Here is a 135149-nt window from a genome sequence, read left to right on the forward strand (position 1 = left end):
GAAGTGGAGAAACACAGCAATAGTAATCAGCACCGATGCGACTGCGTCTTTAAACCCCATTTAACATCACAATCAAACTCATTCCGCGTCTATGGCAAATCGTAACCCTAATGTTACAAATGTTCCCTAAACACCTATTTTGCAGGATCAATAAAAAATTATTAGGATTTTTTAAACTTTTACTGACACACATAGTTAATAGCAATGTGTTATAACTTTACCGAAAATAATAATCTGTATATCTTTAATTGTTTAGACGTTATTAAGATATAATGCATCTTTCACATAGGGAACATTTGTAACATGTTAGGAAAAACAAACAAATGATTTGAAAATATTCATAATTACAGCATACAATTTGTCAGGCTTCATAACAATGGTATTTATAACATACTCTGTAAAAATCAAGCAAATAGCATTTGTGGTTCACGAGAAAATATGTATATATAATCAAAGCTATCAGACTATAGCAGCCGGTGTATGAAGACACATACGATTATACAGCATTATTTGGCAGCTTCGCAAGACCTAATTTTAAACGTTGTTGGTAAGTTAGATAATTAGTGGGGACCCGCTATTTGCAGTTCTTCCCCTCCATAATTGCTAAAATAAAGTTTTACTGACATTTTATTGACCCTACCACTGCATAGGGCACATCTGTAACATGAACGCTACTGAATGGCACATACATTGAAAACTACGGAGAACTGAGACAAATCCACTTTACACTTCATAAATAATCTTAAAACGTTTCCAACCAAGGCAACACCCACTTGAAATACGTTCATTCTCATTTTTGGTAAACAAAAAGAGAGATTGTTACATATGTTCCCTATGATGCATCTACAGAGAGAGAGAGACAGACAGACACTAACTCTCTCTCTCTCTCTCTCTCTCTCTCTCTCTCTCTCTCAGCTGGGAGTGTGTGGGAGGGGTCTGCAGTGAGCGGGAGTGCTGCTGAGAGCTCTGTCCTTTGGCTGCGTTTTTTTGTTGCTTTACTTTTTTCAGTTTGTTTATTTTGTCTTCTGTTTTCAGTGCTTTTCTTATTGTGGGGGAACAGGGGAGGGGAGGGGGGAGTACCGGTAGTTCTTCCCGGGTCGGGGGGTCGGACCCCCTGAATGCGTCTTTTGAAAAACTGACCCGACGCCATGGAGTCAAGATCGCTCCGGTGCAGTTCTGCCCCCTAGAGCAGTGTGTGTTAGCGGTTGGGGAGGTAGCAGGGTGTGAAAATATCAAGTCTGCTGCCATTGTTATCTTCTTAAAAACCACTGATCTGCTCAATCAGCTAGTGGCTAATGGCACAGTGTTAGACGACACTTTCACCCCGGTGTTGCCGCTCGCTGCTCCTGCCCGGAAGGTAACGCTGTCTAACGTCCCTCCGTTCATCCGCACCGGCTCGGGCAGCTGATGTCCGGCATTAAGAGGGTCCCGCTGGGCTGCAAAGCCCCGCAACTGAAACACGTCGTGTCCTTCCGAAGGCAGCTGTATATGATCCTCAATAACATCAATGAGGATCTTAATGTCTCCGAAGTTGGATCTCTCTTGCTGCCACCACCACGAAGATTGCTCTTTAGTAATGTTGGAAAGTCAAAGACAGCAACCGTCAGGGTTCTTGCATATGACGTATTCGTGCTGCACCTCTCTGCAAGGATCCAGGACAGTTTGTCAATGTAAACTCCAGTGCCTGGGAATATTTCCACCTAAAAGACAATGGTAAATAAAAAACAAGTTTATCCCCAAACTATTCTTATATTATGTTAAGTGGAATACATTATCAGTAAGGCTGTGATTTTGTTACAGAAATGTGTTATTAAAGACCACAGTATGTCTCAATTCTAAGTTTATTAATTTACAGACATAATAAAGTCAGTGAATCTGTGACACCCATAATTCAATTACATTCTTATTATCAACTATAACTATGAATATAACTGATAATGTAGCATCATTAGATTGTTTACAACCAATATTTGTTTTCAATATATATATTTTTACCTTGTCTTTGTAATATTGTAGACCAAGAGTGTTATACCTGTTTTGGTGATTCTTTGTCAGATTCAGAACAATTTGCTGTGGGGCTGTCAGAACCACTTGATGGTGACACACTTTTGTCTTCATTGCTGATAAATGTGGCTTTTGTTACAATTTTTTTCAGATTGTCCAAAAGGTCTGGAATCTCTGGAGAAAAAAACCTTAGTATTAAATGATAATCATTTCTAGTAATATATTTAATGCAAAGTGAAAACAAAACCATCAATGCCTGCAATTATACTTGAGAGACTTGCTCTATGTTATTGGCAAACTGACCTTTTTGTGGGTCATTAACATTAGCTACGAAAAAAATAAAAAAGATAAAATACAAGAATTTCCAGGTCTAATGTAATGCATATAGTCATTAATGTAGGATTATGAAGTTATGTTGAAAAACTTTATTTAATAATCAGTATTATTAAACTATTAGACAGTGCACATTAAGAGTCTGTATTGTGGTTCTAGATTACTTCAGTATGATCAACTATAATACTTTACTCTGGAATCTAAATTACTGAAGAATAACATTTATCAAGGTAAGGAATTATTTGCTATAAATAAAAAAACTTACCATCAACCATACGGTTTCGAAGACATTGGTTTTCATTTTTAAGTCTTTTTAAGTGTTTTCCTTTTCGAGCTGCTTAACGTTTTGCTGTAGCTCAACTTCACTGGACTCTTTAAATGTCTGTAGAATATGACGGGATCTAATTCTTGAAGCTCCATCGGTTTTCTTTCTTATTTTGTGCTGTATTCAGAGAGGAAAAGAGTTTAAAATGAAAATATATATATATATATATGAATATGATTAAAAAAAAACAATCCTGCAATACATTTATTTAATATTTGCAGTAATTATCTCACCGGTAACTGTGGTTCATCAAGGTCACTATCATCTGAAATTTGAAGTTTTTTGTTTGGTTTAGGTACTCTCTTCATTTTAGGACAGGGCATTTTTGTTAGGTCATTAAGTTTTCTTCTTAGTTCGCCTTCTTTTCCTAAAATAAAAATAAAATAAATAAAACCCTGCATTATGTCCACAGATATTTGGGGATTATATTTATTTGTCATAAAAATACTGTGCTTTGACCATACAAATTAAGATGAACAGCCAACACTGAATCAAAACTGAAGTTAAATTATATCTGGTTTAATTTATTTTGTGATTTGGGGGATTTTATTGTAAAGCACAACACACAATAAATCGTTCTTACAAATGCCAGTCAAGTATGACGAGTTTTTAGCGCCCTCACCACCACCTACCATGTTATAAGAGTATGTTAGACGTACAACACATTAATAACTTAAACATTCATTTCAAATATACTGTGATTGTATATATCAAATAGCATGTAAAGACTTTAATGTTTTTTTTTTTTAAATAAATATTGTTACCAGTCATAATGATCTGCGCTTCATGGACAGGCCATCCACCTTTTGGAGGTTTGTTCGTGTCTCTCCACTCTGCTCTGAAGTTTCGAGTCGTCTCTTCGTCATCATCAGCAATGCTGAATAAATCAAAATTGCGAAAGCAAGCAGTGGGAATCACGCTGTAAGAGTCTTTGTCGACCCCGCTTTCCCACTTCACCAACGCGTGCATCACCGCCATACTACCTTCACCTTCTCGTCCGTTTTTCCCCCGACAAGTCACGGCACAAAAAACAGTCCCGCTCTGCATTCTGGTACTTGGCGTTCTTAATAACACCAACAGGGTGTAATCGCATAGACCACTCGAGTATAAAGTACTACATATCCCATCTGTTACAGTTTTTTTTCTTCTTCTGAAACTGCAAGCGCACTACATAAAGTTTGGCAAATGAAGAAATTTGGATGATGAGTTTACAATCTTATAAACAGTATTTAAGTAAACCTAGATATGCAATTCCAAATAGAACAGCATCGAGATGGAGAAACAGGATACAAAAATAATAATACAATGTTTATACTTTTTGTATTTTAATTACAGTATGTAATTATTGCCTTTTGATTTACATTTACAGAAAAAGAACGGCGGCAAACGTGGACTACCCAACAAGAAGCAACAAAGTTACTAAAATATCAGATTCTCAGGTAAGCTTCATGCAGCCATACATGTATAATTATAAAATCAATCCAAAAAATAGACCTTGTTTACCCTACAACTGATTTGAGTGTTAATTCTATTTAAGATATAAAAAAATATTTTATTTTCTGAACTAATAATCTGTGAACATTCTATTATCTCTATAATTTTAATTAATACATTTATTTTATTATTGGTGGAACATTATGTTTTTCAGCTCAGATGATTTCACGTACCATCAATTTTTCTGTTAATAAATGTGCAAAAACAAATCAGATGGATAGGCCCCTACATATGAACATTAAGTTAAAGGCCTAGAGTGAGTGTTCTTCACTTCCAGTCATGGCGGGCCACAATCCAGCTCTTTGTAACTCATCAACAACCAAAGACCTGGGAAAAGGGTTAAATGGCTTCAGTTAAGCCAATTAGGTAATTAAGAGCTCAACTGGAAAAAAAACAGCAGGCATAGGGGTACTTTAGGACCACAGTCACTGATATAACCTACAATGTTGTTGTAATGAAAATCAGCAGACAGTGGGCCTCCTCCAGGACTAAGGTTGAGAAGCACTGGTCTTGAAGACCACAATAACAATCGACCTCAAGGGCTAGGGATATTCGAGGTGATGCTAAACCAGTCCTGAATGTTTAAATATAATGTTATTTTCTTGTAGTGTGCCGTTGCTGTTAATGCAACCAGTTATATTGAGCCATCAAATACAGAAGCTGACGAAAGACATCAACATGTAAATTTAGTTGTAAATTTAAAGTGTGTGTGAAAAGTATTTTGTATATGGAGATTAACCCATAGTTTCACAGATAAATTGTGGACCAGTGATATTCAGGATCTTCAAAACAAGTCCTGAATGCTCAAACTTAACACTTCTTTTTTTAGAGTGTCGTTGCTGTCAATCCAGCCAGTGATGTGGAGCCATCAGATACAGAAGCTGATGAAAAACAACATGTAAATTTCCTAAATTAATATGGTGCATCAAAATACTTATTTAGCACTTTCAACTGTTTCTTTGTGATTCCTAAAATTACTTTACAGGCTGGGGCTGGGGGAAGACACTGCGCCCGCCTGGAGAAGCCTGTACAAGCCCCCCTCAATAAGAGAGCTGGCAATCTGCAGTGGAGGGTGTTACACACCATTATTGCTGTCAATTCTTTTATTACTGTTCTTAACCCTGCTGTGTCCGACGCCTGCCCATTCTGTGCTCAGAGAGAGACCGTGTTTCACTGTTTCAGCACTTGCTCTCGGTTGTCACCCATTTTTAGTCTTTTAACTCGTCTTTTTACTGATCTTAACCTGATTTTTAACACAAAGGTTTTTATTTTAGGGGCGCGATACACCAGAAAGACCAAACATGTGGACCAGCTGGTAAACTTCTTGCTGGGCCAGGCTAAAATGGCCGTCTATAAGACTAGGAAGAACAGAGTGTGTGGGGAGGGCAGTGAGGATGCAGTGAGAGTGTTTGCCATGCTGGTCAAGTGCAGAGTCAGACTAGAGTTTAACTATTACAGGCTGATGAATGATTTGGAGAGTTTTGAACAGGTCTGGTGTATTAATGATGCCCTTTGTGAATTGTATGACGGGGAGTTGGTTTTTATTATGTAATTCATTTATAGGGTTTAGTATTTGATGGTAGTTTTGTTGTGTGTATTGGGTTGCTTTCTTTAAAAGTGTACAGATCAGTGGCGGAGTTAATGCTTGTTGGGGGGAGACAAACAAAGGGGAACACTATTTTTTATTTATTTATTTATTTTCTTTTGTATGAATTATTGCGTGTTGCAAACAGGCAATGAAGTCTGATAAAAGTCAAAAAGTCTCTCTCTCTCTCACACACACACACACAGCCAGCAAGACACACAGAGCCAGCCAGCTCAGCGATGACATCACAAACATCTCTCTCAGGTGACTCCTATGACATCACAGAGCACGTACATTCCGTTGCTTGCCGTCTGTCAACCACTCAGTCACTGCCAGCCAGACTGGCTGGCTGACTGGATGGTGGGGCTGCTTGCTGCTGCTGCATACCTTAGCAAGCTTATTTGCTTGACCGGCCTTCCTCCTCCGCCCACATGCCCACCTATGTCCGATCTGCTGTTCACCTGGATCACAGCTCCGCCCCAACAAGGCAGAGCCTCCCAAGAATGGTACAAACTCACCCACGATCCCCTCCACGGAAAGCTATAGCAAAAGGCAAAAGCATTATACGTAATGAAGAGGAACCCGAGTCCAAGACGCATCCGACCAGCCATACATATTTGTGTGTATTAAAGATCACATTTTATTACATTTAGATTTTCTGTACTTTATTACATCTTTTTGTGATTTTTAAATGTATTGTTTCTTTTCCTTATATATGTATGTATGTATGTATGTATGTGTGTGTGTGTCTGTGTGAAAGTGTATGTGTTTGTGTGTCTCTGTGTGAAAGTGAGTGTGTGTGTGTCTGTCTCTGTGTTTGTGTGTCTGTCTCTGTGTGAAAGTGAGTGTGTGTGCGTGTGTCTGTCTGTGAAAGTGTGTGTGTGTGTGTGGGTGTGACAGTGTGTATGAGTGTCTGTCTGTCATGTAACTCGCACATCTGTGAGGGCACCATTTTTGCAGAAAGAGATGTACACATTTTGGAGCAACATATGCTGCCATCCAGACATCGTCTTTTCCAGGGACGTCCCTGCATTTTTCAGCAGGATAACGCCAAACCACATTCTGCCCAGATTACAAGCGCATGGTTGCGTAGGCAGAGAGTGCGGGTGCTAGCATGGCCTGCCTGCAGTCCTGACCTGTCTCCGAATTGAGAATGTGTGGCGCACTATGAAGTGCAAATTAAGACAACGAAGGCCCTGTGCAGTTGCGCAGCTGAGGAAATGCATAATGGATGAATGGGGGGAAATCCCACTTGCTAAACTTAACCAAGTGGTGTCTTCAGTGCCCAAGTGCTTAATAAGTGTTATTAAAAGAAAAGGTGATGTTACATAGTGGTAAACAGTCGACTGTCCCAACTTTCTTGGTTTCTTTTCACTGCTAATGAGATGCTGTAGAGTGAGTTAGTTATATTGCTTTCAGGAGCTCTAATCGTATTGATGAGTTCATGCAGCATTTGTAATTGAATTTCAAAAAGAAATCCTTGCTGTCTGGCCTGTGTGTATGAGATGTACTCTGTCAATCTTTGGCTAACAACTGAAACATTGGTAGAACAGAAATGGCAACATAAAAAAGAAAAGTACATTTTAAAAGAGCACATTAAATAGGATGAATATACAGTTTTTTACAATCACTTTGTCACTAATTTCAGAACCTTGATGTCATTTTTCAAAACTCTAGACACAAAACTCAAAACGGTCATCAATTGTAACACAGGCTGTCCAATGTTCAAAACATTGCATTGTGCATTCATATCTTTAAAGAAACCTTGCACTTGCAGACTTGTTGGTTCAAATAATTCATTTATCATGAAATACCATAGTAACATTTATTTAGATCACCCACACAGAAGATACCGATAGTTTCACTGTGTAGTTGTTCGTACAATCATTAAATATTGTAGTACAAAATATGTGATACATGTTTCATTATGGTACTACACATAAATACATCACTGTAAAAGGACTAGTAGAGAGAATACTACAGACACAGTGGAATCATTGAACAAAATCTGAAATGTATTGATGCAATACAATCAAATCACACCATAGGTTTCTTTGAATCCATGCAACAATAATTAGCTACAAAAAAGAACAAAACTACAGTAAAATGTCAACTGCAGTGTTCCTCACCTGGCTTAGTGTAAAACAAAGGATTGATTACTGTACTTCTGAATTTCCATCAGCCCTGTGTTCAGGTTCAGGTTCTCACAACCATTTTTCACAAGAGGCATCTTGAAACTGAACATACCTGAACATACTCAGTCATCAGCTGCTTCACTCTGTCTGCATTTCTTTCAAAAGGCACACTATACTCTGTGCTACACATTGGTATGCAGTATACAGTCATTTGACAATTGAGAGTAGCCTAATGTTTAGTGCATGCTGAAGACTTGCCGCTTCTCAGTACGGAAATTTCTGATGATTGAGGCCACAGTTGATCCTGAGTTGATTCTGAGGTTTGATTGAATCATTGTAGCTGCCTCAGTCATGGTCATGCCATGATTTACAACATGCTCTACAACTATTTCTCGGATTTCACTGGACACTATTTGCTGTTGCTGCCGCTGTCTGGTCCGTGGCCTTGTCCTCTACCACGTTCCCCCAACACCTCTCAAATGAGGCCCATGGCTGCCTCTCTGGTGAGGCCTAAGCCCTCCTCTATGACGAGGCCCACGACCACCTCTCAGAAGGGGTGCATGTCCCCTTCCATTCCTTTGACCACCACGTCTTCCTCCTCCCACTGCTTGACCTCTATTGTGACCTGGATGACCTGCCGGCTCCATGTTATCACTGTGTTGCTGGGGTGGATAGCACTCATTTCACTCGATACTCGTACCACAATGTGAAATCAATCATCAATAACCAGTTGGCAGTATTGGAAAAGCAATTACAAGGGCCTGCATACATACAGTAATGTCAAATCTGATGTGGAAGAACAATCATCTTCAACCAGGTTGGAGCGTTAGTTGCAATGCCTTTAATACACGCAGCGTGGAGAGGAACAGTGACTCAAGTAGATCCCAAAGTCGCTCTGCCTTCATTTTAACAGTCAGAGCTTTTATACACAAAAATCAAAGAGCTGGTTATAATCAGAAAGTCATTACTATGTTATCTTAAAAGTTAGCTAAGCAGAATTTATATCATTATAGGACAGAGTTCATAGATCAACACATGGATTAGGGAGCAGGCACTTCAATCATACTGTTTGACATTGTCTCCAAGATTCTCATCGTAAATAACAAACAGAAATCAAACTACCTTCTGGCCTGACCTTCTAGCTTGACCTTATCTTTCTTAAGTATACAAGAGAGAAAAACAGGTATTAGAGAAAGAATTTCTAACTTTCCTTCCACACTGCAAACATGGTGTGGAAAAGTGCTACATGATGATGAATGATGATTAAATATTACATCCATAGATAATGTAGTCCAACTGGTTCATGCTCCTCGTTTATTGATGTCAATGGATCTCATTATCCTGAAACTTTCATGATCGAAACATGGAATATTGTTTCTCAGTTTCCATAAAATTATGCATTAAGAGTAATGCAACAGTCACTTATCATTTTGAGCAGCTGTATCAATTGATAGTTAGATCTTTGTAATGAAATGAATAGACAGTGATCTCAGATGTAATGTGTGAATTGCATTTTGAAATGGTAATACTTTGATGTTAAGTTGTGTCATTTTAGTTCAATGAACAAATGATCTGAGGTTGATGTGTATTGTATCCAAGCAATTGTAAAAAAGTGTTAGAGTTTTGAAAAATGTGCATTTTGATCATCGGGTGTGAGTTTAGTGTCTAGAGTTTTGAAAAATGACATCAAGGTTCTGAAATGAGTGCCAAAGTGATTGTAAAAAAGTGTAATATCAGGGGACAGTGGCTATTAGTGATCTGGCCTTCCGTGGCCTCTGTATTAATGTAACAGGTCACATTGTATGTGTACACTGATACTTGATAGTATAATATAGTACAAGTAAAAAACATACATAGGTATCATAGAAGTATTTTGCAGAAATGATTATGGATAGTTATCAAAATGGAGAGGAAATGCTAAATCCAGTCTCCCCAGGCTGAGCTTCTATTGCTGCACCTGCTGGCCCCACTATATGGATAGAGCCACACCAAGTACAAGAGTCTCCCCATTGCTATTTATATCTCCCTATCCAGTCTTCTTTAAGTGACGATATGCAAATAACGGGGACTATGATTGGCTCCCTGACATTACCCACACTGCGACTGATGCTACCCATTTCACTACCCAACAAAGACCCATAATATGCGTGTGTCTGTCTGTCTGTCTGTCAAAGTATGTGTGTGTGTTTCTGTGTGTGTCTGTGTCTGTCTGTCTGTGTGTGAAAGTGTGTGTGTGTCTGTCTGTCTGTCTGTCATGTAACTTGCACATCTGTGAGGGCACCACTAATGCAGAAAGAGATGTACACATATTGTTTATTTTCCATATATATGTATGTATGTATGTATGCATGTCCAATTGCTTTGACAATACAAATGAATTGAATTGAGAGGGAGAGAGAGAGAGTAAGAGAGAGAGAGAGAGACAGACAGACAGACAGACAGAGAGAGACACACACACACACACACACACACACAGAGAGCCAGCCAGCCAGCTCAGCGATGACATGACGAGCCTCTCTCAGCTTACTGCTATGACATCACAGAGCACGTACATTCCGTTTAACAAATCGTTAAACAAAAAAGGTTATAAACACATTGACTACAATACCGGTTAGTAAGACGAAGGTGAGTCTCTCGTTAGTATTATTAGTCAGACATTAAATAACTACGCAGGTTAGTATTTATGTCAGGTAACTTCTCGTTATATATATATCAGTCTCATTTACGTTTAGGTGCCGAGAAAGATCCTATTTGTTACCACAATTTCCCTTAACTGATTATTATTCAATGATTAAGGATAGGCAGGGCCACCAATAATCTAATGTCTATTAACTTGTGTCAATTTCAGACTAAACAGTTAAACAGGAATGAGAAGATATTTCTCGGATTTTTATTTTTATTTCTAAAATTATCAACAAAACAGTTTAATGCAACTCACATTTATATTTAAGAAAACTAAATGATATTACACATTCTAGAGTTATGAATCACAGATTAACATTTCTAATTGATTTCTCAAATGTCATGAATCACAAACTCCAAACTGTTAAACTTATGTGAACTTCGTCGCAGAGAGGCCTCTCTGGCTTCGGGCTCAGATAACAGCACACGGCACGAGGTCCGTGTGGTTTGGAACAAAGGCAGTCCGGTTCGGCTTTGTCCAAGAACTTCCACTCAGTCGATGCACCTGGAAGTTGGGGTTTCGGGAATGTAGAGTCGTTTCCAAACAGATTTTCCATTGGTTTGAAGGCTCCAAGGTTGTGCACAAAATCTTCTTTGTAAGCATGGTTCCACCGTAGTTACTTGAAGACGAAGTCTTTGAGGAAAGCAGGGCCCTGTTTGTTCCAAGGGTCAAGTTTCTTAAGACTCAAATAGCTATTTAAGTGACTGACACTTTCGTATTCAGTCGACTTAGTCAATTGTCCAGCTGTAAAACTCCACTGATCAGGTGGGTCTGTGAAGTTATTTATTTAATAAAGTCCTTTAAAATAATTCTTCGCTCAATCTCCTTCTCATAGTTTAACTCTTCTGTTGCCGGCAAAGACTTGGTTGGTTTCTGATTCCGGTTCTGGCAACAGAGCTACAGGTTGAGCTGTGGCAGCGAGTTTCTGGTTCAGGTGAGAGAGAGAGAGAGAGAAAGACTGTCCGCTGTTCCTTATAGTCTGTCAGATCAGTAGGTGATTGGTCCCTGAGTTCTTGAGATTGGATTTCGGTTTCAGCCCCCAGTGTCCTATTGGAGGGAGGCTTTATTTATGACTGATGTCAATCCATGCCATCTTTTGGAAATGCCGGTTGGCCTGGGTTCGTAGCTCTATGTCGGGATTTCGGCTCTCATCCACTTCAAAGAGTTTTTATCACCTACAGGCCCCTTTCTCCAGACATCTCATAGCAGAATTCCAAACTATTTGGCCTCTTCTCGGTGCCATCCTCCGCAAAACTGTCACTTTGATGCAAACCAGTTCTAAGCTGATGAGCTAAGGAAATCTGATAACTTTGGGGGGGGAGAGGTCTTCTATAGATCAGTGCTTCAGCTCAGAGCCCAAATGCTCTTATCCAAATACACCCAACATAACGCTACATATGTATGTATGTATGTATATATGTGTAGAAGGAAAATTAGAAATTATTTTCTTACACCTGTTTTTCTCTCTTGTATACTTAAGAAAGATACGGTCAAGCTAGAAGGTCAGCCCAGAAGATAGTTTGATTTCTGTTTGTTATTTACGATGAGAACCTTGGAGACATTGTCAAACGGTATGACCTACATGCCTGTTCCCTAAAACCATGTGTTGACCTATGAACTCTGTTCTATAATGATATATGTTCTGCTTAGTTAGCCTTTAAGATAACATAGTAATGACTTTCTAGCATGTATGGATGTATGTATGTATGTATATATATATATATATATATATATATATATATATATATATATGTATGTATGTCCAATTGCTTTGACAATACAAATGAATTGAATTGAGAGGAAGAGAGAGAGAGAGAGAGAGAGAGAAAGAGAGAGAGAGAGACAGACAGACAGACAGACAGCTCAGCGATGACATCACGAGCCTCTCTCAGCTGACTGCTATGACATCACAGAGCACGTACATTCCGTTGCTTGTCGTCTGTCAACCACTCAGTCACTGCTAGCCAGACTGTCCCTAAGACAAAGTGTACAATACTTCAATTATATCTCCTCCAGACAGATAAAGAGTATTAAGAGCTACGATGAAGATACCCAGGAGACGTAAAAAGCTTGCATCACCTGGTATTTCCTGGAGGTCACCCATCCAAGTACTAACCAGGCCCTGGCCCGTTTAGTTTCCAAGGTCTGACGAGACCGGGCACGTTCAGGACGGTGTGGCCGCAAGCCGAGATGCCTGGCTGCATGATGTCTCTTAAAGGCTGGCGGGTATTGACGGAATTTCCAGCAAAAAATAAAAAATAAAAAAATAAAAAAATGGAGGGAAAAATAACAGTGCAGGAAAGGGTGTTGAAAGTAGCCGGGAACGTGTACAATTCTTCAATTATATCTCCTCCAGACAGAAAGAGAGTATTAAGAGCTACGATGAAGTTACCCAGGAGACGTAAAAAGCTTGCAGCACCTGGTATTTCTAGGAGATCTCCCATCCAAGTACTGACCAGGCCATGCCCCGTTTAGCTTCCGAGATCTGACGAGACGGGGTGCGTCCAGGACGGTGTAGCCGCAAGCCGAGAGGCCTGGCTGCATAATATCTCTTAAAGGCTGACGGGTGTTGACGGAACTTCCAGCAAATAAAAAAGAAAAATGGAGGGAAAAATATCAGTTCAGCAAAGGGTGTTGAAAGTAGCCGGGTACGTGTACATTTCTTCAATTATATCTCCTCCAGACAGAAAGAGAGTATTAAGATCTACGATGATGTTACCCAGGAGACGTATAAAGCTTGCAGCACCTGGTATTACCAGGAGGTCACCCATCCAAGTACTGACCAGGCCCTGCCCTATATAGCTTCCGAGATCTGATGAGATCAGTCGCGTTCAGGACGGCGTGGCCGCAAGCCGAGACGCCTGGCAGCATGATGTCTCTTAAAGGCGGGCGGGTTTTGACGGACCTTCCAGCAAAAAAAAAAAGAAAAAAGAAAAATGGAGGGAAAAATATCAGTGCAGCAAAGGGTGTTGAAAGTTGCCGGGTACGTGTACATTTCTTCAATTGTATCTTCTCCTGACAGAAAGAGAGTATTAAGAGCTACGATGAAGTTACCCAGGAGACGTAAAAAGTTTGCAGTACCTAGTTTTTCCAGGAGGTCACCAATCCAAATACTGACCAGGTCCTGCCACGTTTTGCTTCCTAGATCTGACAAGATCGGGCGCGTTCAGGACGGTGTGGCCGCAAGCCAAAAAGCCTGGCTGCATGATGTCTCTTAAAGGCTGGCGGGTATTGACGGAACTTCCAGCAAAAAAAAGAAAAATGGAGGGAAAAATACCAGTGCAGCAAATGGTGTTGAAAGTAGCCGGGTACGTGTACAAATCCTCAATTATAACACCTCCAGACAGAAAGAGAGTATTAAGAGCTTCAATGAAGTTACTCAGGAGACTAAAAAGCTTGCAGCACCAGGTATTTCCAGAAGGTCTCCCATCCAAGTACTGACCAGGTCTTGCCCCGTTTAGCTTCCGAGATCTGATGAGATCGGGCGCGTTCAGGACGGTGTGGCCGCAAACCTAGAGGCCTGGCTGCATGATGTCTCTAAAAGGCTGGCGGGTATTGACGGAACATCCAAGAAAAAAAATTAAAAAAAAAATAGAAAAATGGAGGGAAAAATATCAGTGCAGGAAAGGGTGTTGAATGTAGCCGGGTACGTGTACAATACTTCAATTATATCTCCTCCAGACAGAAAGAGAGTATTAAGAGCTACGATGAAGTTACCCAAGTGACGAAAAAAGCTTGCAGCACCTGGTATTTCCAGGAGGTCACCCATCCAAATACTGACCAGGCCCTGCCCCGTTCAGCTTCCGAGATCTGACGAGATCGGGCGCGTTCAGGACGGTGTGGCTGCAAGCCAAGAGGCCTGGATGTATGAAGTCTCTTAAAGGCTGGCGGGTATTGACGGAAGTTCCAGCAAAAAAAAAAGAAATAAGAAAAATGGAGGGAAAAATATCAGTGCAGCAAAGGGTGTTAAATGTAGCTGGGTACGTGTACAATACTTCAATTATATCTCCTCCAGACAGAAAGCGAGTATTAAGAGCTACGATGAAGTTACCCAAGTGATGTAAAAAGCTTGCAGCACCTGGTATCTCCAGGAGGTGTCCCATCTAAGTACTGACCAGGCCCTGCCCCGTTTAGCTTCCGAGATCTGACGAGATCGTGCGCATTCAGGATGGTGTGGCCACAAGCCGAGATGCCTGGCTGCATGATGTCTCTTAAAGGCTGGAGGATATTGACAGAACTTCCAGCAAAATAAAGAAGAAAAAAGAAAAATGGAGGGAAAAATATCAGTGCAGCAAAGGGAGTTGAAAGTAGCCGGGTACGTGTAGAATTCTTCAATTATATCTCCTCCAGACAGAAAGAGAGTATTAAGAGCTATGATGAAGTTACCCAGGAGACGTAAGAAGCTTGCAGCACCTGGTATTTCCAGGAGGTCTCCCATCCAAGTACAGAATAGACACTGCCCCATTTAGCTTCCGAGATCTGATGAGATTGGGCGCGTTCAGGACGGTGTGGCCGCAAACCAAGAGGCCTGGCTGCATGATGTCTCTTAAAGGCTGGCGGGTATTGACGGAACTGCCAGCAAAAAAAAAAGAAATAAGAAAAATGGAGTGAAAAATTTCAGTGCAGCAAAGGGAGTTGAAAGTAGCCGGGTACGTGTACAATTCTTCAATTATATCTCCTCCAGACAGAAAGAGAGTATTAAGAGCTATGATGAAGTTACCCAGGAGACGTAAGAAGCTTGCAGCACCTGGTATTTCCAGGAGGTCTCCCATCCAAGTACTGATCAGGCCCTGCCCCGTTCAGCTTCCGAGATCTGACGAAATCGGGCACGTTCAGGACGGTGTGGCCGCAAACAAAGAGGCCTGGCTGCATGATGTCTCTTAAAGGCTGGCGGGTATTGATGGAACTTCCAGCAAAAAAAATAAGAAAAAAGAAAAATGGAGAGAAACAAATCAGTACAGCAAAGGGTTTTGAAAGTAGCCGGGTACGTGTACAATTCTTCAATTATATCTCCTCCAGACAGAAAGAGAGTATAAAGAGCTACGATGAAGTTTCCCAGGAGACGTAAAAATCTTGCAGCACCTGGTATTTCCAGGAGGTCACCCATCGAAGTACTGACCAGGCCCTGCCCCATTTAGCTTCCGAGATCTGACGAGATCGGGCGCGTTCATGACGGTGTGGCCGAAAGCCAAGAGGCCTGGCTGCATGATGTCTCTAAAAGGCTGGCGGGTATTAACGGAACATCCAAGAAAAAAAAAAAAAAAAAAAATAGAAAAATGGAGAGAAAAATATCAGTGCAGGAAAGGGTGTTGAAAGTAGCCGGGTACGTGTACAATACTTCAATTATATCTCCTCCAGACAGAAAGAGAGTATTAAGAGCTACGATGAAGTTCCCCAGGTGACGAAAAAAGCTTGCAGCGCCTGGAATTTCCAGAAGGTCTCACATTCAAGTAATGACCAGGCCCTGCCCAGTTTAGCTTCCGAGAGCTGACGAGATGGGGCGCGTTCAGGACGGTGTGGCCGCAAGCCAAGAGGCCTTGCTGCATGATGTCTCTTAAAGGCTGGCGGATATTGACGGAACTTCCAGAAAAAAGAAAAAAGAAAAAGAAAAATGGAGGGAAAAATATCAGTGCAGCAAAGGGTGTTAAAAGTAGCCGAGTACGTGTACAATACTTCAATTATATCTCCTCCAGACAGAAAGAGTGTATTAAGAGCTAAGATAAAGTTACCCAGCAGACGAAAAAAGCTTGCAGCACCTGGTATTTCCAGGAGGTCTCCCATCCAAGTACTGACCAGGCCCTGCCCCGTTTAGCTTCCGAGATCTGACGAGATCGGGCGCGTTCAGGACGGTGTAGCCGCAAACCAAGAGGCCTGGCTGCATGATGTCTCTTAAAGGCTGGCGGGTATTGACGGAACTTCCAGCAAAAAAAAAAAGAAAAAAGAAAAATGGAGTGAAAAATATCAGTGCAGCAAAGGGTGTTGAAAGTAGCCGGGTATGTGAACAATACTTCAATTATATCTCCTCCAGACTGAAAGAGAGTATTAAGAGCTACGATGAAGTTACCCAAGTGACGAAAAAAGCTTGCAGCACCTGGTATTTCCAGGAGGTCACCCATCCAAGTACTGACCAGGCCCTGCCCCGTTCAGCTTCCGAGATCTGACGAGATCGGGCGCGTTCAGGACGGTGTGGCCGCAAGCCAAGAGGCCTGGCTGCATGAAGTCTCTTAAAGGCTGGAGGGTATTGACGGAACTTCCAGCAAAAAATAAAAGAAAAAAGAAAAATGGAGGGAAATATATCAGTGCAGCAAAGGGTGTTGAAAGTAGCCGGGTACGTGTACAATTCTTCAATTATATCTCCTCCAGACTGTAAGAGAGTATTAAGAGCTACGATGAAGTTACCCAAGTGATGTAAAAAGCTTGCAGCACCTGGTATTTCCAGGAGGTCTCCCATCTAAGTACTGACCAGGCCCTGCCCCGTTTAGCTTCCGAGATCTGACGAGATCGGGTGCATTCAGGACGGTGTGGCCACAAGCCAAGACGCCTGGCTGCATGATGTCTCTTAAAGGTTGGCGGGTATTGACGGAACTTCCAGCAGAAAAATAAAATAAAAATAAAAATAAAAAGATGGATGGAAAAATATCAGTGCAGCAAAGGGTGTTGACAGTAGCTGGGTACGTGTACAATACTTCAATTATATCTCCTCCAGACAGAAAGAGAGTATTAAGAGCTACGATAAAGTTACCCAGGAGACGTAAAAGCTTGCAGCACCAGGTATTTCCAGGAGGTCTCACATTCAAGTACTGACCAGGTCCTGCCCCGTTTAGCTTCCGAGATCTGACGAGATCGAGCGCGTTCAGGACGGTGTGGCCGCAAGCCGAGATTCCTGGCTGCCTGATGTCTCTTAACGGCTGGCGGGTATTGACGGAATTTCCAGCAAAAAAAAAAAAAAAAAAATAGAAAAATGGAGGGAAAAATATCAGTGCAGGAGAGGTTGTTGAAAGTAGACGGGTACGTGTACAATACTTCAATTATATCTCTCCCAGACAGATAGAGAGTATTAAGAGCTACGATGAAGTTACCCAGGAGACGTAAAAAGCTTTCAGTACCTGGTTTTTCCAGGAGATCTCCCATCCAAGTACTGACCAGGCCCTGCCCCGTTTTGCTTCCAAGATCTGACAAGATCGGGCGCGTTCAGGACGGTGTGGCCGCAAGCCAAGCGGCCTGGCTGCATGATGTCTCTTAAAGGCTGGAGGGTATTGACAGAACTTCCAGCAAAAAAATAAAAAAATAAGAAAAATGGAGGGAAAAATATCAGTGCAGCAAAGGCTGTTGAAAGTAGCAGGGTACGTGTACAATTCCTCAATTATAACACCTCCAGACAGATAGAGAGTATTAAGAGCTACGATGAAGTTACCCAGGAGACGTAAAAGGCTTGCAGCACCTGGTATTTCCAGGAGGTCTCCCATCCAAGTACTGACCAGGCCCTGCCCCGTTTAGTTTCCGAGATCTGACGAGATCGGGCGCATTCAGTACGGTGTGGCCACAAGCCGAGAGTCCTGGCTGCATGATGTCTCTTAAAGACTGGCGGGTATTGACGGAACTTCCAGCAAAAAAAAAGAAAAAAATAAATAGAAAAATGGAGGGAAAAATATCAGTGCAGCAAAGGGTGTTGAATGTAGCCGGTTACGTGAACAATTCTTTAATTATATCTCCTCCAGACAGAAAGAGAGTGTTAAGAGCTACGATAAAGTTACCCAGGAGACGTAAAAAGCTTGCAGCACCAGGTATTTCCAGGAGGTCCCACATTCAAGTAATGACCAGGCCCTGCCCCGTTTAGCTTCCGAGATCTGACGAGATGGGGCGCGTTCAGGACGGTGTGGTTGCAAGCCAAGAGGCCTGGCTGCATGATGTCTCTTAAACGCTGGAGGGAATTGATGGAACTTCCAGCAAATAAAAAAAAAGAGAAATGGTGGTAAAAATATCAGTGCAGCAAAGGGTGTTGAAAGTAGCCAGGTACGTGTACAATTCTTCAATTATATCTCCTCCAGACTGAAAGAGAGTATTAAGAGCTACTATGAAGTTACCCAGGAGACGTAAAAAGCTTGCAGCACCTGGTATTTCCAGGAGGACACCCATCCAAGTACTGACCAGGCCCTGCCCCACTCAGTTTCCGAGATCTTACGAGATCGGACGCGTTCAGGACGGTGTGGCCGCAAGCCGAGATGCCTGGCTGCATGATGTCTCTTAAAGGCTGGCGGGTATTGACGGAACTGCCAGCAATAAAAAAAAGAGAAATGGAGGGAGAAATACCAGTGCAGCAAAGGGTGTTGAAAGTAGCCGGGTACGTGTACAATTCTTCAATTATATCTCCTCCAGACAGAAAGAGAGAATTAAGAGCTACGATAAAGTTACCCAGGAGACGTAAAAGCTTGCAGCACCAGGTATTTCCTGGAGGTCTCCCATCCAAGTACTGACCAGGCCCTGCCCCACTCAGTTTCCGAGATCTTACGAGATCGGACGCGTTCAGGACGGTGTGGCCGCAAGCCGAGATGCCTGGCTGCATGATGTCTCTTAAAGGCTGGCGGGTATTGACGGAACTGCCAGCAATAAAAAAAAGAGAAATGGAGGGAGAAATACCAGTGCAGCAAAGGGTGTTGAAAGTAGCCGGGTACGTGTACAATACTTGAATTATATCTCCTCCAGACAGAAAGAGAGTATTAAGAGCAACGATGAAGTTCCCCAGGAGACGTAAAAAGCTGGCAGCACCTGGTATTTCCAGACGATCTCCCATCCAAGTACTGACCAGGTCCTGTCCCGTTTAGTTTCCGAGATCTTCCGAGATCGGGCGCGTTCAGGACTGTGTGTCCGCAAGCCGAGAGGCCTGGTTGCATGATGTCTCTTAAAGGCTGGCGGATATTGACGGAACTTCCAGAAATAATAATAAAGAAAAAGAAAAATGGAGGGAAAAATATCAGTGCAGCAATGGGTGTTGAAAGTAACCGGGTACGTGTACAATACTTCAATTATATCTCCTCCAGACAGAAAGAGAGTATTAAGAGCTACGATAAACTTACCCAGCAGACGTAAAAAGCTTGCAGCACCTGGTATTTCCAGGAGGTCTCCCATCCAAGTACTGACCAGGCCCTGCCCCATTCAGTTTCCGAGATCTGACGAGATCGGGCGCGTTCAGGATGGTGTGGCCGCAAGCCGAGATCCTGGCTGCATGATGTCTCTTAAAGGCTGGCGGGTATTGACGGAACTGCCAGCAAAAAAAAAAAAGAGAAATGGAGGGAGAAATACCAGTGCAGCAAAGGGTGTTGAAAGTAGCCGGGTACGTGTACAATACTTGAATTATATCTCCTCCAGACAGAAAGAGAGTATTAAGAGCTACGATGAAGTTACCCAGGTGACGTAAAAAGCTTGCAGCACCTGGTATTTCTAGGAGGTCTCCCATCCAAGTACTGACCAGGCCCTGCCCCGTTTAGCTTCCGAGATCTGACGAGATCGGGCGCATTCAGGACGGTGTGGCCACAAGCCGAGAAGCCTGGCTGCATGATGTCTCTTAAAGGTTGGCGGGTATTGACGGAACTTCCAGCAAAAAAAAAAAAAAGAAAAATGGATGGAAAAATATCAGTGCAGCAAAGGGTGTTGACAGTAGCTGGGTACATGTACAATACTTCAATTATATCTCTTCCAGACAGATAGAGAGTATTAAGAGCTACGATGAAGTTACCCAGGAGTTGTAAAAGCTTGCAGCACCAGGTATTTCCAGGAGGTCTCACATTCAAGTACTGACCAGGTCCTGCCCTGTTTAGCTTCCGAGATCTGACGAGATCGGGCGCGTTCAGGATGTTGTGGCCGCTAGCCGAGACACCTGGCTGCATGATGTCTCTTAAAGGCTGGCGGGTATTGACGGAACTGCCAGCAAAAAAAAAAAAAGAGAAATGGTGGTAAAAATATCAGTGCAGCAAAGGGTGTTGAAAGTAGCGAGGTACGTGTACAATTCTTCAATTATATCTCCTCCAGATTGAAAGAGAGTATTAAGAGCTACGATGAAGTTACACAGGAGACGTAAAAAGCTTGCAGCACCTGGTATTTCCAGTAGGAAACCCATCCAAGTACTGACCAGGCCCTGCCCCGTTTGGCTTCCGAGATCTGACGAGATCGGGCGCGTTCAGGACGGTGTGGCCGCAAGCCAAGATGCCTGGCGGCATGATGTCTCTTAAAGGCTGGCGGGTATTGACGGAACAGCCAGCAAAAAAAAAAAAGAGAAATGGAGGGAAAAATATCAGTGCAGCTAAGGCTGTTGAAAGTAGCCGGGTACGTGTACAACTCTTCAATTATATCTCCTCCAGACAGAAAGAGAGAATTAAGAGCTACGATGAAGTTACCCAGGAGACGTAAAAAGTTTGCAGCACCTCGTATTTCCAGAAGGTCACCCATAAAAGTACTGACCAGGCCCTGCCCCGTTTAAATTCCGAGATCTGACGAGATCGGGCGCGTTCAGGACGGTGTGGCCGCAAGCCAAGATGCCTGGCGGCATGATGTCTCTTAAAGGCTGGCGGATATTGACGGAACTTCCAGCAAAAAAATAAAATAAAAAGAAAAATGGAGGGAAAAATATCAGTGCAGCAAAGGGTGTTGAAAGTAGCCTAGTACGTGTACAATTCTTCAATTATATCTCCTCCAGACAGAAAGAGAGTATTAAGAGCTACGATGAAGTTACCCAGGAGACGTAAAAGGCTTGCAGCACCTGGTATTTCTCGGAGGTCTCCCATCCAAGTACTGACCAGGCCCTGCCCCGTTTAGCTTCCGAGATCTGACGAGATCGGGCGCGTTCAGGATGGTGTGGCCGCAAGCCGAGAGGCCTGGCTACATGATGTCTCTTAATGGCTGGCGGGTATTGACGGAACTTTCAGCAAAAAAAAAAAAAAAAAAAAAAGAAAAAGAAATATGGAGGGAAAAATATCAGTGCAGTAATGGGTTTTGAAAGTAGCCGGGTACGTGTACAATACTTCAATTATATCTCCTCCAGACAGATAGAGAGTATTAAGAGCTACGATAAAGTTACCCAGGAGACGTAAAAGCTTGCAGCACGAGGTATTTCCAGGAGGTCTCACATTCATGTACTGACCAGGTCCTGCCCCGTTTAGCTTCCGAGATCTGACGAGATCGGGCGCGTTCAGGATGGTGTGGCCGCAAGCCGAGATGCCTGGCTGCATGATGTCTCTTAAAGGCTGGCGGGTATTGACGGAACTGCCAGCGAAAAAAAAAAAGAAAAATAGAGGGAAATATACCAGTGCAGCACAGGGTGTTGAAAGTAGCCGGGTACGTGTACAATTCTTCAATTATATCTCCTGGAGAAAGAAAGAGAGTATTAAGAGCTACGATGAAGTTACCCAGGAGACGTAAAAAGCTTGCAGCACCTGGTATTTCCAGGAGGTCACACATCCAAGTACTGACCAGGCCCTGCCCCGTTTAGCTTCCGAAATCTGATATGATCGGGCGCGTTCAGGACGGTGTGACTACAAGCCAAGAGGCCTGGCTGCATGATGTCTCTTAAAGGCTGGCGGATATTGACGGAACTTCCAGCAATAAAATAAAAAGAAAAATGGAGGGAAAAATATCAGTGCAGCAAAGGGTGTTGAAAGTAGCCTAGTACGTGTACAATTCTTCAATTATATCTCCTGGAGACAGAAAGAGAGTATTAAGAGCTACGATGAAGTTACCCAGGAGACGTAAAAGGCTTGCAGCACCTGGTATTTCTAGGAGGTCTCCCATCCAAGTACTGACCAGGCCCTGCCCCGTTTAGCTTGCGAGATCTGACGAGATCGGGCGCATTCAGGACGGTGTGGCCGCAAGCCGAGAGGCCTGGCTGCATGATGTCTCTTAAAGGTTGGCGGGTATTGACGGAACTTCCAGCAAAAAAAAAAAAAAAAATGAAAAATGGATGGAAAAATATCAGTGCAGCAAAGGGTGTTGACAGTAGCTGGGTACGTGTACAATACTTCACATATATCTCCTCCAGACAGATAGAGAGTATTAAGAGCTACGATAAAGTTACCCAGGAGACGTAAAAGCTTGCAGCACCAGGTATTTCCAGGAGGTCTCACATTCATGTACCGACCAGGTCCTGCCCCGTTTAGCTTCCAAGATCTGACGAGATCGGGCGAGATCAGGATGGTGTGGCAGCAAGCCAAGATGCCTGGCTGCATGATGTCTCTTAAAGGCTGGCGGGTATTGACGGAATTTCCAGCAAAAAAAAAAAAAAAAATGGATGGAAAAATATCAGTGCAGCAAAGGGTGTTGACAGTAGCTGGGTACGTGTACAATACTTCAATTATAACTCCTCCAGACAGATAGAGAGTATTAAGAGCTACGATAAAGTTACCCAGGAGACGTAAAAGCTTGCAGCACGAGGTATTTCCAGGAGGTCTCACATTCATGTACTGACCAGGTCCTGCCCCGTTTAGCTTCCGAGATCTGACGAGATCGGGCGCGTTCAGGATGGTGTGGCCGCAAGCCGAGATGCCTGGCTGCATGATGTCTCTTAAAGGCTGGCGGGTATTGACGGAACTGCCAGCAAAAAAAAAAAAGAAAAATAGAGGGAAATATACCAGTGCAGCAAAGGGTGTTGAAAGTAGCCGGGTACGTGTACAATTCTTCAATTATATCTCCTGGAGACAGAAAGAGAGAATTAAGAGCTACGATGAAGTTACCCAGGAGACGTAATAAGCTTGCAGCACCTGGTATTTCTAGGAGGTCTCCCATCCAAGTACTGACCAGGCCCTGCCCCGTTTAGCTTCCGAGATCTGACGAGATCGGGCGCATTCAGGACGGTGTGGCCGCAAGCCGAGAGGCCGGGCTACATGATGTCTCTTAAAGGCTGGCGGATATTGACGGAACTTCCAGCAAAAAAATAAAATAAAAAGAAAAATGGAGGGAAAAATATCAGTGCAGCAAAGGGTGTTGAAAGTAGCCTAGTACGTGTACAATTCTTCAATTATATCTCCTCCAGACAGAAAGAGAGTATTAAGAGCTACGATGAAGTTACCCAGGAGACGTAAAAGGCTTGCAGCACCTGGTATTTCTCGGAGGTCTCCCATCCACGTACTGACCAGGCCCTGCCCCGTTTAGCTTCCGAGATCTGACGTGATCGGGCGCGTTCAGGATGGTGTGGCCGCAAGCCAAGATGCCTGGCTGCATGATGTCTCTTAAAGGCTGGCGGGTATTGACGGAACTGCCAGCAAAAAAAAAAAAGAAAAATAGAGGGAAATATACCAGTGCAGCAAAGGGTGTTGAAAGTAGCCGGGTACGTGTACAATTCTTCAATTATATCTCCTGGAGACAGAAAGAGAGTATTAAGAGCTACGATGAAGTTACCCAGGAGACATAAAAAGCTTGCAGCACCTGGTATTTCTAGGAGGTCTCCCATCCAAGTACTCACCAGACCCTGCCCCGTTTAGCTTCCGAGATCTGAAGAGATCGGGCGCATTCAGGACGGTGTGGCCGCAAGCCGAGAGGCCTGGCTACATGATGTCTCTTAATGGCTGGCGGGTATTGACGGAACTTTCAGCAAAAAAAAAAAAAAAAAAAAAAGAAAAAGGAAAATGGAGGGAAAAATATCAGTGCAGTAATGGGTTTTGAAAGTAGCCGGGTACGTGTACAATACTTCAATTATATCTCCTCCAGACAGATAGAGAGTATTAAGAGCTACGATAAAGTTACCCAGGAGACGTAAAAGCTTGCAGCACGAGGTATTTCCAGGAGGTCTCACATTCATGTACTGACCAGGTCCTGCCCCGTTTAGCTTCCGAGATCTGACGAGATCGGGCGCGTTCAGGATGGTGTGGCCGCAAGCCGAGATGCCTGGCTGCATGATGTCTCTTAAAGGCTGGCGGGTATTGACGGAACTGCCAGCAAAAAAAAAAAAGAAAAATAGAGGGAAATATACCAGTGCAGCACAGGGTGTTGAAAGTAGCCGGGTACGTGTACAATTCTTCAATTATATCTCCTGGAGAAAGAAAGAGAGTATTAAGAGCTACGATGAAGTTACCCAGGAGACGTAAAAAGCTTGCAGCACCTGGTATTTCCAGGAGGTCACACATCCAAGTACTGACCAGGCCCTGCCCCGTTTAGCTTCCGAAATCTGATATGATCGGGCGCGTTCAGGACGGTGTGACTACAAGCCAAGAGGCCTGGCTGCATGATGTCTCTTAAAGGCTGGCGGATATTGACGGAACTTCCAGCAAAAAAATAAAATAAAAAGAAAAATGGAGGGAAAAATATCAGTGCAGCAAAGGGTGTTGAAAGTAGCCTAGTACGTGTACAATTCTTCAATTATATCTCCTGGAGACAGAAAGAGAGTATTAAGAGCTACGATGAAGTTACCCAGGAGACGTAAAAGGCTTGCAGCACCTGGTATTTCTAGGAGGTCTCCCATCCAAGTACTGACCAGGCCCTGCCCCGTTTAGCTTGCGAGATCTGACGAGATCGGGCGCATTCAGGACGGTGTGGCCGCAAGCCGAGAGGCCTGGCTGCATGATGTCTCTTAAAGGTTGGCGGGTATTGACGGAACTTCCAGCAAAAAAAAAAAAAAAAATGAAAAATGGATGGAAAAATATCAGTGCAGCAAAGGGTGTTGACAGTAGCTGGGTACGTGTACAATACTTCAAATATATCTCCTCCAGACAGATAGAGAGTATTAAGAGCTACGATAAAGTTACCCAGGAGACGTAAAAGCTTGCAGCACCAGGTATTTCCAGGAGGTCTCACATTCATGTACCGACCAGGTCCTGCCCCGTTTAGCTTCCAAGATCTGACGAGATCGGGCGAGATCAGGATGGTGTGGCCGCAAGCCGAGATGCCTGGCTGCATGATGTCTCTTAAAGGCTGGCGGGTATTGACGGAATTTCCAGCAAAAAAAAAAAAAAAAATGGATGGAAAAATATCAGTGCAGCAAAGGGTGTTGACAGTAGCTGGGTACGTGTACAATACTTCAATTATAACTCCTCCAGACAGATAGAGAGTATTAAGAGCTACGATAAAGTTACCCAGGAGACGTAAAAGCTTGCAGCACGAGGTATTTCCAGGAGGTCTCACATTCATGTACTGACCAGGTCCTGCCCCGTTTAGCTTCCGAGATCTGACGAGATCGGGCGCGTTCAGGATGGTGTGGCCGCAAGCCGAGATGCCTGGCTGCATGATGTCTCTTAAAGGCTGGCGGGTATTGACGGAACTGCCAGCAAAAAAAAAAAAGAAAAATAGAGGGAAATATACCAGTGCAGCAAAGGGTGTTGAAAGTAGCCGGGTACGTGTACAATTCTTCAATTATATCTCCTGGAGACAGAAAGAGAGAATTAAGAGCTACGATGAAGTTACCCAGGAGACGTAAAAAGCTTGCAGCACCTGGTATTTCCAGGAGGTCTCCCATCCAAGTACTGAGCAGGCCCTGCCCCGTTTAGCTTCCGAAATCTGATATGATCGGGCGCGTTCTGGACGGTGTGACTACAAGCCAAGAGGCCTGGCTGCATGATGTCTCTTAAAGGCTGGCGGATATTGACGGAACTTCCAGCTAAAAAATAAAATAAAAAGAAAAATGGAGGGAAAAATATCAGTGCAGCAAATGGTGTTGACAGTAGCTGGGTACGTGTACAATTCTTCAATTATATCTCCTGCAGACTGAAAGAGAGTATTAAGAGCTACGATAAAGTTACCCAGGAGACGTAAAAGTTTGCAGCACCTGGTATTTCCAGGAGGTCTCACATTCAAGTACTGACCAGGTCCTGCCCCGTTTAGCTTCCGAGATCTGACGATATCATGCGCATTCAGGACGGTGTGGCCGAAAGCCGAGAGGCACGGCTGCATGATGTCTCTTTAAGGCTGGCGGGTATTGACGGAACTTACAGCAAAAAAAAAAAGAAAAAAGAAAAATGGAGGTTAAAATATCAGTGCAGCAAATGGTGTTGACAGTAGCTGGGTACGTGTACAATTCTTCAATTATATCTCCTCCAGACAGATAGAGAGTATTAAGAGCTACGATAAAGTTACCCAGGAGACGTAAAAGCTTGCAGCACCAGGTATTTCCAGGAGGTCTCACATTCAAGTACTGACCAGGTCCTGCCCCGTTTAGCTTCCGAGATCTGACGAGATCGGGCGCGTTCAGGACGGTGTGGCCGCAAGCCGAGATGTCTGGCTGCATGATGTTTCTTAAAGGCTGGCGGGTATTGACGTAACTTCCAGCAAAAAAAAAAAAAAAAAAGAAAAATAGAGGGAAATATACCAGTGCAGCAAATGGTGTTGACAGTAGCTGGGTACGTGTACAATACTTCAATTATATCTCCTCCAGACAGAAAGAGAGTATTAAGAGCTACGATGAACTCACCTAAAGGATTATTAGGAACACCATACTAATACTGTGTTTGACCCCCTTTCGCCTTCAGAACTGCTTTAATTCTACGTGGCATTGCTTCAACAAGGTGCTGAAAGCATTCTTTAGAAATGTTGGCCCATATTGATAGGATAGCATCTTGCAGTTGATGGAGATTTGTGGAATGCACATCCAGGGCACGAAGCTCCCGTTCCACCACATCCCAAAGATGCTCCATTGTGTTGAGATCTGGTGACTGTGGGGGCCAGTTTAGTACAGTGAACTCATTGTCATGTTCAAGAAACCAATTTGAAATGATTCGACCTTTGTGACATGGTGCATTATCCTGCTGGAAGTAGCCATCAGAGGATGGGTACATGGTGGTCAAAAAGGGATGGACATGGTCAGAAACAATGCTCAGGTAGGCCGTAGCATTTAAACGATGCCCAATTGGTACTAAGGGGCCTAAAGTGTGCCAAGAAGACATCCCCCACACCATTACACCACCACCACCAGCCTGCACAGTGGTAACAAGACATGATGGATCCATGTTCTCATTCTGTTTACGCCAAATTCTGACTCTACCATCTGAATGTCTCACCTCTTTTTCCTATTTGTAGTGGAGATGAGTGGTACCCGGTGGGGTCTTCTGCTGTTGTAGCCCATCCGCCTCAAGGTTGTACGTGTTGTGGCTTCACAAATGCTTTGCTGCATACCTCGTTTGTAACTAGTGGTTATTTCAGTCAAAGTTGCTCTTCTATCAGCTTGAATCAGTCGGCCCATTCTCCTCTGACCTCTAGCATCAACAAGGCATTTTCGCCCACAGGACTGCCGCATACTGGATGTTTTTCCCTTTTCACACCATTCTTTGTAAACCCTAGAAATGGTTGTGCGTGAAAATCCCAGTAACTGAGCAGATTGTGAAATACTCAGACCGGCCCGTCTGGCACCAACAACCATGCCACGCTCAAAATTGCTTAAATCACCTTTCATTCCCATTCAGACATTCAGTTTGGAGTTCAGGAGATTGTCTTGACCAGGACCACACCCCTAAATGCATTGAAGCAACTGCCATGTGATTGGTTGATTAGATAATTGCATTAATGAGAAATTGAACAGGTGTTCCTAATAATCCTTTAGGTGAGTGTATATGTATGTACGTGTATGTATGTCCAATTGCTTTGACAATACAAATGAAATGAATTGAGAGAGAGAGAGAGAGAGAGAGAGAGAGAGAGAGAGAGAGAGAGAGAGAGAGAGGAATATGAGCTCCTAAAAAACATTTGTTTTTATACATAAGCGGATTTAATTTGTGATTTACAAATGAATATATAGCACTATAAACATACACAGAAGACATGGAATAGAAATTCAGAAGAAAAAGTATTCAAAAATAATAATTTTAAGAGAAACACAAAAAGAAGAAAGCAGAGAGACAGTTCAGGAAGAAAAGTCAGAAAAGAAAAGCTGAAGACAAGAATTGGAGGTAAGAGACAAATAATTAAACAAAAAAATATGTATTAATAAAATAAATAAGCATTCTCAGTAGTTGACTCAGCCAATGAAAATGCAGAGCTCCGATTTGAATAGAGTGACAGTAGGAGAGAGCCCAACTGCCACTGAGACTGATAGAAATCTATCGAACAGCAGTCTGACTGCAGAGCTGCCTTTTGAAATCCGATACCCTGAAGACATTCGCTCTGCACAGGCTAAGAAGGACTACAAACAAGCTGTGATGAGAGCATCTCCTGAGACCCTCATCCTAGACTACACCGGTAAAGGAGAAAACAGGGTCAAGAACAATCTACTGTTCTACACCGCCTTTCACAAAACCCTGTGCCAGACATACCCCAATAACAACAAGAGGGGCATTAGCAGAGGCAGGCAGATCTCAGTGCTGGTAGAGAAAGACACAGACAGTGTGATGCTCACTTTTAATGTATACCACAACGGGACCATCATGGTGCAGGGCAGCGAGAGCAGCCTGGACCAATTAGCTCTCGGCTTCCACACCTCAAAGCAGCAGACTGAGGTAGAGAAACAAGAGCCAGAGCCGGCCACCCTGCAGTCTGCCCCCAGCCACACGGAGCCAGACAGTGCCCCATCTCCCACAGACTGCCCCCCTGTCTCCCCAAAACTCTCCAGCAACATTAAAACACTAAAGGAATGCCTATCAGTGCTGGAGCTGGAGTTTGCGGAGTTCAGGGAGCAGACCTTGAGCACCCTGGCCCAGACCTCCTTGTGTGATCAGCTCCGGGATGAGATGCACAGACTAAAGATGCAGCACAAGGCTGAGATCCATGAGCTGAGAGCAGCAGTGAGAGACCTGGAGGAGCAGAGCCAAACCCTGAGGACGGAGCTGCGCAGAGCGAGGGAGGAGCTGACCTGGACACCCCAGCACAGCTAGCTGAGGAGCCTGTAGAGCCAGCTGGAGGAGCTAAGAGAGGAGCTACACATCACTGGAGCACAGAGACTGCACTGCACTGACCCCACAACACCTCCAACCCCTGACGCACCCACTGATCCACCCACACTCCCCACCACTCCTGACACACCCACTATCACCAGACCTGCCACTAATACACAACCCCCTGAAACGCCACTCCCCCAAAACACACCCGCTGCCCCCACCACTCCCGACGCAAACCCGGAGTGGCAGGTCAACGCAGAGGTGGTCATTCTGAGCGAATCCAATGGGAAGTTCCTGGTTGAGAGGCGCCTCTTCCCTGGGCGAAAAGTGAAAAAGCTTTGGTGCTCCACAGCACAGAGAGCCCTGGAGCTGCTCTCCAAGAGGAGGCTTTGCCAAGTCAAACACATCCTCATCCACACCGGCACTAACGACCTGAGTGCCCGCAGGGGCGATGTGGCCTCAGCCCTGAGACAGGTAGCAACGAAAGCCACAGAGGAATTCCCAACTGCCAAAATTTCCATCTCCACACTGCTGCCCCGCACAGACGTGCCCCTGCACATCATCCAGGCCATCAACGCAGAAGTGTCCCGAAGATGTGCCCTCCTCCCCAACGTCCACCTGGCACACCACTGAGACATCCAGCCACATCACCTGTATGACCACGTCCACCTCAACAAGACGGGTGTGAGGATCATCTCAAAGGTCCTCAAGGACACAACCCTGGGCCGAAACCCCACACACCCCCACCTCGAGACCAGGAGCAAACCCCCCAGCCCCCGGCCACATCCCCAGCCACCGGCTCCACCCCAGCCCCAGCCCCTGAGACCCCGCGGCCCCATTCCCCACCCCCCCATCCCCAGAGGGCCCGTCCAGCACAGCAGAGCGGACAGCCGGGGACCAGCACAGCCACACAGCCACGCAGCAGCGGCTTCCAGAGCCTGGAGGCCCGATGCTGCCCAGCTGGCCCAGATAAGGCAACTCCTCAGTGTCATCTGTTCCACACTGCTGAGTTAACTGAGCCTCAACACACATATATATGGTTGTGGAGATGGAGAGTAAGAAAAAATGTGATTTAATTATTCTGATATTTTGATGCAAACATAAAATCTTTGAGTGATTATTATGTATATCCATATATAATTATTAATAGTAATATAATATCAGTTGTAGACCACAAATTAAACTTTCTTATGTAGAAGAGACAAGTATAATAAAATATATTAACATGTCCTTTAAAATAAGCAGTTGGAATATGCAGGGTTTACGCTCCTCAACTTTTGGAATGAAGAGCACAGGCCCTGAACTGATCAACACTGTAAATAGTTCAGATGTTTTCATTCTTGTAGAGACTTGGTGCTGTGCAGATATGTCTATACACTGGATGGATACAATGGATACAGGGAGCTGATTGTGCCCTCCTATAAAAAACCCAAAGTCAGGTGTGGCAGGGCCTCGTGGGGGATTATCGTGTGGTACAGGGAGGAGCTCCGAGCAGCCCTATGCCCAGTACAGAGAGGAGACACACACCTGTGGATGAAAATCAGAAAAGACACCCTACAAAATAACACAGATATATACCTATGTGCAATTTATATGCCACCCGCAGACTCCCCCTACTATAATGAGGAAGGCTTTCATGAGCTTCAAAACGAAATCTGCCACTTCCAGACCCTGGGCTCTGTACTGCTGTGTGGCAATCTCAATGCCAGGACTGGCAGAGAGATGGACTACATCAATACAGAGGGGAACACACACCTGTTCGGAGACTCCCCGCTGTGCCACACACACACCTCCACACTGACACAGCCACGACAGCGTGGTAAACAAGAGCAGGAAGCAGGTAGTGCGCCTATGTAAAAGCCTGGGTCTATATATCATCAATGGCAGGACCAGGGGGTACTCTCTGGGGAGATTCACATACTGCTCGGCTCTGGGCAGCAGTGTGGTGGACTACGCCATAACTGACCTGGACCCACAAGCCAACAATGCGTTTATAGTCAGACAACAATCTCCACTATCAGACCACAGCCAAATAACACTTTACCTAAAAAGATCAGCGCAGCCACAAGTCAGAGCCAAACTTCCCACAAAACTGGTCTCCCTGCCACCCAGTTAGAGATGGTCAGAGCCCAGCACAGAGAACTACACAAGAGCCCTGAATAGTGATGAGATTGAAAACATGTTAGACAGATATCAATCCTCACACTATCAAATAAACCAAAACGGAATAAACTCAGCCACCAAAACACTGAATGAAATATTTGAGAGACTGGCTTTAAAATCAAACATTAAAACAATTAAAAACCAAAATATGAAATCGTCTAAAAGAAAAAAAGAACAGTGGTGTGACCAGGAGTGTGAAACTTCTAGGAAACACCTGAGACATCTCTCCAACACTAAACACAGAGAGCCCGACAACCAGGAGGCTCGCCTCAGCTACTGCCAGGCCCTGCGGCACTACAAGCAACTCCTCAGTAAGAAAAAAGACCACTATATGGGCAGAATAAATACCCCAAAAACAAAAAATGAAATACCAATTCAAAATGGAGAAATCTGGAAAACACACTTTGAAAAACTTTACCAAAATGTTGAAAACAATCCAAAGCCAGAACAGGTTAAAATATTAAAAAACCTAAATAAATTGGAAGAAATCATTAAGAATAACCAAAATCCCTTAGATAACCCATTTACAATATAGGAACTAAAACATCAACTCAAAATCCTCAAACCCAGGAAAGCCAGCGGCCCCGACAGCATCAGCCCTGAGATGCTGAAGCACAGCAGCCCGCAGCTGCAGGAGGCTCTGCTCAAACTCTTTAACCTGGTGCTGAGAGCCGGGTGTTTCCCTGAGGTCGGGAATCAAGGATTGATCACCCCGATTTTTAAAAGTGGAGACAAATTAGACCCCAATAACTACTGGGGCAGCTGTGTGAGCAGTAACCTGGGGAAGGTGTTCTGCAGTATCATCAACGCCCAGATACTGGCCTTCCTTACCAAGCACAGTGTCCTGAATAAGAGTCAGATTGGCTTCCTACCAAAACACCGCACAACCGATCATATTTACACTCTACACACCCTCATAAATAAATATACCCAAAACAATAAAGGAAAAATATTTGCCTGTTTTGTAGACTTTAGAAAGGCATTTGACTCAATCTGGCACAAGGGATTATTTTATAAACTTCTACAGAGTGGTGTAGGGGGTAAAGTTTATGACATCATTAAATCAATGTATTCTGAAAACAAATGCGGAGTTCAAATTGGCAACTCAAGAACAGAGTTCTTCACTCAGGGGCGGGGAGTGAGACAGGGCTGCAGTCTGAGTCCAACACTGTTCAACATCTACATCATCGAGTTGGCCACAGTGTTGGAGCAGTCTGACGCCCGCAGCCTAACTCTCCATGACACAGAGATCAAGTTCCTGCTCTATGCAGACGACCTGGTGCTGCTGTCGCCCACAGAGCAGGGGCTTCAGCAGAACCTGGCGCTGCTAGAGCAGTACTGTCAGAAATGGGCCCTGGCAGTCAATCTGGACAAGACCAGAGTTATGGTTTTCCAGAAAAAAGCCCCATCTCAGGGAAACAGGTACCGCTTCACTCTGGGCAGCACTGGATTAGAGCACTGCACCAGATACAACTACCTTGGCCTGACCATCAGTGCGTCAGGGAGCTTCAGCCTGGCTATAAACGCATTAAAAGACAAGGCACGCCGGGCATTTTATGCCATAAAGACACAATTTGGGAAAACAACAATACCAATAACTATTTGGATTAAAATATTAAACTCCATCATCCAACCAATCCTGCTATATGGGAGCGAAGTGTGGGGTCCCCTCATGAACCTCAATAACAACAATTGGGACAAAAGCCCCATGGAAATATTCCACCTAGAATTGAATAAAAACATCTTACACGTACACAGAAACGCCCCCACGGCTCTGAGGCTCACAGAGCCCGAACACACAATGACCAAAACAACAACAATTGGGAAAATTGACATGTACCTGAAAAGCAAATACACAAAAGATTAGAGACACGAATTAGAATTACAAAACAAATTGGAATGCTACCGGGCCCTGAATAGAAACATTACATTGGCTGAATACTTAAAAATCCAAAATATAAAAGAGAGACAAAATCTAACTAAATACAGGCTCAGTGACCACAGCCTCGCCATTGAAAAAGGCCGCTACAGAAAATTCTGGGTTGCCAGAGAAGAGCGGCTGTGCAGCCAGTGTGACCTAGGGGAGGTCGAAACACAGGCGCATTTCCTGCTGTCCTGCCCTAAATACACAAAAATCAGGGAGACATACTTTAAAATATTAAAAATGCATATCCCTGAGTTCAGCATGATCCCCGATTGCTGCAAACTCCCCGTCCTGCTGGGAGAGGAGGAGCGCACTGCCTTCTTAGCAGCGCAATATGTATCCACCTGCCACAGCCTGCGAGACAGTGTGTAGACACCAGCCTGTGGCACTCCATTTGCAAAACAAAATAAAAACAGTGATTTTTCTGATGTCATGACACAAATTTTGATACAAACAACAAATATGGTTTATATCCTACTTAATTTTATTTCAATGTGTACTATATTTGTTCCACTGAATCTTGTATTGCAATGTTTTGTCTTGATTGATAGAACATTTGTATCTGCTTTGGCAATATTGTGATAGATCATGCCAATAAAGAACCTTTGAATTGAATTGAAATGAATTGACAGACAGACAGACACACGCACACACACACACACACACACACACACAGAGCCAGCCAGCCAGACAGCCAGCCAGCTCAGCCATGACATCACGAGCCTCTCTCAGCTGACTGCTATGACATCACAGAGCACGTACATTCCATTGCTTGCCGTCTGTCAACCACTCAGTCACTGCCAGCCAGACTGGCTGGCTGGCTGGATGGGGGGGCTGCTTGCTGCTGCTGCGTATCTTAGCAAGCTAATTTGCCTGAACGGCCTTCCTACTCCTATGCCCAAATGCCCACCTAAGCCTCGTTTGTAATGCATGTCATTGTATTTCAAAAAGGAATCTGGAAATAGTAAACCTATTTTCTTTATTTGAATGTATTAAAGATCACATTTTATTACATTTTCTTTTTCTGTACTTCATTACATTATATTGAGATTCATAATTCTATTATTTATTTTCCGTATGTATGTATGTATGTATTATTGTATGGAAGGAAAGTTAGAAATGATTTTCTCAAACCTGTTTTTCTCTCTTGTATACTTAAGAAAGATAAGGTCAAGCTAGAAGGTCAGGAGGCCATAAGGTAGTTTGATTTCTGTTTGTTATTTACGATGAGAACCTTGGAGACAATGTCAAACGGTATGACCTACGTGCCTGTTCCTTAAAACCATGTGTAGATCTATGAACTCTGTTCTATAATGAAATATGTTCTGCTTAGTTAGCCTTTAAGATAACATAGTAATGATTTTCTAGCATGTATGTATGTATGTATGTATGTCCAATTGCTTTGACAATGAATTGAATTGAGAGGGAGAGAGAGAGAGAGAGAGAGAGAGAGACAGACAGACTGACAAACACAAACAGACACACACACACACACACACACACACACACACACACAGACACACACACAGCCAGCCAGCCAGCTCAGCGATGACATCACAAGCCTCTCTCAGCTGACTGCTATGACATCACAGAGCATGAACATTCCGTTGCTTGCCGTCTGTCAACCACTCAGTCACTGCCAGCCAGACTGGCTGGCTGGCTGGATGGGGGGGCTGCTTGCTGCTGCTGTGTACCTTAGCAAGCTTATTTGCTTGACCGGCCTTCCTACTCCTCTGCCCACATGCCCACCTATGCCCGATCTGCTGTTCACCTGGATCACAGCTCCGCCCCAACAAGGCAGATCCTCCCAAAAATGGTACAAACTGATCCACGTTCCCCTCCACAGAAAGCTTTAGCCCAAAATAAGGGACACATTCTGCCCAATATGTCAGCGCCAACCACAGCCTGAGGGACACAGTGACACACGAGCACCGGCTGTAAATATAATGTAAATACTCGTTTGTAATGCATGTCATTGTATTTCAAAAAAGGAATCTGGAAATGGTATACCTATTTTCTTTATTTGTATGTATTAAAGATCACATTTTATTACATTTTCTTTTTCTGTACTTCATTACATCTTATTGTGATTCATAATTCTATTATTTATTTTCCGTGTATATGTATGTATGTATGTAATGTGACAAACCAAGGGGCAGGGTCATACATGGCAGATATGTCAGGCCAGGTCTGCTGCAAGGTGTGTACTCTAGGGTAGAATACCGACCCTAGGCAACTACACTCCCCAGAAACCCTCAGGCAGCCATTCTAGCACCTAATGTGGTCACTTGGTGTTACTTCCTCAATTATTCACCAGGTATATAAGGCGGGCCTGAGAGAGAGAGAAGTGAGAGACAATAGGGTGAGTTATCTGGAAAACAGAGGTAGCTCATAAGGAGAAAGCCAAGACTTATTTATTCCAGACTTTGTTTAAAATAGAATGATTATGTAAGATTAGTTACAACTCCAGTGTGAGTTAGGTTTTGTTTTCAGATTTGTTTTGTTTGAAGTAAACATACAGGCACAGCCCTGTATTTGCAACCTCCTCCCTGGGTCATGACTGGTTTTTACTCCTAAGAAGATCACAGAGAAGACCCGCACATGTGTACAGCCAAGGCGTTTTGTCACATTTGGTGTAGAATGCGGGCAGCACCTCATGAAACCCAGACTGGCTGAGTGAATTTTTTTATCCAAAAAAAAAAAACTACAGGCTGTAATAGCCCAACAGGAAGCGACCAGGGTGCAGCAGGTGGCTCACCAGGATGCTATGCGGATGCATCAGGAAGCACTGCAGGTCCAGCATGATACAAATAAAATGTTTAGAGAAGAGCAGGAAAAGGTGACTAAAGAGCTGAAAGAGAGTGTTGAAGCACTTGCAACCAGGATTGGGCCACAGGGGGCTGCAACCCATTCCACTCCCCGCACCAATCACTTTCTGCAGAAAATGACAAAACAGGACGATGTTGAGGCCTTCCTTATGACCTTTGAGAGGACAGCGGAGAGAGGGATGGCCAAAAGATTCCTGGGCAGGGCTTGTGGCACCTTATCTGGCAGGGGATGCACAGAAAGCGTACTTTGATCTGGAGCTGAAGGACGCCCAGGACTATGATAAATTGAAAGCGGAGATAATGACCCGATTGGGCGTGACCACCGCAGTGAGGGCACATCGGTTTCAGCAGTGGGCCTACCAACCAGGACAACCAATCCGAACGCAGATGTTTGATCTGATCCATCTGGCCAGGAAATGGCTACAGCCAGAGGTCCATTCATCAGCCGAGGTGGTGGAGGCCATAGTCCTTGACAACTACCAACGCTGTTTGCCCAAGGACGTTCGACGCTGGGTTGGCCAGAATGAGGTGCTGTCCGCTGACACCTTGGTGGCCATTGTAGAGCGGTTCTATACAGCCGGAGCAGCAGAGCATGTACCGGAGGTTAAAAACTCGTTCCCCAGGCCATGACGAACCAGCGGACCGGGTAAGATGGTTCCAAAGTACTCTGGGAAACATGACGCGCTGGGTTGGAAGAAAAGAGCAAGACTGGGGGGGGCAAAGGTGGGGCCTAAAGCCGAGACTAAGGGTTATAGGGGGTCACCATCACAACCAATTGTCTGCTACAATTGTGACAAAGTAGGACATATTGCGGCCCACTGCCCAGGTAGAGAGGAACCAATGCAATGTAATGTGTGTGATATGGGGAAAGAGAAACCGGTATTTTATGCCTGCCCTGTTGGGACGGATGTTTTCATAGGCGGAGTACCTAATCCAAAACACATGTGTACAGTGATAGTCGATGAGAAAGAAGTGGCTGCTCTACTCGACTCTGGCAGTATGGTTACACTGGTCACAGAAAAATTAGTAGCGACCAACAAGCTGGATAGACATCAGGAGCTCAGTATCACATGCACACATGGTGACACACGCCCCTATCCCACAGCCCTTGTAAACATACAGACAGAGGCCGGGAAACTAGATTACGAAGTCGGTGTGGTACCCAACATGCCATATGATGTGATACTGGGACGATATTTTCCTAATTTTGGAAAACTAGATAGAAAACATAGTAAATTGGAAATGCACACTGAAAACTGTAAGCCAGAAATTGCCTCGATCCCACAACTAGAGCTAAAAGTAGACCTGGTTCCAGTTGAGTCGACAGTGAAGGTTTTGGTTGGGGAAAATTAAACTGAAAACATAGGGGTGGAATGTAGTGACGTAGATGACCCTATGGAGGGTGAGGAACCCAGCACTAGCAGGGTGGGTGAGAATCCATTCATAGAGACCCCTGAAGCTGACAATGTAGAAGTGTCAGTGTTAGAGGGACTCCCCACTGATTTTGGCAGCGCACAGGTGCGAGATCTCACTCTACACTATGCTAAAGAAAATGTGAAGGTAGTAAATGGGACCCCTATGACTACTGCAGACCCGCCAACAGCTTATCCTTATTTTATGGTAAAAAATGACCTATTGTACCGTGTAAATAAGATAGGGGTGGACATTGTGGAGCAATTGCAAGTTCCCACCCCATTCAGACGAACAGTTCTCAATCTGGCACATGGGCATATCCTGGGGGGACATCTGGGGATGGACAAAACCAAGGATAGACTCCTGAGGAGGTTTTACTGGCCAGGCGTACATGCAGACGTGACAGAACATTGTAGCTCATGTCCTGAATGTCAACTACATGCTCCTAAACCAGCCTTCAGAAGCCCACTGGTCCCTTTGCCCATCATAGAGACCCCCTTTGCTAGGATAGCTATGGATGTGGTGGGACCTCTCCCGAAATCAGCCAGAGGGCATCAGTATATACTGGTTATTTTGGATTATGCCACCAGGTACCCAGAAGCCATTCCACTGCGGACCATGGCTTCAAAAGGTATTGCAAAAGAGCTAATGTTGATGTGTAGTAGGGTGGGGATACCGAGGGAGATATTAACAGATCAGGGCACACCCTTTATGTCTAAGGTTATGACCGATCTGTGTAAATTGTTGCAGGTTAAGCAGTTGAGAACATCAGTCTACCACCCACAAACAGATGGGTTGGTTGAGAGATTTAATAGGACCCTGAAGTCCATGCTAAGAAAGGTAATCGATAAGGATGGGAAAAATTGGGAATTCATGCTGCCCTACTTGATGTCTGCCATTAGGGAAGTCCCACAGGCTTCCCTGGGCTTTTCGCCTTTTGAACTGTTATATGGGAGGCACCCCAGGGGGATATTAGACATAGCCCGTGAAACGTGGGAACACGAGTCCACTCCTTTCCGGAGTGTAGTCGAGCACATCAATGCTATGCAAGAGAGAATAGCCACAGTCACTCCCATTGTGAGAGAGCACCTAAGGCAGGCACAGGAACACCAACAATTCGCCTATAATCGTCAGGCTACAGTGAGGGTGTTCCAGCCTGGTGATAGGGTGTTGGTGTTGGTTCCCACTGTAGAATGTAAATTTCTGGCTACGTGGATGGGACCTTATGAGATTATAGAGCGAATACGGGAAGTGAACTATAAGGTTCAGCAACCCGGCCGCCGACCCCCAGAACAAATATATCATGTCAACTTAATAAAAGCCTGGAAGGACAGGGAAGTGTTGATGTTGACTTACCCCCCTCAGCCACTAGGGACACCGAAGGTGAATATTGCAGCTGCCTTGTCACCTGACCAGTTGAAGGAGGTGAACGACTTGATAATACGTAATAGGGAAGTTTTCTCAGGCATACCGGGGCGTACCCATTTAGTCTCTCACAACATTGTGTCTCTCCCAGGAAAGAAGGTAAATATGAGGCCTTACAGGGTACCAGAAGCTCGCAGGAACACTATTAGAAATGAGGTTAAGGAAATGCTGGAGGCAGGGGTTATTGAAGAATCCCACAGTGAGTGGTCCAGCCCTATAGTCATGGTTTCCAAACCTGATGGCTCCTGGAGATTCTGTAATGATTTTAGAAAGGTTAATGAAATTTCAAAGTTTGATGCATACCCAATGCCCCGAGTAGATGAATTGTTAGAGAATATTGGGAATGCTCGCTATATTTCAACTATTGACTTAGCCAAGGGCTACTGGCAGATTCCCTTGACCCCGGGTGCCAAAGAAAAAACAGCCTTTGCAACCCCAGATGGTCTGTTTCACTACACAGTGATGCCCTTTGGCCTGCATGGTGCTCCTGCCACCTTTCAAAGGTTGATGGACCACATACTTAGACCACACAGGACGTATGCGGCAGCATATTTAGATGATGTGGTCATTCACAGTCCAGATTGGGAATCACATTTGTCTCAGCTCCAAGCGGTATTGGATTCAATACATGCAGCAGGCCTGATGGCTAATCCAACCAAATGCAATTTGGGGTTGGAAGAGGCCAAATACTTGGGCTATACAGTAGGGAGGGGTATGGTGAAACCCCAAATATCCAAGGTTGAAGCCATAAACTCTTGGCCTAGGCCTGTCAATAAAAAGCAGGTTAGGGCATTTTTAGGGTTAACTGGGTATTACCGGAGGTTTATTCCCAACTATGCTACCTTAGCGGCCCCTCTGACTGATATGACTAAGGCTACAGAACCCAATATGGTTAGATGGGGTGATACAGCAAACCGGGCTTTCCGGAGCCTACAGGAGGCGCTCTGCCGCAACCCCGTTTTAATGGTACCTGACTTTCAGAAAGAATTTATAGTCCAGACGGACGCCTCTGAGGTGGGGATCGGAGTGGTTTTGTCCCAAAGAATGGGTGATCACGAACACCCGGTGTTGTTCCTTAGCAGAAAGTTGGAATCCAATGAAATAAATTATTTGGTAGTTGAAGAAGAATGTTTGGCAGTGAAGTGGGCTTTGGACAGTCTTCGATACTATTTGTTGGGCAGGCACTTCACCCTGATCACTGACCATGCCCCCCTCACTTGGATGCATCGTTCGAAAGACAGGAATGCCCGTGTGATGAGGTGGTTTTTGAGTCTCCAACATTTTCATTTCACCCTGCAGCACAGGCCAGGGAAGGCCATGGGGAATGTTGATGGGCTGTCCCGGGTGCATGCTTTTTTGCGGCTGTCGCTCGACCTATGGGGTCGCAGCTGGGGGGGAGGATGTGGGACAAACCAAGGGGCAGGGTCATACATGGCAGACATGTCAGGCCAGGTCTGCTGCAAGGTCTGCACTCTAGGGAAGAAAACCGACCCTAGACAACTACACTCCCCAGAAACACTCAGGCAGCCTAATGTGGTCACTTGGTGCTACTTCCTCAATTATTCACCAAGTATATAAGGCGGAAAGATAGAGTCAAGCTAGAAGGTCAGGCCAGAAGCTAGTTTGATTTCTGTTTGTTATTTACGATGAGAACCTTGGAAACAATGTCAAACGGTATGACCTACGTGCCTGTTCCCTAAAACCATGTGTAGACCTATGGACTCTGTTCTATAATGATATATGTTCTGCTTAGTTAGCCTTTAAGATAACATAGTAATGACTTTCTAGCATGTATGCATGTATGTATGTATATATATATATATATATATATATATATATATATGTATGTATGAATGTATGTATGTCCAATTGCTTTGACAATACAAATGAATTGAATTGAGAGGGAGAGAGAGAGAGAGAGAGAGAGAGAGAGAGAGAGAGAGACAGACAGACTGAAAAACAGACAAACAGACACACACACACACACACAGACATACACACACACACACAGAGCCAGCCAGCCAGCCAGCTCAGCGATGACATCACGAGCCTCTCTCAGCTGACTGCTATGACATCACAGAGCACGTACATTCCGTTGCTTGCCGTCTGACAACCACTCAGTCACTGCCAGCCAGACTGGCTGGCTGGCTGGATGTGGGGGATGCTTGCTGCTGCTGCGTACCTTAGCAAGCTTATTTGCTTGACCGGCCTTCCAACTCCTCTGCCCACATGCCCACCTATGCCCGATCTACTGTTCACCTGGTCACAGCTCCGCCCCAACAAGGCAGATTCTCCCAAAAATGGTACAAACTGATCCACGTTCCCCTCCACGGAAAGCTTTAGCCCAAAATAAGGGACAAATTCTGTAACAACATAATGGATGCCCACCCAACCTGTGACAAAACTGAGAAAAAAGAAAAACGCCAGTCCTCCTGGGGGAGGGACACACAGCCACCCTGGATGCCCAATATGTCAGCGCCTACCACAGCCTGAGGGACACAGTGACACACGAGCACCGGCTGTAAATATAATGTAAATACTTGTTTGTTATGCATGTCATTGTATTTCAAAAAAGGAATCTGGAAATAGTAAACCTATTTTCTTTATTTGTATGTATTAAAGATCACATTTTTTTACATTTTCATTTTCTGTACTTCATTACATCTTATTGTGATTCATAATTCTATTATTTATTTTCCGTGTAGATGTATGTATGTATGTATGTATGTATGTATGTATGTATGTATGTATATGTATGTATGTCCAATTGCTTTGACAATACAAATGAATTGAATTGAGAGGGAGAGAGAGAAAGAGAGAGAGAGAGAGAGAGAGAGGAATATGAGCTCCTAAAAAACATTTGTTTTTATACATAAGCGGATTTAATTTGTCATTTACAAATGAATATATAGCACTATAAACATACACAGAAGACATGGAATAGAAATTCAGAAGAAAAAGTATTCAAAAAATAATAATTTTAAGAGAAACACAAAAAGAAGAAAGCAGAGAGACAGTTCAGGAAGAAAAGTCAGAAAAGAAAAGCTGAAGACAAGAATTGGAGGTAAGACCTTTCACCTATAGAGACAAATAATTAAACAAAAAAATATGTATTAATAAAATAAATAAGCATTCTCAGTAGTTGACTCAGCCAATGAAAATGCAGAGCTCCAATTTGAATAGAGTGACAGTAGGAGAGAGCCCAACTGCCACTGAGACTGATAGAAATCTATCGAACAGCAGTCTGACTGCAGAGCTGCCTTTTGAAATCCGATACCCTGAAGACATTCGCTCTGCACAGGCTAAGAAGGACTACAAACAAGCTGTGATGAGAGCATCTCCTGAGACCCTCATCCTAGACTACACCGGTAAAGGAGAAAACAGGGTCAAGAACAATCTACTGTTCTACACCGCCTTTCACAAAACCCTGTGCCAGACATACCCCAATAACAACAAGAGGGGCATTAGCAGAGGCAGGCAGATCTCAGTGCTGGTAGAGAAAGACACAGACAGTGTGATGCTCACTTTTAATGTATACCACAACGGGACCATCATGGTGCAGGACAGCGAGAGCAGCCTGGACCAATTATCTCTCGGCTTCCACACCTCAAAGCAGCAGACTGAGGTAGAGAAACACGAGCCAGAGCCGGCCACCCTGCAGTCTGCCCCCAGCCACACGGAGCCAGACAGTGCCCCATCTCCCACAGACTGCCCCCCTGTCTCCCCAAAACTCTCCAGCAACATTAAAACACTAAAGGAATGCCTATCAGTGCTGGAGCTGAAGTTTGCGGAGTTCAGGGACTAAAGATGCACCACAAGGCTGAGATCCATAAGCTGAGAGCAGCAGTAAGAGACCAGGAGGAGCAGAGCCAAACCCTGAGGACGGAGCTGCACAGAGCGAGGGAGGAGCTGACCAGGACACCCCAGCACAGCCAGCTGAGGAGCCTGCAGAGCCAGCTGGAGAAGCTAAGAGAGGAGCACAGAGACTGCACTGCACTGACCCCACAACACCTACAACCCCTGACGCACCCACTGACGCACCCACTGATCCACCCACACTCCCCACCACTCCTGACACCCCCACTATCACCAGACCTGCCACTAATACACAAACCCCTGAAACGCCACTCCCCTAAAACACACCCGCTGCCCCCACCACTCCCGACGCAAAACCCGGAGTGGCAGGTCAACACAGAGGTGGTCATTCTGAGCGACTCCAATGGGAAGTTCCTGGATGAGAGGCGCCTCTTCCCTGGGCGAAAAGTGAAAAAGCTTTGGTGCCCGACAGCACAGAGAGCCCTGGAGCTGCTCTCCAAGAGGAGGCTGTGCCAGGTCAAACACATCCTCATCCACACCGGCACTAACGACCTGAGTGCCCGCAGGGGCGATGTGGCCTCAGCCCTGAGACAGGTGGCAAAGAAAGCCACAGAGGAATTCCAAACTGCCAAAATCACCATCTCCACACTGCTGCCCCGCACAGACGTGCCCCTGCACATCATCCAGGCCATCAACGCAGAAGTATCCCGAAGATGTGCCCTCCTCCCCAACGTCCACCTGGCACACCACTGAGACATCCAGCCACATCACCTGTATGACCACGTCCACCTCAACAAGACGGGTGTGAGGAAGGTCCGTTTTTAGTGTTTCTCTGAACACATCCAAGCTTACCTAGGCGCTACATATTATTTTCAATTACCCGTAATTCTGATCTGTATTTTGGCTTGTTAATAGAAGTTATTGAAGTTGGACTCCTAATTCAAAATAACCAATATGTATCTCAACGTAATTTACTGACAGACATCACTCTTTATCACTTTCACTTTTGAAGGAACTGCTTTGTATTCTGTGTATTGTTTTATTGTAGTGCTGCTTCCTTTCTTGGCCAGGTTTTACTTGCAAAAGTGATTTTATTCTCAATGTAAGCTCAAAGTCAAATAGTTTAAATAAGAAAACAATGTATTGAAATGAGAACATCATGAACCTGTGTAATTGTGCTGAAGGACAAGCACTGAAAGCAGAGAGAATTTTGTGTTTGGCATTGAATAGCCTTAAAGAAAACTATGCCGTTTTTGGAAACTTTCATATTTAAGTTGAATGTAGGCAAAAACATTCCAGTCACTCTGAAGAGAGAATACAGTTTACTGTTCGAATAAGTAGCCCCTGAATTGAAGATAAAAATCAAAAGTGCTGTTCGTAATTAGTTTACACTTTTACATCAGATGTCTTGTTTTTGCGTTCCAAATTGAGGAGTTGTGGCATATAATGTAAATGAAGTTACTTCACTAGTAGTGCGATTTCTACGTTGTGTATGTGTGTTTGTATATATGAACTCATACATTTTTTAAAGATTGTATTTGGAAAACAAATTCAGGTATAGCACGTGTCCCCCTTTTGAATGGGTTCTATATATAACATTTTAAAACGAATGGTTCTGTGTAGAACGCTATGTTTGGGGGTTCTTCATGTAACCCCTTTGAAGGGGTTCTACATAGAACCATAAAGGGATCCACCAGAGCGATTACTCGAGGAACCCTTTATGGTTCTGTGCAGAACAATTTCTTCTAAGAGTGTGGAGTGTCGCCACACAATTTCTCTCAGAGGGCTTTTGACCAATGGCAATCCAATCCTGAATGACGTCACCACTATCCTGTTGTACTTTATGGGAGAGATGTATTAAGTAGTTTATAATGAGAAGAATAACAATAATCACCTGTTTTTCATAGGTTTTGTATCCATGGTCTCCTTCATATTAGGAAAGGAAGTTGATCCATAGCCTACTCAGAGACAACTGAGAGTTGGTCTCTGAGCAGCAGCACAAAGGGGTCGAGTCTCTCAATGTCCGTGTGTTGGAGATATTCCACCATATTGGTCCCAGCCTTTAAAACAATGTTAAAGAAGATGTTAAAGATATTGTAGAAATATATTGCAGAAGAGCAGAACTACAATCACACTTTTTCAATGCTATTGCTGTTTTCTACCTCCCTGGTGAGGTACCAATGCGGGAAGTTTGAGAGAGTATTTCTAAAATGTGTATGATCCAATACACACAGTTATTTAAAAAGCTGACGTCTTGTACATGCTCACCAGAACCAAGCCTAATTAAATAACACATTTAATATTAAATAAGTACATGTGCAGTAGCCACTTGGACAATTACAGATCCCCAGGTCAAAACACAACAGAAAGACATGGAAGATCGTATTTTCAAATCACATCTGTGGCCCCCATAACTGTAATTTGGTATTAGTGGGTCAAAGGATTTATTTGGTTCAAGTGATAATAAGATCATATTTTGAAATGAAACACTACAGGATGTCATATTTAAAATGACTGTGAGTACCTTTCTTTAGTGACGGTTCTGAGGGGGGCAGGGATTAGTTGAGTGTGCTAATTGGAGCTGTGAAGTGTGCAGAGAAAATACAAATGTTTTCTTTTATTATGAAAACAAATAACTTTTTTTTAACACCGACCTGGGATTGTGTTTCTTTCCAAGTTTCCTTATTGTTTCTGAGAAGAGACTGTTCACTTGCAAAGTGAACTGGACCCGTGTGACTCGCAGGTAAGGAGAGCCCGTGTTGAACTAAGATGGCTACAGTGAGTTTTCCTGGACAAAGCTCGGGCAAAGGATAGCGCAGAGTGCACCTGCACCTGAGATTGTGTTGAGAAGCTTTGTGATAAGAGCAGGTAAAGAGGGAAAAGAAACACAAGTATTTTCTTTGTTTGAAGAACACATTTTGTTTTAACTGAAACGGGACTACAACTTTTGAAAGGGAAATAGTTGCTAGTGCACTGTATTTTTATTGAGTTTATTAGAAGAAAAAAGCTTATATTTTGGACAGAACGAACTCGTTTGGCATGCAACTAGCAGCAAACGATGTGAAGCAAACAAAACAGTTAGCAAGTTAGCAAGTTAGCAAGTTACAGTCTGTCCTAGGTCCGGGGGTGCTTATGGTTGTTTATGGGTTCCCTTACCTTAGCCAGTGTCATGTACGGGTGTCCGTACCTTACTGGAGTGTTTGTTTTTATTATAATATATATACATAAAATAATATATAATAATGTAATATTTCAGATAAATCGTCACAGTGAGTGACACCAGCATTATTGGTTTTTTGAGAAATAAAAAAACAGAATGTAGAGAAGAAAATGTTGGAAGGAAGTTGGGAGAAAGACTGGTCTCCGAAGGAGCACCGGGACTGGTGGAAGCAACAACAACCAGATAAGACAGAGAAAGGAATTGTGATATTGTGTCAGGTTGGTGAGAATCAAGAAAAGAAAATAACAGAAATGGAAGATCATCATAAACAGTAATGTGAATTGAGAGAAGAAGTTGTGAAAAATACGATAGAATTAATAGAACTACAAGGCAAATTAGAAGGGCAAGAAAAGTGGTCAGAAAAGGTGAAGGTGTAGGTGCGCGATGTGCTGCCGTGTTAGGAGCGCGTCGCGACACAGATCACTCCGAGGACGACAGGCCCGATTGGGATGATTTAGATCGCAAAGCATGGGAATATGAAAAAGGAGGTTTTGCTAGCGCTCCTCCCCCATATAATCCGGAATATAAATCAATCACTGATTTTGGTTATAATAATACATTGTATCCAGATCTGACCGCTCTGAAAACGGTCCCAGCTGCACCCATGCAAGTCAAAACTAGACAGAGTAAAGAGGAAGGTCAATCAATAGTCTATACGACTAAAACCCATGTCCCCTTCTCCCCAGGAGAAAAAGAAATGATATGGGTGTCCCTCCCAAAATTAAAACCAAACCAGGGTAACACAACTTTTTGGGATATTCTAGATGAAAAGATGGTTATTCACCTCCTTCACCCGCACGATGTACACATCATCGTGAAGGCTAAATGTCCGCCCAACATTTGGATACAGTTACTACGAGAATATCAGACCGGGGAGTGGGCTAATGTAGCCTCTACAGATGAGGAGGAAATAACAGAACTTTTTCACAATGGATCAAGAAAACTGAGATAGTGAAATAATGAAATAATCGAGTGGGATTATTTGACATTTTATTCTAAATAATCATAAGCTTAAATAATAAGTTATAAGGGCTGTTTGAGACACTGCAGGGTCAATAAAACATGCCACAGATCGGATATCTGAATTATCTTTAGATATCAATGTGTATGTGCTTTGTGTGTTTATGAATATGTATAGTTTGAAGGTGATATAAGGTAAATGTCTATGTTTTGGCAATCATTTTAGAATTATATTTAAAAATGTAACAACAGATTTATCATATTCATGAGGATCTTTGGCTCTATACAGAGTGCCTCAAGCATCAGAAATCAGAAAGAAAGACTATTATAAGAAAAGTAATCCAAAATATACATTGAATAAACAGATGGATAATAATAGTAATACATAAATAGTCATGGTGTCTCCACAAGAAGAACCAGAATTTGTTTGTTAAACATCATGTTATGGACAAGCTCTGTCAAAAGTCAAATTCAAGGAAACGAAAGGCTAGAAGAGAGCCTGGTGCAGCCCTGACAGCCTGTGAAAGCAGGAGAATGTAAACAGTCTGGTGACATGTTACAGTCTTTCAGAAAATGTTTGGTTATTGGTGCCTAGCATATAATACCTGAAATGAAAGTCAAAGTAGACCATGGTTTTAAGATGAGTGATGTAGGAAAAGGGTAAGATACCGCAGAAGTATAAGATTACAACTATAGAATAAGTAAGCTCAAGTAATATAAAATGCTTTACAGGAGAAAAGTAAGAATGGAAAGGAAGAGTAAAAGAGAAGGTGTCCTAGGATTATGGGAATCATTATTGAGATCAATGGCCTATTGGCTAATATTTTGTTAGGTACATATATGACTTCAATAAACGAATAATGGAGTGACATCTGTATAAATATAAATAAAACATATTGATAAAAAAACCTGAATACATTTCTTGTAAGAAATTAAGAATAGGAGAAAGAATAGCTGTTAGAATGCAGAGCAATGTTAACCAAAGTTGAAGAGGGTTTGAGTAAGTTGACGAGGGTCTGAGTAAGTTGATAAGGCTTGGGAAGCAGGAAAAGGTGAGTTTGATGTGTGTGAGACAAATGTGCTGCCACTTTTAGCACAGAGAGCTTCTGATGGTGATTGAATGAAACGTGGGAAAATAAATAAACTTGATGTAGGATAAATGAATAAATAATTGAATGAGATATGAGCCGCAGAGACCTCCCACATTGGAAAGTGGACTACAGCAGATAATCCTCTCCTCTCCCAGGGCAGGGTGATTAAGTGGGGACGCGTGTGAAGAGTGCAGGTGGACCCAGGTGAGTTGTGAAAGAAAGAAGAAACAAAAATAATAAGGCACGCGTGCAAACAATCAAAATAATACTAAGTGAATAACAAATTAAACAATAAAGTGAAAGATAATCAACACACAAAATAATGGCAATATAGAACCAAACAAAATACACAAGCCATATTGCATAAAGTGAAGTGAAATATAAATATAATAAGTAATGGTGATTAAGGAGCTAATTAACACCGTCCGTGACATTTACATTGGTTGGGTGTGTGGATACCAGTAATAATTTTTGTTTTATTGAAATACAAAATAATTCTATTTTTCCGAAGTGCTGAACTTTAATACAGTCTAGAAAGATTAATATTTTTTGTCTTGGGCTATATTATTATTACCATAGTTTTTCTATTGTATAAGTATCTTGGAGTAGAGGCATAGGTGGGCATGTGGGCAGAGGAGTAGGAAGGCCGGTCAAGCAAATAAGCTTGCTAAGGTACGCAGCAGCAGCAAGCAGCCCCCACATCCAGCCAGCCAGCCAGTCTGGCTGGCAGTGACTGAGTGGTTGACAGACGGCAAGCAACGGAATGTACGTGCTCTGTGATGTCATAGCAGTCAGCTGAGAGAGGCTCGTGATGTCATCGCTGAGCTGGCTGGCTGGCTGGCTGGCTGGCGGGCTGGCTGGCTCTGTGTGTGTGTGTGTTTGTGTGTGTGTCTGTTTTTCTGTTTGTCAGTCTGTCTGTCTGTCTCTCTCTCTCTCTCTCTCCCTCTCAATTCATTTGTATTGTCAAAAGCAATTGGACATACATACATTCATACATATATATATATATATATATATATATATATATATATACATGCATACATACATGCTAGAAAGTCATTACTATGTTATCTTAAAGGCTAACTAAGCAGAACATATATCATTATCGAACAGAGTTCATAGGTCTATACATGGTATTAGTGAACAGGCACGTAGGTCATTCTGTTTGACATTGTCTCCAAGGTTCTCATTGTAAATAACAAAGAGAAATCAAACTACCTTATGGCCTCCTGACCTTCTAGCTTGACCTTATCTTTCTTAAGTATACAAGAGAGAAAAACAGTTGTGAGAAAAGAATTTCTAACTTTCCTTCCACACATACATACATACATACATACATACATACATACATACAAACCAGAGGCATGCAAAAAAATATAAAGAGGAAGAAAATGTTGTATAGCACATACAAAAGGGATGGTGATGAAACAAAATACATAGAATATGTTGAGCTGCAAAGAGATCTTAAGAAAGGGATCAGGAAAGCAAAGAGGGAAATAGAAAGAAACATAGCTCTTGGAGCTACAACCAATGCAATGAGCTTTTTTCAAAATTACAACAGCAAGCGGTCAATTAAGGAGGAGGTGAAACAGATAAAGGGCAAAAATGGAGGTATCTTGGAAAATGAACAAGATGTGGCAAATATTCTAAATGAGTATTTCACAGAGGTTTTTACAAAAGAAAAAACAGATGACATGCCACAGGTTGACAATCAATCCAGTCAAACCCTAAGAGAGATCAGGATAAATGAGGAGGAGGTACTAAAGGGACTAGCAGAATTAAAATCAAACAAATCACCTGGGCCAGATGGGATATTTCCAACAGTACTTAAAGAAATGAGGGAAATTATGTATAGGCCGTTAACTCGATTATTTCAAATGACACTTAGAACAGGGGATGTTCCCACTGACTGGAAGACAGCAAATTTCATACCAATCCACAAGAAAGGGGACAAAACTGAGCCAGGAAATTACAGACCAATCAGTCTCACCTGCATCACCTGTAAAATGTTGGAAAAAATGATTAGACAGAAAATAGAGGAGCATCTCAATGAAAACCATATTCTTGGAGATAGTCAACATGGGTTTAGACGAGGCAGATCATGTCTTACTAACTTAATACATTTTTTTGAACATGCAACTGCAGCTGTAGATCACGTGAAAGCATATGATATGATATACTTAGATTTCCAAAAAGCTTTTGATAAGGTTCCACACCAAAGACTGATCCTCAAATTGGAAGCTGTAGGCATTCAGGGTCATGTAAGTAGATGGATTATGAACTGGTTGATGTATAGGAAACAGATTAGAGGAGTCACTTCTAACTGGAGTGAGGTTGTTAGTGGAGTTCCACAGGGATCAGTACTAGGGCCTTTGCTTTTTCTAATCTATATTAATGATCTGGACTCTGGGATACTTAGCAACCTTGTCAAATTTGCAGATGATACTAAAATAGGTGGCTTAGCAGATACAATCTTGGCAGCACATGCTATTCAGAGGAACTTAGATAAATTCAGTTGTGGGCTGACACCTGGCAAATGAAATTCAATGTGGACAAGTGCAAGGTAATACATGCAGTAAAACAAAAATGTCCACTATAATTACACTATGGGAGGTACAGATCTAGATGAAGTAATGCATGAGAAAGACCTAGGAATCTATGTGGATTCACTTTCTCCATCCAAACAATGTGGGGAAGCAATACAAAAGGCATACAGAATGCTAGGGTATATCGTCAAAAGTGTAGAATTTAAGTAATGTTAAGACTGTACAATGCGCTAGACCTCATCTGGAATACTGTGTACAGTTCTGGGCACCACACTTCAAGAAGGATATTGCTGCTTTAGAGACAGTTCAGAGGAGAGCAACCAGACTTATTCCAGGTCTGAAGGGAAAGTCCTACTCGGAGAGACTGAGGGAACTGAACCTTTTCACCCTGGAACAGAGGAGATTACGTGGGGACTTGATCCAAGTCTTCAAAATCATGAAAGGTTCCTCAAACCAGAGGAGCTTTTCCAGATCAGCAGGGACACACGCACCAGGGGACAACAAATGGAAATTGGGCTTCAAGGCATTCAAGATGGAAAGTGGTAGAAGCTGAAAGTTTGGGAACATTTAAAAATAGAATGGATAGGATCCATGGATCACTTAGATATTAATGGACACCAAACGAGCATGATGGGTCGAATGGCCTCCTCTCGTTTGTAAACTTTCTTATGTTCTTATGTTCTTATGAATGTTCCCTAAGCATATTTCAAATGTTCCCTAATTTATGTTACAAATGTGCCTTAGCACCTCTCTCTCTCTCTCTCTCTCTCTCTCTCTCTCTCTGTCTCAATTCAGTGCATTTGTATTGTCAAAGCAATTGGACATGCATACATACATACATACATACATATATATGGAAAATAAACAATATGTGTACATCTCTGCATTAATGGTGCCCTAACAGATGTGCAAGTTACATGACAGACAGACAGACAGACACTCACACACACTTTCACACACACACACACACACACACTTTCACAGACAGACAGACAGACAGACAGACACACACACACACACACACACTTGTATACCTGACACGTATAGAAGACTGGATAGGGAGATATAAATAGCAATGGGGAGACTCTTGTACTTGGTGTGGCTCTATCCATATAGTGGGGCCAGCAGCCACTTAGCAGGTGTAGCAATAGAAGCTCAGCCTGGGGAGACTGGATTTAGCATTTCCTCTCCATTTTGATAAGTATCCTTAATCATTTCTGCAAAATACTTCTATGATACCTATGTATGTTTTTTACTTGTACTATATTATACTATCAAGTATCAGTGTACACATACAATGTGACCTGTTACATTAATACAGAGGCCACGGAAGGCCAGATCAGTAATAGCCACTGTCCCCTGATATTACACTTTTTTACAATCACTTTGGCACTCATTTCAGAACCTTGATGTCATTTTTCAAAACTCTAGACACTAAACTCACACCCGATGATCAAAATGCACATTTTTCAATTGCTTGGATACAATACACATCAACCTCAGATCATTTGTTCATTGAACTAAAATGATACAACTTAACGTCAAAGTATTACCATTTCAAAATGCAATTCACACATTACATCTGAGATCACTGTCTATTCATTTCATTACAAAGATCTAACTATCAATTGATACAGCTGCTCAAAATGATAAGTGACTGTTGCATTACTCTTAATTCATAGTTTTATGGAAACTGACGAACAGTATTCCATGTTTCGATCATGAAAGTTTCAGGATAATGAGATCCATTGACACCAATAACCGAGGAGCATGGTTTCTTAGGGTTACCATAGACTTGACTGTGTCTTCTTGTTTGTGAAGGAACAGGACTGTGTTTTCCTGTCTGGGTTCCCGCAGGCTTAAGTGTGTTTGTAAACTGCAGCGTAGGTTTGACCTACTATTAGAAAAAAAAAAAAAAAAGGAGCGCTAATTAATTGTTCAATATCTGATACGCCGGTGATAATATAAAATAACGTGTTTATAGTTTATAGAAGTTTATAGTGTTTATGGTAAATGAAGAAAAGTCATTAAGTTATATACAAGTTCTATAAATGCAAACATTGAAAAGCATGTTTGTTGTTATTCCTATATAGGATTTAGTATTATTTGTGTTTTCTTGTTTTTTGCTATGTTTTCTCCCCTGTCGTTTATTGTTATTTTGCGGGCTTGCACGCCTTGGTTGTTGTGTACAAAACGATACATAGAAAATGGGAAAACGTGTTACTGTGTGGGAACAGCTCTAGTAAGACGGGCGACCCGCCACTTAAAGGTACACATGTAAGGTACATGTATGATAACTATGGAGTGAAGCGGTGCGTTTGACTGGACAATAGGTGACAGAAAATTAAGGTTTCCAGAAGATGGGACTTTTGATTCAGATAGACTTGAGCACCTAAAAACGGTTTTGCAAAATAGGAATACAAAGCATTAAGAAATGAGAAACCAAAGCTAGCTATCTTAAAACATTTGTTAGAGAAAAGAAAGAAAAGACAACAGGCATAATTCAATCTGAATGCCCCGAAGACAAATTAAAAATATATATATATGTTTTTCAGTATAAATGACAGTCCTCAAGATACTGAAGGAAAATTACTAGATAAGTAATAAATAAGGGTAGTTTGAGACACTGCAGGTCAATATAACATGCCAACCAAAACCATGGTATCTGAATTTACTATGGATATAAATTAATATGTGTCTCTTTGTATGTTTGTACGTTTTCAGTTTGCGCAAGGTAAATGTCCATATTTTGACTTTTTCATGTACTGTATAGTCCAGAATATGACTAAGAGAGTCATAAGTCACAAATAGTTACAGAATGATAGCTAAAAAACGCCAGTTAAATATGTTGTAATAACAGACCTACAAGAAAGTCAGCATTTAACTGTACACAGAATGCTATTGCAAACAGAAATAATAATACAAAATTAAGTTATTTAAATAGGTCTTACGAATACAGAAGTTAAAAGTAACATGTTAGAAATGGAATTAGAGCCAAATTTAGAAATAGGAATCCGAGGCAACCACAAACATTCGGTGAAGGTTTCTTACATATTGATAAATAGATAACCAGATACTCCAGGAAATTAACGATGTGCTCATTTGGAAGCTATGAGTTCCACAATGAAGAGTTTTTAAATCCCTAGAAATAGATCCCTAAATACAATGTGTAGGTAAGAAATTAACTATTGATCAGTTCAATCTGGATTCGGGAACAGTTCTTCTGAACCTGTACTGGTGTAGATTGGACTTCAATAGGAGGAAGTGACACAATAAAGACATGAGCCGCGCAGGAGGACAGTCTTAGTGCCCACGCAGGTTCTTAGTTGGGGAAATCATTGACTGGACACATTTTTTGAAAATGTGCTTTCCTGAAGTACCTGGACATCATTATTGAGATCAATGAAAAGGCTTATTTTCCAAAGATTAAATACATTCATTAACTACAATAATGTAGTGAAATGTATATAAATAGTAATAATACAAATCGATCAAATATAACTTGCATTTTCTTGTAAGAAATTAGGAATAGGAGAAAGAACAGCTGTTGGGATGCAGTGCGATGTTATCCAAAATTGAAAGCGGTTGAGAAAGGAGAGTTTGTTCTGTGTGAGACAAATGTACTGCCACGAGAGACTCTGATGGTGATTGACTGGAATATGAGGGAAAATAATGAAGTTACTACAGGTATAACTAAAGGTGTAACATAACTAATTTAATGAAACATAGTCATGGCAAGTTATAAAACTGTTTGGAAATAGTCCTTTCACAAACAGAAATACCCTATCAATTAGGAAGAGGGGGGCAGGGGGCAAGGGCCGTATGTGCTCCTCTGCTCCCCCTGTTCGCCTGAGCAGACAAGCAGCCTGAGAGAGAGAGAGAGAGAGAGAGAGAGAGAGAGAGAGAGAGAGAGAGAGAGAGAGAAGTCAGAGACAAGGCAGAGACTGTAAGTACGTGTAAGGGTTCATAACTTATTACAAACAGAGCAAGAGTGTAATGAATGGTAATTTACACTGCTTGTATTAATAATGATAATAATATTGATGTTGATACAGACGAATACATCACATACTAGATGACAACCGCATAAAACTAATAATAATGAAAATAGGAATAATAGGAGTATGGAAATAATTTCAAATTATGGTTTATTGGTAAAAAATGAATTGAGAAACAAAGATTAATAACTGCCATCATTTACCCAACTACTATTAACTATGGTGTTGAAGGAGCTGCTGTAATAGTTATTGTAATGTTCTCAGGTATTTAAGTTAGATAAAAGGACAAAGATAAGCACATTGTTTTGAAACTTTGACAACTCCACACAAAAAGAGTATCTACACTAGGAAGTAAAGCTGATTCAATAAACACAGGAGATATGATGCTGCTGACGACAGCTGAGTGCTGTACTGAAATAATTTGATAAATGAGATAAATTGGAATCAAGATTATTATTATTTTGAATTGTCCCTTTACTAGAAACCTTATAGATTGTGCGAATGTCAACTAATGTGATAGAGATGCCTTTTATAAGGACGATCTCTGATGTTGTGTGAACCACACATTGTGTCTTCAGACTGATTTATTCCACATGGCAGATATGCATAATATGAATCGTGTCCTGAAGGAACCGATGTCTGACCCATATGAAGAAGATGCTGGTGTTCTTGTTGAGACACAGTAGGCCGAGGGCGCGGCTTTAAAGACAGCCTCACAGCAACTTGAACAGACCAATGCTGAGGTCCACTACGCTGAAGTGATGCTTGACTCAGTGGAGAAATAAGTTAAAATACTATAATTAAAGGTTTTCCAGATTATAGGAATCTACAATATATTGTGAAACTGCTCAGATGACGTCCGCAGTAGCACATATTCTTCTATTGATAGTTTAATTTATAATGTACTATTAGTGGAGATGTCACATTATTCAAATGAATAGAATGACAGCCATGAAGTCAGAATCAGTCCATTGCCCTTCACTTAAGATTTGTACAATGTATAATGTTTATAAATCAAAACGCAACAAATATATGTACAATACAGTTTACAAACTGAATTTGTAAAAAAGAATGTTTTGCTGACTTTTGTATTCTCTTTGAAGCAACAAAATGTATGTGTTATGTATGTCGTAACTAGGGTTTGACTTTTATGACCTGGGGCTGGATGAAATTTAATTTGAGATGCACTGTAAAAGCTCCAGGAAATTGCAACTGGCCACTGCACCTTCCATAAGAGAGCTCAAACATTTGCTAATGCATTGGTTGCCTCACAGGCACTCTTTCCCTGGTTTGCCCATGTGGCGCATGGTGTTGGCCACACGGGCAAAGGGGGGATGTGTGCATCAGTCTTTTAAATTGGTTTGCCCCAGGTTTTATAGTAACAGCTTAGCAATATTGTAGAACTTGCCACATTTGTCAAGCTCATAATCCTGCAATATGCAAATAGATTGTGTTCAAAAGCTTAAATGTTGTGGATATGAATATATACTTGTAATAATATATAGGTGTTCTAAATGGGTTGAAGCCTATCCCGTAGGAAGGCTGAAGTAGTAAAAGTAGCAAAAATACAGTTAAGGGATGTTATATGTAGATTTCGCATTCCAGGGAAATTTCCAGTGATAGGAACACTCACTTCACTGGGACAATAGTGCAGGAACTATGCAAAGCCCTGCGAGGTAAACAACATTTTCACTGCCCCATCAGGCTCAGTCAGCTGGAGCAGTGGAGAAACAAAATGGGATATTAAAGAATAAGCTGTCTAATATATGCAAACAAACAGGACTCAAACGTCCAGATCCCCTTCCTATAGTCCTAATGACAATGAAATCGTCAGCAAATTGAGAAAAACAGGTCTTTCTCTGTGTGAGATTATTATGGGATGACTTATGAGACTCTCCATCACTCCTCCATTGTCTGTAAGGGAAATGGACATCCACTTGATGGATGATGCTCTGTTGTCTTTTTGTATGGGACTAACACGTGCTTTCGAAGCTGTCCATTCACAGATGAAAGCCGCCCAGACTGAACCATCCCAGCAGGTTTACCACCCCTTCCAGCAAGGTGACTGTGTATATCAAAGCACACAAGAGAAAGTCCTCCCAACAGCCCAGGTGGACAGGGCCCTACCAGGTGCTCCTGACCACCCACACAGCTGTGAAGTGCCTAGGAACGACGACATGGATCCACTCCTCACACTGCAAACTTGCCAATCGAGGCGAACAGCACAACCCTGGTGGAGAACAGAGGGATAAAGGAATTGTTCTTCCACATCAGATTTGACATTACTGTATGTATGCAGGCCCTTGTAATTGCTTTTCCAATACTGCCAACTGGTTATTGATGATTGATTTCACATTGTGGTACGAGTATCGAGTGAAATGAGTGCTATCCACCTCAACAACACAGCGATAACATGGAGCCGGCAGGTGATCCAGGTCACAATAGAGGTCAAGCAGTGGGAGGAGGAAGACGTGGTGGTCAAAGGTGTAGCGTAAGGTACACTTATAAAATTCAATTAAAGAAGTGAATTTATAGTATCACCTTATCACGAATCCTGGAATCTTGTAGAACTCAATTTCTGTAATAATTGGACGCAGACACCAATTCCAAAGATATAAATTGTCAAATTTATTCAAAAACAAAGACTAAATGTAGCACTACACTAATTATACAAAAGGGAAAAACTAATTAAAATTCAACTCTAGATCAACAAATCAAAGACAAATCACTTCCGTGACCAAATCAAAGACCATGGGATCGCATATGATAACACACAAATCATTAAACAAAAAAGGTTATAAACACATTGACTACAATACCGGTTAGTAAGACGAAGGTGAGTCTCTCATTAGTATTGTTAGTCAGACATTCAATAACTATGCAGGTTAGTATTTATGTCAGGTAACTTCTCGTTATATATATATCAGTCTCATTAACGTTTAGGTGGAGAGAAAGATCCTATCATTACTTGTTACCACAATTTCCCTTAACTGATTATTATTCAATGATTAAGGATAGGCAGGGCCACCTATAATCTGGTGTCTATTAACTTGTGTCAATTTCAGACTAAACAGTTAAACAGGAATGAGAAGATATTTCTCGGCGTTGACAGATTTTATTTCTAAAATTATCAACAAAACAGTTGAATGCAACACACATTTATATTTAAGAAAACTAAATGATATTACACATTCTAGAGTTATGAATCACAGATTAACATTTCTAATTGATTTCTCAAATGTCATGAATCACAAACTCCAAACTGTTAAACTTATGTGAACTTCGTCGCAGAGAGGCCTCTCTGGCTTCGGGCTCAGATAACAGCACACGGCACGAGGTCCGTGTGGTTTGGAACAAAGGCAGTCCGGTTCGGCTTTGTCCAAGAACTTCCACTCAGTCGATGCACCTGGAAGTTGGGGTTTCGCGAATGTAGAGTCTTTTCCAAACAGATTTTCCACTGGTTTGAAGGCTCCAAGGTTGTGCACAAAATCTTCTTTGTAAGCAGGGTTCCACCGTAGTTACTTGAAGACAAAGTCTTTGAGGAAAGCAGGGCCCTGTTCGTTCCAAGGGTCAAGTTTCTTAAGACTCAAATAGCTATTTAAATGACTTTCGTATTCAGTCGACTTAGTCAATTGTCCAGCTGGATGGCTGGGCACAGGCGGGCAGCGCAGTCTGTAAAGTTCTTTATTTAATAAAGTCCTTTAAAAGAATTCTTCGTACGGCTCAATCTCCTTCTCCCAGTTTAACCCTTCTGTTGCTGGTAAAGACTTAGTTGGTTTCTGGTTCCGGTTCTGGCAACAGAGATACAAGTTGAGCTGTGGCAGCGAGTTACTGGTTTAGGTGAGAGAGAGAGAGAGATGCCGTGCGTTACCCTTTATACGCCTGTCAGATCAATAGGTGATTGGTTCTTTAGTTTGTGAGATTGGATTTCGGCTTCAGCCCCCAGTGTCCTATTGGAGGGGGGCTTGATGTATGACTGATGTCAATCCATGCCATCTTTTGGAAATGCCGGTTGGCACGGGTTCGTAGCTCTGTGTCGGGATTTCGGCTCTCGTCCATTTCAAAGAGTTTTTATTTCCTACAGGCCCCCTTCCCCAGACATCTCACAGCAGGGATTCCAAGCTATTTGGCCCATTCTTGGTGCCATCCTCCCAAGACTGTCACTTTGATGTAAACCAGTTCACATGCTGATGAGTTAAGGAAATCTGATAAATTTGGGGGGGAGAGGTCTTCTTTAGATCAGTGCTTCAGCTCAGAGCTAAAATGCTCTTATCAGAATACACCCAACATAACGCTACACTGGTTAATTCTGTTCTGGGAAAACCACAATCCTGCAGGTTTAATAAGTCTCTCTACACATCAGTCCCTGAGTACCTTCAACCAATGGTCATTTTGACCAATTAAGCCCCAGAATTGAGTCAATTAAGTTGTCATGGACTACCCAGTGAAGACGTGAACTCACGACTAGGTCACACTGTGAGCTCACCAGAGCAGACATTACACTGAGCTCACTGTGAGCTCACTTAGCGCTTTTCCAGCGACATGGTGCCGGTGCTGGAGCCGGAGCTGCTGCTCGGCCTGGGATCCAGCTGATCTTTTTTGAACCGCTTTTCCACCGGTTTTGACGTCACTGGATGTGGGCGTTCCCAAGCATGGAGTAGAAGTGGAGAAACACAGCAATAGTAATCAGCACCGAGGCGACTGCGTCTTTAAACCCCATTTAACATCACAATCAAACTCATTCCGCGTCTATGGCAAATCGTAACCCTAATGTTACAAATGTTCCCTAAACACCTATTTTGCAGGATCAATAAAAAATTATTAGGATTTTTTAAACTTTTACTGACACACATAGTTAATAGCAATGTGTTATAACTTTACCGAAAATAATAATCTGTATATCTTTAATTGTTTAGACGTTATTAAGATATAATGCATCTTTCACATAGGGAACATTTGTAACATGTTAGGAAAAACAAACAAATGATTTGAAAATATTCATAATTACAGCATACAATTTGTCAGGCTTCATAACAATGGTATTTATAACATACTCTGTAAAAATCAAGCAAATAGCATTTGTGGTTCACGAGAAAATATGTATATATAATCAAAGCTATCAGACTATAGCAGCCGGTGTATGAAGACACATACGATTATACAGCATTATTTGGCAGCTTCGCAAGACCTAATTTGAAACGTTGTTGGTAAGTTAGATAATTAGTGGGGACCCTCTATTTGCAGTTCTTCCCCTCCATAATTGCTAAAATAAAGTTTTACTGACATTTTATTGACCCTACCACTGCATAGGGCACATCTGTAACATGAACGCTACTGAATGGCACATACATTGAAAACTACGGAGAACTGAGACAAATCCACTTTACACTTCATAAATAATCTTAAAACGTTTCCAACCAAGGCAACACCCACTTGAAATACGTTCATTCTCATTTTTGGTAAACAAAAAGAGAGATTGTTACATATGTTCCCTATGATGCATCTACAGAGAGAGAGAGAGAGAGACAGACAGACACTAACTCTCTCTCTCTCTCAGCTGGGAGTGTGTGGGAGGGGTCTGCAGTGAGCGGGAGTGCTGCTGAGAGCTCTGTCCTTTGGCTGCGTTTTTTTGTTGCTTTACTTTTTTCAGTTTGTTTATTTTGTCTTCTGTTTTCAGTGCTTTTCTTATTGTGGGGGAACAGGGGAGGGGAGGGGGGAGTACCGGTAGTTCTTCCCGGGTCGGGGGGTCGGACCCCCTGAATGCGTCTTTTGAAAAACTGACCCGACGCCATGGAGTCAAGATCGCTCCGGTGCAGTTCTGCCCCCTAGAGCAGTGTGTGTTAGCGGTTGGGGAGGTAGCAGGGTGTGAAAATATCAAGTCTGCTGCCATTGTTATCTTCTTAAAAACCACTGATCTGCTCAATCAGCTAGTGGCTAATGGCACAGTGTTAGACGACACTTTCACCCCGGTGTTGCCGCTCGCTGCTCCTGCCCGGAAGGTAACGCTGTCTAACGTCCCTCCGTTCATCCGCACCGGCTCGGGCAGCTGATGTCCGGCATTAAGAGGGTCCCGCTGGGCTGCAAAGCCCCGCAACTGAAACACGTCGTGTCCTTCCGAAGGCAGCTGTATATGATCCTCAATAACATCAATGAGGATCTTAATGTCTCCGAAGTTGGATCTCTCTTGCTGCCACCACCACGAAGATTGCTCTTTAGTAATGTTGGAAAGTCAAAGACAGCAACCGTCAGGGTTCTTGCATATGACGTATTCGTGCTGCACCTCTCTGCAAGGATCCAGGACAGTTTGTCAATGTAAACTCCAGTGCCTGGGAATATTTCCACCTAAAAGACAATGGTAAATAAAAAACAAGTTTATCCCCAAACTATTCTTATATTATGTTAAGTGGAATACATTATCAGTAAGGCTGTGATTTTGTTACAGAAATGTGTTATTAAAGACCACAGTATGTCTCAATTCTAAGTTTATTAATTTACAGACATAATAAAGTCAGTGAATCTGTGACACCCATAATTCAATTACATTCTTATTATCAACTATAACTATGAATATAACTGATAATGTAGCATCATTAGATTGTTTACAACCAATATTTGTTTTCAATATATATATTTTTACCTTGTCTTTGTAATATTGTAGACCAAGAGTGTTATACCTGTTTTGGTGATTCTTTGTCAGATTCAGAACAATTTGCTGTGGGGCTGTCAGAACCACTTGATGGTGACACACTTTTGTCTTCATTGCTGATAAATGTGGCTTTTGTTACAATTTTTTTCAGATTGTCCAAAAGGTCTGGAATCTCTGGAGAAAAAAACCTTAGTATTAAATGATAATCATTTCTAGTAATATATTTAATGCAAAGTGAAAACAAAACCATCAATGCCTGCAATTATACTTGAGAGACTTGCTCTATGTTATTGGCAAACTGACCTTTTTGTGGGTCATTAACATTAGCTACGAAAAAAATAAAAAAGATAAAATACAAGAATTTCCAGGTCTAATGTAATGCATATAGTCATTAATGTAGGATTATGAAGTTATGTTGAAAAACTTTATTTAATAATCAGTATTATTAAACTATTAGACAGTGCACATTAAGAGTCTGTATTGTGGTTCTAGATTACTTCAGTATGATCAACTATAATACATTACTCTGGAATCTAAATTACTGAAGAATAACATTTATCAAGGTAAGGAATTATTTGCTATAAATAAAAAAACTTACCATCAACCATACGGTTTCGAAGACATTGGTTTTCATTTTTAAGTCTTGTGTTTTCCTTTTCGAGCTGCTTAACGTTTTGCTGTAGCTCAACTTCACTGGACTCTTTAAATGTCTGTAGAATATGACGGGATCTAATTCTTGAAGCTCCATCGGTTTTCTTTCTTATTTTGTGCTGTATTCAGAGAGGAAAAGAGTTTAAAATGAAAATATATATATATATATGAATATGATTAAAAAAAAACAATCCTGCAATACATTTATTTAATATTTGCAGTAATTATCTCACCGGTAACTGTGGTTCATCAAGGTCACTATCATCTGAAATTTGAAGTTTTTTGTTTGGTTTAGGTACTCTCTTCATTTTAGGACAGGGCATTTTTGTTAGGTCATTAAGTTTTCTTCTTAGTTCGCCTTCTTTTCCTAAAATAAAAATAAAATAAATAAAACCCTGCATTATGTCCACAGATATTTGGGGATTATATTTATTTGTCATAAAAATACTGTGCTTTGACCATACAAATTAAGATGAACAGCCAACACTGAATCAAAACTGAAGTTAAATTATATCTGGTTTAATTTATTTTGTGATTTGGGGGATTTTATTGTAAAGCACAACACACAATAAATCGTTCTTACAAATGCCAGTCAAGTATGACGAGTTTTTAGCGCCCTCACCACCACCTACCATGTTATAAGAGTATGTTAGACGTACAACACATTAATAACTTAAACATTCATTTCAAATATACTGTGATTGTATATATCAAATAGCATGTAAAGACTTTAATGTTTTTTTTTTTTTAAATAAACATTGTTACCAGTCATAATGATCTGCGCTTCATGGACAGGCCATCCACCTTTTGGAGGTTTGTTCGTGTCTCTCCACTCTGCTCTGAAGTTTCGAGTCGTCTCTTCGTCATCATCAGCAATGCTGAATAAATCAAAATTGCGAAAGCAAGCAGTGGGAATCACGCTGTAAGAGTCTTTGTCGACCCCGCTTTCCCACTTCACCAACGCGTGCATCACCGCCATACTACCTTCACCTTCTCGTCCGTTTTTTCTGCACGTTTTTCCCCCGACAAGTCACGGCACAAAAAACAGTCCCGCTCTGCATTCTGGTACTTGGCGTTCTTAATAACACCAACAGGGTGTAATCGCATAGACCACTCGAGTATAAAGTACTACATATCCCATCTGTTACAGTTTTTTTTCTTCTTCTGAAACTGCAAGCGCACTACATAAAGTTTGGCAAATGAAGAAATGTGGATGATGAGTTTACAATCTTATAAACAGTATTTAAGTAAACCTAGATATGCAATTCCAAAAAGAACAGCATCGAGATGGAGAAACAGGATACAAAAATAATAATACAATGTTTATACTTTTTGTATTTTAATTACAGTATGTAATTATTGCCTTTTGATTTACATTTACAGAAAAAGAACGGCGGCAAACGTGGACTACCCAACAAGAAGCAACAAAGTTACTAAAATATCAGATTCTCAGGTAAGCTTCATGCAGCCATACATGTATAATTATAAAATCAATCCAAAAAATAGACCTTGTTTACCCTACAACTGATTTGAGTGTTAATTCTATTTAAGATATAAAAAAATATTTTATTTTCTGAACTAATAATCTGTGAACATTCTATTATCTCTATAATTTTAATTAATACATTTATTTTATTATTGGTGGAACATTATATTTTTCAGCTCAGATGATTTCACGTACCATCAATTTTTCTGTTAATAAATGTGCAAAAACAAATCAGATGGATAGGCCCCTACATATGAACATTAAGTTAAAGGCCTAGAGTGAGTGTTCTTCACTTCCAGTCATGGCGGGCCACAATCCAGCTCTTTGTAACTCATCAACAACCAAAGACCTGGGAAAAGGGTTAAATGGCTTCAGTTAAGCCAATTAGGTAATTAAGAGCTCAACTGGAAAAAAAACAGCAGGCATAGGGGTACTTTAGGACCACAGTCACTGATATAACCTACAATGTTGTTGTAATGAAAATCAGCAGACAGTGGGCCTCCTCCAGGACTAAGGTTGAGAAGCACTGGTCTTGAAGACCACAATAACAATCGACCTCAAGGGCTAGGGATATTCGAGGTGATGCTAAACCAGTCCTGAATGTTTAAATATAATGTTATTTTCTTGTAGTGTGCCGTTGCTGTTAATGCAACCAGTTATATTGAGCCATCAAATACAGAAGCTGACGAAAGACATCAACATGTAAATTTAGTTGTAAATTTAAAGTGTGTGTGAAAAGTATTTTGTATATGGAGATTAACCCATAGTTTCACAGATAAATTGTGGACCAGTGATATTCAGGATCTTCAAAACAAGTCCTGAATGCTCAAACTTAACACTTCTTTTTTTAGAGTGTCGTTGCTGTCAATCCAGCCAGTGATGTGGAGCCATCAGATACAGAAGCTGATGAAAAACAACATGTACATTTCCTAAATTAATATGGTGCATCAAAATACTTATTTAGCACTTTCAACTGTTTCTTTGTGATTCCTAAAATTACTTTACAGGCTGGGGCTGGGGGAAGACACTGCGCCCGCCTGGAGAAGCCTGTACAAGCCCCCCTCAATAAGAGAGCTGGCAATCTGCAGTGGAGGGTGTTACACACCATTATTGCTGTCAATTCTTTTATTACTGTTCTTAACCCTGCTGTGTCCGACGCCTGCCCATTCTGTGCTCAGAGAGAGACCGTGTTTCACTGTTTCAGCACTTGCTCTCGGTTGTCACCCATTTTTAGTCTTTTAACTCGTCTTTTTACTGATCTTAACCTGATTTTTAACACAAAGGTTTTTATTTTAGGGGCGCGATACACCAGAAAGACCAAACATGTGGACCAGCTGGTAAACTTCTTGCTGGGCCAGGCTAAAATGGCCGTCTATAAGACTAGGAAGAACAGAGTGTGTGGGGAGGGCAGTGAGGATGCAGTGAGAGTGTTTGCCATGCTGGTCAAGTGCAGAGTCAGACTAGAGTTTAACTATTACAGGCTGATGAATGATTTGGAGAGTTTTGAACAGGTCTGGTGTATTAATGATGCCCTTTGTGAATTGTATGACGGGGAGTTGGTTTTTATTATGTAATTCATTTATAGGGTTTAGTATTTGATGGTTGTTTTGTTGTGTGTATTGGGTTGCTTTCTTTAAAAGTGTACAGATCAGTGGCGGAGTTAATGCGTGTTGGGGGGAGACAAACAAAGGGGAACACTATTTTTTATTTATTTATTTATTTTCTTTTGTATGAATTATTGCGTGTTGCAAACAGGCAATGAAGTCTGATAAAAGTCAAAAAGTCTCTCTCTCTCTCACACACACACACACAGCCAGCAAGACACACAGAGCCAGCCAGCTCAGCGATGACATCACAAACATCTCTCTCAGGTGACTCCTATGACATCACAGAGCACGTACATTCCGTTGCTTGCCGTCTGTCAACCACTCAGTCACTGCCAGCCAGACTGGCTGGCTGACTGGATGGTGGGGCTGCTTGCTGCTGCTGCGTACCTTAGCAAGCTTATTTGCTTGACCGGCCTTCCTCCTCCGCCCACATGCCCACCTATGTCCGATCTGCTGTTCACCTGGATCACAGCTCCGCCCCAACAAGGCAGAGCCTCCCAAGAATGGTACAAACTCACCCACGATCCCCTCCACGGAAAGCTATAGCAAAAGGCAAAAGCATTATACGTAATGAAGAGGAACCCGAGTCCAAGACGCATCCGACCAGCCATACATATTTGTGTGTATTAAAGATCACATTTTATTACATTTAGATTTTCTGTACTTTATTACATATTTTTGTGATTTTTAAATGTATTGTTTCTTTTCCTTATATATGTATGTATGTATGTATGTATGTGTGTGTGTGTCTGTGTGAAAGTGTATGTGTTTGTGTGTCTCTGTGTGAAAGTGATTGTGTGTGTGTCTGTCTCTGTGTTTGTGTGTCTGTCTCTGTGTGAAAGTGAGTGTGTGTGCGTGTGTCTGTCTGTGAAAGTGTGTGTGTGTGTGTGGGTGTGACAGTGTGTATGAGTGTCTGTCTGTCATGTAACTCGCACATCTGTGAGGGCACCATTTTTGCAGAAAGAGATGTACACATTTTGGAGCAACATATGCTGCCATCCAGACATCGTCTTTTCCAGGGACATCCCTGCATTTTTCAGCAGGATAACGCCAAACCACATTCTGCCCAGATTACAAGCGCATGGTTGCGTAGGCAGAGAGTGCGGGTGCTAGCATGGCCTGCCTGCAGTCCTGACCTGTCTCCGAATTGAGAATGTGTGGCGCACTATGAAGTGCAAATTAAGACAACGAAGGCCCTGTGCAGTTGCGCAGCTGAGGAAATGCATAATGGATGAATGGGGGGAAATCCCACTTGCTAAACTTAACCAAGTGGTGTCTTCAGTGCCCAAGTGCTTAATAAGTGTTATTAAAAGAAAAGGTGATGTTACATAGTGGTAAACAGTCGACTGTCCCAACTTTCTTGGTTTCTTTTCACTGCTAATGAGATGCTGTAGAGTGAGTTAGTTATATTGCTTTCAGGAGCTCTAATCGTATTGATGAGTTCATGCAGCATTTGTAATTGAATTTCAAAAAGAAATCCTTGCTGTCTGGCCTGTGTGTATGAGATGTACTCTGTCAATCTTTGGCTAACAACTGAAACATTGGTAGAACAGAAATGGCAACATAAAAAAGAAAAGTACATTTTAAAAGAGCACATTAAATAGGATGAATATACAGTTTTTTACAATCACTTTGTCACTAATTTCAGAACCTTGATGTCATTTTTCAAAACTCTAGACACAAAACTCAAAACGGTCATCACTTGTAACACAGGCTGTCCAATGTTCAAAACATTGCATTGTGCATTCATATCTTTAAAGAAACCTTGCACTTGCAGACTTGTTGGTTCAAATAATTCATTTATCATGAAATACCATAGTAACATTTATTTAGATCACCCACACAGAAGATACCGATAGTTTCACTGTGTAGTTGTTCGTACAATCATTAAATATTGTAGTACAAAATATGTGATACATGTTTCATTATGGTACTACACATAAATACATCACTGTAAAAGGACTAGTAGAGAGAATACTACAGACACAGTGGAATCATTGAACAAAATCTGAAATGTATTGATGCAATACAATCAAATCACACCATAGGTTTCTTTGAAGCCATGCAACAATAATTAGCTACAAAAAAGAACAAAACTACAGTAAAATGTCAACTGCAGTGTTCCTCACCTGGCTTAGTGTAAAACAAAGGATTGATTACTGTACTTCTGAATTTCCATCAGCCCTGTGTTCAGGTTCAGGTTCTCACAACCATTTTTCACAAGAGGCATCTTGAAACTGAACATACCTGAACATACTCAGTCATCAGCTGCTTCACTCTGTCTGCATTTCTTTCAAAAGGCACACTATACTCTGTGCTACACATTGGTATGCAGTATACAGTCATTTGACAATTGAGAGTAGCCTAATGTTTAGTGCATGCTGAAGACTTGCCGCTTCTCAGTACGGAAATTTCTGATGATTGAGGCCACAGTTGATCCTGAGTTGATTCTGAGGTTTGATTGAATCATTGTAGCTGCCTCAGTCATGGTCATGCCATGATTTACAACATGCTCTACAACTATTTCTCGGATTTCACTGGACACTATTTGCTGTTGCTGCCGCTGTCTGGTCCGTGGCCTTGTCCTCTACCACGTTCCCCCAACACCTCTCAAATGAGGCCCATGGCTGCCTCTCTGGTGAGGCCTAAGCCCTCCTCTATGACGAGGCCCACGACCACCTCTCAGAAGGGGTGCATGTCCCCTTCCATTCCTTTGACCACCACGTCTTCCTCCTCCCACTGCTTGACCTCTATTGTGACCTGGATGACTTGCCGGCTCCATGTTATCACTGTGTTGCTGGGGTGGATAGCACTCATTTCACTCGATACTCGTACCACAATGTGAAATCAATCATCAATAACCAGTTGGCAGTATTGGAAAAGCAATTACAAGGGCCTGCATACATACAGTAATGTCAAATCTGATGTGGAAGAACAATCATCTTCAACCAGGTTGGAGCGTTAGTTGCAATGCCTTTAATACACGCAGCGTGGAGAGAAACAGTGACTCAAGTAGATCCCAAAGTCGCTCTGCCTTCATTTTAACAGTCAGAGCTTTTATACACAAAAATCAAAGAGCTGGTTATAATCAGAAAGTCATTACTATGTTATCTTAAAAGTTAGCTAAGCAGAATTTATATCATTATAGGACAGAGTTCATAGATCAACACATGGATTAGGGAGCAGGCACTTCAATCATACTGTTTGACATTGTCTCCAAGATTCTCATCGTAAATAACAAACAGAAATCAAACTACCTTCTGGCCTGACCTTCTAGCTTGACCTTATCTTTCTTAAGTATACAAGAGAGAAAAACAGGTATTAGAGAAAGAATTTCTAACTTTCCTTCCACACTGCAAACATGGTATGGAAAAGTGCTACATGATGATGAATGATGATGAAATATTACATCCATAGATAATGTAGTCCAACTGGTTCATGCTCCTCGTTTATTGATGTCAATGGATCTCATTATCCTGAAACTTTCATGATCGAAACATGGAATATTGTTTGTCAGTTTCCATAAAATTATGCATTAAGAGTAATGCAACAGTCACTTATCATTTTGAGCAGCTGTATCAATTGATAGTTAGATCTTTGTAATGAAATGAATAGACAGTGATCTCAGATGTAATGTGTGAATTGCATTTTGAAATGGTAATACTTTGATGTTAAGTTGTGTCATTTTAGTTCAATGAACAAATGATCTGAGGTTGATGTGTATTGTATCCAAGCAATTGTAAAAAAGTGTTAGAGTTTTGAAAAATGTGCATTTTGATCATCGGGTGTGAGTTTAGTGTCTAGAGTTTTGAAAAATGACATCAAGGTTCTGAAATGAGTGCCAAAGTGATTGTAAAAAAGTGTAATATCAGGGGACAGTGGCTATTAGTGATCTGGCCTTCCGTGGCCTCTGTATTAATGTAACAGGTCACATTGTATGTGTACACTGATACTTGATAGTATAATATAGTACAAGTAAAAAACATACATAGGTATCATAGAAGTATTTTGCAGAAATGATTATGGATAGTTATCAAAATGGAGAGGAAATGCTAAATCCAGTCTCCCCAGGCTGAGCTTCTATTGCTGCACCTGCTGGCCCCACTATATGGATAGAGCCACACCAAGTACAAGAGTCTCCCCATTGCTATTTATATCTCCCTATCCAGTCTTCTATAGGTGTCAGGGTGGGGTGCCTATTCCCCTGCATGCTTTGAAACCTATAGCACCTGGGACGCACACTTGGGATCCGGTTCCTCTGCCCCTCACATACACATGAGGAATCCCAGGTGCTCAATACGTCATACTGTCTCTTTCATCTCATGTGTAAACTATGGACAAATACATGACTAAACGTGTTTAGTTGCTTTTCCCAGAATGCTTTGCGCCACGATATGCAAATAACGGGGACTATGATTGGCTCCCTGACATTACCCACACTGCGACTGATGCTACCCATTTCACTACCCAACAAAGACCCATAATATGCATGTGTCTGTCTGTCTGTCTGTCAAAGTATGTGTGTGTGTTTCTGTGTGTGTCTGAGGCTGAGGAGACACTGTGAGATCCTGTCTGAAAGCAGGAGAGTTAATGATGAGGATGGGGTCTGGACCGGTGCTCGGCGGTGGCAGGTGCGCCTGCAGGTGGAAGTGGCCGCCATCGGCGGAGTACGCCATCTACCAAGCACCGTGGTTTTAGGAGCAAATAGGGGGCTTGTCTTTTATCATGGCATGCCCAAATTATGTAGGAACTGCGGGGCCCTGGGTCATTTAGCCGCAGCCTGTACCGTTGTTAAGTGCAAGGTCTGCGGCGGGGAACATCAGACCAGGGCCTGCAAGCAGGAGAGGGCCTGCAACCTGTGCGGTGGGGGAGGGCACCTCTTTAGGAATTGTCCCTCCTCCTATGCAAATAGGGCGCGGGCCCTCGGGGGTGGTGGAGAGAGAGAAAATCAAGCGGAGGCTCCTCCAAAGGTGATACCCCAAGATGGGGGTAGAGAGGAAACAATCCTCAGGAGCCTCATAGGCTCCCTCTCTGACTCTGGGTCAGAAGTGGAGGCAGAGGGAGAGTGGACAGTGGTAGCGGGGAAGAGAAGGAGGGCTGAGAAGAGGAGCATGGGTAGGGGGGGTATGATGAAAAAAAGGATTCATTCTGCAGATTCTCCCCCCCCTGCCGGCTCCTCCCCCGCTCCAGAGTCCCCTCCCTCAAATTTTTATACGCCCCACTCTGACTCCGGAGAGGAGAGTGGTGGGCCTTCTCCACTGCCCCGAGTGGGCAGCCTGGTAGAGGAGAGGCCCCCTAGAAATAACATTCCTCCTGCCCCACAACTGAGACTCTCCCAGGGGAGGGGTCAGGTATGCCCTCCCGGCAGTAGTGGGAGAGCCGCAGGTCCTCAGGAGACGAGAGTCGGCGCCAGTGTCCTTTCCCAGAAAGACATCAGGGACGTGATGGCAAGGTCACTGGCGCTGGGGGAGGAGGCCTGCGGCGGCAGACAGCCGGGAAGGGAGAGACCACCCCCTCCCCCACCATTAGTTAAAAGAACAACTAGCGGGGTCTACACAGTTTTCTCCCCAGTTGTACATAAAGCCTCTGCCCTGCCATCTGTTCGTCGGGCCTCGGCCGCAAAGGAACCAGGGAGAACCTCCAGCACCACGGGCCCTGAGCCCAGTGGAGTTTTGCCCGCCTTACCGGGTGGCGGGAGCCGAGCCCCCCCCATAGTCTTCCTAGAGGATCAAGCGGTGAGGCAAATGATTGAAATGATGGGTGCTAGCGCTAAGCTAGGTGAGGGAGAAGAGAGGAGTGGGGAAGAGAAAGGTTTCTTTACATGATTGTTACGGAGCGGGTAATTGCCCTCACAGCCATTATGGCATTAACCATTATTTCAATCAATGTGAGGAGCATTGCTGAGGTGAAAAAGAGGACCGATGTTTTAAACTCTCTGGCTGGAATGAAGGCAGACATTATTTGTTTACAGGAGTGCGGCATCCCGTTCCAAAAAGAATATAAAGATCTCCGGGACACTTGGACCCTTGGAGAATCCTTCTGGTCGGGGTCCAATGTGTCCCGAGCGGACGGGATTGCCGTACTCCTGAAAAACCCCTTCTTAACAGTTAAAACATTTAAGGTAATAGAGGCGGGCAGACTGGCCAGCCTCGATTTTAAATACAAGGGGGCTGTATTGAGGCTGGTCAATGTCTATGCCCCCACCAGCCAGAGAGAGAGAGTCCTCTTTCTCCCTCAGCTACGCCCGCTCCTGATCGGCACCTTGCCAGTTATCATTTCAGGTGATTTCAACTGTGCTCTGAGGGATGTAGACCGGAGTAAGCCCCGCAACGATAGATCCAGCAGGGACCTCGCTGCGTTCGTGGAGGACTTTGAACTCTGCGACGCAGGTCGGGACCTGGTCCCCTTGTTCACCTGGGTGAGTTCTTCTGGCTCCTCCTTCTCCAGGATAGATCTCGTCCTCCTCAGCAAGCCACTGGAGAGGACCGCCATGTCTTCGGAGGCGGTCTTCTTTTCAGACCACAGGCTCCTGACGACAGAGGTGCTCATTCCGAGCACACGGGAGTCGGGGCCTGGGGTCTGGAAGCTCAACACCTCTCTGCTCGATGACCCTCGTGTGATTAAGACCTTTAGCAGACGCCTCGAGGAGTGGAGGACCCTGAAGGACCTTTTTGATTCTCCCATAGAGTGGTGGGAGATGATGAAGAAAAGAACCAAGGGCTACTTCATTCAGCTGGGGAAACGGAAAGCTCGCGAGAGGCGGGCGAGATATTCCCATCTAAACGCCCGCCTCCAGCGCCTGAGTCTTTTACAGCTCAGAGGCTTCGACCTAGCTGAGGAGGTGGCCCGGGTCAAACTGAGTCTCTCCGCCCTCTATCGGGAGGAGCAAGAAAAGATCAAGGTCCTTTCCAGGGTCCGCATCATGGAGGACGATGAGAAATGCAGCCGCTTCTTCTTCAAGAAAACGAAGGAGAGGCGGCCTGCAATGTCCTCCATGATCGACTCCTCGGGGCAAGAGGTGGAGGGCAGAGAGGCTGTTGAGACAGTGGTGCGGGATTTCTACAGGGAGTTGTACGACCAGAGGGTGGTGGATCAAAATCTGATCCATCACTTTCTGTCCCTGTTGGAGTCCCGCAATGAGGGGGACGAGGAGGAGGAGGAGGATCCAGAGATCACCACCACTGAACTCTCCCAGGTGATAAAGAGTCTTAACTCTGGAAGGACACCGGGTCCCGATGGGATCCCTGCTGAGTTCTATAAGATCTTTTGGGAGGTGCTTAAGGAAGATCTGGGCCAGGTCCTGGGGTCGATGTACAGAGAGGGCAGATTGGCCCCTTCGATGAAGAAAAGTATCCTCTCCCTTCTTCACAAGAAGGGAGACCCAAAAGATCTGAGGAACTGGCGGCCAGTCAGCCTCCTGTGCACCGACTACAAGATACTGGCCAAAGCACTGACGCTCCGGCTGCAGCGGCCACTCCCTCAAGTCGTGGGTCCCGACCAGGTCTGTGGTGCCCGGGGGAGATCGGCGGCCGACAACGCCATGCTGCTCAGGGATGTCGTGGCCTACTCGAACGAGAGAGGGCTTCCCCTGGTCCTAATCAGCTTGGACCAGGAGAAAGCCTTCGACAGAGTGGGCCACGAATACCTGCAGCTCGTTATGGAGAGGAAGGGTCTCGCTCTTGGCCTGAGGAAGTGGGTGAAGATCATCTACAGCGGCCTAAGCAGCAGGGTCCTTGTGAACCGCCACCTGACCGAACCATTTCCGGTCAGGTCGGGGGTCCGGCAGGGTTGTCCCCTGTCGGCCCTGCTGTACGTCCTCTGCTTGGAGCCGTTCATGCAGGCGATCCGCCGGGACGTCCGGGTGACAGGTTTCCATCTCCCGGGTTCCGGCGGAGAGCAACTGAAGGCCCTGGCCTATATGGACGACGTGGCCGTGGTCTGCACGGACGCTCCGTCCGTGGCCAGGGTCGAGGAACTGCTGGACGGCTTCTGCAGGGCGACGGGGGCCGCTGTGAACAAGGCCAAGAGCGAGGTCTACCTCTCCAGGGCATGGCCTGTCGGCCGGGGCCCGCCGACCATGTTCCCTGTGAAGCCGTTTATCAAGGTTCTGGGGATCACGATCGACGGGACCAACACGGGCACCCGGAGCTGGGAGGAGGCCATAGCAAAGGTCCAAAGGAAGATCCACGGCTGGAGCACAAGGACCTTGACGATGGCTGGTAAGGTGCTGGTCGTAAAGGCCATCCTCTTCCCGATACTCCTCTACGTAGGAATGATCTTCCCCCCAGACAAGGTTATCGCAAAACTAGTGACCCGAATTATATTTCGGTTTGTCTGGGGGAGCAAAATGGAGAGGCTGAAAAGAGTGCAGATGGTGAAGGGTACCCTGGATGGAGGCAGGGGGGTCCCGGACGTTGTGCGGCTGATAAAGGCGCAGGGGCTGGCCTATGTGGTCAAGAACATCCAGGCTGCTGGCAAGAAAGTGAGTTTCATGAACCGCTTTTATTTTGCCAGCAGCCTGAGACCATTCGGCCTCTGCGCCATGGACAACACCAGGCCGCACTCGTGGGATCCCCCGCCGTTCTACAGGGCGCTCCGAGCCTTCGCGCTCGAAGTAGGCCTCCACAAAGTCGTGCTGGCCTCCTGGGATTATAAGACCATCTGTAGTCAGATGAGATCTGCCCAGGAGACCAGCCGGATAGAAGATTTCCCTCCCGAAACCTGCCGGTTTATCTGGGCTAACGCTACGCACGTTTGCCTCACGAACACGCAGAAAGATGTCTCCTGGATGGCTGTGAGTCGGTGTCTCCCCACCCGAGTGTTCATGCACAGAAGGGGCATAGCTCCTTATGACACCTGCCCCTATAAGGGTTGCTTGGGGAAGGAGACGGAGGCTCACATCTTTAGTGAGTGCCCCTCCGCCCACAGGGTCTGGCTCCTGTTTTCTCCGTTCCTCCACAGGTTCGCCGTTCCTGCGCGGGCGACCGCCCAGCAGATCCTATACGGTCCGGCAAGGGGAATTTCAACATCAACCCTGAGGTGCTGGTGGCGTGTCGTCTGCGCAGTGAAGCAGGCACTGTGGGAGGGACGGAACATCTGTTTGTTCAATAAGCAGGAGCTGGACCCGATCGTCATCGCGCGGAGGGGCATGGTGTTTGTAAAAGACTACGTCAATCTGGAGGTCCATCAGAGGGGCAAGGAGGAAGCCTTTAAGAACTGGCGCATACAAGATCTGGGGGAGCTCAGGATCCCATGATGGGACCCACCTCCGGGGACGGTTAGTTCCCCCTGCTGGAGCCCGAGTCCAAGATCTTTTAAAGATCCTTTAAAGATTTTATGAATGATTGTTTTTAAAAGAAGATTTTAAATAATGAATCTTAATTATTTTTAAAGATTTAGTTGTTTTTAAATCACACTGTTTAGGGTTTTTTAGGTATAGTTTTGTTATATTTTGTTGTCAGATACATTGACCGTTTTGGGTTTAATTTAAAATGCATTGGACCTTTTTTGTTTGTTTTTTATTTTTTCCTTTTTAATTGTTTTTTTAATTTGTTCAATGCATTTTCAGTTATTTTCAATGTATCTGACTCTTTTGTTGGTGTGCAATTTTTTGCTTTTATCACGTTTTGTTTATTTGATTTGAGCACGTTTATTTTAAAGTTAATTGTTTTAGTTTGGTTAAAAATCACAAGATTTTAAAATTTTTAAGTGATTTTAAGAACTGATATTTTAAACGATTTTAATCATAAGTATTAAAATTGGAATTGTTTTTATTTATGTAAAATGTGAAATACTCAACCTAATAAACAGTATCCAGTCTTCTATAGGTGTCAGGGTGGGGTGCCTATTCCCCTGCATGCTTTGAAACCTATAGCACCTGGGACGCACACTTGGGATCCGGTTCCTCTGCCCCTCACATACACATGAGGAATCCCAGGTGCTCAATACGTCATACTGTCTCTTTCATGTCATGTGTAAACTATGGACAAATACATGACTAAACGTGTTTAGTTGCTTTTCCCAGAATGCTTTGCGCCACGATATGCAAATAACGGGGACTATGATTGGCTCCCTGACATTACCCACACTGCGACTGATGCTACCCATTTCACTACCCAACAAAGACCCATAATATGCGTGTGTCTGTCTGTCTGTCTGTCAAAGTATGTGTGTGTGTTTCTGTGTGTGTCTGTGTCTGTCTGTCTGTGTGTGAAAGTGTGTGTGTGTCTGTCTGTCTGTCTGTCATGTAACTTGCACATCTGTGAGGGCACCACTAATGCAGAAAGAGATGTACACATATTGTTTATTTTCCATATATATGTATGTATGTATGTATGCATGTCCAATTGCTTTGACAATACAAATGAATTGAATTGAGAGGGAGAGAGAGAGAGTAAGAGAGAGACAGACAGACAGACAGACAGAGAGACACACACACACACACACACACACACACACACACAGAGAGCCAGCCAGCCAGCTCAGCGATGACATGACGAGCCTCTCTCAGCTTACTGCTATGACATCACAGAGCACGTACATTCCGTTTAACAAATCGTTAAACAAAAAAGGTTATAAACACATTGACTACAATACCGGTTAGTAAGACGAAGGTGAGTCTCTCGTTAGTATTATTAGTCAGACATTAAATAACTACGCAGGTTAGTATTTATGTCAGGTAACTTCTCGTTATATATATATCAGTCTCATTTACATTTAGGTGCCGAGAAAGATCCTATTTGTTACCACAATTTCCCTTAACTGATTATTATTCAATGATTAAGGATAGGCAGGGCCACCAATAATCTAATGTCTATTAACTTGTGTCAATTTCAGACTAAACAGTTAAACAGGAATGAGAAGATATTTCTCGGCGTTGACAGATTTTATTTCTAAAATTATCAACAAAACAGTTTAATGCAACTCACATTTATATTTAAGAAAACTAAATGATATTACACATTCTAGAGTTATGAATCACAGATTAACATTTCTAATTGATTTCTCAAATGTCATGAATCACAAACTCCAAACTGTTAAAGTTATGTGAACTTCATCGCAGAGAGGCCTCTCTGGCTTCGGGCTCAGATAACAGCACACGGCACGAGGTCCGTGTGGTTTGGAACAAAGGCAGTCCGGTTCGGCTTTGTCCAAGAACTTCCACTCAGTCGATGCACCTGGAAGTTGGGGTTTCGCGAATGTAGAGTCTTTTCCAAACAGATTTTCCATTGGTTTGAAGGCTCCAAGGTTGTGCACAAAATCTTCTTTGTAAGCATGGTTCCACCGTAGTTACTTGAAGACGAAGTCTTTGAGGAAAGCAGGGCCCTGTTTGTTCCAAGGGTCAAGTTTCTTAAGACTCAAATAGCTATTTAAGTGACTGACACTTTCGTATTCAGTCGACTTAGTCAATTGTCCAGCTGTAAAACTCCACTGATCAGGTGGGTCTGTGAAGTTATTTATTTAATAAAGTCCTTTAAAATAATTCTTCGCTCAATCTCCTTCTCATAGTTTAACTCTTCTGTTGCCGGCAAAGACTTGGTTGGTTTCTGATTCCGGTTCTGGCAACAGAGCTACAGGTTGAGCTGTGGCAGCGAGTTTCTGGTTCAGGTGAGAGAGAGAGAGAGAGAAAGACTGTCCGCTGTTCCTTATAGTCTGTCAGATCAGTAGGTGATTGGTCCCTGAGTTCTTGAGATTGGATTTCGGTTTCAGCCCCCAGTGTCCTATTGGAGGGAGGCTTTATTTATGACTGATGTCAATCCATGCCATCTTTTGGAAATGCCGGTTGGCCTGGGTTCGTAGCTCTATGTCGGGATTTCGGCTCTCATCCACTTCAAAGAGTTTTTATCACCTACAGGCCCCTTTCTCCAGACATCTCATAGCAGAATTCCAAACTATTTGGCCTCTTCTCGGTGCCATCCTCCCCAAAACTGTCACTTTGATGCAAACCAGTTCCAAGCTGATGAGCTAAGGAAATCTGATAACTTTGGGGGGGGAGAGGTCTTCTTTAGATCAGTGCTTCAGCTCAGAGCCCAAATGCTCTTATCCAAATACACCCAACATAACGCTACATATGTATGTATGTATGTATATATGTGTAGAAGGAAAATTAGAAATTATTTTCTTACACCTGTTTTTCTCTCTTGTATACTTAAGAAAGATACGGTCAAGCTAGAAGGTCAGCCCAGAAGATAGTTTGATTTCTGTTTGTTATTTACGATGAGAACCTTGGAGACATTGTCAAACGGTATGACCTACGTGCCTGTTCCCTAAAACCATGTGTTGACCTATGAACTCTGTTCTATAATGATATATGTTCTGCTTAGTTAGCCTTTAAGATAACATAGTAATGACTTTCTAGCATGTATGGATGTATGTATGTATGTATATATATATATATATATATATATATGTATGTATGTCCAATTGCTTTGACAATACAAATGAATTGAATTCAGAGGAAGAGAGAGAGAGAGACAGACAGACAGACAGACAGCTCAGCGATGACATCACGAGCCTCTCTCAGCTGACTGCTATGACATCACAGTGCACGTACATTCCGTTGCTTGTCGTCTGTCAACCACTCAGTCACTGCTAGCCAGACTGTCCCTAAGACAAAGTGTACAATACTTCAATTATATCTCCTCCAGACAGATAAAGAGTATTAAGAGCTACGATGAAGTTACCCAGGAGACGTAAAAAGCTTGCATCACCTTGTATTTCCTGGAGGTCACCCATCCAAGTACTAACCAGGCCCTGGCCCGTTTAGTTTCCAAGGTCTGACGAGATCGGGCACGTTCAGGACGGTGTGGCCGCAAGCCGAGATGCCTGGCTGCATGATGTCTCTTAAAGGCTGGCGGGTATTGACGGAATTTCCAGCAAAAAATAAAAAATAAAAAAATAAAAAAATGGAGGGAAAAATAACAGTGCAGGAAAGGGTGTTGAAAGTAGCCGGGAACGTGTACAATTCTTCAATTATATCTCCTCCAGACAGAAAGAGAGTATTAAGAGCTACGATGAAGTTACCCAGGAGACGTAAAAAGCTTGCAGCACCTGGTATTTCTAGGAGATCTCCCATCCAAGTACTGACCAGGCCATGCCCCGTTTAGCTTCCGAGATCTGACGAGACGGGGTGCGTCCAGGACAGTGTAGCCGCAAGCCGAGAGGCCTGGCTGCATGATGTCTCTTAAAGGCTGACGGGTGTTGACGGAACTTCCAGCAAATAAAAAAAGAAAAATGGAGGGAAAAATATCAGTGCAGCAAAGGGTGTTGAAAGTTGCCGGGTACGTGTACATTTCTTCAATTGTATCTTCTCCTGACAGAAAGAGAGTATTAAGAGCTACGATGAAGTTACCCAGGAGACGTAAAAAGTTTGCAGTACCTAGCTTTTCCAGGAGGTCACCAATCCAAATACTGACCAGGTCCTGCCACGTTTTGCTTCCTAGATCTGACAAGATCGGGCGCGTTCAGGACGGTGTGGCCGCAAGCCAAAAAGCCTGGCTGCATGATGTCTCTTAAAGGCTGGCGGGTACTGACGGAACTTCCAGCAAAAAAAAGAAAAATGGAGGGAAAAATACCAGTGCAGCAAATGGTGTTGAAAGTAGCCGGGTACGTGTACAAATCCTCAATTATAACACCTCCAGACAGAAAGAGAGTATTAAGAGCTACAATGAAGTTACTCAGGAGACTAAAAAGCTTGCAGCACCAGGTATTTCCTGGAGGTCTCCCATCCAAGTACTGACCAGGTCTTGCCCCGTTTAGCTTCCGAGATCTGATGAGATCGGGCGCGTTCAGGACGGTGTGGCCGCAAACCTAGAGGCCTGGCTGCATGATGTCTCTAAAAGGCTGGCGGGTATTGACGGAACATCCAAGAAAATTTTTTAAAAAAAAAATAGAAAAATGGAGGGAAAAATATCAGTGCAGGAAAGGGTGTTGAATGTAGCCGGGTACGTGTACAATACTTCAATTATATCTCCTCCAGACAGAAAGAGAGTATTAAGAGCTACGATGAAGTTACCCAAGTGACGAAAAAAGCTTGTAGCACCTGGTATTTCCAGGAGGTCACCCATCCAAGTACTGACCAGGCTCTGCCCCGTTCAGCTTCCGAGATCTGACGAGATCGGGCGCGTTCAGGACGGTGTGGCCGCAAGCCAAGAGGCCTGGATGTATGAAGTCTCTTAAAGGCTGGCGGGTATTGACGGAAGTTCCAGCAAAAAAAAAAGAAATAAGAAAAATGGAGGGAAAAATATCAGTGCAGCAAAGGGTGTTAAATGTAGCCGGGTACGTGTACAATTCTTCAATTATATCTCCTCCAGACAGAAAGAGAGTATTAAGAGCTATGATGAAGTTACCCAGGAGACGTAAGAAGCTTGTAGCACCTGGTATTTCCAGGAGGTCTCCCATCCAAGTACAGAATAGACACTGCCCCGTTTAGCTTCCGAGATCTGATGAGATTGGGCGCGTTCAGGACGGTGTGGCCGCAAACCAAGAGGCCTGGCTGCATGATGTCTCTTAAAGGCTGGCGGGTATTGACGGAACTGCCAGCAAAAAAAAAAGAAATAAGAAAAATGGAGTGAAAAATTTCAGTGCAGCAAAGGGAGTTGAAAGTAGCTGGGTACGTGTACAATTCTTCAATTATATCTCCTGCAGACAGAAAGAGAGTATTAAGAGCTACGATGAAGTTACCCAGGAGACGTAAAAAGCTTGCAGCACCTGGTATTTCTAGGAGGTCAGCCATCCAAGTACTGACCAGGCCCTGCCCCGTTTAGCTTCCGAGATCTTACGAGATCGGGCGCATTCAGGACGGTGTGGCCACAAGCCGAGAGGCCTGGCTGCATGATGTCTCTTAAAGGTTGGCGGGTATTGACGGAACTTCCAGCAAAAAAAAAAAAAAAAAAAAAAAAAAAGAAAAATGGATGGAAAAATATCAGTGCAGCAAAGGGTGTTGACAGTAGCTGGGTACGTGTACAATACTTCAATTATGTCTCCTCCAGACAGAAAGAGAGTATTAAGAGCTACGATGAAGTTACCCAGGAGACGTAAAAAGCTTGCAGCACCTGGTATTTCTAGGAGGTCAGCCATCCAAGTACTGACCAGGCCCTACCCCGTTTAGCTTCCGAGATCTTACGAGATCGGGCGCATTCAGGACGGTGTGGCCACAAGCCGAGAGGCCTGGCTGCATGATGTCTCTTAAAGGTTGGCGGATATTGACGAACTTCCAGCAAAAAAAAAAAAGAAAAATGGAGGGAAAAATATCAGTGCAGCAAAGGCTGTTGAAAGTAGCCGGGTACGTGTACAATTCTTCAATAATATCTCCTCCAGACTGAAAGAGAGTATTAAGAGCTACGATGAAGTTACCCAGGAGACGTAAAAAGCTTGCAGCACCTGGTATTTCCAGGAGGTCACCCAACCAAGTACTGACCAGACCCTGCCCCGTTTAGCTTCCGAGATATGATGAGATCAGGCGCGTTCAGGACGGTGTGGCCGCAAGCCAAGAGGACTGGCTGCATGATGTCTCTTAAAGGCTGGCAAGTATTGACGGAACTTCCAGCAAAAAAAAAAAAAAAAAAAATAGAAAAAGGGAGGGAAAAATATCAGTGCAGCAAAGGGTGTTGAAAGTAGCCGGGTACGTGTACAATTCTTCAATTATATCTCCTCCAGACAGAAAGAGAGAATTAAGAGCTACGATAAAGTTACCCAGGAGACGTAAAAGCTTGCTGCACCAGGTATTTCCAGGAGGTCTCCCATCCAAGTACAGACCAGGTCCTGCCCCGTTTAGCTTCCGAGATCTTACGAGATCGGGCGCGTTCAGGACGGTGTGGCCACAAGCCGAGAGGCCTGGCTGCATGATGTCTCTTAAAGGTTGGCGGGTATTGACGGAACTTCCAGCACAAAAAAAAAAAAAAAAAAGAAAAATGGATGGAAAAATATCAGTGCAAGAAAGGATGTTGACAGTAGCTGGGTACGTGTACAATACTTCAATTATATCTCCTCCAGACAGAAAGAGAGTACTAAGAGCTACGATGAAGTTACCCAGGAGACAAAAAAGCTTGCAGCACCAGGTATTTCCAGGAGGTCACCCATCCAAGTACTGACCAGGCCGTGCCCCTTTTACCTTCCGAGATCTGACGAGATCAGGCACGTTCAGGACGGTGTGACCGCAAGCCAAGAGGCCTGGCTGCATGATGTCTCTTAAAGGCTGGCGGGTATTGACGGAACTGCCAGCGAAAAAAAAAAAGAAAAATAGAGGGAAAAATACCAGTGCAGCAAAGGGTGTTGAAAGTAGCCGGGTACGTGTACAATTCTTCAATTATATCTTCTCCAGACAGAAAGAGAGTATTAAGAGCTACGATGAAGTTCCCCAGGAGACGTAAAAAGCTGGCAGCACCTGGTATTTCCAGGAGGTCTCACATTTAAGTACTGACCAGGTCCTGCCCCGTTTAGCTTCCAAGATCTGACAAGATCGGGCGCGTTCAGGACGGTGTGGCCGCAAGCCGAGATGTCTGGCTGCATGATGTCTCTTAAAGGCTGGCGGGTATTGACGGAATTTCCAGCAAAAAAAAAAAAAAAAAAAAAAAAAAAGAAAAATGGATGGAAAAATATCAGTGCAGCAAAGGGTGTTCACAGTAGCTGGGTACGTGTACAATACTTCAATTATGTCTCCTCCAGACAGAAAGAGAGTATTAAGAGCTACGATGAAGTTACCCAGGAGACGTAAAAAGCTTGCAGCACCTGGTATTTCTAGGAGGTCAGCCATCCAAGTACTGACCAGGCCCTACCCCGTTTAGCTTCCGAGATCTTACGAGATCGGGCGCATTCAGGACGGTGTGGCCACAAGCCGAGAGGCCTGGCTGCATGATGTCTCTTAAAGGTTGGCGGATATTGACGAACTTCCAGCAAAAAAAAAAAAGAAAAATGGAGGGAAAAATATCAGTGCAGCAAAGGCTGTTGAAAGTAGCCGGGTACGTGTACAATTCTTCAATAATATCTCCTCCAGACTGAAAGAGAGTATTAAGAGCTACGATGAAGTTACCCAGGAGACGTAAAAAGCTTGCAGCACCTGGTATTTCCAGGAGGTCACCCAACCAAGTACTGACCAGACCCTGCCCCGTTTAGCTTCCGAGATATGATGAGATCAGGCGCGTTCAGGACGGTGTGGCCGCAAGCCAAGAGGACTGGCTGCATGATGTCTCTTAAAGGCTGGCAAGTATTGACGGAACTTCCAGCAAAAAAAAAAAAAAAAAAATAGAAAAAGGGAGGGAAAAATATCAGTGCAGCAAAGGGTGTTGAAAGTAGCCGGGTACGTGTACAATTCTTCAATTATATCTCCTCCAGACAGAAAGAGAGAATTAAGAGCTACGATAAAGTTACCCAGGAGACGTAAAAGCTTGCTGCACCAGGTATTTCCAGGAGGTCTCCCATCCAAGTACAGACCAGGTCCTGCCCCGTTTAGCTTCCGAGATCTTACGAGATCGGGCGCGTTCAGGACGGTGTGGCCACAAGCCGAGAGGCCTGGCTGCATGATGTCTCTTAAAGGTTGGCGGGTATTGACGGAACTTCCAGCACAAAAAAAAAAAAAAAAAAGAAAAATGGATGGAAAAATATCAGTGCAAGAAAGGATGTTGACAGTAGCTGGGTACGTGTACAATACTTCAATTATATCTCCTCCAGACAGAAAGAGAGTACTAAGAGCTACGATGAAGTTACCCAGGAGACAAAAAAGCTTGCAGCACCAGGTATTTCCAGGAGGTCACCCATCCAAGTACTGACCAGGCCGTGCCCCTTTTACCTTCCGAGATCTGACGAGATCAGGCACGTTCAGGACGGTGTGACCGCAAGCCAAGAGGCCTGGCTGCATGATGTCTCTTAAAGGCTGGCGGGTATTGACGGAACTGCCAGCGAAAAAAAAAAAGAAAAATAGAGGGAAAAATACCAGTGCAGCAAAGGGTGTTGAAAGTAGCCGGGTACGTGTACAATTCTTCAATTATATCTTCTCCAGACAGAAAGAGAGTATTAAGAGCTACGATGAAGTTCCCCAGGAGACGTAAAAAGCTGGCAGCACCTGGTATTTCCAGGAGGTCTCACATTTAAGTACTGACCAGGTCCTGCCCCGTTTAGCTTCCAAGATCTGACAAGATCGGGCGCGTTCAGGACGGTGTGGCCGCAAGCCGAGATGTCTGGCTGCATGATGTCTCTTAAAGGCTGGCGGGTATTGACGGAATTTCCAGCAAAAAAAAAAAAAAAAAAAATGGATGGAAAAATATCAGTGCAGCAAAGGGTGTTGACAGTAGCTGGGTACGTGTACAACTCTTCAATTATATCTCCCCCAGACAGAAAGAGAGAATTAAGAGCTACGATAAAGTTACCCAGGAGACGTAAAAGCTTGCAGCACCAGGTATTTCCAGGAGGTCTCCCATCCAAGTACTGACCAGGTCCTGCCCCGTTTAGCTTCCGAGATCTTACGAGATCGGGCGCGTTCAGGACGGTGTGGCCGCAAGCCGAGAGGCCTGGCTGCATGATGTCTCTTAAAGGTTGGCGGGTATTGACGGAACTTCCAGCAAAAAAAAAAAAAAAAAAAAAAGAAAAATGGATGGAAAAATATCAGTGCAGCAAAGGGTGTTGACAGTAGATGGGTACGTGTACAATACTTCAATTATATCTCCTCCAGACAGATAGAGAGTATTAAGAGCTACGATGAAGTTACCCAGGAGACGTAAAAGCTAGCAGCACCAGGTATTTCCAGGAGGTCTCACATTCATGTACTGTCCAGGTCCTGCCCCATTTAGCTTCCGAGATCTGACGAGATCGGGCGCATTCAGGACGGTGTGGCCACAAGCCAAGACGCCTGGCTGCATGATTTCTCTTAAAGTTTGACGGGTATTGACGGAACTTCCAGCAAAATAAAGAAGAAAAAAGAAAAATGGAGGGAAAAATATCAGTGCAGCAAAGGGAGTTGAAAGTAGCCGGGTACATGTACAATTCTTCAATTATATCTCCTCCAGACAGAAAGAGTATTAAGAGCTATGATGAAGTTACCCAGGAGACGTAAGAAGCTTGCAGCACCTGGTATTTCCAGGAGGTCTCCCATCCAAGTACAGAACAGGCACTACCCCGTTTAACTTCCGAGATCTGATGAGATTGGGCGCGTTCAGGACGGTGTGGCCGCAAACCAAGAGGCCTGGCTGCATGATGTCTCTTAAAGGCTGGCGGGTATTGACGGAACTGCCAGCAAAAAAAAAAAAAAAAAGAAAAATGGATGGAAAAATATCAGTGCAGCAAAGGGTGTTGACAGTAGATGGGTACGTGTACAATACTTCAATTATATCTCCTCCAGACAGATAGAGAGTATTAAGAGCTACGATGAAGTTACCCAGGAGACGTAAAAGCTAGCAGCACCAGGTATTTCCAGGAGGTCTCACATTCATGTACTGTCCAGGTCCTGCCCCATTTAGCTTCCGAGATCTGACGAGATCGGGCGCATTCAGGACGGTGTGGCCACAAGCCAAGACGCCTGGCTGCATGATTTCTCTTAAAGTTTGACGGGTATTGACGGAACTTCCAGCAAAATAAAGAAGAAAAAAGAAAAATGGAGGGAAAAATATCAGTGCAGCAAAGGGAGTTGAAAGTAGCCGGGTACGTGTACAATTCTTCAATTATATCTCCTCCAGACAGAAAGAGTATTAAGAGCTATGATGAAGTTACCCAGGAGACGTAAGAAGCTTGCAGCACCTGGTATTTCCAGGAGGTCTCCCATCCAAGTACAGAACAGGCACTACCCCGTTTAACTTCCGAGATCTGATGAGATTGGGCGCGTTCAGGACGGTGTGGCCGCAAACCAAGAGGCCTGGCTGCATGATGTCTCTTAAAGGCTGGCGGGTATTGACGGAACTGCCAGCAAAAAAAAAGAAATAAGAAAAATGGAGGGAAAAATTTCAGTGCAGCAAAGGGTGTTAAAAGTAGCCGGGTACGTGTACAATACTTCAATTATATCTCCTCCAGAGAGAAAGAGAGTATTAAGAGCTACGATGAAGTTACCCAAGTGACGTAATAAGCTTGCAGCACCTGGTATTTCCAGGAGGTCTCCCATCCAAGTACTGATCAGGCCCTGCCCCGTTTAGCTTCCGAGATCTGACGAGATCGGGCGCATTCAGGACGGTGTGGCCACAAGCCAAGACGCCTGGCTGCATGATGTCTCTTAAAGGTTGGCGGGTATTGACGGAACTTCCAGCAGAAAAATAAAATAAAAATAAAAATAAAAAGATGGATGGAAAAATATCAGTGCAGCAAAGGGTGTTGACAGTAGCTGGGTACGTGTACAATACTTCAATTATATCTCCTCCAGACAGAAAGAGAGTATTAAAAGCTACGATAAAGTTACCCAGGAGACGTAAAAGCTTGCAGCACCAGGTATTTCCAGGAGGTCTCACATTCAAGTACTGACCAGGTCCTGCCCCGTTTAGCTTCCGAGATCTGACGAGATCGGGCGCGTTCAGGACGGTGTGGCCGCAAGCCGAGATTCCTGGCTGCATGATGTCTCTTAAAGGCTGGCGGGTATTGATGGAATTTCCAGCAAAAAAAAAAAAAAAAAAAATAGAAAAATGGAGGGAAAAATATCAGTGCAGCAAAGGGTGTTGAAAGTAGCCGGGTATGTGAACAATACTTCAATTATATCTCCTCCAGACTGAAAGAGAGTATTAAGAGCTACGATGAAGTTACCCAAGTGACGAAAAAAGCTTGCAGCACCTGGTATTTCCAGGAGGTCACCCATCCAAGTACTGACCAGGCCCTGCCCCGTTCAGCTTCCGAGATCTGACGAGATCGGGCGCGTTCAGAACGGTGTGGCCGCAAGCCAAGAGGCCTGGCTGCATGAAGTCTCTTAAAGGCTGGAGGGTATTGACGGAACTTCCAGCAAAAAATAAAAGAAAAAAGAAAAATGGAGGGAAATATATCAGTGCAGCAAAGGGTGTTGAAAGTAGCCGGGTACGTGTACAATTCTTCAATTATATCTCCTCCAGACTGTAAGAGAGTATTAAGAGCTACGATGAAGTTACCCAAGTGATGTAAAAAGCTTGCAGCACCTGGTATTTCCAGGAGGTCTCCCATCTAAGTACTGACCAGGCCCTGCCCCGTTTAGCTTCCGAGATCTGACGAGATCGGGCGCATTCAGGACGGTGTGGCCACAAGCCAAGACGCCTGGCTGCATGATTTCTCTTAAAGTTTGACGGGTATTGACGGAACTTCCAGCAAAATAAAGAAGAAAAAAGAAAAATGGAGGGAAAAATATCAGTGCAGCAAAGGGAGTTGAAAGTAGCCGGGTACGTGTACAATTCTTCAATTATATCTCCTCCAGACAGAAAGAGAGTATTAAGAGCTATGATGAAGTTACCCAGGAGACGTAAGAAGCTTGCAGCACCTGGTATTTCCAGGAGGTCTCCCATCCAAGTACAGAACAGGCACTGCCCCGTTTAACTTCCGAGATCTGATGAGATTGGGCGCGTTCAGGACGGTGTGGCCGCAAACCAAGAGGCCTGGCTGCATGATGTCTCTTAAAGGCTGGCGGGTATTGACGGAACTGCCAGCAAAAAAAAAGAAATAAGAAAAATGGAGGGAAAAATTTCAGTGCAGCAAAGGGTGTTAAAAGTAGCCGGGTACGTGTACAATACTTCAATTATATCTCCTCCAGACAGAAAGAGAGTATTAAGAGCTACGATGAAGTTACCCAGGAGACGTAAAAAGCTTGCAGCACCTGGTATTTCTAGGAGGTCTCCCATCCAAGTACTGATCAGGCCCTGCCCCGTTTAGCTTCCGAGATCTTACGAGATCGGGCGCATTCAGAACGGTGTGGCCACAAGCCGAGAGGCCTGGCTGCATGATGTCTCTTAAAGGTTGGCGGATATTGACGAACTTCCAGCAAAAAAAAAAAGAAAAATGGAGGGAAAAATATCAGTGCAGCAAAGGCTGTTGAAAGTAGCCGGGTACGTGTACAATACTTCAATTATATCTCCTCCAGACAGAAAGAGAGTATTAAGAGCTACGATGAAGTTTCACAGGAGACGTAAAAAGCTTGCAGCACCTGGTATTTCCAGGAGGTCACCCAACCAAGTACTGACCAGACCCTGCCCCGTTTAGCTTCCGAGATATGATGAGATCAGGCACGTTCAGGACGGTGTGGCCGCAAGCCAAAAGACCTGGCTGCATGATGTCTCTTAAAGGCTGGCAAGTATTGACGGAACTTCCAGCAAAAAAAAAAAAAAAAAAATAGAAAAAGGGAGGGAAAAATATCAGTGCAGCAAAGGGTGTTGAAAGTAGCCGGGTACGTGTACAATTCTTCAATTATATCTCCTCCAGACAGATAGAGAGTATTAAGAGCTACGATAAAGTTACCCAGGAGACGTAAAAGCTTGCAGCACTAGGTATTTCCAGGAGGTCTCACATTCATGTACTAACCAGGTCCTGCCCCGTTTAGCTTCCGAGATCTGACGAGATCGGGCGCGTTCAGTATGGTGTGGCCGCAAGCCGAGATGCCTGGCTGCATGATGTCTCTTAAAGGATGGCGGGTATTGACGGAATTTCCAGCAAAAAAAAAAAAAAAAAAAAATAGAAAAATGGAGGGAAAAATATCAGTGCAGCAAAGGGTGTTGAAAGTAGCCGGGTACGTGTGCAATTCTTCAATTATATCTCCTCCAGACAGAAAGAGAGAATTAAGAGCTACGATAAAGTTACCCAGGAGACGTAAAAGCTTGCAGCACCAGGTATTTCCAGGAGGTCTCCCATCCAAGTACTGACCAGATCCTGCCCCGTTTAGCTTCCGAGATCTTACGAGAGCGGGCGCGTTCAGGACGGTGTGGCCGCAAGCCGAGAGGCCTGGCTGCATGATGTCTCTTAAAGGCTGGCGGATATTGACGGAACTTCCAGCAAAAAAAAAAAAATGGAGGGAAACATATCAGTGCAGCAAAGGGTGTTGTATGTAGCCGGGTACGTGTACAATACTTCAATTATATCTCCTCCAGACAGATAGAGAGAATGAAGAGCTACGATAAAGTTACCCAGGAGACGTAAAAAGCTTGCAACACAAGGTATTTCCAGGAGTTCTCACATTCAAGTACTGACCAGGCCCTGGCCCATTTAGCTTCCGAGATCTGATGAGATCGGGCGCGTTCAGGACAATGTGTCCGCAAGCCAAGAGGCCTGGCTGCATGATGTCTTTTAAAGGCTGGACGGTATTGACGGAACTTCCAGCAAAAAAAAAAGAAGAAAGAAAAATGGAGGGAAAAATATCAGTGCAGCAAAGGGTGTTGAAAGTAGCCGGGTACGTGTACAATTCTTCAATTATATCTCTTCCAGACAGAAAGAGAGTATTAAGAGCTACGATGAAGTTACTCAGGAGACGTAAGATGCTTGCAGCACCTTTTATTTCCAGCAGGTCTCCCATGCAAGTACTGAACAGGCCCTGCCCCGTTCAGCTTCCGAGGTCTGACGAGATTGGGGGTGTTCAGGGCGGTGTGGCCGCAAGCCGAGAGGCCTGGCTGCATGATGTGTCTTAATGGTTGGCGGGTATTGACGGAACTTCCAGCAAAAAAAAAAAAAAAAGAAAAATGGAGGGAAATATATCAGTGCAGCAATGGGTGTTGAAAGTAGCCGGGTACGTGTACAATACTTCAATTATATCTCCTCCAGACAGAAAGAGAGTATTAAGAGCTACGATAAACTTACCCAGCAGACGTAAAAAGCTTGCAGCACCTGGTATTTCCAGGAGGTCTCCCATCCAAGTACTGACCAGGCCCTGCCCCACTCAGTTTCCGAGATCTTACGAGATCGGACGCGTTCAGGACGGTGTGGCCGCAAGCCGAGATGCCTGGGTGCATGATGTCTCTTAAAGGCTGGCGGGTATTGACGGAACTGCCAGCAATAAAAAAAAAGAGAAATGGAGGGAGAAATATCAGTGCAGCAAAGGGTGTTGAAAGTAGCCGGGTACGTGTACAATACTTGAATTATATCTCCTCCAGACAGAAAGAGAGTATTAAGAGCTACGATGAAGTTACCCAGGAGACGTAAAAGCTTGCAGCACCAGGTATTTCCAGGAGGTCTCACATTCAAGTACTGACCAGGTCCTGCCCCGTTTAGCTTCCGAGATCTGACGAGATCGGGCGCGTTCAGGATGGTGTGGCCGCAAGCCGAGAGGCCTGGCTGCATGATGTCTGTTAAAGGTTGGCGGGTATTGACGGAACTTCCAGCAAAAAAAAAAAAAAGAAAAATAGAGGGAAAAATACCAGTGCAGCAAAGGCTGATGAAAGTAGCCGGGTACGTGTACAATTCTTCAATTATATCTCCTCCAGACAGAAAGAGAGTATTAAGAGCTACGATGAAGTTACCCAGGTGACGTAAAAAGCTTGCAGCACCTGGTATTTCTAGGAGGTCTCCCATCCAAGTACTGACCAGGCCCTGCCCCGTTTAGCTTCCGAGATCTGACGAGATCAGGCGCATTCAGGACGGTGTGGCCACAAGCCGAGAGGCCTGGCTGCATGATGTCTCTTAATGGTTGGCGGGTTTTGACGGAACATCCAGCAAATAAAAAAAAAGAGAAATGGTGGTAAAAATATCAGTGCAGCAAAGGGTGTAGATAGTAGCCAGGTACGTGTACAATTCTTCAATTATATCTCCTCCAGACTGAAAGAGAGTATTAAGAGCTACGATGAAGTTACCCAGGAGACGTAAAAAGCTTGCAGCACCTGGTATTTCCAGGAGGACACCCATCCAAGTACTGACCAGGCCTTGCCCCGTTTAGCCTCCGAGATCTGACGAGATCGGGCGCGTTCAGGACGGTGTGGCCGCAAGCCAAGATGCCTGGCTGCATGATGTCTCTTAAAGGCTGGCGGGTATTGACGGAACAGCCAGCAAAAAAAAAAAAGAGAAATGGAGGGAGAAATACCAGTGCAGCAATGGGTGTTGAAAGTAGCCGGGTACGTGTACAATTCTTCAATTATATCTCCTGCAGTCAGAAAGAGAGTATTAAGAGCTACGATGAAGTTACTCAGGAGACGTAAGATGCTTGCAGCACCTTTTATTTCCAGCAGGTCTCCCATGCAAGTACTGAACAGGCCCTGCCCCGTTCAGCTTCCGAGGTCTGACGAGATTGGGGGTGTTCAGGGCGGTGTGGCCGCAAGCCGAGAGGCCTGGCTGCATGATGTGTCTTAATGGTTGGCAGGTATTGACGGAACTGCCAGCAAAAAAAAAAAAGAGAAATGGAGGGAGAAATACCAGTGCAGCAAAGGGTGTTGAAAGTAGTCGGGTACGTGTACAATACTTGAATTATGTCTCCTCCAGACAGAAAGAGAGTATTAAGAGCTACGATGAAGTTACCCAGGAGACGTAAAAAGCTTGCAGCACCTGGTATTTCTAGGAGGTCAGCCATACAAGTACTGACCAGGCCCTGCCCCGTTTAGCTTCCGAGATCTTACGAGATCGGGTGCATTCAGGACGGTGTGGCCACAAGCCGAGAGGCCTGGCTGCATGATGTCTCTTAAAGGTTGGCGGATATTGACGGAACTTCCAGCAAAAAAAAAAAAAAAAATGGAGGGAAAAATATCAGTGCAGCAAAGGCTGTTGAAAGTAGCCGTGTACGTGTACAATACTTCAATTATATCTCCTCCAGACAGAAAGAGAGTACTAAGAGCTACGATGAAGTTACCCAGGAGACAAAAAAGCTTGCAGCACCAGGTATTTCCAGGAGGTCACCCATCCAAGTACTGACCAGGCCCTGCCCCTTTTACCTTCCGAGATCTGACGAGATCGGGCGCGTTCAGGACGGTGTGGCCGCAAGCCAAGAGGCCTGGCTGCATGATGTCTCTTAAAGGCTGGCGGGTATTGACGGAACTTCCAGCAAAAAAAAAAAAGAAAAATGGATGGAAAAATATCAGTGCAGCAAAGGGTGTTGACAGTAGCTGGGTACGTGTACAATACTTCAATTATATCTCCTCCAGACAGATAGAGAGTATTAAGAGCTACGATAAAGTTACCCAGGAGACGTAAAAAGCTTGCAGCACCTGGTATTTCCTGGAGGTCTCACATTTAAGTACTGACCAGGTCCTGCCCCGTTTAGCTTCCGAGATCTGACAAGATCGGGCGCGTTCAGGACGGTGTGGCCGCAAGCCGAGATGTCTGGCTGCATGATGTCTCTTAAAGGCTGGCGGGTATTGACGGAATTTCCAGCAAGAAAAAAAAAAAAAAAAAAAGAAAAATGGAGGGAAAAATATCAGTGCAGGAAAGGGTGTTGAAAGTAGCCGGGTACGTGTACAATTCTTCAATTATATCTCCTGGAGACAGAAAGAGAGTATTAAGAGCTACGATGAAGTTACCCAGGAGACGTAAAAAGCTTGCAGCACCTGGTATTTCTAGGAGGTCTCCCATCCAAGTACTGACCAGGCCCTGCCCCGTTTAGCTTCCGAGATCTGACGAGATCGGGCGCGTTCAGGATGGTGTGGCCGCAAGCCAAGAGGCTTGGCTGCATGATGTCTCTTAAAGGCTGGCGGGTATTGACGGAACTGCCAGCAAAAAAAAAAAAGAAAAATAGAGGGAAAAATACCAGTGCAGCAAAGGGTGTTGAAAGTAGCCGGGTACGTGTACAATTCTTCAATTATATCTCCTGGAGACAGAAAGAAAGTATTAAGAGCTACGATGAAGTTACCCAGGAGATGTAAAAAGCTTGCAGCACCTGGTATTTTTAGGAGGTCTCCCATCCAAGTACTGACCAGGCCCTGCCCCGTTTAGCTTCCGAGATCTGACGAGATCAGGCGCATTCAGGACGGTGTGTCCACAAGCCGAGATGCCTGGCTGCATGATGTCTCTTAAAGGTTGGCGGGTATTGACGGAACTTCCAGCAAAAAAAAAAAAGAAAAAAAGAAAAAAGAAAAATGGATGGAAAAATATCAGTGCAGCAAAGGGTGTTGACAGTAGCTGGATACGTGTACAATACTTCAATTATATCTCCTCCAGACAGAGAGAGAGTATTAAGAGCTACGATAAAGTTACCCAGGAGACGTAAAAGCTTGCAGCACCTGGTATTTCTAGGAGGTCTCCCATCCAAGTACTGACGAGGCCCTGCCCCGTTTAGCTTCCGAGATCTGACGAGATCGGGCGCATTCAGGACGGTGTGGCCGCAAGCCGAGAGGCCTGGCTGCATGATGTCTCTTAAAGGTTGGCGGGTATTGACGGAACTTCCAGCAAAAAAAAAAAAGAAAAAAAGAAAAAAGAAAAATGGATGGAAAAATATCAGTGCAGCAAAGGGTGTTGACAGTAGCTGGATACGTGTACAATACTTCAATTATATCTCCTCCAGACAGAGAGAGAGTATTAAGAGCTACGATAAAGTTACCCAGGAGACGTAAAAGCTTGCAGCACCTGGTATTTCTAGGAGGTCTCCCATCCAAGTACTGACGAGGCCCTGCCCCGTTTAGCTTCCGAGATCTGACGAGATCGGGCGCATTCAGGACGGTGTGGCCGCAAGCCGAGAGGCCTGGCTGCATGATGTCTCTTAAAGGTTGGCGGGTATTGACGGAACTTCCAGCAAAAAAAAAAAAGAAAAAAAGAAAAAAGAAAAATGGATGGAAAAATATCAGTGCAGCAAAGGGTGTTGACAGTAGCTGGATACGTGTACAATACTTCAATTATATCTCCTCCAGACAGAGAGAGAGTATTAAGAGCTACGATAAAGTTACCCAGGAGACGTAAAAGCTTGCAGCACCTGGTATTTCTAGGAGGTCTCCCATCCAAGTACTGACGAGGCCCTGCCCCGTTTAGCTTCCGAGATCTGACGAGATCGGGCGCATTCAGGACGGTGTGGCCGCAAGCCGAGAGGCCTGGCTGCATGATGTCTCTTAAAGGTTGGCGGGTATTGACGGAACTTCCAGCAAAAAAAAAAAAAAAAAAGAAAAATGGATGGAAAAATATCAGTGCAGCAAATGGTGTTGACAGTAGCTGGGTACGTGTACAATACTTCAATTATATCTCCTCCAGACAGATAGAGAGTATTAAGAGCTACGATAAAGTTACCCAGGAGACGTAAAAGCTTGCAGCACCAGGTATTTCCAGGAAGTCTCACATTCATGTACTGACCAGGTCCTGCCCCGTTTAGCTTCCGAGATCTGACGAGATCGGGCGCGTTCAAGATGGTGTGGCCGCAAGCCGAGATGCCTGGCTGCATGATGTCTCTTAAAGGCTGGCGGGTATTGACGGAATTTCCAGCAAAAAAAAAAAAAAAAAAATAGAAAAATGGAGGGAAAAATATCAGTGCAGCAAAGGGTTTTGAAAGTAGCCGGGTATGTGTACATTTCTTCAATAATATCTCCTACAGACTGAAAGAGAGTATTAAGAGCTATGATGAAGTTACCCAGGAGACGTAAAAAGCTTGCAGCACCTGGTATTTCCAGGAGGTCTCCCATCCAAGTACTGATCAGGCCCTGCCCCGTTTAGATTCCGAGATCTAACGAGATCAGGCGCGTTCAGGACAATGTGGCCGCAAGCCAAAAGGCCTGGCTGCATTATGTCTCTTAAAGGCTGGCGGGTATTGACGGAACTTCCAGCAAAAAAAAAAAAAAAAAAAAATGGAAAATGGAGGGAAAAATATCAGTGCAGCAAAGGCTGTTGAAAGTAGCCGGGTACGTGTACAATACTTCAATTATATCTCCTCCAGACAGATAGAGAGTATTAAGAGCTACGATGAAGTTTCCCAGGAGACGTAAAAGCTTGCAGCACCAGGTATTTCCTGGAGGTCTCCCATCCAAGTACTGACCAGGCCCTGCCCCGTTTAGCTTCCGAGATCTGACGAGATCGGGCGTGTTCAGGACGGTGTGGCCGCAAGCCAAGAGGCCTGGCTGCATGATGTCTCTTAAAGGCTGGCGGGTATTGACGGAACTTCCAGCAAAAAATAAAAAATAAATAAATAGAAAAATGGAGGGAAAAATATCAGTGCAGGACAGGGTGTTGAAAGTAGCCGGGTACATGTACAATTCTTCAATTATATCTCCTCCAGACTGAATGAGAGTATTAAGAGCTACGCTGAAGTTACCCAGGAGACGTAAAAGCTTGCAGCACCAGGTATTTCCAGGAGGTCTCACATTCAAGTACTGACCAGGTCCTGCCCCGTTTAGCTTCCAAGATCTGACGAGATCGGGCGCGTTCAGGACGGTGTGGCCACAAGCCGAGATGTCTGGCTGCATGATGTCTCTTAAAGGCTGGCGGTTATTGACGGAATTTCCAGCAAAAAAAAAAAAAAAAAAAAATAGAAAAATGGAGGGAAAAATATCAGTGCAGGAAAGGGTGTTGAAAGTAGCCGGGTACGTGTACAATACTTCAATTATATCTCCTCCAGACAGAAAGAGAGTATTAAGAGCTACAATGAAGTTACCCAGGAGACGAAAAAGCTAGAAGCACCTGGTATTTCCAGGAGGTCACCCATCCAAGTACTGACCAGGACCTGCCCCGTTTAGCTTCCGAGATCTGACGAGATTGGGCGCGTTCAGGACTTTGTGTCCGCAAGCTGAGAGGCCTGGCTGCATGATGTCTCTTAAAGGTTGGCGGGTATTGACGGAACTTCCAGCAAAAAAAAAAAAAAAAAAAAAAAAAATGGAGGGAAAAATATCAGTGCAGCAAAGGGTGTTGAAAGTAGCCGGGTATGTGTACAATTCTTCAATAATATCTCCTCCAGACTGAAAGAGAGTACTAAGAGCTACGATGAAGTTACCCAGGAGACGAAAAAGCTTGCTGCACCTGGTATTTCCAGGAGGTCACCCATCCAAGTACTGACCAGGCCCTGCCCCGTTTAGCTTCCGAGATCTGACGAGATCGGGCGCGTTCAGGACGGTGTGGCCGCAAGCCGAGACGCCTGGCTGCATGATGTCTCTTAAAGGCTGGCGGGTATTGACGGAACTGCCAGCAAAAAAAAAAAAGAAAAATGGATGGAAAAATATCAGTGCAGCAAAGGGTGTTGACAGTAGCTGGGTACGTGTACAATACTTCAATTATATCTCCTCCAGACAGATAGAGAGTATTAAGAGCTACGATAAAGTTACCCAGGAGACGTAAAAAGTTTGCAGCACCTCGTATTTCCAGAAGGTCACCCATCCAAGTACTGACCAGGCCCTGCCCCTTTTACCTTCCGAGGTCTGACGAGATTGGGGGTGTTCAGGGCGGTGTGGCCGCAAGCCGAGAGGCCTGGCTGCATGATGTCTCTTAAAGGTTGGCGGGTATTGACGGAACTTCCAGCAAAAAAAAAAAAAAGAAAAATAGAGGGAAAAATACCAGTGCAGCAAAGGCTGATGATAGTAGCCGGGTACGTGTACAATTCTTCAATTATATCTCCTCCAGACAGAAAGAGAGAATTAAGAGCTACGATGAAGTTACCCAGGAGACGTAAAAAGTTTGCAGCACCTCGTATTTCCAGAAGGTCACCCATCCAAGTACTGACCAGGCCCTGCCCCTTTTACCTTCCGAGATCTGACGAGATCAGGCGCGTTCAGGATGGTGTGGCCGCAAGCCGAGACGCCTGGCTGCATGATGTCTCTTAAAGGCTGGCGGGTATTAACGGAACTGCCAGCAAAAAAAAAAAAGAAAAATAGAGGGAAAAATACCAGTGCAGCAAAGGGTGTTGAAAGTAGACGGGTACGTGTACAATACTTCAATTATATCTCCTCCAGACAGATAGAGAGTATAAAGAGCAACGATAAAGTTACCCAGGAGACGTAAAAGCTTGCAGCACTAGGTATTTCCAGGAGGTCTCACAATCAAGTACTGACCAGGTCATGCCCCATTTAGCTTCCGAGATCTGACGAGATCGGGCGCGTTCAGGACTGTGTGTCCGCAAGCCGAGAGGCCTGGTTGCATGATGTCTCTTAAAGGCTGGCGGGTATTGACGGAACTGCCAGCAAAAAAAAAAAAGAGAAATGGAGGGAGAAATACCAGTGCAGCAAAGGGTGTTGAAAGTAGCCGGGTACGTGTACAATACTTGAATTATATCTCCTCCAGACAGAAAGAGAGTATTAAGAGCTACGATGAAGTTACCCAGGTGACGTAAAAAGCTTGCAGCACCTGGTATTTCTAGGAGGTCTCCCATCCAAGTACTGACCAGGCCCTGCCCCGTTTAGCTTCCGAGATCTGACGAGATCAGGTGCATTCAGGACGGTGTGGCCACAAGCCGAGAGGCCTGGCTGCATGATGTCTCTTAATGGTTGGCGGGTTTTGACGGAACATCCAGCAAATAAAAAAAAAGAGAAATGGTGGTAAAAATATCAGTGCAGCAAAGGGTGTAGATAGTAGCCAGGTACGTGTACAATTCTTCAATTATATCTCCTCCAGACTGAAAGAGAGTATTAAGAGCTACGATGAAGTTACCCAGGAGACGTAAAAAGCTTGCAGCACCTGGTATTTCCAGGAGGACACCCATCCAAGTACTGACCAGGCCTTGCCCCGTTTAGCCTCCGAGATCTGACGAGATCGGGCGCGTTCAGGACGGTGTGGCCGCAAGCCAAGATGCCTGGCTGCATGATGTCTCTTAAAGGCTGGCGGGTATTGACGGAACAGCCAGCAAAAAAAAAAAAGAGAAATGGAGGGAGAAATACCAGTGCAGCAATGGGTGTTGAAAGTAGCCGGGTACGTGTACAATTCTTCAATTATATCTCCTGCAGTCAGAAAGAGAGTATTAAGAGCTACGATGAAGTTACTCAGGAGACGTAAGATGCTTGCAGCACCTTTTATTTCCAGCAGGTCTCCCATGCAAGTACTGAACAGGCCCTGCCCCGTTCAGCTTCCGAGGTCTGACGAGATTGGGGGTGTTCAGGGCGGTGTGGCCGCAAGCCGAGAGGCCTGGCTGCATGATGTGTCTTAATGAATGGCAGGTATTGACGGAACTGCCAGCAAAAAAAAAAAAGAGAAATGGAGGGAGAAATACCAGTGCAGCAAAGGGTGTTGAAAGTAGTCGGGTACGTGTACAATACTTGAATTATGTCTCCACCAGACAGAAAGAGAGTACTAAGAGCTACGATGAAGTTACCCAGGAGACAAAAAAGCTTGCAGCACCAGGTATTTCCAGGAGGTCACCCATCCAAGTACTGACCAGGCCCTGCCCCTTTTACCTTCCGAGATCTGACGAGATCGGGCGCGTTCAGGATGGTGTGGCCGCAAGCCAAGAGGCCTGGCTGCATGATGTCTCTTAAAGGCTGGCGGGTATTGACGGAACTTCCAGCAAAAAAAAAACAAAAAAAAAAAGGAAAATGGAGGGAAAAATATCAGTGCAGCAAAGGCTGTTGAAAGTAGCCGTGTACGTGTACAATTCTTCAATAATATCTCCTCCAGACTGAAAGAGAGTATTAAGAGCTACGATGAAGTTATCCAGGAGACGTAAAAAGCTTGCAGCACCTGGTATTTCCAGGAGGTCACCCAACCAAGTACTGACCAGACCCTGCCCCGTTTAGCTTCCGAGATATGATGAGATCAGGCGCGTTCAGGACGGTGTGGCCGCAAGCCAAGAGACCTGGCTGCATGATGTCTCTTAAAGGCTGGCAAGTATTGACGGAACTTCCAGCAAAAAAAAATAAAAAAAAAATAGAAAAAGGGAGGGAAAAATATCAGTGCAGCAAAGGGTGTTGAAAGTAGCCGGGTACATGTACAATTCTTCAATTATATCTCCTCCAGACAGATAGAGAGTATTAAGAGCTACGATAAAGTTACCCAGGAGACGTAAAAGCTTGCAGCACTAGGTATTTCCAGGAGGTCTCACATTCATGTACTAACCAGGTCCTGCCCCGTTTAGCTTCCGAGATCTGACGAGATCGGGCGCGTTCAGGATGGTGTGGCCGCAAGCCGAGATGCCTGGCTGCATGATGTCTCTTAAAGGATGGCGGGTATTGACGGAACTTCCAGCAAAAAAAAATAAAAAAAAATAGAAAAAGGGAGGGAAAAATATCAGTGCAGCAAAGGGTGTTGAAAGTAGCCGGGTACATGTACAATTCTTCAATTATATCTCCTCCAGACAGAAAGAGAGAATTAAGAGCTACGATAAAGTTACCCAGGAGACGTAAAAGCTTGCAGCACCAGGTATTTCCAGGAGGTCTCCCATCCAAGTACTGACCAGGCCCTGCCCCGTTTAGCTTCCGAGATCTGACGAGATCGGGCGCGTTCAGGATGGTGTGGCCGCAAGCCAAGAGGCTTGGCTGCATGATTTCTCTTAAAGGCTGGCGGGTATTGACGGAACTGCCAGCAAAAAAAAAAAAGAAAAATAGAGGGAAAAATACCAGTGCAGCAAAGGGTGTTGAAAGTAGCCGGGTACGTGTACAATTCTTCAATTATATCTCCTGGAGACAGAAAGAAAGTATTAAGAGCTACGATGAAGTTACCCAGGAGATGTAAAAAGCTTGCAGCACCTGGTATTTTTAGGAGGTCTCCCATCCAAGTACTGACCAGGCCCTGCCCCGTTTAGCTTCCGAGATCTGACGAGATCAGGCGCATTCAGGACGGTGTGGCCGCAAGCCGAGAGGCCTGGCTGCATGATGTCTCTTAAAGGTTGGCGGGTATTGACGGAACTTCCAGCAAAAAAAAAAAAGAAAAAAAGAAAAAAGAAAAATGGATGGAAAAATATCAGTGCAGCAAAGGGTGTTGACAGTAGCTGGATACGTGTACAATACTTCAATTATATCTCCTCCAGACAGAGAGAGAGTATTAAGAGCTACGATAAAGTTACCCAGGAGACGTAAAAGCTTGCAGCACCTGGTATTTCTAGGAGGTCTCCCATCCAAGTACTGACGAGGCCCTGCCCCGTTTAGCTTCCGAGATCTGACGAGATCGGGCGCATTCAGGACGGTGTGGCCGCAAGCCGAGAGGCCTGGCTGCATGATGTCTCTTAAAGGTTGGCGGGTATTGACGGAACTTCCAGCAAAAAAAAAAAAAAAAAAAATAGAAAAAGGGAGGGAAAAATATCAGTGCAGCAAAGGGTGTTGAAAGTAGCCGGGTACATGTACAATTCTTCAATTATATCTCCTCCAGACAGAAAGAGAGAATTAAGAGCTACGATAAAGTTACCCAGGAGACGTAAAAGCTTGCAGCACCAGGTATTTCCAGGAGGTCTCCCATCCAAGTACTGACCAGGCCCTGCCCCGTTTAGCTTCCGAGATCTGACGAGATCGGGCGCGTTCAGGATGGTGTGGCCGCAAGCCAAGAGGCTTGGCTGCATGATGTCTCTTAAAGGCTGGCGGGTATTGACGGAACTGCCAGCAAAAAAAAAAAAGAAAAATAGAGGGAAAAATACCAGTGCAGCAAAGGGTGTTGAAAGTAGCCGGGTACGTGTACAATTCTTCAATTATATCTCCTGGAGACAGAAAGAAAGTATTAAGAGCTACGATGAAGTTACCCAGGAGATGTAAAAAGCTTGCAGCACCTGGTATTTTTAGGAGGTCTCCCATCCAAGTACTGACCAGGCCCTGCCCCGTTTAGCTTCCGAGATCTGACGAGATCAGGCGCATTCAGGACGGTGTGTCCACAAGCCGAGATGCCTGGCTGCATGATGTCTCTTAAAGGTTGCCGGGTATTGACGGAACTTCCAGCAAAAAAAAAAAAGAAAAAAAGAAAAAAGAAAAATGGATGGAAAAATATCAGTGCAGCAAAGGGTGTTGACAGTAGCTGGATACGTGTACAATACTTCAATTATATCTCCTCCAGACAGAGAGAGAGTATTAAGAGCTACGATAAAGTTACCCAGGAGACGTAAAAGCTTGCAGCACCTGGTATTTCTAGGAGGTCTCCCATCCAAGTACTGACGAGGCCCTGCCCCGTTTAGCTTCCGAGATCTGACGAGATCGGGCGCATTCAGGACGGTGTGGCCGCAAGCCGAGAGGCCTGGCTGCATGATGTCTCTTAAAGGTTGGCGGGTATTGACGGAACTTCCAGCAAAAAAAAAAAAAAAAAAGAAAAATGGATGGAAAAATATCAGTGCAGCAAATGGTGTTGACAGTAGCTGGGTACGTGTACAATACTTCAATTATATCTCCTCCACACAGATAGAGAGTATTAAGAGCTACGATAAAGTTACCCAGGAGACGTAAAAGCTTGCAGCACCAGGTATTTCCAGGAAGTCTCACATTCATGTACTGACCAGGTCCTGCCCCGTTTAGCTTCCGAGATCTGACGAGATCGGGCGCGTTCAAGATGGTGTGGCCGCAAGCCGAGATGCCTGGCTGCATGATGTCTCTTAAAGGCTGGCGGGTATTGACGGAATTTCCAGCAAAAAAAAAAAAAAAAAAATAGAAAAATGGAGGGAAAAATATCAGTGCAGCAAAGGGTTTTGAAAGTAGCCGGGTATGTGTACATTTCTTCAATAATATCTCCTACAGACTGAAAGAGAGTATTAAGAGCTATGATGAAGTTACCCAGGAGACGTAAAAAGCTTGCAGCACCTGGTATTTCCAGGAGGTCACCCATCCAAGTACTGATCAGGCCCTGCCCCGTTTAGATTCCGAGATCTAACGAGATCAGGCGCGTTCAGGACAATGTGGCCGCAAGCCAAAAGGCCTGGCTGCATTATGTCTCTTAAAGGCTGGCGGGTATTGACGGAACTTCCAGCAAAAAAAAAAAAAAAAAAAAAATGGAAAATGGAGGGAAAAATATCAGTGCAGCAAAGGCTGTTGAAAGTAGCCGGGTACGTGTACAATACTTCAATTATATCTCCTCCAGACAGATAGAGAGTATTAAGAGCTACGATGAAGTTTCCCAGGAGACGTAAAAGCTTGCAGCACCAGGTATTTCCTGGAGGTCTCCCATCCAAGTACTGACCAGGCCCTGCCCCGTTTAGCTTCCGAGATCTGACGAGATCGGGCGTGTTCAGGACGGTGTGGCCGCAAGCCAAGAGGCCTGGCTGCATGATGTCTCTTAAAGGCTGGCGGGTATTGACGGAACTTCCAGCAAAAAATAAAAAATAAATAAATAGAAAAATGGAGGGAAAAATATCAGTGCAGGACAGGGTGTTGAAAGTAGCCGGGTACATGTACAATTCTTCAATTATATCTCCTCCAGACTGAATGAGAGTATTAAGAGCTACGCTGAAGTTACCCAGGAGACGTAAAAGCTTGCAGCACCAGGTATTTCCAGGAGGTCTCACATTCAAGTACTGACCAGGTCCTGCCCCGTTTAGCTTCCGAGATCTGACGAGATCGGGCGCGTTCAGGACGGTGTGGCCACAAGCCGAGATGTCTGGCTGCATGATGTCTCTTAAAGGCTGGCGGTTATTGACGGAATTTCCAGCAAAAAAAAAAAAAAAAAAAAAATAGAAAAATGGAGGGAAAAATATCAGTGCAGGAAAGGGTGTTGAAAGTAGCCGGGTACGTGTACAATACTTCAATTATATCTCCTCCAGACAGAAAGAGAGTATTAAGAGCTACGATGAAGTTACCCAGGAGACGAAAAAGCTAGAAGCACCTGGTATTTCCAGGAGGTCACCCATCCAAGTACTGACCAGGACCTGCCCCGTTTAGCTTCCGAGATCTGACGAGATTGGGCGCGTTCAGGACTTTGTGTCCGCAAGCTGAGAGGCCTGGCTGCATGATGTCTCTTAAAGGTTGGCGGGTATTGACGGAACTTCCAGCAAAAAAAAAAAAAAAAAAAAAAAAAATGGAGGGAAAAATATCAGTGCAGCAAAGGGTGTTGAAAGTAGCCGGGTATGTGTACAATTCTTCAATAATATCTCCTCCAGACTGAAAGAGAGTACTAAGAGCTACGATGAAGTTACCCAGGAGACGAAAGAGCTTGCTGCACCTGGTATTTCCAGGAGGTCACCCATCCAAGTACTGACCAGGCCCTGCCCCGTTTAGCTTCCGAGATCTGACGAGATCGGGCGCGTTCAGGATGGTGTGGCCGCAAGCCGAGATGCCTGGCTGCATGATGTCTCTTAAAGGCTGGCGGGTATTGACGGAACTGCCAGCAAAAAAAAAAAGAAAAATGGATGGAAAAATATCAGTGCAGCAAAGGGTGTTGACAGTAGCTGGGTACGTGTACAATACTTCAATTATATCTCCTCCAGACAGATAGAGAGTATTAAGAGCTACGATAAAGTTACCCAGGAGACGTAAAAAGCTGGCAGCACCTGGTATTTCCTGGAGGTCTCACATTTAAGTACTGACCAGGTCCTGCCCCGTTTAGCTTCCGAGATCTGACAAGATCGGGCGCGTTCAGGACGGTGTGGCCGCAAGCCGAGATGTCTGGCTGCATGATGTCTCTTAAAGGCTGGCGGGTATTGACGGAATTTCCAGCAAGAAAAAAAAAAAAAAAAAAAGAAAAATGGAGGGAAAAATATCAGTGCAGGAAAGGGTGTTGAAAGTAGCCGGGTACGTGTACAATTCTTCAATTATATCTCCTGGAGACAGAAAGAAAGTATTAAGAGCTACGATGAAGTTACCCAGGAGATGTAAAAAGCTTGCAGCACCTGGTATTTTTAGGAGGTCTCCCATCCAAGTACTGACCAGGCCCTGCCCCGTTTAGCTTCCGAGATCTGACGAGATCAGGCACATTCAGGACGGTGTGTCCACAAGCCGAGATGCCTGGCTGCATGATGTCTCTTAAAGGTTGGCGGGTATTGACGGAACTTCCAGCAAAAAAAAAAAAGAAAAAAAGAAAAAAGAAAAATGGATGGAAAAATATCAGTGCAGCAAAGGGTGTTGACAGTAGCTGGGTACGTGTACAATACTTCAATTATATCTCCTCCAGACAGAGAGAGAGTATTAAGAGCTACGATAAAGTTACCCAGGAGACGTAAAAGCTTGCAGCACCTGGTATTTCTAGGAGGTCTCCCATCCAAGTACTGACGAGGCCCTGCCCCGTTTAGCTTCCGAGATCTGACGAGATCGGGCGCATTCAGGACGGTGTGGCCGCAAGCCGAGAGGCCTGGCTGTATGATGTCTCTTAAAGGTTGGCGGGTATTGACGGAACTTCCAGCAAAAAAAAAAAAGAAAAAAAGAAAAAAGAAAAATGGATGGAAAAATATCAGTGCAGCAAAGGGTGTTGACAGTAGCTGGATACGTGTACAATACTTCAATTATATCTCCTCCAGACAGAGAGAGAGTATTAAGAGCTACGATAAAGTTACCCAGGAGACGTAAAAGCTTGCAGCACCTGGTATTTCTAGGAGGTCTCCCATCCAAGTACTGACGAGGCCCTGCCCCGTTTAGCTTCCGAGATCTGACGAGATCGGGCGCATTCAGGACGGTGTGGCCGCAAGCCGAGAGGCCTGGCTGCATGATGTCTCTTAAAGGTTGGCGGGTATTGACGGAACTTCCAGCAAAAAAAAAAAAAAAAAAGAAAAATGGATGGAAAAATATCAGTGCAGCAAATGGTGTTGACAGTAGCTGGGTACGTGTACAATACTTCAATTATATCTCCTCCAGACAGATAGAGAGTATTAAGAGCTACGATAAAGTTACCCAGGAGACGTAAAAGCTTGCAGCACCAGGTATTTCCAGGAAGTCTCACATTCATGTACTGACCAGGTCCTGCCCCGTTTAGCTTCCGAGATCTGACGAGATCGGGCGCGTTCAAGATGGTGTGGCCGCAAGCCGAGATGCCTGGCTGCATGATGTCTCTTAAAGGCTGGCGGGTATTGACGGAATTTCCAGCAAAAAAAAAAAAAAAAAAATAGAAAAATGGAGGGAAAAATATCAGTGCAGCAAAGGGTTTTGAAAGTAGCCGGGTATGTGTACAATTCTTCAATAATATCTCCTACAGACTGAAAGAGAGTATTAAGAGCTATGATGAAGTTACCCAGGAGACGTAAAAAGCTTGCAGCACCTGGTATTTCCAGGAGGTCTCCCATCCAAGTACTGATCAGGCCCTGCCCCGTTTAGATTCCGAGATCTAACGAGATCAGGCGCGTTCAGGACAATGTGGCCGCAAGCCAAAAGGCCTGGCTGCATTATGTCTCTTAAAGGCTGGCGGGTATTGACGGAACTTCCAGCAAAAAAAAAAAAAAAAAAAAATGGAAAATGGAGGGAAAAATATCAGTGCAGCAAAGGCTGTTGAAAGTAGCCGGGTACGTGTACAATACTTCAATTATATCTCCTCCAGACAGATAGAGAGTATTAAGAGCTACGATGAAGTTTCCCAGGAGACGTAAAAGCTTGCAGCACCAGGTATTTCCAGGAGGTCTCACATTCAAGTACTGACCAGGTCCTGCCCCGTTTAGCTTCCGAGATCTGACGAGATCGGGCGCGTTCAGGACGGTGTGGCCACAAGCCGAGATGTCTGGCTGCATGATGTCTCTTAAAGGCTGGCGGTTATTGACGGAATTTCCAGCAAAAAAAAAAAAAAAAAAAAATAGAAAAATGGAGGGAAAAATATCAGTGCAGGAAAGGATGTTGAAAGTAGCCGGGTACGTGTACAATTCTTCAATTATATCTCCTCCAGACAGAAAGAGAGTATTAAGAGCTACGATGAAGTTACCCACGAGACGAAAAAGCTAGAAGCACCTGGTATTTCCAGGAGGTCACCCATCCAAGTACTGACCAGGACCTGCCCCGTTTAGCTTCCGAGATCTGACGAGATTGGGCGCGTTCAGGACTTTGTGTCCGCAAGCCGAGAGGCCTGGCTGCATGATGTCTCTTAAAGGTTGGCGGGTATTGACGGAACTTCCAGCAAAAAAAAAAAAAAAAAAAAAAAAAAATGGAGGGAAAAATATCAGTGCAGCAAAGGGTGTTGAAAGTAGCCGGGTACGTGTACAATTCTTCAATAATATCTCCTCCAGACTGAAAGAGAGTACTAAGAGCTACGATGAAGTTACCCAGGAGACGAAAAAGCTTGCTGCACCAGGTATTTCCAGGAGGTCACCCATCCAAGTACTGACCAGGCCCTGCCCCGTTTAGCTTCCGAGATCTGACGAGATCGGGCGCGTTCAGGACGGTGTGGCTGCAAGCCAAAAAGCCTGGCTGCATGATGTCTCTTAAAGGCTGGTGGGTATTGACGGAACTTCCAGCAAAAAAAAAAATGGATAAAGAAAAATGGAGGGAAAAATATCAGTGCAGCAATGGGTGTTGAAAGTAGCCGGGTACGTGTACAATACTTCAATTATATCTCCTCCAGACAGAAAGAGAGTATTAAGAGCTACGATGAACTCACCTAAAGGATTATTAGGAACACCATACTAATACTGTGTTTGACCCCCTTTCGCCTTCAGAACTGCTTTAATTCTACGTGGCATTGCTTCAACAAGGTGCTGAAAGCATTCTTTAGAAATGTTGGCCCATATTGATAGGATAGCATCTTGCAGTTGATGGAGATTTGTGGGATGCACATCCAGGGCACGAAGCTCCCGTTCCACCACATCCCAAAGATGCTCTATTGGGTTGAGATCTGGTGACTGTGGGGGCCAGTTTAGTACAGTGAACTCATTGTCATGTTCAAGAAACCAATTTGAAATGATTCGACCTTTGTGACATGGTGCATTATCCTGCTGGAAGTAGCCATCAGAGGATGGGTACATGGTGGTCAAAAAGGGATGGACATGGTCAGAAACAATGCTCAGGTAGGACGTAGCATTTAAACGATGCCCAATTGGCACTAAGGGGCCTAAAGTGTGCCAAGAAGACATCCCCCACACCATTACACCACCACCACCAGCCTGCACAGTGGTAACAAGACATGATGGATCCATGTTCTCATTCTGTTTACGCCAAATTCTGACTCTACCATCTGAATGTCTCACCTCTTTTTCCTATTTGTAGTGGAGATGAGTGGTACCCGGTGGGGTCTTCTGCTGTTGTAGCCCATCCGCCTCAAGGTTGTACGTGTTGTGGCTTCACAAATGCTTTGCTGCATACCTCGTTTGTAACGAGTGGTTATTTCAGTCAAAGTTGCTCTTCTATCAGCTTGAATCAGTCGGCCCATTCTCCTCTGACCTCTAGCATCAACAAGGCATTTTCGCCCACAGGACTGCCGCATACTGGATGTTTTTCCCTTTTCACACCATTCTTTGTAAACCCTAGAAATGGTTGTGCGTGAAAATCCCAGTAACTGAGCAGATTGTGAAATACTCAGACCGGCCCGTCTGGCACCAACAACCATGCCACGCTCAAAATTGCTTAAATCACCTTTCATTCCCATTCAGACATTCAGTTTGGAGTTCAGGAGATTGTCTTGACCAGGACCACACCCCTAAATGCATTGAAGCAACTGCCATGTGATTGGTTGATTAGATAATTGCATTAATGAGAAATTGAACAGGTGTTCCTAATAATCCTTTAGGTGAGTGTATATGTATGTATGTGTATGTATGTCCAATTGCTTTGACAATACAAATGAATTGAATTGAGAGGGAGAGAGAGAGAGAGAGAGAGAGAGAGAGAGAGAGAGAGACAGACAGACAGACAGACTGACAAACACAAACAGACACAGACACACACACAGCCAGCCAGCCAGCCAGCCAGCCAGCTCAGCGATGACATCACAAGCCTCTCTCAGCTGACTGCTATGACATCACAGAGCATGAACATTCCGTTGCTTGCCGTCTGTCAACCACTCAGTCACTGCCAGCCAGACTGGCTGGCTGGCTGGATGGGGGGGATGCTTGCTGCTGCTGTGTACCTTAGCAAGCTTATTTGCTTGACCGGCCTTCCTACTCCTCTGCCCACATGCCCACCTATGCCCGATCTGCTGTTCACCTGGATCACAGCTCCGCCCCAACAAGGCAGATCCTCCCAAAAATGGTACAAACTGATCCACGTTCCCCTCCACAGAAAGCTTTAGCCCAAAATAAGGGACACATTCTGCCCAATATGTCAGCGCCAACCACAGCCTGAGGGACACAGTGACACACGAGCACCGGCTGTAAATATAATGTAAATACTCGTTTGTAATGCATGTCATTGTATTTCAAAAAAGGAATCTGGAAATGGTATACCTATTTTCTTTATTTGTATGTATTAAAGATCACATTTTATTACATTTTCTTTTTCTGTACTTCATTACATCTTATTGTGATTCATAATTCTATTATTTATTTTCCGTGTATATGTATGTATGTATGTATTGTGACAAACCAAGGGGCAGGGTCATACATGGCAGATATGTCAGGCCAGGTCTGCTGCAAGGTGTGTACTCTAGGGTAGAATACCGACCCTAGGCAACTACACTCCCCAGAAACCCTCAGGCAGCCATTCTAGCACCTAATGTGGTCACTTGGTGTTACTTCCTCAATTATTCACCAGGTATATAAGGCGGGCCTGAGAGAGAGAGAAGTGAGAGACAATAGGGTGAGTTATCTGGAAAACAGAGGTAGCTCATAAGGAGAAAGCCAAGACTTATTTATTCCAGACTTTGTTTAAAATAGAATGATTATGTAAGATTAGTTACAACTCCAGTGTGAGTTAGGTTTTGTTTTCAGATTTGTTTTGTTTGAAGTAAACATACAGGCACAGCCCTGTATTTGCAACCTCCTCCCTGGGTCATGACTGGTTTTTACTCCTAAGAAGATCACAGAGAAGACCCGCACATGTGTACAGCCAAGGCGTTTTGTCACATTTGGTGTAGAATGCGGGCAGCACCTCATGAAACCCAGACTGGCTGAGTGAATTTTTTTATCCAAAAAAAAAAAAACTACAGGCTGTAATAGCCCAACAGGAAGCGACCAGGGTGCAGCAGGTGGCTCACCAGGATGCTATGCGGATGCATCAGGAAGCACTGCAGGTCCAGCATGATACAAATAAAATGTTTAGAGAAGAGCAGGAAAAGGTGACTAAAGAGCTGAAAGAGAGTGTTGAAGCACTTGCAACCAGGATTGGGCCACAGGGGGCTGCAACCCATTCCACTCCCCGCACCAATCACTTTCTGCAGAAAATGACAAAACAGGACGATGTTGAGGCCTTCCTTATGACCTTTGAGAGGACAGCGGAGAGAGGGATGGCCAAAAGATTCCTGGGCAGGGCTTGTGGCACCTTATCTGGCAGGGGATGCACAGAAAGCGTACTTTGATCTGGAGCTGAAGGACGCCCAGGACTATGATAAATTGAAAGCGGAGATAATGACCCGATTGGGCGTGACCACCGCAGTGAGGGCACATCGGTTTCAGCAGTGGGCCTACCAACCAGGACAACCAATCCGAACGCAGATGTTTGATCTGATCCATCTGGCCAGGAAATGGCTACAGCCAGAGGTCCATTCATCAGCCGAGGTGGTGGAGGCCATAGTCCTTGACAACTACCAACGCTGTTTGCCCAAGGACGTTCGACGCTGGGTTGGCCAGAATGAGGTGCTGTCCGCTGACACCTTGGTGGCCATTGTAGAGCGGTTCTATACAGCCGGAGCAGCAGAGCATGTACCGGAGGTTAAAAACTCGTTCCCCAGGCCATGACGAACCAGCGGACCGGGTAAGATGGTTCCAAAGTACTCTGGGAAACATGACGCGCTGGGTTGGAAGAAAAGAGCAAGACTGGGGGGGGCAAAGGTGGGGCCTAAAGCCGAGACTAAGGGTTATAGGGGGTCACCATCACAACCAATTGTCTGCTACAATTGTGACAAAGTAGGACATATTGCGGCCCACTGCCCAGGTAGAGAGGAACCAATGCAATGTAATGTGTGTGATATGGGGAAAGAGAAACCGGTATTTTATGCCTGCCCTGTTGGGACGGATGTTTTCATAGGCTGAGTACCTAATCCAAAACACATGTGTACAGTGATAGTCGATGAGAAAGAAGTGGCTGCTCTACTCGACTCTGGCAGTATGGTTACACTGGTCACAGAAAAATTTGTAGCGACCAACAAGCTGGATAGACATCAGGAGCTCAGTATCACATGCACACATGGTGACACACGCCCCTATCCCACAGCCCTTGTAAACATACAGACAGAGGCCGGGAAACTAGATTACGAAGTCGGTGTGGTACCCAACATGCCATATGATGTGATACTGGGACGATATTTTCCTAATTTTGGAAAACTAGATAGAAAACATAGTAAATTGGAAATGCACACTGAAAACTGTAAGCCAGAAGTTGCCTCGATCCCACAACTAGAGCTAAAAGTAGACCTGGTTCCAGTTGAGTCGACAGTGAAGGTTTTGGTTGGGGAAAATTAAACTGAAAACATAGGGGTGGAATGTAGTGACGTAGATGACCCTATGGAGGGTGAGGAACCCAGCACTAGCAGGGTGGGTGAGAATCCATTCATAGAGACCCCTGAAGCTGACAATGTAGAAGTGTCAGTGTTAGAGGGACTCCCCACTGATTTTGGCAGCGCACAGGTGCGAGATCTCACTCTACACTATGCTAAAGAAAATGTGAAGGTAGTAAATGGGACCCCTATGACTACTGCAGACCCGCCAACAGCTTATCCTTATTTTATGGTAAAAAATGACCTATTGTACCGTGTAAATAAGATAGGGGTGGACATTGTGGAGCAATTGCTAGTTCCCACCCCATTCAGACGAACAGTTCTCAATCTGGCACATGGGCATATCCTGGGGGGACATCTGGGGATGGACAAAACCAAGGATAGACTCCTGAGGAGGTTTTACTGGCCAGGCGTACATGCAGACGTGACAGAACATTGTAGCTCATGTCCTGAATGTCAACTACATGCTCCTAAACCAGCCTTCAGAAGCCCACTGGTCCCTTTGCCCATCATAGAGACCCCCTTTGCTAGGATAGCTATGGATGTGGTGGGACCTCTCCCGAAATCAGCCAGAGGGCATCAGTATATACTGGTTATTTTGGATTATGCCACCAGGTACCCAGAAGCCATTCCACTGCGGACCATGGCTTCAAAAGGTATTGCAAAAGAGCTAATGTTGATGTGTAGTAGGGTGGGGATACCGAGGGAGATATTAACAGATCAGGGCACACCCTTTATGTCTAAGGTTATGACCGATCTGTGTAAATTGTTGCAGGTTAAGCAGTTGAGAACATCAGTCTACCACCCACAAACAGATGGGTTGGTTGAGAGATTTAATAGGACCCTGAAGTCCATGCTAAGAAAGGTAATCGATAAGGATGGGAAAAATTGGGAATTCATGCTGCCCTACTTGATGTCTGCCATTAGGGAAGTCCCACAGGCTTCCCTGGGCTTTTCGCCTTTTGAACTGTTATATGGGAGGCACCCCAGGGGGATATTAGACATAGCCCGTGAAACGTGGGAACACGAGTCCACTCCTTTCCGGAGTGTAGTCGAGCACATCAATGCTATGCAAGAGAGAATAGCCACAGTCACTCCCATTGTGAGAGAGCACCTAAGGCAGGCACAGGAACACCAACAATTCGCCTATAATCGTCAGGCTACACTGAGGGTGTTCCAGCCTGGTGATAGGGTGTTGGTGTTGGTTCCCACTGTAGAATGTAAATTTCTGGCTACGTGGATGGGACCTTATGAGATTATAGAGCGAATACGGGAAGTGAACTATAAGGTTCAGCAACCCGGCCGCCGACCCCCAGAACAAATATATCATGTCAACTTAATAAAAGCCTGGAAGGACAGGGAAGTGTTGATGTTGACTTACCCCCCTCAGCCACTAGGGACACCGAAGGTGAATATTGCAGCTGCCTTGTCACCTGACCAGTTGAAGGAGGTGAACGACTTGATAATACGTAATAGGGAAGTTTTCTCAGGCATACCGGGGCGTACCCATTTAGTCTCTCACAACATTGTGTCTCTCCCAGGAAAGAAGGTAAATATGAGGCCTTACAGGGTACCAGAAGCTCGCAGGAACACTATTAGAAATGAGGTTAAGGAAATGCTGGAGGCAGGGGTTATTGAAGAATCCCACAGTGAGTGGTCCAGCCCTATAGTCATGGTTTCCAAACCTGATGGCTCCTGGAGATTCTGTAATGATTTTAGAAAGGTTAATGAAATTTCAAAGTTTGATGCATACCCAATGCCCCGAGTAGATGAATTGTTAGAGAATATTGGGAATGCTCGCTATATTTCAACTATTGACTTAGCCAAGGGCTACTGGCAGATTCCCTTGACCCCGGGTGCCAAAGAAAAAACAGCCTTTGCAACCCCAGATGGTCTGTTTCACTACACAGTGATGCCCTTTGGCCTGCATGGTGCTCCTGCCACCTTTCAAAGGTTGATGGACCACATACTTAGACCACACAGGACGTATGCGGCAGCATATTTAGATGATGTGGTCATTCACAGTCCAGATTGGGAATCACATTTGTCTCAGCTCCAAGCGGTATTGGATTCAATACATGCAGCAGGCCTGATGGCTAATCCAACCAAATGCAATTTGGGGTTGGAAGAGGCCAAATACTTGGGCTATACAGTAGGGAGGGGTATGGTGAAACCCCAAATATCCAAGGTTGAAGCCATAAACTCTTGGCCTAGGCCTGTCAATAAAAAGCAGGTTAGGGCATTTTTAGGGTTAACTGGGTATTACCGGAGGTTTATTCCCAACTATGCTACCTTAGCGGCCCCTCTGACTGATATGACTAAGGCTACAGAACCCAATATGGTTAGATGGGGTGATACAGCAAACCGGGCTTTCCGGAGCCTACAGGAGGCGCTCTGCCGCAACCCCGTTTTAATGGTACCTGACTTTCAGAAAGAATTTATAGTCCAGACGGACGCCTCTGAGGTGGGGATCGGAATGGTTTTGTCCCAAAGAATGGGTGATCACGAACACCCGGTGTTGTTCCTTAGCAGAAAGTTGGAATCCAATGAAATAAATTATTTGGTAGTTGAAAAAGAATGTTTGGCAGTGAAGTGGGCTTTGGACAGTCTTCGATACTATTTGTTGGGCAGGCACTTCACCCTGATCACTGACCATGCCCCCCTCACTTGGATGCATCGTTCGAAAGACAGGAATGCCCGTGTGATGAGGTGGTTTTTGAGTCTCCAACATTTTCATTTCACCCTGCAGCACAGGCCAGGGAAGGCCATGGGGAATGTTGATGGGCTGTCCCGGGTGCATGCTTTTTTGCGGCTGTCGCTCGACCTATGGGGTCGCAGCTGGGGGGGAGGATGTGGGACAAACCAAGGGGCAGGGTCATACATGGCAGATATGTCAGGCCAGGTCTGCTGCAAGGTCTGCACTCTAGGGAAGAAAACCGACCCTAGACAACTACACTCCCCAGAAACCCTCAGGCAGCCTAATGTGGTCACTTGGTGCTACTTCCTCAATTATTCACCAAGTATATAAGGCGGAAAGATAGAGTCAAGCTAGAAGGTCAGGCCAGAAGCTAGTTTGATTTCTGTTTGTTATTTACGATGAGAACCTTGGAAACAATGTCAAACGGTATGACCTACGTGCCTGTTCCCTAAAACCATGTGTAGACCTATGGACTCTGTTCTATAATGATATATGTTCTGCTTGTTAGCCTTTAAGATAACATAGTAATGACTTTCTAGCATGTATGCATGTATGTATGTATATATATATATATATATATATATATATATATATATATGTATGTATGAATGTATGTATGTCCAATTGCTTTGACAATACAAATGAATTGAATTGAGAGGGAGAGAGAGAGAGAGAGAGAGAGAGAGAGACAGACAGACTGAAAAACAGACAAACAGACACACACACACACACACAGACATACACACACACACACAGAGCCAGCCAGCCAGCCAGCTCAGCGATGACATCACGAGCCTCTCTCAGCTGACTGCTATGACATCACAGAGCACGTACATTCCGTTGCTTGCCGTCTGACAACCACTCAGTCACTGCCAGCCAGACTGGCTGGCTGGCTGGATGGGGGGGCTGCTTCCTGCTCCTGCGTACCTTAGCAAGCTTATTTGCTTGACCGGCCTTCCAACTCCTCTGCCCACATGCCCACCTATGCCCGATCTGCTGTTCACCTGGTCACAGCTCCGCCCCAACAAGGCAGATTCTCCCAAAAATGGTACAAACTGATCCACGTTCCCCTCCACGGAAAGCTTTAGCCCAAAATAAGGGACAAATTCTGTAACAACATAATGGATGCCCACCCAACCTGTGACAAAACTGAGAAAAAAGAAAAACGCCAGTCCTCCTGGGGGAGGGACACACAGCCACCCTGGCTGCCCAATATGTCAGCGCCTACCACAGCCTGAGGGACACAGTGACACACGAGCACCGGCTGTAAATATAATGTAAATACTCGTTTGTTATGCATTATGTGCGTTATGTCATTGTATTTCAAAAAAGGAATCTGGAAATTTTTTTACATTTTCATTTTCTGTACTTCATTACATCTTATTGTGATTCATAATTCTATTATTTATTTTCCGTGTAGATGTATGTATGTATGTATGTATGTATGTATATGTATGTATGTCCAATTGCTTTGACAATACAAATGAATTGAATTGAGAGGGAGAGAGAGAGAGAGAGAGAGAGAGAGAGAGAGAGAGAGAGAGAGAGGAATATGAGCTCCTAAAAAACATTTGTTTTTATACATAAGCGGATTGAATTTGTGATTTACAAATGAATATATAGCACTATAAACATACACAGAAGACATGGAATAGAAATTCAGAAGAAAAAGTATTCAAAAAATAATAATTTTAAGAGAAACACAAAAAGAAGAAAGCAGAGAGACAGTTCAGGAAGAAAAGTCAGAAAAGAAAAGCTGAAGACAAGAATTGGAGGTAAGAGACAAATAATTAAACAAAAAAATATGTATTAATAAAATAAATAAGCATTCTCAGTAGTTGACTCAGCCAATGAAAATGCAGAGCTCCGATTTGAATAGAGTGACAGTAGGAGAGAGCCCAATTGCCACTGAGACTGATAGAAATCTATCGAACAGCAGTCTGACTGCAGAGCTGCCTTTTGAAATCCGATACCCTGAAGACATTCGCTCTGCACAGGCTAAGAAGGACTACAAACAAGCTGTGATGAGAGCATCTCCTGAGACCCTCATCCTAGACTACACCGGTAAAGGAGAAAACAGGGTCAAGAACAATCTACTGTTCTACACCGCCTTTCACAAAACCCTGTGCCAGACATACCCCAATAACAACAAGAGGGGCATTAGCAGAGGCAGGCAGATCTCAGTGCTGGTAGAGAAAGACACAGACAGTGTGATGCTCACTTTTAATGTATACCACAACGGGACCATCATGGTGCAGGGCAGCGAGAGCAGCCTGGACCAATTAGCTCTCGGCTTCCACACCTCAAAGCAGCAGACTGAGGTAGAGAAACAAGAGCCAGAGCCGGCCACCCTGCAGTCTGCCCCCAGCCACACGGAGCCAGACAGTGCCCCATCTCCCACAGACTGCCCCCCTGTCTCCCCAAAACTCTCCAGCAACATTAAAACACTAAAGGAATGCCTATCAGTGCTGGAGCTGGAGTTTGCGGAGTTCAGGGAGCAGACCTTGAGCACCCTGGCCCAGACCTCCTTGTGCGATCAGCTCCGGGATGAGATGCACAGACTAAAGATGCAGCACAAGGCTGAGATCCATGAGCTGAGAGCAGCAGTGAGAGACCTGGAGGAGCAGAGCCAAACCCTGAGGACGGAGCTGCGCAGAGCGAGGGAGGAGCTGACCAGGACACCCCAGCACAGCTAGCTGAGGAGCCTGCAGAGCCAGCTGGAGGAGCTAAGAGAGGAGCTACACATCACTGGAGCACAGAGACTGCACTGCACTGACCCCACAACACCTCCAAACCCTGACGCACCCACTGATCCACCCACACTCCCCACCACTCCTGACACACCCACTATCACCAGACCTGCCACTAATACACAACCCCCTGAAACGCCACTCCCCCAAAACACACCCGCTGCCCCCACCACTCCCGACGCAAACCCGGCGTGGCAGGTCAACGCAGAGGTGGTCATTCTGAGCGAATCCAATGGGAAGTTCCTGGTTGAGAGGCGCCTCTTCCCTGGGCGAAAAGTGAAAAAGCTTTGGTGCTCCACAGCACAGAGAGCCCTGGAGCTGCTCTCCAAGAGGAGGCTTTGCCAAGTCAAACACATCCTCATCCACACCGGCACTAACGACCTGAGTGCCCGCAGGGGCGATGTGGCCTCAGCCCTGAGACAGGTAGCAACGAAAGCCACAGAGGAATTCCCAACTGCCAAAATTTCCATCTCCACACTGCTGCCCCGCACAGACGTGCCCCTGCACATCATCCAGGCCATCAACGCAGAAGTGTCCCGAAGATGTGCCCTCCTCCCCAACGTCCACCTGGCACACCACTGAGACATCCAGCCACATCACCTGTATGACCACGTCCACCTCAACAAGACGGGTGTGAGGATCATCTCAAAGGTCCTCAAGGACACAACCCTGGGCCGAAACCCCACACACCCCCACCTCGAGACCAGGAGCAAACCCCCCAGCCCCCGGCCACATCCCCAGCCACCGGCTCCACCCCAGCCCCAGCCCTTGAGACCCCGCGGCCCCATTCCCCACCCCCCCATCCCCAGAGGGCCCGTCCAGCACAGCAGAGCGGACAGCCGGGGACCAGCACAGCCACACAGCCACGCAGCAGCGGCTTCCAGAGCCTGGAGGCCCGATGCTGCCCAGCTGGCCCAGATAAGGCAACTCCTCAGTGTCATCTGTTCCACACTGCTGAGTTAACTGAGCCTCAACACACATATATATGGTTGTGGAGATGGAGAGTAAGAAAAAATGTGATTTAATTATTCTGATATTTTGATGCAAAGATAAAATCTTTGAGTGATTATTATGTATATCCATATATAATTATTAATAGTAATATAATATCAGTTGTAGACCACAAATTAAACTTTCTTATGTAGAAGAGACAAGTATAATAAAATATATTAACATGTCCTTTAAAATAAGCAGTTGGAATATGCAGGGTTTACGCTCCTCAACTTTTGGAATGAAGAGCACAGGCCCTGAACTGATCAACACTGTAAATAGTTCAGATGTTTTCATTCTTGTAGAGACTTGGTGCTGTGCAGATATGTCTATACACTGGATGGATACAATGGATACAGGGAGCTGATTGTGCCCTCCTATAAAAAACCCAAAGTCAGGTGTGGCAGGGCCTCGTGGGGGATTATCGTGTGGTACAGGGAGGAGCTCCGAGCAGCCCTATGCCCAGTACAGAGAGGAGACACACACCTGTGGATGAAAATCAGAAAAGACACCCTACAAAATAACACAGATATATACCTATGTGCAATTTATATGCCACCCGCAGACTCCCCCTACTATAATGAGGAAGGCTTTCATGAGCTTCAAAACGAAATCTGCCACTTCCAGACCCTGGGCTCTGTACTGCTGTGTGGCGATCTCAATGCCAGGACTGGCAGAGAGATGGACTACATCAATACAGAGGGGAACACACACCTGTTCGGAGACTCCCCGCTGTGCCACACACACACCTCCACACTGACACAGCCACGACAGCGTGGTAAACAAGAGCAGGAAGCAGGTAGTGCGCCTATGTAAAAGCCTGGGTCTATATATCATCAATGGCAGGACCAGGGGGTACTCTCTGGGGAGATTCACATACTGCTCGGCTCTGGGCAGCAGTGTGGTGGACTACGCCATAACTGACCTGGACCCACAAGCCAACAATGCGTTTATAGTCAGACAACAATCTCCACTATCAGACCACAGCCAAATAACACTTTACCTAAAAAGATCAGCGCAGCCACAAGTCAGAGCCAAACTTCCCACAAAACTGGTCTCCCTGCCACCCAGTTAGAGATGGTCAGAGCCCAGCACAGAGAACTACACAAGAGCCCTGAATAGTGATGAGATTGAAAACATGTTAGACAGATATCAATCCTCACACTATCAAATAAACCAAAACGGAATAAACTCAGCCACCAAAACACTGAATGAAATATTTGAGAGACTGGCTTTAAAATCAAACATTAAAACAATTAAAAACCAAAATATGAAATCGTCTAAAAGAAAAAAAGAACAGTGGTGTGACCAGGAGTGTGAAACTTCTAGGAAACACCTGAGACATCTCTCCAACACTAAACACAGAGAGCCCGACAACCAGGAGGCTCGCCTCAGCTACTGCCAGGCCCTGCGGCACTACAAGCAACTCCTCAGTAAGAAAAAAGACCACTATATGGGCAGAATAAATACCCCAAAAACAAAAAATGAAATACCAATTCAAAATGGAGAAATCTGGAAAACACACTTTGAAAAACTTTACCAAAATGTTGAAAACAATCCAAAGCCAGAACAGGTTAAAATATTAAAAAACCTAAATAAATTGGAAGAAATCATTAAGAATAACCAAAATCCCTTAGATAACCCATTTACAATACAGGAACTAAAACATCAACTCAAAATCCTCAAACCCAGGAAAGCCAGCGGCCCCGACAGCATCAGCCCTGAGATGCTGAAGCACAGCAGCCCGCAGCTGCAGGAGGCTCTGCTCAAACTCTTTAACCTGGTGCTGAGAGCCGGGTGTTTCCCTGAGGTCGGGAATCAAGGATTGATCACCCCGATTTTTAAAAGTGGAGACAAATTAGACCCCAATAACTACTGGGGCAGCTGTGTGAGCAGTAACCTGGGGAAGGTGTTCTGCAGTATCATCAACGCCCAGATACTGGCCTTCCTTACCAAGCACAGTGTCCTGAATAAGAGTCAGATTGGCTTCCTACCAAAACACAGCACAACCGATCATATTTACACTCTACACACCCTCATAAATAAATATACCCAAAACAATAAAGGAAAAATATTTGCCTGTTTTGTAGACTTTAGAAAGGCATTTGACTCAATCTGGCACAAGGGATTATTTTATAAACTTCTACAGAGTGGTGTAGGGGGTAAAGTTTATGACATCATTAAATCAATGTATTCTGAAAACAAATGCGGAGTTCAAATTGGCAACTCAAGAACAGAGTTCTTCACTCAGGGGTGGGGAGTGAGACAGGGCTGCAGTCTGAGTCCAACACTGTTCAACATCTACATCATCGAGTTGGCCACAGTGTTGGAGCAGTCTGACGCCCGCAGCCTAACTCTCCATGACACAGAGATCAAGTTCCTGCTCTATGCAGACGACCTGGTGCTGCTGTCGCCCACAGAGCAGGGGCTTCAGCAGAACCTGGCGCTGCTAGAGCAGTACTGTCAGAAATGGGCCCTGGCAGTCAATCTGGACAAGACCAGAGTTATGGTTTTCCAGAAAAAAGCCCCATCTCAGGGAAACAGGTACCGCTTCACTCTGGGCAGCACTGGATTAGAGCACTGCACCAGATACAACTACCTTGGCCTGACCATCAGTGCGTCAGGGAGCTTCAGCCTGGCTATAAACGCATTAAAAGACAAGGCACGCCGGGCATTTTATGCCATAAAGACACAATTTGGGAAAACAACAATACCAATAACTATTTGGATTAAAATATTAAACTCCATCATCCAACCAATCCTGCTATATGGGAGCGAAGTGTGGGGTCCCCTCATGAACCTCAATAACAACAATTGGGACAAAAGCCCCATGGAAATATTCCACCTAGAATTTAATAAAAACATCTTACACGTACACAGAAACGCCCCCACGGCTCTGAGGCTCACAGAGCCCGAACACACAATGACCAAAACAACAACAATTGGGAAAATTGACATGTACCTGAAAAGCAAATACACAAAAGATTAGAGACACGAATTAGAATTACAAAACAAATTGGAATGCTACCGGGCCCTGAATAGAAACATTACATTGGCTGAATACTTAAAAATCCAAAATATAAAAGAGAGACAAAATCTAACTAAATACAGGCTCAGTGACCACAGCCTCGCCATTGAAAAAGGCCGCTACAGAAAATTCTGGGTTGCCAGAGAAGAGCGGCTGTGCAGCCAGTGTGACCTAGGGGAGGTCGAAACACAGGCGCATTTCCTGCTGTCCTGCCCTAAATACACAAAAATCAGGGAGACATACTTTAAAATATTAAAAATGCATATCCCTGAGTTCAGCATGATCCCCGATTGCTGCAAACTCCCCGTCCTGCTGGGAGAGGAGGAGCGCACTGCCTTCTTAGCAGCGCAATATGTATCCACCTGCCACAGCCTGCGAGACAGTGTGTAGACACCAGCCTGTGGCACTCCATTTGCAAAACAAAATAAAAACAGTGATTTTTCTGATGTCATGACACAAATTTTGATACAAACAACAAATATGGTTTATATCCTACTTAATTTTATTTCAATGTGTACTATATTTGTTCCACTGAATCTTGTATTGCAATGTTTTGTCTTGATTGATAGAACATTTGTATCTGCTTTGGCAATATTGTGATAGATCATGCCAATAAAGCACCTTTGAATTGAATTGAAATGAATTGACAGACAGACAGACACACGCACACACACACACACACACACACACACACAGAGCCAGCCAGCCAGACAGCCAGCCAGCTCAGCCATGACATCACGAGCCTCTCTCAGCTGACTGCTATGACATCACAGAGCACGTACATTCCGTTGCTTGCCGTCTGTCAACCACTCAGTCACTGCCAGCCAGACTGGCTGGCTGGCTGGATGGGGGGGCTGCTTGCTGCTGCTGCGTATCTTAGCAAGCTAATTTGCCTGACCGGCCTTCCTACTCCTATGCCCAAATGCCCACCTAAGCCCGATCTGCTGTTCACCTGGATCACAGCTCCGCCCCAACAAGGCAGATCCTCCCAAAAATGGTACAAACTGATCCACGTTCCCCTCCACGGAAAGCTTTAGCCCAAAATAAGGGACACATTCTGTAACAACATAACGAATGCCCACCCAACCTGTGACAAAACTGAGAAAAAAGAAAAACGCTCAGTCCTCCTGGTGGAGGGACACACAGCCACCCTGGCTGCCCAATATGTCAGCGCCTACCACAGCCTGAGGGACACAGTGACACACGAGCACCGGCTGTAAATATAATGTAAATACTCGTTTGTAATGCATGTCATTGTATTTCAAAAAGGAATCTGGAAATAGTAAACCTATTTTCTTTATTTGAATGTATTAAAGATCACATTTTATTACATTTTCTTTTTCTGTACTTCATTACATTATATTGAGATTCATAATTCTATTATTTATTTTCCGTATGTATGTATGTATGTATTATTGTATGGAAGGAAAGTTAGAAATGATTTTCTCAAACCTGTTTTTCTCTCTTGTATACTTAAGAAAGATAAGGTCAAGCTAGAAGGTCAGGAGGCCATAAGGTAGTTTGATTTCTGTTTGTTATTTACGATGAGAACCTTGGAGACAATGTCAAACGGTATGACCTACGTGCCTGTTCCTTAAAACCATGTGTAGATCTATGAACTCTGTTCTATAATGAAATATGTTCTGCTTAGTTAGCCTTTAAGATAACATAGTAATGATTTTCTAGCATGTATGTATGTATGTATGTATGTCCAATTGCTTTGACAATACAAATGAATTGAATTGAGAGGGAGAGAGAGAGAGAGAGAGAGAGAGAGAGAGAGAGAGAGAGACAGACAGACAGACAGACTGACAAACACAAACAGACACACACACACACACACACACACACACACACACACAGACCCACACACAGCCAGCCAGCCAGCCAGCCAGCCAGCTCAGCGATGACATCACAAGCCTCTCTCAGCTGACTGCTATGACATCACAGAGCATGAACATTCCGTTGCTTGCCGTCTGTCAACCACTCAGTCACTGCCAGCCAGACTGGCTGGCTGGCTGGATGGGGGGGCTGCTTGCTGCTGCTGTGTACCTTAGCAAGCTTATTTGCTTGACCGGCCTTCCTACTCCTCTGCCCACATGCCCACCTATGCCCGATCTGCTGTTCACCTGGATCACAGCTCCGCCCCAACAAGGCAGATCCTCCCAAAAATGGTACAAACTGATCCACGTTCCCCTCCACAGAAAGCTTTAGCCCAAAATAAGGGACACATTCTGCCCAATATGTCAGCGCCAACCACAGCCTGAGGGACACAGTGACACACGAGCACCGGCTGTAAATATAATGTAAATACTCGTTTGTAATGCATGTCATTGTATTTCAAAAAAGGAATCTGGAAATGGTATACCTATTTTCTTTATTTGTATGTATTAAAGATCACATTTTATTACATTTTCTTTTTCTGTACTTCATTACATCTTATTGTGATTCATAATTCTATTATTTATTTTCCGTGTATATGTATGTATGTATGTATTGTGACAAACCAAGGGGCAGGGTCATACATGGCAGATATGTCAGGCCAGGTCTGCTGCAAGGTGTGTACTCTAGGGTAGAATACCGACCCTAGGCAACTACACTCCCCAGAAACCCTCAGGCAGCCATTCTAGCACCTAATGTGGTCACTTGGTGTTACTTCCTCAATTATTCACCAGGTATATAAGGCGGGCCTGAGAGAGAGAGAAGTGAGAGACAATAGGGTGAGTTATCTGGAAAACAGAGGTAGCTCATAAGGAGAAAGCCAAGACTTATTTATTCCAGACTTTGTTTAAAATAGAATGATTATGTAAGATTAGTTACAACTCCAGTGTGAGTTAGGTTTTGTTTTCAGATTTGTTTTGTTTGAAGTAAACATACAGGCACAGCCCTGTATTTGCAACCTCCTCCCTGGGTCATGACTGGTTTTTACTCCTAAGAAGATCACAGAGAAGACCCGCACATGTGTATAGCCAAGGCGTTTTGTCACATTTGGTGTAGAATGCGGGCAGCACCTCATGAAACCCAGACTGGCTGAGTGAATTTTTTTATCCAAAAAAAAAAAAACTACAGGCTGTAATAGCCCAACAGGAAGCGACCAGGGTGCAGCAGGTGGCTCACCAGGATGCTATGCGGATGCATCAGGAAGCACTGCAGGTCCAGCATGATACAAATAAAATGTTTAGAGAAGAGCAGGAAAAGGTGACTAAAGAGCTGAAAGAGAGTGTTGAAGCACTTGCAACCAGGATTGGGCCACAGGGGGCTGCAACCCATTCCACTCCCCGCACCAATCACTTTCTGCAGAAAATGACAAAACAGGACGATGTTGAGGCCTTCCTTATGACCTTTGAGAGGACAGCGGAGAGAGGGATGGCCAAAAGATTCCTGGGCAGGGCTTGTGGCACCTTATCTGGCAGGGGATGCACAGAAAGCGTACTTTGATCTGGAGCTGAAGGACGCCCAGGACTATGATAAATTGAAAGCGGAGATAATGACCCGATTGGGCGTGACCACCGCAGTGAGGGCACATCGGTTTCAGCAGTGGGCCTACCAACCAGGACAACCAATCCGAACGCAGATGTTTGATCTGATCCATCTGGCCAGGAAATGGCTACAGCCAGAGGTCCATTCATCAGCCGAGGTGGTGGAGGCCATAGTCCTTGACAACTACCAACGCTGTTTGCCCAAGGACGTTCGACGCTGGGTTGGCCAGAATGAGGTGCTGTCCGCTGACACCTTGGTGGCCATTGTAGAGCGGTTCTATACAGCCGGAGCAGCAGAGCATGTACCGGAGGTTAAAAACTCGTTCCCCAGGCCATGACGAACCAGCGGACCGGGTAAGATGGTTCCAAAGTACTCTGGGAAACATGACGCGCTGGGTTGGAAGAAAAGAGCAAGACTGGGGGGGGCAAAGGTGGGGCCTAAAGCCGAGACTAAGGGTTATAGGGGGTCACCATCACAACCAATTGTCTGCTACAATTGTGACAAAGTAGGACATATTGCGGCCCACTGCCCAGGTAGAGAGGAACCAATGCAATGTAATGTGTGTGATATGGGGAAAGAGAAACCGGTATTTTATGCCTGCCCTGTTGGGACGGATGTTTTCATAGGCGGAGTACCTAATCCAAAACACATGTGTACAGTGATAGTCGATGAGAAAGAAGTGGCTGCTCTACTCGACTCTGGCAGTATGGTTACACTGGTCACAGAAAAATTAGTAGCGACCAACAAGCTGGATAGACATCAGGAGCTCAGTATCACATGCACACATGGTGACACACGCCCCTATCCCACAGCCCTTGTAAACATACAGACAGAGGCCGGGAAACTAGATTACGAAGTCGGTGTGGTACCCAACATGCCATATGATGTGATACTGGGACGATATTTTCCTAATTTTGGAAAACTAGATAGAAAACATAGTAAATTGGAAATGCACACTGAAAACTGTAAGCCAGAAGTTGCCTCGATCCCACAACTAGAGCTAAAAGTAGACCTGGTTCCAGTTGAGTCGACAGTGAAGGTTTTGGTTGGGGAAAATTAAACTGAAAACATAGGGGTGGAATGTAGTGACGTAGATGACCCTATGGAGGGTGAGGAACCCAGCACTAGCAGGGTGGGTGAGAATCCATTCATAGAGACCCCTGAAGCTGACAATGTAGAAGTGTCAGTGTTAGAGGGACTCCCCACTGATTTTGGCAGCGCACAGGTGCGAGATCTCACTCTACACTATGCTAAAGAAAATGTGAAGGTAGTAAATGGGATCCCTATGACTACTGCAGACCCGCCAACAGCTTATCCTTATTTTATGGTAAAAAATGACCTATTGTACCGTGTAAATAAGATAGGGGTGGACATTGTGGAGCAATTGCTAGTTCCCACCCCATTCAGACGAACAGTTCTCAATCTGGCACATGGGCATATCCTGGGGGGACATCTGGGGATGGACAAAACCAAGGATAGACTCCTGAGGAGGTTTTACTGGCCAGGCGTACATGCAGACGTGACAGAACATTGTAGCTCATGTCCTGAATGTCAACTACATGCTCCTAAACCAGCCTTCAGAAGCCCACTGGTCCCTTTGCCCATCATAGAGACCCCCTTTGCTAGGATAGCTATGGATGTGGTGGGACCTCTCCCGAAATCAGCCAGAGGGCATCAGTATATACTGGTTATTTTGGATTATGCCACCAGGTACCCAGAAGCCATTCCACTGCGGACCATGGCTTCAAAAGGTATTGCAAAAGAGCTAATGTTGATGTGTAGTAGGGTGGGGATACCGAGGGAGATATTAACAGATCAGGGCACACCCTTTATGTCTAAGGTTATGACCGATCTGTGTAAATTGTTGCAGGTTAAGCAGTTGAGAACATCAGTCTACCACCCACAAACAGATGGGTTGGTTGAGAGATTTAATAGGACCCTGAAGTCCATGCTAAGAAAGGTAATCGATAAGGATGGGAAAAATTGGGAATTCATGCTGCCCTACTTGATGTCTGCCATTAGGGAAGTCCCACAGGCTTCCCTGGGCTTTTCGCCTTTTGAACTGTTATATGGGAGGCACCCCAGGGGGATATTAGACATAGCCCGTGAAACGTGGGAACACGAGTCCACTCCTTTCCGGAGTGTAGTCGAGCACATCAATGCTATGCAAGAGAGAATAGCCACAGTCACTCCCATTGTGAGAGAGCACCTAAGGCAGGCACAGGAACACCAACAATTCGCCTATAATCGTCAGGCTACACTGAGGGTGTTCCAGCCTGGTGATAGGGTGTTGGTGTTGGTTCCCACTGTAGAATGTAAATTTCTGGCTACGTGGATGGGACCTTATGAGATTATAGAGCGAATACGGGAAGTGAACTATAAGGTTCAGCAACCCGGCCGCCGACCCCCAGAACAAATATATCATGTCAACTTAATAAAAGCCTGGAAGGACAGGGAAGTGTTGATGTTGACTTACCCCCCTCAGCCACTAGGGACACCGAAGGTGAATATTGCAGCTGCCTTGTCACCTGACCAGTTGAAGGAGGTGAACGACTTGATAATACGTAATAGGGAAGTTTTCTCAGGCATACCGGGGCGTACCCATTTAGTCTCTCACAACATTGTGTCTCTCCCAGGAAAGAAGGTAAATATGAGGCCTTACAGGGTACCAGAAGCTCGCAGGAACACTATTAGAAATGAGGTTAAGGAAATGCTGGAGGCAGGGGTTATTGAAGAATCCCACAGTGAGTGGTCCAGCCCTATAGTCATGGTTTCCAAACCTGATGGCTCCTGGAGATTCTGTAATGATTTTAGAAAGGTTAATGAAATTTCAAAGTTTGATGCATACCCAATGCCCCGAGTAGATGAATTGTTAGAGAATATTGGGAATGCTCGCTATATTTCAACTATTGACTTAGCCAAGGGCTACTGGCAGATTCCCTTGACCCCGGGTGCCAAAGAAAAAACAGCCTTTGCAACCCCAGATGGTCTGTTTCACTACACAGTGATGCCCTTTGGCCTGCATGGTGCTCCTGCCACCTTTCAAAGGTTGATGGACCACATACTTAGACCACACAGGACGTATGCGGCAGCATATTTAGATGATGTGGTCATTCACAGTCCAGATTGGGAATCACATTTGTCTCAGCTCCAAGCGGTATTGGATTCAATACATGCAGCAGGCCTGATGGCTAATCCAACCAAATGCAATTTGGGGTTGGAAGAGGCCAAATACTTGGGCTATACAGTAGGGAGGGGTATGGTGAAACCCCAAATATCCAAGGTTGAAGCCATAAACTCTTGGCCTAGGCCTGTCAATAAAAAGCAGGTTAGGGCATTTTTAGGGTTAACTGGGTATTACCGGAGGTTTATTCCCAACTATGCTACCTTAGCGGCCCCTCTGACTGATATGACTAAGGCTACAGAACCCAATATGGTTAGATGGGGTGATACAGCAAACCGGGCTTTCCGGAGCCTACAGGAGGCGCTCTGCCGCAACCCCGTTTTAATGGTACCAGACTTTCAGAAAGAATTTATAGTCCAGACGGACGCCTCTGAGGTGGGGATCGGAGTGGTTTTGTCCCAAAGAATGGGTGATCACGAACACCCGGTGTTGTTCCTTAGCAGAAAGTTGGAATCCAATGAAATAAATTATTTGGTAGTTGAAGAAGAATGTTTGGCAGTGAAGTGGGCTTTGGACAGTCTTCGATACTATTTGTTGGGCAGGCACTTCACCCTGATCACTGACCATGCCCCCCTCACTTGGATGCATCGTTCGAAAGACAGGAATGCCCGTGTGATGAGGTGGTTTTTGAGTCTCCAACATTTTCATTTCACCCTGCAGCACAGGCCAGGGAAGGCCATGGGGAATGTTGATGGGCTGTCCCGGGTGCATGCTTTTTTGCGGCTGTCGCTCGACCTATGGGGTCGCAGCTGGGGGGGAGGATGTGGGACAAACCAAGGGGCAGGGTCATACATGGCAGATATGTCAGGCCAGGTCTGCTGCAAGGTCTGCACTCTAGGGAAGAAAACCGACCCTAGACAACTACACTCCCCAGAAACCCTCAGGCAGCCTAATGTGGTCACTTGGTGCTACTTCCTCAATTATTCACCAAGTATATAAGGCGGAAAGATAGAGTCAAGCTAGAAGGTCAGGCCAGAAGCTAGTTTGATTTCTGTTTGTTATTTACGATGAGAACCTTGGAAACAATGTCAAACGGTATGACCTACGTGCCTGTTCCCTAAAACCATGTGTAGACCTATGGACTCTGTTCTATAATGATATATGTTCTGCTTAGTTAGCCTTTAAGATAACATAGTAATGACTTTCTAGCATGTATGCATGTATGTATGTATATATATATATATATATATATATGTATGTATGAATGTATGTATGTCCAATTGCTTTGACAATACAAATGAATTGAATTGAGAGGGAGAGAGAGAGAGAGAGAGAGAGAGACAGACAGACTGAAAAACAGACAAACAGACACACACACACACACACAGAGCCAGCCAGCCAGCCAGCTCAGCGATGACATCACGAGCCTCTCTCAGCTGACTGCTATGACATCACAGAGCACGTACATTCCGTTGCTTGCCGTCTGACAACCACTCAGTCACTGCCAGCCAGACTGGCTGGCTGGCTGGATGTGGGGGATGCTTGCTGCTGCTGCGTACCTTAGCAAGCTTATTTGCTTGACCGGCCTTCCAACTCCTCTGCCCACATGCCCACCTATGCCCGATCTGCTGTTCACCTGGTCACAGCTCCGCCCCAACAAGGCAGATTCTCCCAAAAATGGTACAAACTGATCCACGTTCCCCTCCACGGAAAGCTTTAGCCCAAAATAAGGGACAAATTCTGTAACAACATAATGGATGCCCACCCAACCTGTGACAAAACTGAGAAAAAAGAAAAACGCCAGTCCTCCTGGGGGAGGGACACACAGCCACCCTGGCTGCCCAATATGTCAGCGCCTACCACAGCCTGAGGGACACAGTGACACACGAGCACCGGCTGTAAATATAATGTAAATACTTGTTTGTTATGCATGTCATTGTATTTCAAAAAAGGAATCTGGAAATAGTAAACCTATTTTCTTTATTTGTATGTATTAAAGATCACATTTTTTTACATTTTCATTTTCTGTACTTCATTACATCTTATTGTGATTCATAATTCTATTATTTATTTTCCGTGTAGATGTATGTATGTATGTATGTATGTATGTATGTATGTATATGTATGTATGTCCAATTGCTTTGACAATACAAATGAATTGAATTGAGAGGGAGAGAGAGAAAGAGAGAGAGAGAGAGAGAGAGAGAGAGAGAGAGAGAGAGAGAGAGAGAGGAATATGAGCTCCTAAAAAACATTTGTTTTTATACATAAGCGGATTTAATTTGTCATTTACAAATGAATATATAGCACTATAAACATACACAGAAGACATGGAATAGAAATTCAGAAGAAAAAGTATTCAAAAAATAATAATTTTAAGAGAAACACAAAAAGAAGAAAGCAGAGAGACAGTTCAGGAAGAAAAGTCAGAAAAGAAAAGCTGAAGACAAGAATTGGAGGTAAGAGACAAATAATTAAACAAAAAAATATGTATTAATAAAATAAATAAGCATTCTCAGTAGTTGACTCAGCCAATGAAAATGCAGAGCTCCGATTTGAATAGAGTGACAGTAGGAGAGAGCCCAACTGCCACTGAGACTGATACAAATCTATCGAACAGCAGTCTGACTGCAGAGCTGCCTTTTGAAATCCGATACCCTGAAGACATTCGCTCTGCACAGGCTAAGAAGGACTACAAACAAGCTGTGATGAGAGCATCTCCTGAGACCCTCATCCTAGACTACACCGGTAAAGGAGAAAACAGGGTCAAGAACAATCTACTGTTCTACACTCAGTACCCCACCGCCTTTCACAAAACCCTGTGCCAGACATACCCCAATAACAACAAGAGGGGCATTAGCAGAGGCAGGCAGATCTCAGTGCTGGTAGAGAAAGACACAGACAGTGTGATGCTCACTTTTAATGTATACCACAACGGGACCATCATGGTGCAGGACAGCGAGAGCAGCCTGGACCAATTATCTCTCGGCTTCCACACCTCAAAGCAGCAGACTGAGGTAGAGAAACACGAGCCAGAGCCGGCCACCCTGCAGTCTGCCCCCAGCCACACGGAGCCAGACAGTGCCCCATCTCCCACAGACTGCCCCCCTGTCTCCCCAAAACTCTCCAGCAACATTAAAACACTAAAGGAATGCCTATCAGTGCTGGAGCTGAAGTTTGCGGAGTTCAGGGACTAAAGATGCACCACAAGGCTGAGATCCATAAGCTGAGAGCAGCAGTGAGAGACCAGGAGGAGCAGAGCCAAACCCTGAGGACGGAGCTGCACAGAGCGAGGGAGGAGCTGACCAGGACACCCCAGCACAGCCAGCTGAGGAGCCTGCAGAGCCAGCTGGAGGAGCTAAGAGAGGAGCACAGAGACTGCACTGCACTGACCCCACAACACCTACAACCCCTGACGCACCCACTGACGCACCCACTGATCCACCCACACTCCCCACCACTCCTGACACCCCCACTATCACCAGACCTGCCACTAATACACAAACCCCTGAAACGCCACTCCCCTAAAACACACCCGCTGCCCCCACCACTCCCGACGCAAAACCCGGAGTGGCAGGTCAACACAGAGGTGGTCATTCTGAGCGACTCCAATGGGAAGTTCCTGGATGAGAGGCGCCTCTTCCCTGGGCGAAAAGTGAAAAAGCTTTGGTGCCCGACAGCACAGAGAGCCCTGGAGCTGCTCTCCAAGAGGAGGCTGTGCCAGGTCAAACACATCCTCATCCACACCGGCACTAACGACCTGAGTGCCCGCAGGGGCGATGTGGCCTCAGCCCTGAGACAGGTGGCAACGAAAGCCACAGAGGAATTCCCAACTGCCAAAATCACCATCTCCACACTGCTGCCCCGCACAGACGTGCCCCTGCACATCATCCAGGCCATCAACGCAGAAGTGTCCCGAAGATGTGCCCTCCTCCCCAACGTACACCTGGCACACCACTGAGACATCCAGCCACATCACCTGTATGACCACGTCCACCTCAACAAGACGGGTGTGAGGAAGGTCCGTTTTTAGTGTTTCTCTGAACACATCCAAGCTTACCTAGGCGCTACATATTATTTTCAATTAGCCGTAATTCTGATCTGTATTTTGGCTTGTTAATAGAAGTTATTGAAGTTGGACTCCTAATTCAAAATAACCAATATGTATCTCAACGTAATTTACTGACAGACATCACTCTTTATCACTTTCACTTTTGAAGGAACTGCTTTGTATTCTGTGTATTGTTTTATTGTAGTGCTGCTTCCTTTCTTGGCCAGGTTTTACTTGCAAAAGTGATTTTATTCTCAATGTAAGCTCAAAGTCAAATAGTTTAAATAAGAAAACAATGTATTGAAATGAGAACATCATGAACCTGTGTAATTGTGCTGAAGGACAAGCACTGAAAGCAGAGAGAATTTTGTGTTTGGCATTGAATAGCCTTAAAGAAAACTATGCCGTTTTTGGAAACTTTCATATTTAAGTTGAATGTAGGCAAAAACATTCCAGTCACTCTGAAGAGAGAATACAGTTTACTGTTCGAATAAGTAGCCCCTGAATTGAAGATAAAAATCAAAAGTGCTGTTCGTAATTAGTTTACACTTTTACATCAGATGTCTTGTTTTTGCGTTCCAAATTGAGGAGTTGTGGCATATAATGTAAATGAAGTTACTTCACTAGTAGTGCGATTTCTACGTTGTGTATGTGTGTTTGTATATATGAACTCATACATTTTTTAAAGATTGTATTTGGAAAACAAATTCAGGTATAGCACGTGTCCCCCTTTTGAATGGGTTCTATATATAACATTTGAAAACGAATGGTTCTGTGTAGAATGCTATGTTTGGGGGTTCTTCATGTAACCCCTTTGAAGGGGTTCTACATAGAACCATAAAGGGATCCACCAGAGCGATTACTCGAGGAACCCTTTATGGTTCTGTGCAGAACAATTTCTTCTAAGAGTGTGGAGTGTCGCCACACAATTTCTCTCAGAGGGCTTTTGACCAATGGCAATCCAATCCTGAATGACGTCACCACTATCCTGTTGTACTTTATGGGAGAGATGTATTAAGTAGTTTATAATGAGAAGAATAACAATAATCACCTGTTTTTCATAGGTTTTGTATCCATGGTCTCCTTCATATTAGGAAAGGAAGTTGATCCATAGCCTACTCAGAGACAACTGAGAGTTGGTCTCTGAGCAGCAGCACAAAGGGGTCGAGTCTCTCAATGTCCGTGTGTTGGAGATATTCCACCATATTGGTCCCAGCCTTTAAAACAATGTTAAAGAAGATGTTAAAGATATTGTAGAAATATATTGCAGAAGAGCAGAACTACAATCACACTTTTTCAATGCTATTGCTGTTTTCTACCTCCCTGGTGAGGTACCAATGCGGGAAGTTTGAGAGAGTATTTCTAAAATGTGTATGATCCAATACACACAGTTATTTAAAAAGCTGACGTCTTGTACATGCTCACCAGAACCAAGCCTAATTAAATAACACATTTAATATTAAATAAGTACATGTGCAGTAGCCACTTGGACAATTACAGATCCCCAGGTCAAAACACAACAGAAAGACATGGAAGATCGTATTTTCAAATCACATCTGTGGCCCCCCTAACTGTAATTTGGTATTAGTGGGTCAAAGGATTTATTTGGTTCAAGTGATAATAAGATCATATTTTGAAATGAAACACTACAGGATGTCATATTTAAAATGACTGTGAGTACCTTTCTTTAGTGACGGTTCTGAGGGGGGCAGGGATTAGTTGAGTGTGCTAATTGGAGCTGTGAAGTGTGCAGAGAAAATACAAATGTTTTCTTTTAATATGAAAACAAAGAACTTTTTTTTAACACCGACCTGGGATTGTGTTTCTTTCCAAGTTTCCTTATTGTTTCTGAGAAGAGACTGTTCACTTGCAACGTGAACTGGACCCGTGTGACTCGCAGGTAAGGAGAGCCCGTGTTGAACTAAGATGGCTACAGTGAGTTTTCCTGGACAAAGCTCGGGCAAAGGATAGCGCAGAGTGCACCTGCACCTGAGATTGTGTTGAGAAGCTTTGTGATAAGAGCAGGTAAAGAGGGAAAAGAAACACAAGTATTTTCTTTGTTTGAAGAACACATTTTGTTTTAACTGAAACGGGACTACAACTTTTGAAAGGGAAATAGTTGCTAGTGCACTGTATTTTTATTGAGTTTATTAGAAGAAAAAAGCTTATATTTTGGACAGAACGAACTCGTTTGGCATGCAACTAGCAGCAAACGATGTGAAGCAAACAAAACAGTTAGCAAGTTAGCAAGTTAGCAAGTTACAGTCTGTCCTAGGTCCGGGGGTGCTTATGGTTGTTTATGGGTTCCCTTACCTTAGCCAGTGTCATGTACGGGTGTCCGTACCTTACTGGAGTGTTTGTTTCTATTATAATATATATACATAAAATAATATATAATAATGTAATATTTCAGATAAATCGTCACAGTGAGTGACACCAGCATTATTGTTTTTTTGAGAAATAAAAAAACAGAATGTAGAGAAGAAAATGTTGGAAGGAAGTTGGGAGAAAGACTGGTCTCCGAAGGAGCACCGGGACTGGTGGAAGCAACAACAACCAGATAAGACAGAGAAAGGAATTGTGATATTGTGTCAGGTTGGTGAGAATCAAGAAAAGAAAATAACAGAAATGGAAGATCATCATAAACAGTAATGTGAATTGAGAGAAGAAGTTGTGAAAAATACGATAGAATTAATAGAACTACAAGGCAAATTAGAAGGGCAAGAAAAGTGGTCAGAAAAGGTGAAGGTGTAGGTGCGCGATGTGCTGCCGTGTTAGCAGCGCGTCGCGACACAGATCACTCCGAGGACGACAGGCCCGATTGGGATGATTTAGATCGCAAAGCATGGGAATATGAAAAAGGAGGTTTTGCTAGCGCTCCTCCCCCATATAATCCGGAATATAAATCAATCACTGATTTTGGTTATAATAATACATTGTATCCAGATCTGACCGCTCTGAAAACGGTCCCAGCTGCACCCATGCAAGTCAAAACTAGACAGAGTAAAGAGGAAGGTCAATCAATAGTCTATACGACTAAACCCATGTCCCCTTCTCCCCAGGAGAAAAAGAAATGATATGGGTGTCCCTCCCAAAATTAAAACCAAACCAGGGTAACACAACTTTTTGGGATATTCTAGATGAAAAGATGGTTATTCACCTCCTTCACCCGCACGATGTACACATCATCGTGAAGGCTAAATGTCCGCCCAACATTTGGATACAGTTACTACGAGAATATCAGACCGGGGAGTGGGCTAATGTAGCCTCTACAGATGAGGAGGAAATAACAGAACTTTTTCACAATGGATCAAGAAAACTGAGATAGTGAAATAATGAAATAATCGAGTGGGATTATTTGACATTTTATTCTAAATAATCATAAGCTTAAATAATAAGTTATAAGGGCTGTTTGAGACACTGCAGGGTCAATAAAACATGCCACAGATCGGATATCTGAATTATCTTTAGATATCAATGTGTATGTGCTTTGTGTGTTTATGAATATGTATAGTTTGAAGGTGATATAAGGTAAATGTCTATGTTTTGGCAATCATTTTAGAATTATATTTAAAAATGTAACAACAGATTTATCATATTCATGAGGATCTTTGGCTCTATACAGAGTGCCTCAAGCATCAGAAATCAGAAAGAAAGACTATTATAAGAAAAGTAATCCAAAATATACATTGAATAAACAGATGGATAATAATAGTAATACATAAATAGTCATGGTGTCTCCACAAGAAGAACCAGAATTTGTTTGTTAAACATCATGTTATGGACAAGCTCTGTCAAAAGTCAAATTCAAGGAAACGAAAGGCTAGAAGAGAGCCTGGTGCAGCCCTGACAGCCTGTGAAAGCAGGAGAATGTAAACAGTCTGGTGACATGTTACAGTCTTTCAGAAAATGTTTGGTTATTGGTGCCTAGCATATAATACCTGAAATGAAAGTCAAAGTAGACCATGGTTTTAAGATGAGTGATGTAGGAAAAGGGTAAGATACCGCAGAAGTATAAGATTACAACTATAGAATAAGTAAGCTCAAGTAATATAAAATGCTTTACAGGAGAAAAGTAAGAATGGAAAGGAAGAGTAAAAGAGAAGGTGTCCTAGGATTATGGGAATCATTATTGAGATCAATGGCCTATTGGCTAATATTTTGTTAGGTACATATATGACTTCAATAAACGAATAATGGAGTGACATCTGTATAAATATAAATAAAACATATTGATAAAAAAACCTGAATACATTTCTTGTAAGAAATTAAGAATAGGAGAAAGAATAGCTGTTAGAATGCAGAGCAATGTTAACCAAAGTTGAAGAGGGTTTGAGTAAGTTGACGAGGGTCTGAGTAAGTTGATAAGGCTTGGGAAGCAGGAAAAGGTGAGTTTGATGTGTGTGAGACAAATGTGCTGCCACTTTTAGCACAGAGAGCTTCTGATGGTGATTGAATGAAACGTGGGAAAATAAATAAACTTGATGTAGGATAAATGAATAAATAATTGAATGAGATATGAGCCGCAGAGACCTCCCACATTGGAAAGTGGACTACAGCAGATAATCCTCTCCTCTCCCAGGGCAGGGTGATTAAGTGGGGACGCGTGTGAAGAGTGCAGGTGGACCCAGGTGAGTTGTGAAAGAAAGAAGAAACAAAAATAATAAGGCACACGTGCAAACAATCAAAATAATACTAAGTGAATAACAAATTAAACAATAAAGTGAAAGATAATCAACACACAAAATAATGGCAATATAGAACCAAACAAAATACACAAGCCATATTGCATAAAGTGAAGTGAAATATAAATATAATAAGTAATGGTGATTAAGGAGCTAATTAACACCGTCCGTGACATTTACATTGGTTGGGTGTGTGGATACCAGTAATAATTTTTGTTTTATTGAAATACAAAATAATTCTATTTTTCCGAAGTGCTGAACTTTAATACAGTCTAGAAAGATTAATATTTTTTGTCTTGGGCTATATTATTATTACCATAGTTTTTCTATTGTATAAGTATCTTGGAGTAGAGGCATAGGTGGGCATGTGGGCAGAGGAGTAGGAAGGCCGGTCAAGCAAATAAGCTTGCTAAGGTACGCAGCAGCAGCAAGCAGCCCCCACATCCAGCCAGCCAGCCAGTCTGGCTGGCAGTGACTGAGTGGTTGACAGACGGCAAGCAACGGAATGTACGTGCTCTGTGATGTCATAGCAGTCAGCTGAGAGAGGCTCGTGATGTCATCGCTGAGCTGGCTGGCTGGCTGGCTGGCTGGCGGGCTGGCTGGCTCTGTGTGTGTGTGTGTTTGTGTGTGTGTCTGTTTTTCTGTTTGTCAGTCTGTCTGTCTGTCTCTCTCTCTCTCTCTCTCCCTCTCAATTCATTTGTATTGTCAAAAGCAATTGGACATACATACATTCATACATATATATATATATATATATATATATATATATATATATATATACATGCATACATACATGCTAGAAAGTCATTACTATGTTATCTTAAAGGCTAACTAAGCAGAACATATATCATTATCGAACAGAGTTCATAGGTCTATACATGGTATTAGTGAACAGGCACGTAGGTCATTCTGTTTGACATTGTCTCCAAGGTTCTCATTGTAAATAACAAAGAGAAATCAAACTACCTTATGGCCTCCTGACCTTCTAGCTTGACCTTATCTTTCTTAAGTATACAAGAGAGAAAAACAGTTGTGAGAAAAGAATTTCTAACTTTCCTTCCACACATACATACATACATACATACATACATACATACATACATACAAACC

The 135149-nt window shown here is 44.1% G+C and overlaps 34 non-coding genes and 88 pseudogenes across 34 annotated transcripts; all 122 read right to left on the reverse strand.

The window, feature by feature from the left end:
• Window positions 1-6216: 6216 nt before the first annotated feature.
• LOC136762323 (U5 spliceosomal RNA) lies at window positions 6217-6331 on the reverse strand. The gene has a single exon (XR_010820526.1). It is a non-coding gene; the product is annotated as a U5 spliceosomal RNA (small nuclear RNA).
• A 6295-nt stretch (window positions 6332-12626) lies between these two features.
• On the reverse strand, window positions 12627-12745 carry LOC136761350 (uncharacterized; annotated as a pseudogene).
• A 221-nt stretch (window positions 12746-12966) lies between these two features.
• Window positions 12967-13085, reverse strand: LOC136761799 (uncharacterized; annotated as a pseudogene).
• A 208-nt stretch (window positions 13086-13293) lies between these two features.
• Window positions 13294-13412, reverse strand: LOC136761352 (uncharacterized; annotated as a pseudogene).
• A 216-nt stretch (window positions 13413-13628) lies between these two features.
• Window positions 13629-13747, reverse strand: LOC136762229 (uncharacterized; annotated as a pseudogene).
• Window positions 13748-13952: 205 nt separating this feature from the next.
• On the reverse strand, window positions 13953-14071 carry LOC136760641 (5S ribosomal RNA). Its single transcript, XR_010820260.1, has one exon. It is a non-coding gene; the product is annotated as a 5S ribosomal RNA (ribosomal RNA).
• Window positions 14072-14291: 220 nt separating this feature from the next.
• On the reverse strand, window positions 14292-14410 carry LOC136761345 (5S ribosomal RNA). The gene has a single exon (XR_010820346.1). It is a non-coding gene; the product is annotated as a 5S ribosomal RNA (ribosomal RNA).
• A 215-nt stretch (window positions 14411-14625) lies between these two features.
• Window positions 14626-14744, reverse strand: LOC136761178 (uncharacterized; annotated as a pseudogene).
• A 216-nt stretch (window positions 14745-14960) lies between these two features.
• On the reverse strand, window positions 14961-15079 carry LOC136762076 (uncharacterized; annotated as a pseudogene).
• A 215-nt stretch (window positions 15080-15294) lies between these two features.
• On the reverse strand, window positions 15295-15413 carry LOC136761071 (uncharacterized; annotated as a pseudogene).
• Window positions 15414-15629: 216 nt separating this feature from the next.
• LOC136761469 (uncharacterized) lies at window positions 15630-15748 on the reverse strand (annotated as a pseudogene).
• A 220-nt stretch (window positions 15749-15968) lies between these two features.
• Window positions 15969-16087, reverse strand: LOC136762153 (uncharacterized; annotated as a pseudogene).
• A 216-nt stretch (window positions 16088-16303) lies between these two features.
• LOC136761632 (5S ribosomal RNA) lies at window positions 16304-16422 on the reverse strand. The gene has a single exon (XR_010820376.1). It is a non-coding gene; the product is annotated as a 5S ribosomal RNA (ribosomal RNA).
• A 216-nt stretch (window positions 16423-16638) lies between these two features.
• Window positions 16639-16757, reverse strand: LOC136762362 (5S ribosomal RNA). Its single transcript, XR_010820563.1, has one exon. It is a non-coding gene; the product is annotated as a 5S ribosomal RNA (ribosomal RNA).
• A 216-nt stretch (window positions 16758-16973) lies between these two features.
• LOC136762328 (5S ribosomal RNA) lies at window positions 16974-17092 on the reverse strand. Its single transcript, XR_010820531.1, has one exon. It is a non-coding gene; the product is annotated as a 5S ribosomal RNA (ribosomal RNA).
• A 223-nt stretch (window positions 17093-17315) lies between these two features.
• LOC136761053 (uncharacterized) lies at window positions 17316-17434 on the reverse strand (annotated as a pseudogene).
• Window positions 17435-17653: 219 nt separating this feature from the next.
• On the reverse strand, window positions 17654-17772 carry LOC136761872 (uncharacterized; annotated as a pseudogene).
• Window positions 17773-17988: 216 nt separating this feature from the next.
• On the reverse strand, window positions 17989-18107 carry LOC136760751 (uncharacterized; annotated as a pseudogene).
• A 221-nt stretch (window positions 18108-18328) lies between these two features.
• LOC136762007 (uncharacterized) lies at window positions 18329-18447 on the reverse strand (annotated as a pseudogene).
• A 211-nt stretch (window positions 18448-18658) lies between these two features.
• Window positions 18659-18777, reverse strand: LOC136761544 (uncharacterized; annotated as a pseudogene).
• Window positions 18778-18985: 208 nt separating this feature from the next.
• On the reverse strand, window positions 18986-19104 carry LOC136761579 (uncharacterized; annotated as a pseudogene).
• Window positions 19105-19313: 209 nt separating this feature from the next.
• On the reverse strand, window positions 19314-19432 carry LOC136762193 (uncharacterized; annotated as a pseudogene).
• Window positions 19433-19648: 216 nt separating this feature from the next.
• On the reverse strand, window positions 19649-19767 carry LOC136761011 (uncharacterized; annotated as a pseudogene).
• A 209-nt stretch (window positions 19768-19976) lies between these two features.
• On the reverse strand, window positions 19977-20095 carry LOC136762244 (5S ribosomal RNA). Its single transcript, XR_010820451.1, has one exon. It is a non-coding gene; the product is annotated as a 5S ribosomal RNA (ribosomal RNA).
• Window positions 20096-20306: 211 nt separating this feature from the next.
• On the reverse strand, window positions 20307-20425 carry LOC136761489 (uncharacterized; annotated as a pseudogene).
• Window positions 20426-20636: 211 nt separating this feature from the next.
• Window positions 20637-20755, reverse strand: LOC136760654 (5S ribosomal RNA). The gene has a single exon (XR_010820272.1). It is a non-coding gene; the product is annotated as a 5S ribosomal RNA (ribosomal RNA).
• Window positions 20756-20965: 210 nt separating this feature from the next.
• Window positions 20966-21084, reverse strand: LOC136761448 (uncharacterized; annotated as a pseudogene).
• Window positions 21085-21300: 216 nt separating this feature from the next.
• On the reverse strand, window positions 21301-21419 carry LOC136762409 (5S ribosomal RNA). The gene has a single exon (XR_010820609.1). It is a non-coding gene; the product is annotated as a 5S ribosomal RNA (ribosomal RNA).
• Window positions 21420-21644: 225 nt separating this feature from the next.
• LOC136761693 (uncharacterized) lies at window positions 21645-21763 on the reverse strand (annotated as a pseudogene).
• Window positions 21764-21973: 210 nt separating this feature from the next.
• Window positions 21974-22092, reverse strand: LOC136761381 (uncharacterized; annotated as a pseudogene).
• A 211-nt stretch (window positions 22093-22303) lies between these two features.
• Window positions 22304-22422, reverse strand: LOC136762620 (5S ribosomal RNA). The gene has a single exon (XR_010820814.1). It is a non-coding gene; the product is annotated as a 5S ribosomal RNA (ribosomal RNA).
• Window positions 22423-22637: 215 nt separating this feature from the next.
• Window positions 22638-22756, reverse strand: LOC136762107 (uncharacterized; annotated as a pseudogene).
• Window positions 22757-22964: 208 nt separating this feature from the next.
• On the reverse strand, window positions 22965-23083 carry LOC136761694 (uncharacterized; annotated as a pseudogene).
• Window positions 23084-23293: 210 nt separating this feature from the next.
• Window positions 23294-23412, reverse strand: LOC136761077 (5S ribosomal RNA). Its single transcript, XR_010820319.1, has one exon. It is a non-coding gene; the product is annotated as a 5S ribosomal RNA (ribosomal RNA).
• Window positions 23413-23628: 216 nt separating this feature from the next.
• Window positions 23629-23747, reverse strand: LOC136760764 (uncharacterized; annotated as a pseudogene).
• Window positions 23748-23957: 210 nt separating this feature from the next.
• On the reverse strand, window positions 23958-24076 carry LOC136762669 (5S ribosomal RNA). The gene has a single exon (XR_010820862.1). It is a non-coding gene; the product is annotated as a 5S ribosomal RNA (ribosomal RNA).
• Window positions 24077-24301: 225 nt separating this feature from the next.
• On the reverse strand, window positions 24302-24420 carry LOC136761695 (uncharacterized; annotated as a pseudogene).
• Window positions 24421-24630: 210 nt separating this feature from the next.
• On the reverse strand, window positions 24631-24749 carry LOC136761382 (uncharacterized; annotated as a pseudogene).
• Window positions 24750-24965: 216 nt separating this feature from the next.
• On the reverse strand, window positions 24966-25084 carry LOC136762621 (5S ribosomal RNA). Its single transcript, XR_010820815.1, has one exon. It is a non-coding gene; the product is annotated as a 5S ribosomal RNA (ribosomal RNA).
• Window positions 25085-25299: 215 nt separating this feature from the next.
• On the reverse strand, window positions 25300-25418 carry LOC136761993 (uncharacterized; annotated as a pseudogene).
• Window positions 25419-25626: 208 nt separating this feature from the next.
• On the reverse strand, window positions 25627-25745 carry LOC136761696 (uncharacterized; annotated as a pseudogene).
• Window positions 25746-25955: 210 nt separating this feature from the next.
• LOC136761495 (uncharacterized) lies at window positions 25956-26074 on the reverse strand (annotated as a pseudogene).
• A 549-nt stretch (window positions 26075-26623) lies between these two features.
• Window positions 26624-26742, reverse strand: LOC136760867 (uncharacterized; annotated as a pseudogene).
• Window positions 26743-65587: 38845 nt separating this feature from the next.
• LOC136762324 (U5 spliceosomal RNA) lies at window positions 65588-65702 on the reverse strand. Its single transcript, XR_010820527.1, has one exon. It is a non-coding gene; the product is annotated as a U5 spliceosomal RNA (small nuclear RNA).
• Window positions 65703-77810: 12108 nt separating this feature from the next.
• On the reverse strand, window positions 77811-77929 carry LOC136761577 (uncharacterized; annotated as a pseudogene).
• A 221-nt stretch (window positions 77930-78150) lies between these two features.
• Window positions 78151-78269, reverse strand: LOC136761755 (uncharacterized; annotated as a pseudogene).
• A 533-nt stretch (window positions 78270-78802) lies between these two features.
• On the reverse strand, window positions 78803-78921 carry LOC136760771 (uncharacterized; annotated as a pseudogene).
• Window positions 78922-79141: 220 nt separating this feature from the next.
• On the reverse strand, window positions 79142-79260 carry LOC136761144 (uncharacterized; annotated as a pseudogene).
• A 215-nt stretch (window positions 79261-79475) lies between these two features.
• LOC136762103 (uncharacterized) lies at window positions 79476-79594 on the reverse strand (annotated as a pseudogene).
• A 215-nt stretch (window positions 79595-79809) lies between these two features.
• LOC136760702 (uncharacterized) lies at window positions 79810-79928 on the reverse strand (annotated as a pseudogene).
• Window positions 79929-80153: 225 nt separating this feature from the next.
• On the reverse strand, window positions 80154-80272 carry LOC136762682 (5S ribosomal RNA). Its single transcript, XR_010820875.1, has one exon. It is a non-coding gene; the product is annotated as a 5S ribosomal RNA (ribosomal RNA).
• Window positions 80273-80481: 209 nt separating this feature from the next.
• LOC136761123 (uncharacterized) lies at window positions 80482-80600 on the reverse strand (annotated as a pseudogene).
• Window positions 80601-80819: 219 nt separating this feature from the next.
• Window positions 80820-80938, reverse strand: LOC136761104 (uncharacterized; annotated as a pseudogene).
• A 217-nt stretch (window positions 80939-81155) lies between these two features.
• On the reverse strand, window positions 81156-81274 carry LOC136761562 (uncharacterized; annotated as a pseudogene).
• A 210-nt stretch (window positions 81275-81484) lies between these two features.
• On the reverse strand, window positions 81485-81603 carry LOC136761852 (uncharacterized; annotated as a pseudogene).
• A 225-nt stretch (window positions 81604-81828) lies between these two features.
• On the reverse strand, window positions 81829-81947 carry LOC136762683 (5S ribosomal RNA). Its single transcript, XR_010820876.1, has one exon. It is a non-coding gene; the product is annotated as a 5S ribosomal RNA (ribosomal RNA).
• A 209-nt stretch (window positions 81948-82156) lies between these two features.
• LOC136761124 (uncharacterized) lies at window positions 82157-82275 on the reverse strand (annotated as a pseudogene).
• A 218-nt stretch (window positions 82276-82493) lies between these two features.
• Window positions 82494-82612, reverse strand: LOC136761105 (uncharacterized; annotated as a pseudogene).
• Window positions 82613-82829: 217 nt separating this feature from the next.
• Window positions 82830-82948, reverse strand: LOC136761563 (uncharacterized; annotated as a pseudogene).
• Window positions 82949-83158: 210 nt separating this feature from the next.
• Window positions 83159-83277, reverse strand: LOC136761853 (uncharacterized; annotated as a pseudogene).
• A 211-nt stretch (window positions 83278-83488) lies between these two features.
• Window positions 83489-83607, reverse strand: LOC136762417 (5S ribosomal RNA). Its single transcript, XR_010820616.1, has one exon. It is a non-coding gene; the product is annotated as a 5S ribosomal RNA (ribosomal RNA).
• A 219-nt stretch (window positions 83608-83826) lies between these two features.
• LOC136761826 (uncharacterized) lies at window positions 83827-83945 on the reverse strand (annotated as a pseudogene).
• A 214-nt stretch (window positions 83946-84159) lies between these two features.
• On the reverse strand, window positions 84160-84278 carry LOC136761270 (uncharacterized; annotated as a pseudogene).
• A 214-nt stretch (window positions 84279-84492) lies between these two features.
• LOC136761827 (uncharacterized) lies at window positions 84493-84611 on the reverse strand (annotated as a pseudogene).
• A 214-nt stretch (window positions 84612-84825) lies between these two features.
• Window positions 84826-84944, reverse strand: LOC136761271 (uncharacterized; annotated as a pseudogene).
• A 214-nt stretch (window positions 84945-85158) lies between these two features.
• LOC136760705 (5S ribosomal RNA) lies at window positions 85159-85277 on the reverse strand. The gene has a single exon (XR_010820280.1). It is a non-coding gene; the product is annotated as a 5S ribosomal RNA (ribosomal RNA).
• A 223-nt stretch (window positions 85278-85500) lies between these two features.
• LOC136760869 (uncharacterized) lies at window positions 85501-85619 on the reverse strand (annotated as a pseudogene).
• A 220-nt stretch (window positions 85620-85839) lies between these two features.
• LOC136762528 (5S ribosomal RNA) lies at window positions 85840-85958 on the reverse strand. Its single transcript, XR_010820725.1, has one exon. It is a non-coding gene; the product is annotated as a 5S ribosomal RNA (ribosomal RNA).
• Window positions 85959-86174: 216 nt separating this feature from the next.
• Window positions 86175-86293, reverse strand: LOC136761298 (5S ribosomal RNA). Its single transcript, XR_010820342.1, has one exon. It is a non-coding gene; the product is annotated as a 5S ribosomal RNA (ribosomal RNA).
• A 216-nt stretch (window positions 86294-86509) lies between these two features.
• On the reverse strand, window positions 86510-86628 carry LOC136761327 (uncharacterized; annotated as a pseudogene).
• A 214-nt stretch (window positions 86629-86842) lies between these two features.
• On the reverse strand, window positions 86843-86961 carry LOC136760656 (5S ribosomal RNA). The gene has a single exon (XR_010820274.1). It is a non-coding gene; the product is annotated as a 5S ribosomal RNA (ribosomal RNA).
• A 208-nt stretch (window positions 86962-87169) lies between these two features.
• LOC136761299 (uncharacterized) lies at window positions 87170-87288 on the reverse strand (annotated as a pseudogene).
• Window positions 87289-87506: 218 nt separating this feature from the next.
• LOC136761746 (uncharacterized) lies at window positions 87507-87625 on the reverse strand (annotated as a pseudogene).
• Window positions 87626-87845: 220 nt separating this feature from the next.
• On the reverse strand, window positions 87846-87964 carry LOC136761169 (uncharacterized; annotated as a pseudogene).
• A 205-nt stretch (window positions 87965-88169) lies between these two features.
• On the reverse strand, window positions 88170-88288 carry LOC136762021 (uncharacterized; annotated as a pseudogene).
• A 215-nt stretch (window positions 88289-88503) lies between these two features.
• Window positions 88504-88622, reverse strand: LOC136761988 (uncharacterized; annotated as a pseudogene).
• A 214-nt stretch (window positions 88623-88836) lies between these two features.
• On the reverse strand, window positions 88837-88955 carry LOC136761431 (uncharacterized; annotated as a pseudogene).
• Window positions 88956-89164: 209 nt separating this feature from the next.
• On the reverse strand, window positions 89165-89283 carry LOC136760814 (uncharacterized; annotated as a pseudogene).
• Window positions 89284-89495: 212 nt separating this feature from the next.
• Window positions 89496-89614, reverse strand: LOC136762562 (5S ribosomal RNA). Its single transcript, XR_010820758.1, has one exon. It is a non-coding gene; the product is annotated as a 5S ribosomal RNA (ribosomal RNA).
• A 211-nt stretch (window positions 89615-89825) lies between these two features.
• LOC136760778 (uncharacterized) lies at window positions 89826-89944 on the reverse strand (annotated as a pseudogene).
• A 210-nt stretch (window positions 89945-90154) lies between these two features.
• Window positions 90155-90273, reverse strand: LOC136761989 (uncharacterized; annotated as a pseudogene).
• Window positions 90274-90483: 210 nt separating this feature from the next.
• On the reverse strand, window positions 90484-90602 carry LOC136760816 (uncharacterized; annotated as a pseudogene).
• A 208-nt stretch (window positions 90603-90810) lies between these two features.
• Window positions 90811-90929, reverse strand: LOC136762534 (5S ribosomal RNA). Its single transcript, XR_010820731.1, has one exon. It is a non-coding gene; the product is annotated as a 5S ribosomal RNA (ribosomal RNA).
• Window positions 90930-91139: 210 nt separating this feature from the next.
• Window positions 91140-91258, reverse strand: LOC136761523 (uncharacterized; annotated as a pseudogene).
• A 220-nt stretch (window positions 91259-91478) lies between these two features.
• On the reverse strand, window positions 91479-91597 carry LOC136761228 (5S ribosomal RNA). Its single transcript, XR_010820335.1, has one exon. It is a non-coding gene; the product is annotated as a 5S ribosomal RNA (ribosomal RNA).
• Window positions 91598-91807: 210 nt separating this feature from the next.
• Window positions 91808-91926, reverse strand: LOC136760973 (uncharacterized; annotated as a pseudogene).
• A 224-nt stretch (window positions 91927-92150) lies between these two features.
• LOC136760675 (uncharacterized) lies at window positions 92151-92269 on the reverse strand (annotated as a pseudogene).
• Window positions 92270-92493: 224 nt separating this feature from the next.
• Window positions 92494-92612, reverse strand: LOC136760676 (uncharacterized; annotated as a pseudogene).
• Window positions 92613-92836: 224 nt separating this feature from the next.
• On the reverse strand, window positions 92837-92955 carry LOC136760677 (uncharacterized; annotated as a pseudogene).
• Window positions 92956-93170: 215 nt separating this feature from the next.
• On the reverse strand, window positions 93171-93289 carry LOC136761603 (uncharacterized; annotated as a pseudogene).
• A 219-nt stretch (window positions 93290-93508) lies between these two features.
• Window positions 93509-93627, reverse strand: LOC136761315 (uncharacterized; annotated as a pseudogene).
• A 219-nt stretch (window positions 93628-93846) lies between these two features.
• Window positions 93847-93965, reverse strand: LOC136761610 (5S ribosomal RNA). The gene has a single exon (XR_010820373.1). It is a non-coding gene; the product is annotated as a 5S ribosomal RNA (ribosomal RNA).
• Window positions 93966-94185: 220 nt separating this feature from the next.
• Window positions 94186-94304, reverse strand: LOC136761306 (uncharacterized; annotated as a pseudogene).
• Window positions 94305-94860: 556 nt separating this feature from the next.
• Window positions 94861-94979, reverse strand: LOC136761655 (5S ribosomal RNA). The gene has a single exon (XR_010820378.1). It is a non-coding gene; the product is annotated as a 5S ribosomal RNA (ribosomal RNA).
• A 210-nt stretch (window positions 94980-95189) lies between these two features.
• LOC136761804 (uncharacterized) lies at window positions 95190-95308 on the reverse strand (annotated as a pseudogene).
• A 212-nt stretch (window positions 95309-95520) lies between these two features.
• LOC136761527 (uncharacterized) lies at window positions 95521-95639 on the reverse strand (annotated as a pseudogene).
• A 209-nt stretch (window positions 95640-95848) lies between these two features.
• Window positions 95849-95967, reverse strand: LOC136762055 (uncharacterized; annotated as a pseudogene).
• Window positions 95968-96177: 210 nt separating this feature from the next.
• LOC136762418 (5S ribosomal RNA) lies at window positions 96178-96296 on the reverse strand. The gene has a single exon (XR_010820617.1). It is a non-coding gene; the product is annotated as a 5S ribosomal RNA (ribosomal RNA).
• A 211-nt stretch (window positions 96297-96507) lies between these two features.
• On the reverse strand, window positions 96508-96626 carry LOC136760780 (uncharacterized; annotated as a pseudogene).
• Window positions 96627-96836: 210 nt separating this feature from the next.
• LOC136761990 (uncharacterized) lies at window positions 96837-96955 on the reverse strand (annotated as a pseudogene).
• Window positions 96956-97164: 209 nt separating this feature from the next.
• Window positions 97165-97283, reverse strand: LOC136762497 (5S ribosomal RNA). The gene has a single exon (XR_010820694.1). It is a non-coding gene; the product is annotated as a 5S ribosomal RNA (ribosomal RNA).
• A 220-nt stretch (window positions 97284-97503) lies between these two features.
• Window positions 97504-97622, reverse strand: LOC136761125 (uncharacterized; annotated as a pseudogene).
• A 219-nt stretch (window positions 97623-97841) lies between these two features.
• LOC136761456 (uncharacterized) lies at window positions 97842-97960 on the reverse strand (annotated as a pseudogene).
• A 218-nt stretch (window positions 97961-98178) lies between these two features.
• Window positions 98179-98297, reverse strand: LOC136761247 (5S ribosomal RNA). Its single transcript, XR_010820337.1, has one exon. It is a non-coding gene; the product is annotated as a 5S ribosomal RNA (ribosomal RNA).
• Window positions 98298-98507: 210 nt separating this feature from the next.
• Window positions 98508-98626, reverse strand: LOC136762488 (5S ribosomal RNA). Its single transcript, XR_010820686.1, has one exon. It is a non-coding gene; the product is annotated as a 5S ribosomal RNA (ribosomal RNA).
• A 224-nt stretch (window positions 98627-98850) lies between these two features.
• LOC136760678 (uncharacterized) lies at window positions 98851-98969 on the reverse strand (annotated as a pseudogene).
• A 219-nt stretch (window positions 98970-99188) lies between these two features.
• On the reverse strand, window positions 99189-99307 carry LOC136761363 (5S ribosomal RNA). The gene has a single exon (XR_010820348.1). It is a non-coding gene; the product is annotated as a 5S ribosomal RNA (ribosomal RNA).
• Window positions 99308-99517: 210 nt separating this feature from the next.
• Window positions 99518-99636, reverse strand: LOC136760974 (uncharacterized; annotated as a pseudogene).
• Window positions 99637-99860: 224 nt separating this feature from the next.
• On the reverse strand, window positions 99861-99979 carry LOC136760680 (uncharacterized; annotated as a pseudogene).
• Window positions 99980-100194: 215 nt separating this feature from the next.
• LOC136761604 (uncharacterized) lies at window positions 100195-100313 on the reverse strand (annotated as a pseudogene).
• A 219-nt stretch (window positions 100314-100532) lies between these two features.
• On the reverse strand, window positions 100533-100651 carry LOC136761274 (uncharacterized; annotated as a pseudogene).
• A 220-nt stretch (window positions 100652-100871) lies between these two features.
• On the reverse strand, window positions 100872-100990 carry LOC136761621 (5S ribosomal RNA). The gene has a single exon (XR_010820375.1). It is a non-coding gene; the product is annotated as a 5S ribosomal RNA (ribosomal RNA).
• A 220-nt stretch (window positions 100991-101210) lies between these two features.
• LOC136760977 (uncharacterized) lies at window positions 101211-101329 on the reverse strand (annotated as a pseudogene).
• A 557-nt stretch (window positions 101330-101886) lies between these two features.
• LOC136761587 (5S ribosomal RNA) lies at window positions 101887-102005 on the reverse strand. Its single transcript, XR_010820370.1, has one exon. It is a non-coding gene; the product is annotated as a 5S ribosomal RNA (ribosomal RNA).
• A 209-nt stretch (window positions 102006-102214) lies between these two features.
• Window positions 102215-102333, reverse strand: LOC136761764 (uncharacterized; annotated as a pseudogene).
• Window positions 102334-102553: 220 nt separating this feature from the next.
• On the reverse strand, window positions 102554-102672 carry LOC136761225 (uncharacterized; annotated as a pseudogene).
• A 224-nt stretch (window positions 102673-102896) lies between these two features.
• Window positions 102897-103015, reverse strand: LOC136760681 (uncharacterized; annotated as a pseudogene).
• A 224-nt stretch (window positions 103016-103239) lies between these two features.
• On the reverse strand, window positions 103240-103358 carry LOC136760683 (uncharacterized; annotated as a pseudogene).
• Window positions 103359-103573: 215 nt separating this feature from the next.
• On the reverse strand, window positions 103574-103692 carry LOC136761605 (uncharacterized; annotated as a pseudogene).
• Window positions 103693-103911: 219 nt separating this feature from the next.
• On the reverse strand, window positions 103912-104030 carry LOC136761316 (uncharacterized; annotated as a pseudogene).
• A 219-nt stretch (window positions 104031-104249) lies between these two features.
• On the reverse strand, window positions 104250-104368 carry LOC136760978 (uncharacterized; annotated as a pseudogene).
• Window positions 104369-104925: 557 nt separating this feature from the next.
• LOC136761759 (5S ribosomal RNA) lies at window positions 104926-105044 on the reverse strand. The gene has a single exon (XR_010820390.1). It is a non-coding gene; the product is annotated as a 5S ribosomal RNA (ribosomal RNA).
• Between the last annotated feature and the right edge of the window lie 30105 nt (window positions 105045-135149).

Source organism: Amia ocellicauda, chromosome 10, assembly GCF_036373705.1.
Source record: "Amia ocellicauda isolate fAmiCal2 chromosome 10, fAmiCal2.hap1, whole genome shotgun sequence".
Classification (NCBI taxonomy): Eukaryota; Metazoa; Chordata; class Actinopteri; order Amiiformes; family Amiidae; genus Amia; species Amia ocellicauda.